Here is a 144,179-nt window from a genome sequence, read left to right on the forward strand (position 1 = left end):
GGGTATGAGCCGAGCCCAGCCGAGCCGAGCCGAGGGGCCGGAGCGAGCCTCCAAGGTAATCACATCTCCTGCTCTTTGGAGAACGAGGCACACTACGGACAAAAGGGTCAGACGAGAGAGAGCGCGGGGCCGCTGTGGTGGCCTCGCCGAGCTCACAAGACACGCGAGTGCCGACTGCGGGTGACCACTTAACAAAGAAGCTTTTCAAGTATCTGGGGGAGGGCCGGGGAGGTTAGTAATTTGGGGGCCGAATCTACACTGTGGCAACCTGCAGAAGGTACGGGCTGCCCTCTACAAAACCTTTGGGGACTCGTTTTCAGGCTGAGGTCTGCCAATTCGAAACTCTTTGTCTCACATGAGTGGGAGCCACACCCCTCCTACGATAGGCTGAATACAATAACAAAGGAGTGCAAAAAAGTGATCAGTACAAAAAAGTAAACATGGCAGTTGTGATCGTCAAGATTTTTCCAGGGCAAGAGTTCATTTCCAATTTCTTCTCTCCGGTTCCTGCGCCAACGTGGTCCAGCCAAGATGATCCTTCCAGTTTATTCAGGCTTGCGCTGGACCTCTTGTGCCCTCCAGATTTGGCAGATGCAGAGGGAGGTGATTCTGCTGGATCCGCAGCAGCAAATCATTGTGAAGTCCAACAAACGCGTTGATACTGGTCGGCTGGTACTGAACAAAGCAGTGTTGCTCTGAGACTTGAGGTGCGGAAGATGGATGTTCTCAACCTTGGACAGACCGCTTCTTTCTTCCTCCAGGCTGGCTGCCTCCAGGCTCCCGCGGGGAGGGCGTGCGAGGTCATAAGGCCACACGGATGCAGTGGTGCTTGAGTTTGCAGGGCAGCACTCCTTTGTTGAGCTGGTAGAAGTCGACCAGCTGAATCAGGTCAGAGAATTTGGTGTTGCCGTCGTCAAGGCTGAAGAAGGTCTGCCCTTCATCCTCACACTGGGGAGACACAAGTCAACACCTGCCGAGTTAGAGGGAGGACGAGCCTCGGGGAGAAGCCGGGACCCGCTATTAACTTTGTCTGCTCACGACACGATTCCCAAGGGACACACAGGGAATTTGCAAGCTGGGCGGGGGGACCGGGGAGCAGAGGTGTGGGGAGCTGCTGGGGAGTGAGGCTGGGTGGGGCTGTGGGAAGGCTGTCCCCCCGCTCCCTGAGGGGGCCCAGTTCTTTGCCAGGAGGGGGAGTTAATCAGTTGACTAAGAAGTATCCACTATGGGGCCCAGGCAGCACCTGTTGTCTCTGAAGGTCACTGTCCTCCATTATGAGCACCAGCTCCATTACTGTACAGGAGCAGGAAGATCCCCTAGGTGTAATAATATCCAGGTCCTGGGACTATGTGGTAGTTGTTTTTATTAAGACAGAAAAACTCTGTGGTATCACCAGGAAAGAAGCATATTCTTAACATTTACTTAAGCTCAACACATTTTAAACCTGGTGAGTCCAGCGCTGAGCAGATGGGAAGCCACCCTGCCCCATTCACGTAATCAGGGAAGAGCTAACTGTAGGTCCTGCAGCCCGTCCTCCAGGGCAGAGGCTGGCAGCTCAGGGCTTCCAAGTCCCACATTTCTGTTCTTCTTTGAGCCCCTTGGGAGAATGGTACACACACTCTGCCTACTATGGAAGACGTTTTCATCTTGTATTTTAAGAGGAGAGCATTCTGCCATGTGTACCAGTGAGCTAACACAGTGGAGAGAGGATTGGGAGCAGGGCCTTCCTTGAAGGGACCCTTCATTTGCATCTGAGGTTCTTTGCTGGAGCCCTGGAAGCCGGAGCTCACCGGCCCATTCCTCTCCTCCGTCAGAATGCACAGTGCTCAACTCCTCATTGGCAAAAGGGGTGCCCGAGCGCTCAGCCGCAAGCATGTGGGCACATGGCAGGAAGGGCTGGCATGTGGCTTCCACTGCTTCACAAAGATGAACACAGATTCTTCCCAGCCCCTGGCTTCCTATCGGGACGTGATTTTTGAGACCACAGTCAAAAGTTTCAGAGATCAAATATATTCAGAAAACCTCAGGCTCATCTCTGAGCATCTGGTCGCTTCAAGTCTTCCTGGGATCTTTTCTCTATTTCTGCACAAACTAAGGCTCAGAGAAAATGACCTGGCCACCGTCTTGTGGCAGAGTATTTCCTGCGTTTCGGTTTTATACATTTTATGATGGTTATGATACCCTAAGAATCCATCAACCCATCATATAAAACACTCAGTGTTAATTGCCGTCATCACCTCTATAACTATACTGCGAGTCCTGAGGTGCTGAAGCAACACCATAATCATGAAGTAGAATTTGAACTCTGACTCACTGAAGGGAGAGTTAGATTCCATTAGATATCCAATTATAATTGCCCTGATTAAAAAAGGGGGGCAGGCCTCAGCACAGGATCATGACCTTCAGCATCACTGCTAGGGAAACACTGACCCCGGGTTCAAAGACCAAACCTGTCCAGAGATTCCTGCGAGCTGTTTTCCTTGAGCTGGAAACCCGCTCCTATTTAACACCTGTGGGCTTGTGACTTTAAGGCTTGAAAACTGCATTCAAGTGGGATGAAGCCAGAAAGCCAGCAGTAAGGACAGGGACATGGCAGTACTCACAGGCAGGATCTGAAAGTTTTTAATCTTCTGGTGATGGCACAGGGTGAGTACAAACGCCTTTGGATTGCTCTGGCTGTCACGGAGGAGGAAAAGCCTGCAGGAGCAAAGGTGGCAGCCGGTTGGTAAGGATTTTTAAAATCTAAGAGTATCAACCAATCACGCTTGCTCACATGCACGTACGCATGCACATACGCACGCACGCACGCACGCTTTCTGGGCCGGTTGATAAGATGGGCTAGAAGCCATGATGCTTCAGCATCTGGCACCTTAGTGGCCTCTGCAGCCACAGCAGGTGCCACCCCAGAGGCAGTTTGGAATATTATTTTCCACTGAGAGGAACCAGAGACCCGCAGGGACCTGACGCCAGAGCAAAGGTACAGAAATGACAGGACGGAGCCGCAACCTTCTGTGTCAGAAGGGCCACGAGGCTCACAGAGGTGCGGGGCAACTCACAGGCCGCACAGGGTGGCAGGGAGCTAAAGCCAGGCATCAAAATAAATCACAGAAGCCGGGCGTGGTGGCGCACGCTTGTAATCCCCATGCTTGGGAGGCAGAGACAGGAGGATCATGCAGGTTCAAAGCCAGCCACGCTGGCTTAAGAGACCCTGTTTCCAAATTAAAAAAAAAAAAAAAAAAAAAAATATATATATATATATATATATATTAGATCTGGGAGTGTAGCCTGGAGGTAGAAGGGCTTCCAGGAACCCCAGTACCACCAAAAGAAAAACTAAATCACAGAAGCAATGGATTGCGACCCATAAAATAAGACGGGAATCTCGGATCCATACAGGTGTTAGGAAGAAGTGAGCAAATCAATAAAGAAGAGAGAGAAGGAAAATCTTGTCTGTAGAAGAGAATTCCAGCCAAATAAATCAAGGGGGGACAGATAAGGAAAAAAAAACCCCAATGATTTGCCAGTCGCCATAGTAACAACTGATTAAGGAGGAGAACTGCAACTGAGACAAAGCCAGAGGAGAAAGTGACGAGAAACAGAGTATTCTGATTATCTCAAAGTGCCCTATCTTGGTAATTTCTCTTTCTCTCTTTTTTTTTTCAAAGAAAATATGTTAACTCCACAGTGCAGAGATCATCTTGTGATCATTCTCACCAAGTGCTAAAATTACCACCCCAGGAACACGGCAAACGGGCCCCAGGCTTTGGGCCCCAGCCCCCACGCAAGGCCCCGTCCAGCCCCGCACCACAGCCCTGTGCCACTGGGACGTGTCTGGGGGAACCGTGCCCCTCACCACAGTCAGGATGCTAAAGAAGGGTCCAGGAGCAGGAAGCCTTTCCCTTCATTGCAAAAGAGAAATTAGGTGAAATGTGGATAATTGTGTCGAGCAGAGAAGACACTCATCACTGCCCATTTCCTGGTTTCTATAATGGCACCGGGACAGGCAGTCACAGGGGTCAAGCTCCTATCTCTTACAGACCTGGAGGAAGGACAGAGGCCTGACCCCCTGGCATTCCACGCTGGGAAAAGTCGGAGAACAAGTCTTTACTTATGCTTAAAGATGATAAAAGGATAAAGAGACACTAATAGAAATCAGTACCTACTTCAGGGGTGGGGGGCAGACAGAGAAGAGTTGGAGGGAATGTGCCTCATTTTATAGTTTTGACTTGGAAACCATGGTGATGTTTTGCACAATATATTTCTTTTTCTTTTTCTTATCTTTTTCATTGGTGTATCGCAGTCACACATCTTAATGGGGGACAAGGCGGCCTAGGCAACGTGCACACAGCACTCATTCAGCTTAACATAAAATAAATCACAGCCACTCACAAATGCCAACCATTGACCGTAACATGCAAACCTGACTACAGAACAGTTTGGTAACAGAACCACAAGAAAGAATTACTCTAAGTGACTAGCAAATATTACTTTTCTTAATGTAATCTGCCTGAGACTATCCTTTCAGGATGACACTAAAGATATCTCAATTCAGGAGTCTTGCTGAATTACCACGAGTATTAATATTTTCAAGAAGCTGAAAATATTCAGTCTTGGGATGTATGTGTGCGTGTGTATATACACACATATATAATGCAGATTAAGTTAGTGCTGAGGCAAGAACCCACCACGGCCATGAGACATAATACCTCACTGGTTCTAAGCCGCGAGGGTTATAACCTAAGCCTTGAGGCTGTAGGTTCTCGGCAGAAGCTAACTGATTATAAATCAAAAGGCAGAGACAAAAAAGTTCTTCTTCTATTTTTCTACTTCTTCAGGAAGTAAAAATAACTAGCTTTGTGTACCTCATGTAGACAGACTTCATATAAGAGATAAAAGAAAATTCTAGGTCCAGCCTGGACAGACACGCGCTGGCGTGGCCATGGCCACATGTGCCTTCCTAACTGGACCAGCCTGCAGGACACTCGGGCCTCTGAGCTTAATTTCTTTCTCTTTACAATGAGATGACGCTACTGCCCATTCTCCCGGGACGTCTGAAGGATTAACAGAACAGAGCCCGCACGTGCCCCGGCAGAGGACAGTGTGTGCCGGGGGTGGCCATACCCATCCACGAGGCCTTGCTGCTTAATGATCTTGTGCGACTCCTCGCGGGAGATTCTGCCATGAAACCAGTGCTGGGTCCTGTGAATCACTGTGGGAAGAGAGGAGGAGGGTAGGGTGAGGGCCTCTGCCCGGCGGCTGCCCCAAAACACAGCTCTGACCAACTCAGCACTGACACCCAGGACTGCTTTGTGGGACATTCCGGGCCCTCCAGAAGTGCTGAAAAGCTCAGGGAGCGAGGGAAGGCTGGGCTGGGTTTTTTATGTATAACAACATTGAGTGATTCGATGTGTTTACCTGTACTTAGGGTAGAAGGATGAAGGGGGCTTTGGCTACCCAGAATATTCATCCGCATGCTGCGCTTCTGCAAAAGAAATGCCCAGGTCAGCACTGAGGACGAGAGGCCAACACACCCAGGCACCCAGCACGCCACCCATGCACACGGGCGACTACGGGTCACAGAGATGCGGAGGGGCCCACGTGGCGGTTCAGATCTCCAGCGCCACAGGGGAGGGAGCTGGCTGGGGCGGGTGCCTGGTGGCCTCATCCAGGACGAGCTCTGTGCCCCACTGACAGTCAGGGACGGTGCACAGCTCTGCTGTGAGCTGGCAGGGTGGGGACTCTGAACATCTCCTGCCCCTCCACAGAGAGAGCAGGTTGGGAGATGGTGGGTGCTGGCTGCTCCTGGAAGCCCGGACAGCCCTGCAGACACCCCCGCTACCAACACCCACTGAGCCATTCTTTTAGAAGACTGTGGGGTGGGCGACGTGCTGGACAGGCGAAGGAGCCTCTCCCGACAGGACTTACCCTCCATGCATGGCCCTCCTCCAGGGCGGCACTCTGGGCTTCTGCCGGATTCTCAATCACTCTTCCTGTTTGCCCAGAAAAATCCATCGCCACGAGAGAGTTCTCAGACACACTGCGCTGGAAAGGGAAGGCCACGAGTTCAGGAGACACAGAAAGACTGCAGCCGTGGCCACGCCCACAGGAATCCAAGCATGGCGACCACAGGATGGCCAGGTCCAGCCCCAGCCCCAGTCCCAATCCCTGGTTCATGTTGGAAATGCAGTGGATGTAGGGCCCTGGGGCTACAGTGGCCTTGGTCTTACTTCTGAAGAGGAGGAAAGGATCCCCTCTTGTCACTCTATTCAAAGGCTGCTGGAGGCTACTTGGTGCCAGTAGGTTGTGGATGTGAGGTCCTTTACCGGCCTCCCACCTGGGCTAACACACAGCTTTGAAATGCAGGCAGCAAGGTGAGCTTCATCCTCACCCGCAGATCACACCCTTGGTGACATCAGCTCAGGGCAACAAACACTGGGCTGTCAGCGGCGCGACCTGACGTCTCAGAGGAACAGTAACGAACAGCCTTTGAGATCATATTTTGATAGAGCTGGGCATTGTGGCACACATCTGTGATCCCAGTACTTGGGAGGCTGAGACAGCAGGATCGCAGGTTGGAGGATGGCCTCAGCAGTACAGTGAGACTCTCAGCAACCTAGCGAAATTGTTTCAAAAACAAAAAATACAAACCCAGGCATGGTGGTGCACCCTTGTATTCCCAACACTTGGGAGGCTGTGATGGGAATATCATGGTTTGAAGACAGCCTCCGCTACTTATGAGGCCCTTTGCAACTCAGTGAGACCCCGAGTTTCAAAAAAAGTAAAGAAGAAAAAATAGGGCTGGGGGTGGAGCTCAAAGGTAGAATGCCCCTGGGTTTCATCCCCAATATCAAAAACAGAAAACAAACAAAAACAAAGGGCTGGGGTGTGTAGCTTGGAGGTAAAATACTCCTGGGTGCAATCTCTAGACCTATAAACACACACACACATACTCACAAATCAGATTTTGAGACCAGAATGTGTTTCTGCACTTCTGAGAAGCAGAGTGTACACTGAGAACATACAAAAAGTGATGGCAATCTCTGATTTCTCACCAGAAAAGGACTTTAGCATAATGGTCAAAAGCACCAAGGGCCCAAGACTTGACGGGACAAAGGGCCAGGTGGGAGAGGCAGCTCCCGCAGAGCCGGAAGTTGCTATGGAAACTGTGGGCAGCCTTGAGTGAGACACAGGGAGGGGAAGAGGAGGGGAGAGATTTCTTCCCTGGAGGCACAGATTTGCGATTAGAATCCCATGTCCTGGAAAGTAGGGTGTCTGGACACACTGGTCTCCTGGAACACACATGTTCTTTCTGGAGCTTCTCTTGCCACCCATGCTGAAATGCGATACCCATACGGCACAGTGACGCAGCAGCTGAGGGGACACCTGGCACAGGAGGCCATGGCTGGACTTACCACCGGTGTGGAGAAGGGAGACAGCAAGGCCTTCCTCTGCTGAGGGATGCGGTAGTTCTGGTACAGAAGCATTCCATACTGAAGGGAAAGGACAGACAGAGTCAGCACCCGGGTGTCACAAGCCCCCGAGGGCCGGCACGTCGCAAAGGCCACGGCCAGGGGCAGGGTGCATGCCGAACAGTGACCGACTTCATTACCAGCCCCATGAACTGATGGCCACTCAGGAGGGTGCACTCAGTTCTACCGCTATCCTGGAGGAGGTGAGTACGAACTGGGTTGGAATTGAGAGGGAATTGCCAGCACAGTGAGATGCAATAATGATAAGATAAAGAAGAATCAACACCATTTGGTGCTACCATGGGCTCAGGACTGTCCTAAGTGGCTTATGTTATTATTTCATTTAACCATCTCCATTTTCTGAGCTTTGTAGTATAATTTTCCTTGTTTTACAGATAACGGACCAGAGCCCAGAGGCATGAAGCAAGTAACCCAAGGTCTCAGGAAAGTAAGGATTCAGGATTCAAACATACACAACTATTTCACAGCTCATTCTCCCGTGACCACCAAGCTATTGCTTAACCAGCTCAGTAGTGTGAGTATTTATCTTGGCGATAAGGACCAAGGGCTCTTCAAACTCTTATACACAGTCCAACATCCCAACCAACACTCCCAGATTACTGTCTTGAACCACCCACTTGGAAGATTAAAAAAAAAAAAAGAAGAAAGAAAGAGAGAGTCAGGAAGAGGGGAAACAAAGTTATCAAGCAGGGTCCATCTTCCTCTTGACCTTCCTTCATGGGATGTAAGCTCCGTTCCAGCTCTAGGTCCTACAGTATGTACTCATTTCTAAAATAAAATAGAACATGATAAAACGGTACAACATAGGTATAATTGCATTACAGTGAGGGGAGAGAACATGGCAGAAGGAATACCTGAAGTGGTAACAGTCAATACTCTTCAGAAATCAACAGAAAGACATAATGATACAGATGCAGGGATAGGAGAAATAAGTCAAAACCCAGGCACATCGTGAAAAGACTGCCAAAAAAACAGAGGCAAAGAGAAATGCCAAGAGCGAGCGAAGAAAAACATACATTCTTTCAAAGAAGCATTAGAGGGCAGACAGCAGACTTTTACATAAATGTTGAAAGTCAGAAGGCAATGGCAAGGGCAAGAAAGAAAACGGCTACAACTTGCGAAAAGCTTCCTCAATAATGTAGGTGAAACAAGAACTGAGGACATCTCTTAGGTCCACACTAGGAGAACCAACCGCTGGCTGAACGCTTCGAGTCCATAGAGAAGGATGCACATTTGGGAAAAATTAAGGTGTAAATGGGTGGGTGACTGAAATAAAAACCGAGCACGTAACCAAAATAGCAATCTGTCTTAAGTTTTTTGCAATATAGAGAGACTAAGTATGTGTAAGAAAACACTGCTAAGTGGGTGAGGGGGAAATGAAGTGAGTCCTTAAGTTCGCCTGAAAAGGGTTAGGTTACTAAATCTTATGAGACTTAATAAATTAAATCTTTATGCTATGATGTCTAGGCTAACCACAAGCAAATAGCAAATGAACAGGTGAAAGATGTGTTAACAGAAGGTAAAAAAGATAAAAATATTCGATAAATCCAAACAAGAGTAAAGACAATACGGAGAGCAGGGACACGTTAAAAGACAAAGACTAATCATCACACTAGTGTAACAATTTAAGCACAACAGACGCTCCAGCTGAAGACAAAGGTGACCTGAGTGAAAAGTGGTGTGCTCAGCAGGGCGTGGTGGCACACACCTGGAATCATGGTACTTGGGAGGCCGAGGCAAAAGGATGGCAGGTTAGAGACCAGCCTCTGCAATTTATCAAGGCCTTCTGCAACTTACTGAGACCCTGTTTCAAAATAAAAAATAAAATAGGGCCGGGCGTGGTGGCGCATGCTTGTAATCCCAGCACTTGGGAGTCTGAGACAGGAGGATCGCACAGGTTCGAAGCCAGCCTCAGCTACTTAGTGAGGCTCTCAGCAACTTAGTGAGACCCTGTTTCCAAATAAAGTATAAAATAGGTCTGGGAGTATAGCCCGGAGGTAGAAAAGCCCCTGAGTTCCACCCCCAGTACCACACACACATACAAACACACACACAAACACATACACACACACAAAAAAAAATAGGGCTGGGAGTATAGCTCAGAGGCAGAATGCCCCTGGTTCAATTCCCAGTACCACAAAACAAAACAAAACAAAACAAAAAGAACCCAAAAGGTTATGTTTATCAGCAATATTCCTCAAACATAAAAACCCAGGAAAAGTAGAAAAAAGATGGTAAAAGAAAAACTATGCAGACATGAATCAAAACAAAGTTATACATATATACTAATATTAGACAAATCAAACTTTAAGGCAAGAAGCATTAGTAAACATAAAGCATTAGTAAACACGATGACATAGAATTGATTTATCATACAGATATATTCTAATTCTTTGGGCACCTGATAACAGACACACTTTAATTTATTCCCATATTCACATGTACATGAATATACTCATTTCTCAGTATCCACTGAGCACTGGCTCCACGATCCCTCAAGAATATCCAAATCCATGGATGTACAAATCTTTTATATGATTTGGTGCAGCATTTGCATATACCCTACACATATCTTTCCATGTACTTCACATCATTTCTGGATTACTCAAAATCTAGATCACATGCCTGATACGTAAATGGTATGTAAGCAATTGTTACTGTTCATTGTTTTAGGAAATAATGATGAAGAAAAAAGTCAGCACGTGTTCAGTACAAACTCCCGCCCCTCGAAATGTGTAAAGAATGCTTCTGACCTAAGGTTTGAATAAAGATACAGAAACTACGGATACAGAGGGCCAACTGTGTGTGGCTGTACATAGGAGAGAGAGAAAGAGTGTTAGTTACCTTGCTAAAGGAAAGGCTGGCCTCCCACACCCCAGAAGGTGGCTTCGAAGTCCTTGCAATGTCCTGCTTGTGTTGACAAGGAGCTTTGAGCCGGGCCTCGCCGTCTACTCTCACAGTGGGGCTTATGCTAGGGTCTCCAGGCAGGCCTTATGCCGGCCTTCCAGAGAAGATGGAGAAGAAGGTCAGCTACGGAGAGGGCCAGCCACATCTATGTGGCCAGCTCTCAATAAAGACCGGGCGCCTCCTCACACCTCTGTGTGGAGAAGCCGGCCTCCTGAAGCCATTCACACACTGGCCATCAGCTCCTGAGAAATCTTGGCCTTGCTCACACTGTGTTTCTTAGCACCTAGTCTGATCTGTATCCTTTTACTGTAATAAACTATACATGAAGATAAGAGCTTGGCGATCCCAAGTACCTCCCAAACTTCAGCATACACACACACACGTACGTACGTATGAACGTTGAATATCCCTAATCTGATAACCTGAAATACAAAATGCTCTAAAATCTGAAACTTTGGGCACTGATGTGATACTACAAGTGGAAGATTCTGCTGTGACGACTTCATGTGATGGGGAGTGAGGACACAGATGAGCTCAAGTTATCTTATAAAATTACCTTCAGGCTACATGTTTAAGTCCATGTAAAACATAAGTGAATTCCATGTTTCCGCTTGGATCTCGTCCTCAAGATATCCCTTAAGTATTTGCATATGTTACAAAATCCTGAGAAATCTGAAATCCCAAATACTTGTGTTCCCAACATTTCAGGTAAGGGATATTCAACCCGTGTCGCTCTCCCTTCCTTTTTCTTTGGCTTTAGTTTATCTTTTTAGAATGTCTTTTAGGGGACACTCAGGTCATTGCTTTTGAGCTTTCTTTTCTAATATATATCTCTCTAAAATTCTAAAGTTGCAAGTTGTTGTGTTTTTATAATTACTTTTTTTATAATTACTCAGTGGACATATTTTCTAATTTCCATTTCTATGTCATCCTTGATTCATAAATTATGTTAAATATACTGTCTCTTAAAGTAGATATAAAGTTAAACTTTATTTGCATTTTGTTTTTAAATTTTTTCAGTTACTAAGCTGAATGTTTTCCACATTCATTATCTCTAGTTGTAAGACTGAATTTATGTTGCTTCTGTGTAGAAGCCCAAGGGTCTCGATGGTGGTAGTTTTATTTACATATACTCCATACTGTTTGGACATTAACCATCTGTGTAGCAGTTCTACAATAAATTTACTTTCTTTTTTATTTTAGTTGACTGGGTTTTAAAGATATGTGTATTGTCAAAAGAATGTTTTCTTCTTTATACTTCTATCACTTCAGAAAAAGTATGACCCTAGAAATGTTCTCTCCAACAGATTTCTCATTTCTTATGCACATCTAATGGAGCGTGACCTTCTCAAACAGGGATAGAATAAAGGCAACCGTGGCTGTTTTGCTTTCGTTTGTAAGGAGGCACAGAGATGATATTTGTGGACTAAGGATAGTGGTAATTCTTGGCTGAGTATAGTCAATATCTTGCCATGTTATGAAGCATCCTCCCTAAGCAATGTGTTGTCATAAAAAATAGTATAAAAACACAAATAACAAACAGATTCTTAGGCATTGAAAACTACAACCAGGCTTGAATCTGGGGTCTCAGAAAAGTTGTCAGTTTTGCTTTATATCTCTAGTACACTGAGAGCTTCATTTTCTCATCCTGGCCACAATTCCAAGAAAATGACAAATTCTTCCGTCTTGCAACTTAATTAAGCATGTGACCTTTCTGTTTTTGGCCTTTCTGTTCGTGTGTGTGTGTGTGTGTGTGTGTGTGTGTGTGTGTGTGTGGTACTGGGGATTGAACCAGGGGCATTCTCCCTCTGAGCTACATCCTTAGCCCTATTTTATTTTATTTTTTATTTTGAAACAGGGTCTTGTAAAGTTGCTGAGGCTAGCCTCGAACCTGTAATCAACCTCCCAAGTACTGGGATTACAAGCTTGTGCCACCAGCCTGCGCAGCCTGTCTGTTCTCAAGTGAGCTGGCACATAAGTTTATTTCTTTATGGAAAGATAACATGAAAGTTTAGAGTTGCGGCCAAAAATATGACTCAGGAAATGTGGCACAACTCCAGCGCTACAAAATAAACTGAAGATCCACCCCCTAACTCGAGGGAGCTCTATTTGTGAAGGAAACACATATACTGAGTGGTACGAATGCTAACGGAGAAAGAGCCCACTCAGTCCACAGAGGTGCAGCCTCCCAGGTACACCTGTGGTTTCGTGGTCCCCTGTGACAAGCTCAGATTGATGTCAGTGCATTGAAGGGACACGAGTCATCTCCAAGTCAACATTAATGGGGGATACAAGTCCCTTCCTCCCACCCTGACGGGCCGGCAAGGTTCAGGATGGCGGCCGCGCACCTGCTGTCAGGCACAGCAAGAGCAGGCGTGAGTCTCTGATGCTAAGAGCAGCTGAGCCTGGGGAATAATCGGCTTTACCACATCACCTGGTCTGCCTTTTTATCTATGTTGCATTTTGGGGAATTATAAGAAATTTTTTACCTTGAAAGGGGGAACATTTCTGCTATAAAATTGAGAGCCAGAGGATTTGCTAGATCATAGTATGAGGGAGGAGAGAGAAAGGAGAGAGAAAGGAGAAATCAATGATTCTGACTTCCTGATTTGACTAAGACCTAAAGTTGGGGGAGAGAAAAATACCACAACTGCCTTAAAGCTGAGCAATGGTTTGTCAAGATAATTAACACACACTAAACTAATTCAACCCCGACCTACGCTGGTCCCCTTGAGCTCCATGTGCACTGGGCCCAAGCCCTCTCTCTAGGGTTTCCGAGAGGGCCAAAGGCAGCGAGGCGGAGGAGGCTCCGGGCCAGGCCGGCTGCAGCAGCACCCGCAAGTGTCAGCCAGAGCGAGGCCTGGCATCCTGCTGTCTTTCTGCACAACTCTGCCGTTGCTCTACGGAGACGCTCCTCCCTGGGTTTAGCACACGGTTTCCCTGGGCTGATGTACATTTTCCCTTTGTTCCAGAGATGCCTTTCCAAATTGTAACAGTGTCCTAGCGGAAGAGGCTCCCTGTGCTTCTTGGCAGTCTGCCACCTTGCTGAACATCTAATTTAATTGCCTTTTCCCCGTGTCAGACCATTTGAAACCAAAGCCATCCAGGATTATAGATTCTTGCATTGATGAAGCAAGACCGCCCTTTGGGGAAGAACTGCTATAGCAGTTCCAGAAACTTGTAGGAGACAGAGGGAGGAGGGGAGGAGGCAGCATGGCAGTTAGAAAGGTTTTAACACTTCCTGCCCAGGCCCTGCATGTCCAGGACATTACTTAACAATGTAATAGGAAGAAACGAGGAACCAAAGCTGACGGCCCAGTGCTGCGCCGAGCGCTCAGCGGCTTTCTGAAAGGTGACTGCAGCTCTGCGGGGTTTTCCCAGGTAGGCTCAAACTGTAGGATTTATTTTTTTTAAAGACAAGCGGCCCTCTGTGTGAGTACTTAAAAGATATAGGAAGTCCTGGTGTTAATACAAAATAATAAAGTTTTTCTTCCAAAAACATAACGATGTCACAAAATGGTAATTTCCATATTTCTGGTGCAGATTCATTATCCATTACACAGAAGGACGCCCGAGAAGAGCTGGGGACAGGGGGAAGGGAGCGCTCTGTGATTCCGGGCGCCAGGGTCTCCATTTTAGCAGCTGCTACTAAACAAAGACTCCTCTATGTGTGCTCGCTGCCTTCTAGATAAGGGCATGGAACACGTGATCCGCATCTAGGAAGAAAGAGTGTCTGAGGGGCACGAGCTAGCAGAGACTGCTCACTCTGCTAGACGCAAGACTATCCTGTCGACCACAGAAAGACCCCACTGCCATTTCTGCCGTGTGTGCTGCTGGGATGCGGAGGCCGTGAGCTTCCGCAGAGCCTGCAGTCCACATCCCCACCTGCCGGCTGCCTCCACCGACCTCGAGCAGTGCCCAGCCCTGAGCATGACGCCCGGCAGCCAAGAGGAAACGGCAAAGCCACGGGCACAGGCTAGGGCTGCTTCCTACTTTGACTCTGTTCGATTGTTTTCCTGCGCATCTGCTACGGTCTGAGTACGGAGAAGTTCTTGGCCTCAAAGAGGACTTTGGAAGCAAGTCATCAAGATGTTATTCCGACCATGATGGGATACAGGGCAGCAGGGACGGTGAGCTCATGGGTCCTGCCTGGTCCCTCTCTCTGTTGCCTGCGAACCAGCCACGGCCACCTGGGCTCCTGATTCCCTGACGTGGAGGCCAACACTGGCCATGTACTGGGCTCAAGGCTCACATCTAAGACACCGCCCTGGTGAGGCAAGCGGGGACAAGAAACTTCCAGAAGGTTCCCCATGGCACACACCTCCAATCTCTGTTACTGCTTGGGATAGTCCTGTAGCCTACAACACTTTACAGCACAGCTTGTACTATGCATATTCAACACAATTTAATATTTATGACTGATTGCCGAGGAATCTGCCTGCAGGCCACCAAGGTTTGGGCCCCCCTCCTGTACGAGGGAGTACTTCAAGATATAAGAAGTCCTGGAGTTAATTCACAATAATAAGGTTTTCCTTCCAAAAATGCAATAGTGTAACAAAAGGGCACTTTCCATTTTTCTGGTGCTGATTCATTATCCATCACACAGAGGGACGTCTGAGAGCAGTTACGGACATAAGAAAGGCGCTCTCTGTGATTCAAGACGCCAGGGTCTCCATTTTAGTAGCTGTTACTAAACAAAGACTCCTCTGTGTGTGCTCGCTGCCTTCTAGATAAGGGCACGGAACATCCTTAAGCCACATCCTGAATGCCTCTGGAATCTGAAATACTAAATCAAGCTGCACTTGGAATTGGCTCTGCAGCCCGCAGGGCTCTCAGGGTGCCAAAGGAGCAGAGCAGGTGGCTGGGGCTGCGAGAGATGGACCAGGGGCTCCGCCAGGACTCAGCCATCCTGCCCAGCGGCTGTCGCTTGGCGTCGAGGGTGCCGGCTGCACAGTGACAATACTCATGCACAGAGTTGCTGTGAGGAGGAGAGAAGGCCCTGGGACTAAAACGACAATTTCCCAGCTCGGGTGAATGTGCAGCAGATGCCAGTGATGCTGTGCTATCCTACTATTATACAACACTCCATCACAGTGCCGATAACAAGGCCGGTCAATGCCGTCACTGCTGCCGCAGCCCACCGCCTTTCCTGGGACCGGCTATGGAGCAGCGCCGAGGGGGAAATGCCTGCTTTCTTTTTCAACTCTGGGTATACTAGTTAAGAACGTGCTAACTGGATTTATTATATATTACCTAATATAATAAAATTTATAGCTTCATAAAATATATGACCACTTTCCTTTTTCATTTCCTCTTTTGCCTTTGCAAAAATAAATTTTCCATCAGCAGATTAAAACAATCCAACAGGTAGAGAAATCTCAGGGTTCCTCTCCTCCCGCCCCATCTGTGCAGCGGACCTACTCTTCCCTCGGTCGCCCCGGAGCCTGAACATTTCAGCTTTTCTTCTGTGTTCATCTCCGCAAATGTAGTCTATGCCATGCGTGTTTTACTATGCTTTGCTTTTTAATTGCTAATACTTTCCCACCACAGAACCAGAGACCGCCCTCACTGGCGTAACGGGCCTGGCGTTTCTCTCGGCTGCTGACACCCCGTAACTTATTTAACCAGCTCGCCGTTGACAAGAACTTTTAAACTGGCTTAGAAAGAAGTGTTCTATCTCAGTATCACAACAATCCCATTTTCTCTTCTATTATGAATTAGTAAAATGTTTACTTGGATAATTTTGATAAATGTTTTTTGTGTTAGTGGGGAAAAATGAAATGAAATAAGGTTCTGGGAGGCAGACAAAGGAGGCCTCTCCACGGAGCTCAGGTTTCGTGGCTTCTCGAGGGGAGTTTGGAGCTAAGCCTCCTCCTGCTTCCCCATCGCCTCAGATGATTTTGCCGAGTCTGAACCAGAGGAAAAGCCACAGTAGTTTAACGAAGGTTGGAGTTTTGTAAAGCGATCTCTAGTTACACCCATGAGTCGCAGTTAGCCCAGCACACCCCTCTCCCAGAGGCCTCTGGACTTGGGCCACGTTCGTCTCAGTCAACTAACTTGCAACTCGAGTGATTTCACAGACAGAAGTAATTCTAAACATGGGCTACTCTGGGGCTGCAAAGGCGCACAGTGCGGGGGGCCGACCAAGAGGTGCTTTGCCATTCTGTTTGCAGTTTCACCAAAGTGGTTACAGTGAGGAGCTGGATTTGAATCCCTTAGTCAATTGCTATGAAATTGCTGTCAAGGGCCCTAACCTATTTGCGGTTTCATGTAATAAATTCTTTTAGAACTAGTCAGGGAACACAGGCTACGGCGAGTTGTTCAATTCACTAATCCTTCCCAGGACCCTGGCTCTTGGAAGCGGAGAGTCTACTTGGTCATGAAAATAACGAAGCCTCCTCATCTATTGCTGTGGCCTGTCCCCAAAGGCTTGTGTTGGAGGCTTGCAGCCTGGGGCAGTGGGAAGCTGGAGTCTTCAGGGGGCCTGTGGGGGATCTTAGGTCACTGGGAGCATGCCCTGGAAGGAGACTACAGGACTGCAAGCTGTCTGCCTTCCTCTTTGCAGAGGCAGCTTTTTCCTGCCACACATGCTTCCTCATGGCCTCTACCTGCGGTGCCGTGGTGGTCAGACCTCTCAGCACAGCACAGCTGAGAGGTGCTATGCCGTGAACCTAGAGTTGTAAGCTAGATAAGTCTCCATGAGGTCGCCTGGCTCCGGCATTGCATTGTGGCTCCGGCATTGCATTGTAATAACCAAACACGAAACAACACACCTTCTATTTCCTCTAAGCCATTGGCTCTAGGCCAGGGGCAGTTCCTCACCCTCGAGCTCCCAGGAACCCTGCAGCAATGTCTCGAGGCATCTTTGCATCTCTCGACTGGCTGGCGGGGCGGGGATTACTGACAAACGTAGACAAAGACCGGGGAAGCTGCTGAACGTCCTACAGTGCGCGATTCCTCCTGGGTCCAGAAAAGAACAGCTCCCCCCCCCCCCCACCCACCAGGATGCTAAGAGTGCAGGGGGGAGAAACCCTGGCTCTGACCGTCCTAGCAAGTCCTCCGCTAGATGCTTCTGAGGTCCTACGTAGAAGGACTGCAGTTGCACTTGATAAATACAATACCAGGGCAGGAGAGCGGGAGAAGTGCAGGCGTTTGCATGCCAGAGGTCTGGGTGCTGCCTGGCGCGAGGAGAGCCCGCCGCCGGCACGCCGCGTACCTTGAGCAGCCGGAAGGCCGTCATCCAGCAGGTGCGGCTCTGCTCGTCCTCCGCGCACAGCAGCCGCAGCTCTTTGCTTTCGTTCCTCACTTTGTTTGGCTAGAGGGGTAAAGAAACCCAGTCAGTGGGACGGCAGGCAGGAGGCGCGCCTCGTGTGCACGCATGTGCATGGTGTGCGTCCACCCATGGATGTCAGGGGCATGCGTATTTTGTTTGCATGTGCATGTGTATACCTGTGTGCCTATTTGTGTGCACGTGTATGTGTTTGCATTGTATGCATGAATGCACCACTGCTGGTCATAGGCACACACATACCTATGTGTACGTGTGTACATGTACATGTATGTGCGTATGCCTACAGACCTTCATGCAAATACACACAGAGGGTGGGCAATGCCCTGGGCACCCATCTGACTACCTTCATGACCAGAAGCCCATGCAGAAGGCATGGGCTCACTTAGTACCTAAGGGTCCCCAGGACCGGCCAGGAGTTCCCTCCCCTAACCAGATTCCTCGTCCCACTACTATTGGTAGGTTACCACCGCCCAGCCCCGACGGCTGCTCTTCCTTGAGCTTCTGAGCTACTCGACAACCACCGTGCCACACACAAGCACTGATGTTTTTACAGGAATCAGGAAGCCCAGTGGCAAATGGGATTTCTGTTAAAAACAAAAGGAGCCCCGAGCGAGTGGTGGGCAGGGGCACCGCAGCGCTGGAGCCACAGCTCCAGGTGGCATCGCCACAGAGTACCTTGATGCAGAGGCCGTGGTCAGTCGGGGCGCTGTACTGCTTTTTGCCGGCAATCAGAGAGAAGATGTTGCTGTCCTCCAGGTCGGCCAGCAGCTGCAGGTGTCTGGGTTCCTGTGGATACGGTGGCCAGGTCTCAAACACAGCAAGACCAACAGTGAGTCCCTCCCTATATGTGAAGGGTCCAGGCACACTGCCATGCCCCACTGCAGAGGCTCTGGCCTCTGTGTGAAATAGGGACGAAAGGAGAGCAAGTGTTCACGCCTTCGCCTCAAAACCCCATCTCGTAGAACTCTCAGACACAAGACTGTTAGAATGTTTTAATACTTTGGCCAAATCAAAGCCCCCGATTCAAGGAGAAACAAGGGGAAGGTCTGCAGCCCAAGGTCAAAGTGAGAGCGCATTCCACACTCACGATATTCACTGCCACCGTCTCTGTGTGCTTGGATCCCCCGCTCAGAGTGCACCCCCTCTCCTGGGCTCCCCGCTCGGGGTGCACCTGCCCCTCTCTGGGGTCCCCGCTCAGAGTGCACCCACCCCCTCTCCTGGGGTCCCCCGCTCAGGACGCACCCACCCCTCTCCTGGGGTCCCCTACTCAGGGTGCACCCACCCCTCTCCTGGGGTCCCCGTTCAGAGTACACCCATCCTTCTCCTGGACTCCCTGCTAAGAATGCAACCACCCCTCTCCTGGGCTCCTCGATCAGAGTGTACCCCTCTCCTGGGGTCCGCTCAGGGTGCACCTACCCCTCTCCTGGGGTACCCGCTCAGGGTCCACACACCCCCTCCTGAACTCACCAGCCACATCCTTGTCCTGCTCTGGGTTAGGAACTGTTTCTGGCTTTAGCATGTATGACGATGGTCAGTAAGCCAGAAACCCGAGTCCAGTCCCCCTACCCTGTCCTCAGCAGGTCAGAGCTCTCTAGGGAGACGATGCCCCTCCTCCCCAGTGGGCAAGTCTCCAGTAACTACTGTCGTCCTGGAGCCTGATGCTCGGCATCCTCACCGCGCCCCCACTCCTCACCAAAGCAGAAGAAACTGTAGCTCTGCGGGGGAACAGGCGCGCCCGGTTGGGTGGACAGAGCACCCACTGCGGGTTGTATGTGGGGCAAGAACAGAAGGGGTACACACGGTCCTAAAGCCGCAGGAGAGCCTGGGTGAGGGCCATGACGCCACCACCTCTGGTGCTGACTGCGACTGTTTTACTGCCCCCCACAACTGCAGCAAGCGTCTGTAATAACATGCGTTAGATGGGCGTCACAGTGGCAGTAAGCTAGCAGACCTCCTATGGCTAAGCTGGACCCCAACTTTTAACTTATGAAAGTCAAGCCAGTCTCTGCAGTGACTGAAGAAGCCAGGAGCAGCTGCATCCAGCGCACAGCGGGACCAGGGCTGGGCAGCCTGGGTGGAGCCCAGCTGAGCCCATGTCTCAGGTAGCCCAGCGCACTGGCAACTCAGAGTTTAGCTCTCACACAGTTATCACATTAATAAGTTAAGAGGAGCTGGAGGAGGCTGAGGTGCATTTTAAAATGAAAACCAAGTTCACTTGCAAGACGCCCAGCCTGGGGTGCCACGGGGGAGTGTTCTAGCACCGCGCACTCACCTTTGAAGTTCCCTTGGTGGAGCAGTACAGGCCTGATCTACGCAGGCACACATACAGCTTTTTCCAGGATTTTCTTCCCAGCTCCTTCACATGCAAAAACCCTTGAATTTCAGGGCAGCTGCTGGAATTCAGAAAATTCTGTGGAAAAGCAAATTTTTAAAATTAGATAATATGAATGTAAAATAATCAAAGCAGATATTAGCACAGCAGACAGTTTGTATTAAAATACTTTTTTTCTCTTTGGTCAAACTGAGTACTTTCTCCTTTTAAAAGTCTTAAAATCCTATCTAATTGGCATTGCCAAGGTTAGTATGAACACACATGCAAGCAAATGCCTTTTGAATGCTGATGAAAGCGTAAGGTTGTAGGTTTCTTTCTGCTGACCCCCGCTTAAGTTCTCTGAACATTATATGCTCCAATCGTCAGAGTTAAGAGCATCGGAGCTAGATCAGGATCGAGACCTGGGGCCACGGGTAAGGGGCCCCAAGAATTAAAATCCAGCACCTAGCTGCCAGTCTTCTGCTAGCATCCTTCCAGAAGGGAGCTGCACAAAAGGCATCTGATCAGGAGCCCAGGACACTGGCGACAGCCTTCTGTTTGGCTAACTCTTCTATCCACAGTCTTCTAAGTAATGTCTCAAAAAACCCTCAAGCACACACACTGGCTTTGTGGGGAGGCCAAGCAAGCAGGGTCCTAGTGAAGGTGGGCGGTGCTGGTGGGCGGTGACGCTGGTGGGCCCTCTGCCCTGGGCGGAGCAGATAAGCCCCAGTCCTCTCCCTGGACATGCTTGGGGCGTCAGGAATGTTTGCTTCCTCATTCCTGACTCAACAGGAAAGTGGGTTAGCACTAAGCCCAGAGGCTCCGGCCATCCCATCCCCAGGAAGGGAAGGAGGAAGACTAGGTTTTCTTAGAACAGACATTAGAAAGCAGAAGGACAATTAGAACAGCTACCTTAATTGCAATGTATGGTAAGTTACTTTTTCTTTTTTTTTTTTTTTTTTGCATTACTGGGGGTGGAACACAGGGGCATTCTACCTCCGAGCTATACCCTCAGCCCTATTTTTTATTCTTTATTTTGAAACAGGGTCTTACTGAGTTGCAAGTAGCCGAGGCTGAACATGAACTGCGATCCTCCTGTCTTAGCCTCCCAAATGCTGGGATTACAAGTGTGCCCGGCTCTGTAAATTACTTTAAAAAGGGCTCCTCGGGGCTGGGGGTGTGGCTCGGAGGTAGAGTTCCTGCCCCGCATGCAATCCTGGGCACCCAGGCTCAGAGCAAGACCTCTGCTTCTCCGTCTTCCCTCCTCCCGCCCCAGCTCAGAGACAGCGCACTCTGGCTGCCTCCTGGTCAGACCCTGCATGTCTTGGACGCAGCTATTGGTTTTGCACTGGAGGTGCCTGGCTACACTCAGACTCCCCACGCATGCGGTGACTCTCTGTACTACACTAGAGCTCAGGTTAATGTGATCAAGGAGGACCCAGCCTCTGCCAGCCTTCACGAGCTGCCCAACTGGACAGGAGGATTTTCATCTGGAAACTGGTTTTGCCCAGTACCTGCAGAAGCTGGGCCTGACTGCCGTTGGCCTGCTGGCACCAAGTGACCATCTGCTCCGGGAAGTAATTCTGAGGGCGAGAAGAACGAAAGGCAATGTGTTAAAGGTCGGCCTCAGCGCGGCGGGGAGCGTGCTCAGGCTTGTCCGCACAGAACGCACCCCAGCAGGTACGCTGCCGCGCACCTGTGTTCTCAACAGCAGCCCCTGGCTTCCCTATCACACAGAAGAAATGCCCACTTCCAGAGCATGTACTTTACACACTGGACCCGAGTTTACACACGGAACATCTAGGACACTTAATAAATCAGTTTTGATGCTATGCATCGTGGCAGAGGGTTAGCGGGCTAGAGTTCAGTGACCCAGCGCGTGGTATGGACAGCTCCTGCAGCAGGTGCAGCTGTGTGAAGAGGCTGCTTCTGCTCTATTACCCAGAAAGAATTATCACATTTCTTCCTTTTTAATAAAAAAAAGCAGCTAAATTATCCATGCTGGAAGTGGACCCCGGTTTTTACCCTGAGTTGACACTGCCCTCTGCCCCCTGACTCAGGACAGGAGTGGTGCCTGGGGGCTATGAAGCTGCCCCTCCTGGTGTTACGGGACAAGCATTGCCCAAAAGTAGCAAAGGAAAGAAAAATCAGGGCAATGACGTCAACACACCAATCCATCGTATCGATCTCTCTCCGTGCCTTTTCACATATAATCATGAGATAATAATTGCTATTTGCAAAGAATAATGAGTGTTTCTTCTCCTGAGTATATTTGATCAATTCGTTCCAATTTAAGAACATTCAAAGTAAATGAGAAAGCCCGGCCTCTCTTCTCTCCTTGGATCAGGAGTCTACTGCTCTTTCCAGCTGCTGCCGTTGGAGGCCACGGCCTTTACCAGTCACGGGGCATTCAGCCAGGCACCGGAGGCTGCTCTGAGCAGGACATCTTTGTTAAACAGTAACCCAGGTCTCACACCCGGGCACTGGCCCATGAATTATATTATTTTGTAATCCGACATTATTAAACCCATGTATAAATGTCAAAAGTTTAAGAGTTCCATCCCCCAAATTTGAAGAGATAAGACTCACCATAGGATTCTTAAAAAACTCGTATTTCGCGTAATTCTTCCTGAATAAGAATTTACTCTCGCTTGCCATGGTCCCCTCCACCTGGACCACCAGCTCATGGTCTTCCAAGCACCTCTCTGCAAGGCAAAAGCACCACAGTGAGGTGAGGCAGGCCCTCAGGCAGGCACCGCTGGCGCCAAACCTGCAGGCTTCCCAGTCTTCAAACGCTGGGAGCAAAGATGAGGTCAGAAACCGGGCTAAACGGAGAACTCTTGAACGCACTACCAAGGCCTACAAGGTCCCATGGACAATGTACAAAGCCGGCCAATGCTGACCACAAGTGCAACGTGAGAATGTTAAGGAGAAAAGAGAATGGTTGCCCTTCTGTTGAGCAGTTTCAATTCTCGTGCAGAAAAGACTGCAACAGCCAGGAAGACATCCACACACAAAGGAAAGCAGAGAAGTCAGGGAGCAGGAAGGAGCGGGCGGCAGCTGAGAGGAGCGGGTGGGGCCAGAGGCGGCCTGAAACAGCCCTGGGGACACACAGAGCAGTCACGACCCGCTACCTGGACAGGGCAAGAGCAGTGCAGCCTCTCGCACGAAGCCATTACAGCCACTACAGGACTCTCAGCAACCGCATTGTGTGTGAAGGCCAAGAAGACCACACCCCACACGGCGCACGCATAGCACACACACGCACACACGCCTTCATCCAAGAAGACCACACCCCACACGGCGCACGCATTGCACACACACGCACACACACCTTCAGAACATCGTCCTTAAACAGCATTATCCTTCTGGAAAGCTCCTTTTCCTTGCTGGTGTACACCCTGGGTGCACACGACACATGAAGAACTTGGCCTACTCACAAATGTTATGTGCGGGGGGAGGTAATATGTGCCTCTCTGCTGTCTGAGGGTGGTCACATCCTCTCTCATGGATCGTCACGAAAAAGGCATGGATGGGGTGTAATCCACAATACACACACATCTGCCTCAGTGCTGGGGTGCGGGCTGATGCCGTGGGGACAGGTCACAGCACTGGGGTGGACATGGGCTGCTTGTCTTGTGAAGCCCCTACCCCCCTTTCATGCAGCCAGAACTGTCTCTAGAACAGTCTCAGCATGTAACGGAAGGATAGGTTGGTGAAAAAACACTTCCAAGTCAAAGCAGTCTTGGATCTGGAGAGTCCGCTCCTATCTGCACAGGATGATGTGGACACGCTCCTCTCAACGGGACCGGGGGCACCAGCCCAAATTCTGGGCGACCTGTCCTCCGCCTCAGTTCTGACACTCACAGAGGGGTGACCTTAGCAGAAATGCACTTAAAACAAGAACTTGCCAGGGAAAGGGATTTTTGTCTCTGTGGCTGCCAGGAAGCTCACAGAGAAGGGCTAAACCTGACACCACTAGCAAACCTGGAACAAAACCCTGTCTCTGTCTGCAGGAAATTTTGCCAGGAACACATAAACCCAAACACGGCCCTTAAGTTCCCTCAGGACAGAAGAAGAGAGAAAAACATACGATTTGAGCATGTGACTCAAAAATAATGTCAGGCAGAACATCATTTCTTTAAAATAGATTTTCCAGGGGAGAAAGCAAATTGATGACTTATTAGCTGCTTTTATTCAGGGAAAAACATTTCTCGGTCATTACAGGAAAAACTCAAACCCAAACAACAAAACCTAATCATTTAATAACCTGCTGGTAGATGGCTTACAGAAAAAAAAAAAATACTTTTACCAGGAAAATGACAGAGTAAAAGGAAAAAAAAAAAAAAGAAAGAAAAGGCAGGTGGCAGCTACCTAAATGAGGCTCTGGGGTCCAATCCTGACACAAAAGACATTTTGTCTCCAAAGAACCCCAGCATTTGGGAGGCCGAGACAGGAGAATTATGGTTCGCGGACAGCCTCAGCTACTACTTAGTAAGGCCATTTGCAACTCAGGGAGACCCTGTTTTGAAATAAAAAATAACACCCCTGGGTTCCATCCCCAGTACTGAAAAAAAAAAAAAAAAAGAAAAGAAAGAAAAAGAAAAAAAGAACCTCAGAAAGTGCTAACCCGAGGGGCCATGGTCCAGTCATGCAGCCTCTGATCTAAGCCCTGGGCTGGGCTCTGGGGGCGCCGAAGCCTCAGGGAGCTACCAGGGTACGGCTCCTGTCAGTCAGCTCTCCGGGTGCCCCAGAAGCGCTTTGGTCCCTGTACAAACATGCCGCTGTTTCAGTGTTCCCTTTCTTTCCCAGCCAGACGGGAGATGGAGTGGACCAGGCGGCCCTTCCCCAGGGCCCCAGGCCCAGCGTCCACGCTGGCCCGCGGCTGGCTGACATCACCCGGCCTTCCCCTCTCACGTGGCTGGCCACTCGCTGCCGACTGTCCCAGTGGCCCTAGTCAAAACTGGAGCGCTCGCCTCATCTCTGTGTTTCAAAAGTACTTTTTGTACTCGTGGAAGTGGAAAGAATTCCTTGAAGGACATTTAGTTTGCAGTTTCTGAAACTAAGCCCAGCGTCTCCGCCAAAATCCTACTTTATGAGAAAGACTTGAATGTTGGACAACCTCAGATGAAAATCTTACTTCTGTGCCTTAAAACAAGCAGTGACCCGTGACTCCTGGGCAGACACCTGTGCGCCCCACTTGACAAGAGAGGGCCACGGACGGCCTGGTGCAGAGAACAGAGGCCCCGGTCTCTGCCCAAGCCCAGCAGCTGCCCGCGGGCTTGCCTGCAAACCACTGAGCCCATCGCCGCTGAGCACAGCCCACCCGGCACCAGAGGAGCACCTCCAGTCAGCTCAGGGCTTCACAGGCTGAGACACCAGAAGCTGGTTTTCAGTGAGAGCTGGGCACAGTGGTGCACACCTCTAATCTCCTTACTTGGGAGGCTGAGATGGGAGGAGTACGGTTTCGAGGCCCGTCTTGGTAGCTTAGTGAGAATCTCAGCAACTTAGCGAAGCCTTGTTTTAAAACAAAAATTTTAAAAAGGGCTGGGAGCGTAGATCATCGATCAAATGCCCCTGGATTTGATGCCTTGAAGCGCGCACGCACACGCACACACACACAACCAGTGAAAGGGCCTGCACTGGGAAAACCATTCCGAGGTCAGACAAGCCCACAGGCGCCTTCCCTCCAGCGATACATTTTCGCGGGGAGAGGCCGTCATTTGGTACTTTTCTAACGTAACGGACGGGGGGCCAGAGACAGAAAATCAGCCTGGGAAAGGCTGGGTCTGAGAACCGAGGAACAAAAGGGGCCTGTTTTCTCCTTTAAGACCTTTCTACACGGCCAGATGTCAGCATGCAAAGCTTGCAGCTGTAGGAGCCTAAGAGTTATGGCCCCGGCAGCCCTCCCCCGACTGGGAACCCAGACAAAGCTGGACGCGGCCCAAGAAAGAGCCGCTGCTTTTCCTGAGGGGCTCAGCCCAGGCAGGACATCGGAATTCCTCACGCCCTGGAATCCAGTCTCCTGCAGCCTCCTCTCTCCTGCTCTCCCGTGAGATGCCTTTGCTCTGCGTGGCAGATGCACACACCATCCAGGGTTGGGGGAGAGAGAGCCCGGTCCCCAGTGCTCCCAGGCTCCCAGGCTCCCGGGGAAAGACTTTACCTGCAATCCCGGTTTCAACACTCACATTTGTATGTTTTTAAATTCCTCTAAAACTTGAGATTTGTTTACTTGCTACGTCGGCAGCCTGTTGAATGTCACTGTGACCTCGGCGTGTGAAGCCATCCTGCGGTGCTGCTGGCACCCCAGCGGGCTTGTCGCGAGTGGCCTTGGTTGGGGACAGTCTTTCCGCAGCTGAGGGCTCTACCCCCAGAGGCTGAGGCTGAAGGATCCCACCAGGCAGGGCTTGTGGGAAGCATTTAAGAGGGCAGGCTGGAGCCCGGCCCCGGGGAATCATAAAATCAGAAACGTCCAACTAAAATCACTACTCGCTGGGGATTTCGCCCACCAAGGAAAGGGTGTTGCAGCAAGTTTCCAAAGTGTCTCGAGTGGTTAGTGCCCTCAGGAGCTGCGGGTGGGGACCAGGAAGGGCCCCTTGCTAGCAACAATGCAGCGCTGAGGAGCGGGTCTGGTCTCACCAACCAGAGCACTGCTCCTGCTTCTCCATCAGAATGGGGGAGACCGTGCCCTGAGGGGCCCTCGGGGCTCTTCTCTACTGAAAAGAAAGCTGCCTTGTAAGATGGGGCATGGCCTCACCCTCTCCAAAAGCCATCGCTCCTTTCTGGGAGTGCAAAAGGTTTTCTATCCTTATGGGTCTAGTATTTCAGCTGCTCAGATCAGTAGCGTAACTGTGCCTTGAAGTCCTCCATTTCAGAGGCTACACGCAGGCTAAAAATGGCACCTCACTAGGATGCCTCCTGCCCTTAATTGTCAGGGGTCTGGGTAAGGACCTGCCGTCAAATCCGCTTGATGGATTTGCGGCACAGCCCCTCCTTCGCCCCAGCTAACGGCCTCTCCAGTACCTACGTCCCGATGAGAAGACCCAGTGTGTAACTACTGAGGAGAAGCACCTCCTACACAGACACAGTGCTGGGTGGGCCGTGTAGCCCTGCCGGTGGGAAGGCCTGGGAGCATAGCCGAGCGCCCGCCACTGCCAAAAGCTCCCTCCCTGTGGCCGAGTCCCTTGCATCCACGCTGGGGTTGATGCCGAGACTCCTGAGGGAAGCTCTCGCAGGCACCCAAGGGCACCTGCACCCTTCTTTCCGGGGGACCCTGGCATTCAAATGCTGCTGAATCTGGCAGAAACAGGATTTCCCCCTGAACTGCAACCTGACTGGTTTTTTGTTTTGTTTTGGTGTTATTTATTATTATTATTATTATTATTATTATTATTATTATTTTTGCAGTACTGGGGACTGAAATCAGGGGCATTCTAGCTCTGAGCTATGCCCCCAGCTCTATTTTTTATTTGAAACAGGGTCTCACTGAGTTGCAGACAGCCTCACTAAGTGGTTGAGGCTGTCTGCGCACCACGATCCTTCTATCTCAGCTTCCCAAATGCTGGGGTTATAAGTGTGTGCCACCACACCCGGCCTGTTTTTGTTTTTTAATTAACCAACAGGCTTCGGTCACACGCACATGCACACCCAAACACACACACACACACACACACACACACACACACACACACACACACACACACACACACACCACAAGCAGCGATGTTAGAGGGACAGAACGGGAACACAGAGGTGAAAGTGCCCTGGTGCCGGACCTTGTCATTGTAGAACCCGGTGAGTCTGAAACACTTGCACAGTCCTCTGCTAAACCCAGCCCCTAGGAGAAGTGTCTGCCTGTCCCTAATCAGAAAGAAACTGCTGTCTGGCAACACCGAGAAAGAATGTTCCAGGACACTTCAGCATCTCCACATTCTGGTTGTGTGAGACGCGTTAATTTCTTTTGGTCAAAAAGAACACAAATTTTGGCCCAAATGGCATTTTTTGTTTTTAAGTCATTTTACTTTCTCCCCTCCTTTTTCCCCCTTTCCTCCCCTTTGTACCACATTTTAAAGTAAAGCATCATCCTGTTTACAAGTGTGTTAAGTCTGCCTGTGAATGAGAGGACAAAGACATATCTGTGTGTGGGGGGGTCACTTTTTCTACTCTTGCAGAGTAAACTGTTACACTTTTGTTTATTTCCAAAGGTTTAGCATATACTTTATTTATCTGCTGTATGGTGTTCTAGAAACCAAAGCCTTCCTAAATATTTGAAGCAGATTTCTGAAATATCTGGTGTCAGTTAAAATGTTTATGTGTGTTTGTGCCCAGTTTGTGTAAGGTCTGAGTGCGGACAATTGCATGCACGTGTTAAATACCTGCAGCTGGGGCTGGGCGTGCGTCTGGGTGCAGAGAAGTTACTAACATGCTCAAAGGCCAGGCTGACTCCCTGGCGCCAATCGAGAAGAAAACGGGTGGAACCTCCTACCATTGCTCCTTTAGAGGGGACGGGGACGCGGACTTCTGAATGGGCTTTCAACACTGCTTACTGCGTTGGGTCCAACTATAAAGACTCCTTCTTGCAGCTGCCTCTCCGCACATTCCGTGTGTGTGTGTGTGTGTGTGTGTGTGTGTGTGTGTGTGTACATGATGCAGGTTTCCAACCACTGTGTAGTTTATAGGCTGCCTTTAGGAGCAGGCCCCACATCTACCGACTCAAATTTACATCCTCTGTGGGAAGAATGCTACTTAGCTGAATGAGCATTTAACCAAGAGGTTGAGATTCAATTCATTAATATTTCAAAAAGGTTCTTGAGAATTTAGAATCATGGGAAGTTTGTGATCTAGTTGTTTTTTTTTTTTTTTCTCCTTCAATATGGAAGAAACATAGCTGAAGATTTAGAAACTATTCTGGTTTCAAACATGTGCCTGTGATCTGAGCAAACGAAACAGCGCACCTCAGTGAGTTCTGGAAAAGTGTGCATTTTCAAATATTCCATGGCAGAAAATGTCTCCTGCTCTTCAGACACAACACATATGTGCGTGCGCTTGAAACTGGCACACACACACACACACACACACACACACACACACACACACACACACACAGCATCCACGCATCCCTCAACAGCTCAGAAAAATGGACCGCAAGTAGCAAACGTGGAAGCAATCCTTCATGACGCACTCCAGCCCAGCCCCTGGGCCTCCCTGCTTCCCCTCGGCAGGACAAGCTGCTCTCTGAGGAGCGGCAGCTGCGGTCTGACCTTGGGAGTGAGGCTCTCCCCAGACCCCAGCCCACGGGAGAGCAACAAACTCTCCTGGTTCTGACAGCCAGGAGAGGGCCCGAGTCACAGGGAACCGTCCCTCGTCTGCGCCCCAAGAAGTTACTGCTTCACCCGCCCAAGGCCGGAGCCTCCAGGCCCCAGAGGCAGGGCACCGGAGAGAGGAAGGCGCAGGAGGAGATGAGGCCGCGCACGCCCTGCTCCTACCCAGTCCGAGGTGTGGGTGGTGCTCCACCAGAGCCCAGCTATTATCATCCACGCAGTGACTCTTGTACACCAGCAGCTGGCACAGGTCCCTGGCCGTCATGTCAGACAGAATCTCCACCACCTTGCTTGTCCCATCTTCGCTGAAGACTTTAACATCCTGCAACACAGGAGAGGACGGGAGCGTATAAACAATCGACGTTTCTAAGAAGTAGAGACAAGGACGATGTAAAACAGACACAGTGACGAGAGCGGTGTTCCGGCACGCAGGCCACTGGTTTCTGGCTGTGGGCACTATGGCGTTCAGTGCCTCTCCCTCCTCGCTTCCCCTCCCGCCTGTGACAGAGCAGGTGGGGTCACCACACACCGAGCACAGATGCCCAGGACCACCCGCACGGCTCAGGTCAGCGTGGAGTTGGGCGAAGCAACGTAACTCGGATCGGCCTCCGCCTCCCTTCCCAACCCTGCTCCCAGTGTCCAGGCATCCAGCTCCGGCTCCCCCACCTGGCCACTTTACATTCCCTGGGGTGCAGGAGAAGTTGAGATAAACCAACACACACAAGCTGAAATAACTGTACAAAGCGCACAGTAAGAACACATCGTGAGATTGTTTGGCCCCGCTCCCGGACACAAGGGCATGCAAGCTTCACTTTTCTGGTCCTGTTCAAATGTATGAAAACCAGACGGCTCCAGGCAAAGGCAGGGGCAAAGCAGAAGTCGCGAAGACTGCAGAGGTCCCAGCTCAACACGGATAGCGATGTGATCTTCAGGAGAGGTGAGATGTGTTAACAAAAACTCTTACCTCAACAGCACGGAATAAACAGCCAGAGGGACAAGACGGCATTTTAAATCCCGAGTGCCTCTTCGTGGGAGTCTGTTCCTGGTCGCCCCTAAATGTCCCTGGCAGGCTGGGCTCCCCGCCCCGACTGCGGCCGCCAGCGTGTGACTGCCCTGCCTCTGGCCTGCCTTGCACTGGGCCTTGGGTGGTGAACCCGGCACCCAAGAGGCCTGATAGTTCCATCCAGGTGCTGATGCAATCGGCCGGCGACTACCGCCATCACAGTGAGGACACGGCCTCAATCCAATCGGCCAGAAGGTCCCGCCAGCTCTGCCGTGGGGACACGATGCCCCCGCTCGCTCCCTCCCTCTGGCGTGGTCTGCTCTGCAGTGGGGTTAGGTGTGTGTGGGGAATCCGACTGGTGCGCCAGGGCCAGACGGAGCCTGCAGGCTGGGAAGTGGACGCTGTCCTAGCTTCCAGCAGGGTCACCCTGAGGACCGGCTCAGGGACCAGGGTGTTCAGAGGGGATCCCCATTCCCTGCTTCCCGACTCAGAGAGCCCCAGGCTGGACTGGACCCAAGGGGCTGCAGCGCTGGGAAGGGGCTTTACCGAGGAGTGCTCGGCAGGACCTGTGGCAAGTGTGGTCGTCGCTGGCACTGCCACAGCAGCCGGCTGACAACGCTCGCCATGCCGGTGGGGTCCAGGATGCCGTGGACTTCCTCAGCGCATGGTGGGGTCCACGCCAAATGTCAACAGTGTGGCGGCCCAGCAGGGTGATGGCAGGGGAGTGGTTGGTAGGGAAGTGCAGCCACAAAACTGGAGCTGGCCTGAAAGGCTATCTACTGGTCCAACTTGTAAATACAGATTTTACCCCCGGATATCCCAATGAATCTCCAAAATGTAGTAGGAACATAGCTTATATCATTCTATACACCACCTCTAACGCCTTGCGTTTAGAAAACTCAGCTTACCCACCATTGAGATGAGATTACAGAATCCCAGAAACACGACTAACCGGCCAGTGTCAGGGACATTTATTAGTGTGGTTCCATTTTTCAAAGCAGACTGTATTCACTGGCACCACATGGTCTCCCAGACTGCTGCTTTTCCAGTACATAAAATCAGCAGGCCGAGCAAAAGATCCCAGCAACGGTGGCTGGTGGCCACTTCCTGCTGGCTGTGCAGGGGTATCTCCTGGACAAGCTGGGCACATACAAGGCACAACTCAGCAATGCGGGTACTGACACCTCTGTAACCAAGACAATGGCGAAAAGCTTCCGCTCAACACCAGCTCGGAAGGTCTACGGCGGAATGGAGCCGGTGCCCGGTGCACGGTGCAGCCGACCTCCTCGCCAGCTGTCCTCTACTCAGAGGCTCCAGGGTGGACGGGAACACAAATGCCACTGCGACAAACTCCTCTGGGCTTGCACCTCTGCTCGCAGGCCCGGTAAACATCTTCTAGAGTTTCTGGACGCCTTGGGAACGGCCAGGGGGCAGGAGGGCTTGCCTGGGACACTGCCTTCCGGGCCTGGTGGCAAGAGCGTGTTCATAGTCACACTGCAACCAGCAGCAGAGCCCAGGCAGAGCCGGCCCCGGCCAATCACACACCTCCACTTCACCCCGGGAGAGGCGGCACTGAGACACTGGTTATGAGTGAAGCTCACACACAAGCTTTCCACTGACCCTGACCAGACTGCGAGCCAACGCAGGCACCTCTAACTGGGTCTAAAAGTGCCGCTCACGGAAAAGGCGCAGAATGAGCAGAGGAGGGTGGAATGTGCCTTTCATGAAGGAAGAAAGCTCACGCGGTCCAACCGCTAGTGCTGACAATCTCAGTGAAACCAGACAACTACAACCACCTCAGATCTCGTACCTTCTAGCTTCCAACCTTGGTAATAAAGATATGGCATCCGGTCCCAGTGCTTTGTAAACTGAAGTGCAGATCAAAATAACAAGTGCTGCAGAATTAAAAGTGATATTTTCTAAGTAAAATATATTTTTAAGGGTTTTCTAAATCAGTAGCAATCAAGCTAGGTGTGGTGGTACAAGCTGTAATCCCAGTACTTGAGAGGCAGGAGGATGGCAGGTTCCCCAGGCTCAGCAATGTAGTGAGATCTTGTTTCAAAATAAAAAATACAAAATAGGGCTGGGAGTGTAGCCTGGAGGTAGAATGCCCCTGGGTTCCATCCCCTGGCGAGGTGGCCCAAGCTGAAATCCTAGTACTTGGGAGGCGGAGACAGGAGGATCACAGGATCCAGGACAGCCTCAGCAAGTAGTGAGGCTCTCAGCAACCTAAAGAGACCCTGTCCCAAACAATAAATAAATAGGGCTGGGGGCAAAGCTCAGAGATACAATGCCCTTGGGTTTAATGCCCAGTACCACATATACACACAAAAAAGTAGTAATCCAATTTACTGTGAAATATTAAACGGAGAATATAATCTACAATTAATTGTACGGTGCCCCTGATGCCACGCTCTGAGCACAGGCTGGCACATGGCAGGGGCGGGGGGCTGATAGAAGCTGCAGGCCAGTGAGTCAGAAGTCTCTGTAAGGGTCACACAAAGAAGGCGCAGCTCAGACCTGGGCCCTGGCAGCAGGGGGAGGAGCGGGGAAGGTGGTCATGCTTCTGTCCTGGGGACAGGGCTGCCACTCGCTGCAATGGGCGACTTGGAGGAACTGCGTTTGGGGGGACCACAGGCACTGACTTGGGACGTAGTAAGCTTTAAGTTCCTTTTAGGTGTTCAGCTGGAAAGAGGAGCGTGGCCTTGGGAAGGCTGGAGGAGGACACAAATCTGGGAGCTGAGAGTAGCTTGGCACAGGGGGAGGGTAGTGAAGAGCAGGTGACGCCAAGACCAGCCCTGGTGGCCCATGTGAGAGGCTGGGACAGAAGGCCTCGAAAGAGGGGTCGAGGCCAAGGCAAGCCCTGGAGAGTGAGGAGCTGGGGCCAGGCGGTGCCGGGGTCCTCTGAGCTGCAGAGCACAGACCCCCCCCCGGCTTCAGACACTCAACGCCACCTTGAGGGTAATGAGGAAGTTGTTGGTGTGAGGAGATGCGGCAGGACTCGGGAGAGTGTCTAGAAGACTTTACAAAGAGCCTCGAAGAAGTCGAGGGATATTGATTATCACTTCCCTCTGAAAATGGTAATCTGTGACTCGCTTTGTGAGGGAGTAATGAGGCAGAGTGTGAGTGGAGTGTAAGAAAGACCAGCCTGCTGACGAGGGGCGCTGCGGAGGGCACGGCGGCCTGGCCCCTCTTTTCTCTGACGCTTCTGAGGGACAGGCTTCCTACCTCTGCACTTTTACCCATGGAGGACACATTCAATACTCTGAGCTCAGTGCCCAAGCCCCGAGTCTATTCCATGTGTCTGGCCTGTCTCCTGACAGAAATACCCATTGAGAAGGTGGGGTTTCGGTACGGCACCCAAGATGTCTTCTACTGCTATGGCTGGAGTGAGCTCCCACCAAAGGACCACACATTAATTAAGGCCTGATCCCCAGCCTGGAGAAACTGGGAGGGGATGGAGCTCAGGTGGCCCTGGTCATGGGGGCGGGCCCTCAGTGGGGTGCTCCTCCTTTCTCTCTGTGATGAGCTTCCTGGCTCACCAGGTGAGCGATCTGCTCTGCCAAGTCCTCTGTCCTCTGCCATGCTGCTGCACCCTTGCCAGCAGTCCAGATAACTGAGGCCAATGGATCTTGGACTGGGACCTCTAGAAGCCTTATCCAGAACCAGCCTCCACTCTTTTTAAGTTAACTGCTTTGGGGTTTTTGTTATAGTAGCAGAAAACTCACATATTTCCTATGGCTAGAATGGTTCCTCCACAGAGCTCCATGGTCAGAGCCAAAAGGGTGATCACACTTCCATCCTAAGGTCACATCACAGGGAGAAAGCTGCTTCCACTTCCCTGAGGATCTGTGATATTTGCGCCACCACTCTGGTCCCCTTCCAGGGCTCCCTGGAGAGTCCAGGGACTGCGAACAGAAATGCTTCCCGTGAGCAAAAGCTGAGGAATGTGCCACATTGCTTGGCATTCCATTTATATCTTCTCTCAGGGTTCTCCTCCTACAAATGGGTCAGAAGATGCCAGGATTGATAAAGGGGCCAGGGGCAGCTGCTTTGCCTTGGGAGCTTATCTGGTGTGCAGTTCCAAGGAGGAGCTCGTCTGGGGTAAGGTAGGTGCTAAACCGCCCTAGCCATTAGCATCTGGTTCTCCCAGGACCCAGAAACATGGCCAGCAGAGGGTGTGTACTTATAAACCTTCCAGATGGGGTCAACATCTGTGTTCTCTTTCCTAGAAATGCTGAGACTTGGCGCCAGAAGTGCATTTGCCACATCCCCTCCTCCGAAGGCGCAGACACCTCGCCTGCCTTCCTCCAGGGACGCTTGCTTTCTCTTTTTCACATTTTTTTTTTTTTAATGACTCAGATTACGTTTCCTTTATGCCAGTTCAGAGACTGAAGTAAGAGCCAGAGAAAGGGAGAACAGAAACGATATGGAGGGAAAGAGAAGGCAGCTGCCAAGCTGGGCGGGAGGAGGTGTGCCACATGGCCAGGACACCCCGTTCCAGCACGTGATTTAGACTTCAGGTAGCGCCCTGCACTGCAAGGGCACGTTCAGCTCCAATGCCCGAGAAGGGTGGCAAATGTTCCCCACAGCCCTGAACACTGAGCCAAGACTCAGATGCTACCGTCTCCATTTTGGAATCATCCTGTGCCACGAGGAACTGATGTCAGAAGGAAACTACAGAAGTCTCTCCTTGACTGAGCACAGACACGGGTCAAGCATCCCTGACCTGCAGAGCTCGGGAGCAGAAGTATTCACGATCTGTCTACACACGGTGAGGTTGTCTCAGGGAAGGGACCCAAGTCCAAACACGAAGCGTATTTATGTTTTGTGTATACTTTATAGACCCAGCCTAAAGGTCATCTTACACAATATTTCTAATATTTTTGTGCAAGAAACCAACTTTCATGCTGTGAAACTTTCCACTCTTAGCTTCACACTGGTGTCCCCAAAGTTCTAGATTCTCGATTTGGGAGTTTTTCGGATGTGCAGTTTGTTCTACTGCACATAGATGTCCCTCCCTCTGGATGTGGAAGGCTCCTTCTCCACGGGCGAGGTGTACTCCAACAACACAAACATCACAGGGCAGGGTGCTGCCCACTGGCCCAAAGACAAGCTTCTGTGCAGGTTAATCATTGTACAATGTTCGCTCGCCAACGACTTCCAAATTTTTTAATGAAATTTCAAGTTAAAGCAGCAGTAAGAATTAGCGAATCACTCTGCCAAGAAAAAAAACTGTGTTGTTCCAAGCAGGACCAGTAGCCCTGTTTGAAATGCCCCAATGCTCACAGATAAGCAGTAACTGCACTCTCCCTGGACTTTGATTCTGTGGCAGGAGCCTCACCATGGTTGCCCACATACGGGCAAGACAGAGACCTAGACTTTTAGGTGAAAGCCTGGCGACTCTTCCTGCAAAAGGAGAAGATAAGTGTGTTTTTAGGGCTTCTCAGAGAGAAGACATATTTGACACTGTAATAATGGAGCCTAAATAAGTTTTAGGCTTCTCAAATTTAGAGACGCTGTATGCTAAGATATATTTATAGTCCAGAGAAACACCAGGGTTTGGGATTTCACATGAGATTCCTGGGACGATTTCCTGTCTCATATTTAGCCAAACATGTGGCCTCCTCCAGGTCGTGACCCCACCGCAATCGTACCACTTGTCCAGAGGCAAACATAGAAACACGAAGGTACGGTCACGTCGGAGCCTTGGGGATTACGGGGGCTGAGAGCCCCAGGGCGCTCTGAGGATTTAGCAATCCTGCCAGAGAAATGGCGACCAGCCAGGGAGGAATTTGACCGTGTAACAACGGTCCTGGACAGTTGAGCACATCTGCTCATGGGGGCTCACTGGGGAGCGCAGGTGTTGTGTACAAAGCGGTTGTCTGAGAAAAACCAGATTTTGAGAAATTCTGTGTTGACTGCAGTCCAGTAGGTTTCTTCCCTGGAGTCTTTTTTCCCCCCCAGATCCTCTAAACAAAGTAGGAAATGTGAATTCCTGAGAAAGGAGCGAGGATGCAAAATTTTCCTAATGTACTGGATTTGTATGGTTTTGGTTTTTTTTCCCCTCTCTCTCCTTAAAACAATGAAATATCTAGAATCCTAGAAATGGCAAGGTGTGAAGCACAGGTAGAGGGCTGGCAGCCAAATGAGCTACTTGAAGGGAAGACAGTAGGTCAGGGCAGGGAGAAAGCGGCTGCGATTCCAGCACTGGGAGTGCACAGCAAGGACTGGGGGACCACCTCGCTGATTGATCCCGAGGAGTGACAGGCCCAGCCGGAGATGCTGCACACCTCCTGCCCACTCTGCTGGGTGTCCACGGGCCCCGCACATTTTCGGAGGCTGAACTAATGAGCCGAGTGATGCTGTAGCTGTATGTCTTTCTCGGGCAGCCCAGAATTCCTTGCAGACGGATGGCAAGACACACTCAGAGCCTGTGGGCGCAGGACTCCACAGAGGGGCATGAGACCCGGGCCCCAGGGGGTCAGAACGCCCATCCTGCCTCGTGTGTGGCGGCGCACAGTGAGGGAGCCCACACACACTCTTGCTTTTCCCCTGCCTGGTTTTGGAGTGCCGTGACGACCCTCCAACAGAGTGACACACCAAGCAATTCTCACTTCCGTTCCTGAGAGGTGGATTTGTTCCACGCAACGCTGCTGGGCATGTTGTGAAGACGGGGTCTTGGGTGGTCTTGGATGCTTCACTGACTTTGGAGAGTCACGAGGATTTCATCTTTTAGGGGGAGAGAGGAGCCGCAGGGTTTCCCACACCGACTCCTGCTTTGCTGGGGAAACCAGCAGTGACCACAGCAGGTATCGGCAACTTACCTGGCCCCTGGGGCTGCCAGCCATCTGTCCGCTGTGTCCTCAGCCCTCAGTCTCCACTACCATCAGGCCCGGTTCTAGTAGCTTTCGGTATCAGGAGAAACCAAAGAGGTGCCAGGGCAAACTGGAGGTGCTTGAGTAAGGGCTCATGAGCACCCAGTGACCTAGTCTTTGGGCCAGGCAGGGGCCAGTCAGCCTCAGGCAAGCTGCCTCAGGACCGGCGCGGGAGGCCTGGGGATGCGGGCGCGGCGCCCGCTCTGCAGCACACATCCTGAGAGGCACCTCAAAGCTCGAGCCGTCCACCGTGAGCCAGGCACAGGGCGCTCGGGATGGACGGTCTAACGGTACAGCGTATTCATCACAGCGCAGTGAAAACCTCAGGAGGCCCCATTTGGATCGTTAGCAAATGTGCGCGCACACTCTATGCGAGGGCATTAATTAGGTTCCAGAAAATTAATTTCGGAAGTTTAAGCAAAGGGAGCGGAGCCAATTGGCACTAAGACAATATTTATGCCCCATTAGTGATGGGTTTACAATATGAGACTAATTGTATTTAAACAGCAAATAGAAAAATGTGCCGTAACAGGTCGCTATGCGGCCACAGACAATCCTGACTGGCTGCAGGGCCGGGCGTGGCCCGCCTTCCCCTCACAGGGAGGGAAGTCCTCCTAGGCTGCACACTCCTGTGTGTGAGCCTCCGCTTCTTCCGCACGCAAGCCTGTTCTTGGCATCACACACCACACGTCACCCATGCGCGGTGTGCACCCCAGGTGCCGCCTCAGTTTCCCCCTCTACCACTCGAGCCTGGTTTGGGTTGTGGCTCCCTAAAGTCAAGTGCATCCATCTAAGTGCAGAGTTTGTGCTTCCTAAATCCAGCCGCTGCCGGACTCCTATTGCAACCTCTGAAGGTGTGTGTGAGCTGCTCTGTATTTCCCTCTAATCACCTGGGCCTGGGCCAGGGCAAGCCGTGCCTCCTGCCCTGACAGTGTCTCCCAATCCTGAGCCTCAGCCAGCCCCAGGCACCCCAGAAGGCCACATGCAGGGCTCCGAAGTGCAGGCCAGAAAGACAAGGGCCTAGCCCAGCCACAGGCACCTCTCAGGCCAGAACAGGCCGCGGTGCTGGCTGCAGCTCAGGGTGCCTGCTTCTGTAGGTGGGAGAGCGGGAGCAGCAGGGCTCCGCCGTGTGCTTATGGCTGCCACTAGCCAGGCACACGGCAGGCACTCAGAGCTGCTGTTGTCAAATGCAGGCCCTGCCGGTGCGTGTCCTGCTAGCTCCGGGAGGAGGGTCAGGCAGAGAAGGCCCTGGCTGGTTTGACACAAAAGAGACCTATGTGGGCTGGGTCTGCTGAGGCTGGTGGCAAAAGGATCGCACAGTGGTGCAGGCTGCGGGGCTGACACCACCAGTGTCCCAGGTGCAGCCTCAGGACTCAGACTTCTTTGCTATGGTAATCGTCTTTATCCCCCACAGCTCTCTACTTCAAATGAGTCACAAAGCAGTTAAAAATGCCTTATTGATTTTCACCATGAGGATCCCAATACTGAGTGATTAAATTTCACTACCCCCGGAAGGAAAGAACTTTGGTACTCTGAAAGAAATCGGAGGCATTTGCATTTTTTGATAAATAAATTATGAGCTGTTATTAAATGCCTTAGATAAATTAAATCACCAAATAGGATTAGATGCTATTAAATAAATGATGGGGTGATTCTTCCTAGGTGTGATTTCTTCAGTTAAAATTCCACCCATAGGCTTTAAGACAACCAAGGGGGACGTGTCATGACTAGCAGACGTTGTGTAAAATCATAGCGTCCCTGATCACATCATCACCCTCCCGGCACGGGATGTTTCCTCAAACACTAACTACAAACATTACGGTCTACCCTCTGCAAACTCTACTTCTGCATCCGATTATGCAAACAACTGCAGATAAACATGCATACATACCTATCTACCTACCTACATGTGTGTGTAGATAGTAAATACATACATGTGTATGTGTGTATGGGGTCCTGAGTATTGAACCATGAGCACTCTACCTCCAAGGTCCATCCCACCCCAATTTTATTTTTTATTTCAAACAGGGTCTCACACTAAATTGTTGAAGTTCTTGCTACGTCACTCGAACCTGTGATCCTCCTGCCTCAGCCTTCCAAGTACTGGGACTATAGGTGCGCAGCGCTTCACCCAGCTGTTCTCTTTAACTGCTATAAAAAGTATTTACATAACATTTGCACCGCATCAGAGAAGGTAAGTGATCTCGAGATGGCGAAATCTTCTGAAGATTCTATGCAAATACTGATGGGTTAACGGAGGGACCTGTGAGTTTGGTAGCCCTGAGGATCTTGGAGTCAGCTGCACAGACCCTGACATGACTGTACTTTGTACATTTTGTGTGTGTGTGGTACTAACAATGAGACCCAGGGGCATTCTACCTCCGAGTTACACTCAGCCCTATTTTTTATTCTTTATTTTGAAAAAGGGTCTTACTGAGTTGCAAAGCGCCTCACTAAGTAGCTGAGGCTGGCTGTGAACCGTGATCCTCCTGTCTCAGCCTCCCGAATACTGGGATTACAAGTGTGCGCCACGCCACCACGCCCGGCTTCTGTAATTTCTTTTAACTCTCCTGAATCAAGGGTTTTGTGTGTGACCTCACTTCATAGAGCACAGTCTTAGATAAAAGTAAGATCAGTAGGCTCTGGCGTATCAATATCGACAAACAAACCCAAGCTTTCTTGTTCGAAAAGTCATAAAAATGCAGGAGTGCAAAGGCCGGCGCCCTAGTGCAGGCAGTTCGGAAGCGTCTCGCAGTATTCGCCAGCAGCCAGGGCCCTGGGGGACCCACTCACTGGGGTGAGTGCAGGGCAGCCCTAGCTGCTCCCAACCACAATCCGCCCTGTTGACGGCCGCATCGACACCACCCTAACCTAGAGTTGGGACAGTGACAGCGGGTGCGGCCAGGAGCAGAGGTGACGGTGTAGCTGGAGAGCTAGGGCTGCCCTGCGCTGCTCATCCTGCACCTGGGCAGGACCCCAGGCCTGGGGAGCCGTGGAGCCTGGGAAGTCTGAGGAGATGAAGGTCGGCCAGACAGGAAGGAACCAGGGGCCGTCAGATGGTGTTTTTTCCCCAGCGTGGTGATCTCTGATTAGAAGCAGCTGTCTCCCTTGGTCGGTTTCAGGGTCCCCCAGCTACAGGATCAGAGATTCTGGCATGAACCTCAGCTGTTCCTGCCAATCACGAAGAGGACCCAGTTGAGCCTCCAGGATGCACCTGCCAGGAACTCAGCCACAGCGCCCTTCCTCCCGCAGGGTCACAGAGCCGCTCAGAGCGATGCTTGCCCAGGCTTCTAGGTAGCTGACAGCCTCTTTGTTTCTGCACGTCACGTTAGTTAGCTGTAACTAGCAGCTCTCCCCTGCCTTGTCCTGGGAAGCGCCGCACGGCACCACGCTAAGCTCCTTGAGAACGGGGCCCACGCTGCAGCGGCTCCCGAGATGCGGGCTCTGCAAGGAGCTGGCGCCCAACGGTCACAGCTGAAGCCAACAGGTCAGAGGAATTTGCCCGATTCTAGCAGGGGCAGAACTGTGGGTTCCTCTCCTTATGACTGCTCCCTGGCAGGGGCCATTGGGGCCGTCGGCCACCAGCCTTTGCGTCTGATAGGATACAGGTCTGCAGAGGGGCCAGGCTTGGGCGGCAAGAAGACCCACAGCGTTAGCCCGACCCTGTGCGGCTGGCACCCCGCACTTGGTTCCGGGGTGCTAGCAGCCTGCTCTAACGTTTGGAGGTCACAGGGCCGGCTGGAGGGGCGTCCCACGGGTCCTGTCTGTCTGCACTCCACGGCTAACTGACGCACGGCCTGCCGGAGCTGGTCTTCTGTGACAAGTCTATGCCGTGGCAGACATTTTCAAGACCTGGGATCCTGACTCCCAGGACCTGCCCCACTCCTGCCCACTAAGGGACCCCTCAGGAAACCCGGAGAGGCAGAAGAAGGGCTACTAACTTACCTAAGCAGTGATTTTAGAAGGTGTCTGCTGAGACGCCAGGGCCAGAGGGGTTTCTCCTCTCCCACGAATGTTCAGATATCTTGACCTTCTCTTTTCTCCCCCCCTTGGTCATGAACATGGGAATTTACTGACATGCCCTGTGAGGCCTCTGGTCACCTGGCTGTCCCCAGCGGCCTTCCAGAGAGATTTACACTCCCCTTCTCCTATAATGATTGAGTTCTCCCCAGCGGATGCAGTGACTTTGCGTAAGAACACTTGACCGCCCGGGCTACTTCTTTGACTTCACAGGAAAGGATGAAGAATATCAGATTTCGCTTTCCCTCAGGCAAATGACAAAAAAAGAAGAAGAAGAAGAAAAAAAAAGGAACCCAAACTCCTTTGACCCGAAACATCTCCCACCCTGATCCCCCGTGAAGACTCGCAGGCAGCCAGCCGGGTGCTCATTATGGCAAAACCAGTGCTGTGTGCTTCCCAAAAGACCAGGGGCCCAGGGGAGACGCGGTGGAGACACGACCCTTCACACAGGTTTGAATGGCCGCGGAGAGCAGTTTCCGCCGAGTGCTCACAGGCACCAGTGAATGTTCCCATGAGGAGCCAACGTGGATCCCCAGAAAAACAGTACCAGGCCTGATTCCTGGGTTTCCTTGTTACAAATTTGGACAATGCCTTGAGGTGGGAGCCAGTTTTCTTGCCAGTCACCCACAGGGCCAGTTAACATTTTCATGGTCTTATTTTAGGATGGGAAACTTTGTAAACAACCTCGGCAGCAGATCCGTCCACAGCTTGTCTGGATCCTTACTGGAAGCAGAAGGTCACCAAGGAGGTGCGCTTAGACCGTGACAGTGTGCCGAAGCTAGGCCCCGCTGGACCTGCACAAGGAGCTCTGAGCTCACCTTCTAAGTTTTGACAGCACTGTAATGCGGCTTGCCTGGCGGGCATGTGCCAGCAGGCTGTGCCCAAGAGCACAGACCCTGCATGAGAGGACGGACGGAGAGGCAGGGAAGAAGCTGGCCCTCCACGCCTGGACAAGCAAGCACAGGCGTGGGGAGGGAGAAGGGAGAATGGATGAGCCTAGTACAAAAGCAGAGAGTCTCATAACTGCATCCGCTTGGCGGAGCAAAGCCAAGGTCGCGGGAGCCTGTTAGTGTCACCCAGGCACGCCGCTTCTAACAGCCTCAGTTTCCTCTGCAGAGCGGAGATAATTACACTTGTACTTAATTTCTAGGGTGGGTGGGTTGGTACAAGGAACCAATGAGCACATCAATAGACAAACAGATAAATGAACACGAGCCATGCAGACCGTGGCCTCCCACGCAGCAAGCACTCCGCAGGTCCCCAGTCGTCACCCGCAGAGCCCGAGCCCGGCCCGCCAAACCGGCCCTCGGGAGGCTGTGGTCCACATGCTTCTCTGCTCATTCCTCGACTAACTTGACTGGCCAGCTGACAGTTTTCTTACGTGAAGAAGATGGCTGTACAATAGCCCTCCTTTAGAGGAGGAACCTCAAGAACATTGGCTGTCTCCTTCTGGGTCAAGTGAAAATCCTGCTGCTTTCAACAACAGGCCACAGTTGGAATCAAGAGCCCAGGGCGGAAAGTCTTCAGCCACCTTAGCCTGAAGTCCAGGTGTCAAGCAAGCCCGGTGTTCCACGTCCAGAATTACTGCATAATGAGGACGCTTTATGGCCGAATTTCTTTCAAAGTGAGTTCATCTTTTAGCTCCAAATCATTCACTTTTTAAATGAGAGTTATGGCACTCTTTTGAAAGCAGAGCCACACATCCCTAAGTTATTAAACTGAGTTTTGGAGAGTAACTTTAAGAGCCTCCTAAGACAACAAGCACAGCTCAGCAATGAGAGGAGAAGAGCTCACAATCCTCCTCCCCTCTTTGCCAGCGATGCGCTGCACATCAGCGCAGACCCCAGGCCAGCCCGCCACACTCACCTGCTTCACGACAGCCTGGGTCGGAGGCAGGGAGCCAGGTGCGAGCGCAGGGCCGCTGCTCCCCGGGCCGCAGAGCTCAGGGAACGGGTTGGGGATGGCCGGCAGAGACGAGGTTCTAAACTGCTGGTCTTCCTCCTGAAGGCGCCTAAAAGGAGATGAACGCTGGTTAAAATCGGCCATCTTTAATGTAGCCCAGCCCAGCTACTTCTGGGTCTGTGTCTCCTGAACTGAGGCTAATGCAGTCACGTTCACAGCGGGATTATTCACAATGGCCCAAAGGGGGAAGGAAACAACCCATGTAACTGTCCATGAGAGGGCGGAGGAACAAAAGGTGGCCTATCCACACTGGAGAATATTAGTCAATCCTTAAGAAGAAGAAGAAGAAAGGGACTTCTTACATATGCAAACCTTGAAATACAGGCAAACCTTGAAAGCATTATTTAGCGAGTGAAACAAGCCAGTTATAAAGACACACTGGACGATTCTCCTCACGCCAAGTATGTAAAGGAGCAGAACTTACAGGAAGTGGGTGGCAGCTGCCCAGAGCTAAGAGGATGGAGACAGGGAGGTGCTATTTGGTCAATTCAGAGTTTCAGTTTTGTAAGATGAACACATTCTAGCCAGGCCTGGTGGCACTGCTTGTATTCCTAGTACTTGGGAGGCTGAGACAGGAGGATTGTAGGTTTGAGGACAGTCTCAGCAAATACTGAAACTCGTTAACCTAGCAAGACCCTGTTTAAAAAAAAAATAGGGCTAGGGGTGTAGCTCAGAGATAGAATGCCCCTTGGTTCAGTGCTCAGTGCCACACAAAAGAAGAAGAAAATGTTCTGTAGATTGGACAATTCTGAATGTACATCAATACTACTATACACTTTTAAATGGCTATGTTAGCTGGGTGTGGTGGTACAAACTTGCAACTCTAGTGCTTGGGAGGCTGAGACAGGAGAATAGCAGGTTCACAGCCAGCACCAGCAACTTATGAGGCCCTCTGCAACTAGGTGAGACCCTGATTCAAACTAAACAATAAAACTGAGCTGGGAGTATAGCTCAGAGGTAGAATGCCCCTGAGGTCAATCCCCAAGTTACCCCCCCCCACACACACACACACAAATGGCTATGTGTGGCCCATAACTAAAAATAAGAACCAGCAGGTGGCGGTGCATGTCTGTGACCTCAGTGCTTAGGAGGCTGAGACAGGAGGGTCACAGGTTGACCACAGTGAGCAGCGAGGCTCTCATCAACCTAGAGACCCTGTTTCAAAATAAAAAATAAAATAGAGCTGGGGAGGTGTGACTTGGAGGTAAAATGCCTCTGGGTTCAATCCCCAGCACCACAAAAAAATAATAAAATAAAGTGAAAAGAAAAAAAAAAAGCAAGCGAAGGCTGTCCTTCTGATCTGCAGAGCGTCTTAGCCTCCTGCTGCGGGCCACGTGGCAGACGGAGCCGTGGTTTCCAGCCCTGCACATGCGCACAGCTCAGAGTGCCGGCCAGGGTGTGGAGCTGGCCTTCGTTCAGTGAATAAATGCGCAAAGGTTTTCTGAATAAGAGCATTTTCACAGAGCCAGAGATTCTTCAATGTCCTCGAGATGAACCTTTATCTAAGCGCATGAGCATGCTAGGGGAGGCTTATGGGCTTCACTCGAGCTCGGGAATGAATGCGTGTTTGTACAGCAAGGTGGTTGATACTGGATTAGCTGGCAATAAAGGCCTCACGTAGCCACCTCCCGAGCGCCAGGGCTGCAAACACCTCTCTAATTCAGCTCCCTGCGCTTCTTGGCACTGCTCCAGGGCCGCCCCCTCCCTCCTCTGCAAAGCGCAGGGCTCACTGGTCTTACAATGAAACAGAGCAGGCAGGATGACACATCGGTGCGATTATGAAAAACTGGAGAAATTATGTTCCGAGTCAGAGCAGGAATAACACAAGGGCCTGGCCGGCTGCCACCTCCTGCCCGCACCTCCCGGGCTTTCCTGCGCCCACCCCGAGGCCTGCCCTGCAGGGAAAGAAACCTGGAGTGGCCTTTCAGACCCTTCTCTTATTTACATCCACTGCAGGAACCCCTGGTACAGGCTGTCTTCAAATAATTTTTTGACTATTTTTTACAATCAAAATCAGTGGTAGAGTTGCCGTTCAAGAATTTGCTTTGTGACAGTTTTCCTTGTTTCCCAACATACTCTGGTTTTTAAGGAATACCTGTCTAGCTGCCCCTGTGGATCATGAGATGGGCTCGTGAGGAGCAGAGCGTGCTGCTGTGTGCTGGGGGAGGGCCGCTCCTGTTGTGGCTTGACTTCAAGCCAGAAAGTCTGCTTTTACTGTTAACAAATTACACTCCTCCCACAACACCTTTCGCTCTGCGCAGAGAGCATCCCCGCAATGTCTGACTCTTGTCGCACAGAGCCCCTGGAAGGGCACAGGGTCAAGCGCTTCCCCACATCCCAGCCCATGGCCCACCAGCAACTTAACCCCAAAGAACCACAGCGGAATCTTTGACTTGCAGAACAAGACACAGATACTGTGATGTTCCAGATATCCACAGGAGCTTCCTCCTTCCTAAGATTGCTTTGAGCAACTTTAAACCCTTCTAAGTGGGGTGTGATGGCGCACACTTGCAATCCCAGTACTTGGGAGGCTGAGACAGGAGGATCACACAGGTTCAAAGCCAGCCTCAGCTACTTACTGAGGCTCTCAGCAACTTAGTGAGACCCTGTTTCCAGATAAAAAAAGTATAAAATAGGTCTGGGAGTGTGACCTGAAGGTAGAAAGCCCCTGAGTTCCATCCCCAGTACCACAATTAATTAATTAATTAATTAATTAAAACCCTTCTAAATTTAAAAATCTTAATGCTTAACTTTTAATAATATTTTTTTACTTTATACAAGAATTCCTAATATTGCCTAAAGCACACACCTAAGAGGCATTACCTAATGATGAAAAACACCCCATTAAAAAGGCAAAACTGAAAGCCGCTATCCCGTGTAATCATAAGAGGACACTGACCACAGAGGGCGCTGGGATTCAGGCCTCGGGACAGAGCAGCAGCGTGCAGACTCAGGGGCTCTGTGCCCTCGCCGGGTGCACCCTGCGGAAGGCAGAGGGCCCCTGGAAACCACGGGGCTCTGCGGGGTGGGACATCCCCCGTGGATCCTGCCAAGTTCTATCCAAACAAAAAATAGGTGTCTGGGAGTGTAGCCCAGAGGTAGAAGGGTTTCTAGGAACCCTGGTACCACAAAACAAAACAAAACAAAACAACAACAAAAAAACAAAACCCAAAATGCATCCTGGGGGATTCTCTAGGGGCCTTACCACAGTTTAAAATCCTCCTGGCAGCCAAAGACAATACTACTTCTGAGAACAGCGCCCCTGGCTGAGGGCACCTCTGCCTGTCAAGCAGAGGCCCTGCTGTCTTGGGGACCGGCACAGGCATGTGTCTCAGGCCACGAAAGCCACGTTCACCCCCAACCTGACTCTTGAGGTCCTGGGCACGTCCAGTAAGAAGCCCAGCCTTCTTGTAGCACCACCCTCTGCCTGGCCCACTGCCAAGCCCGGCCCCAGCATGCACGGGAACACTGGGAATTCTCAGGTCTCCCAAGGCTGACTGGAACAGGGCCACCAGGTGCCCGAACCTAACAAAGGCCTCGGGAGCAACGAACCTCTTCCCACCTTCACCGAGCAGGAGACAGAACAGGGAGGACGCTCCAGAGAGCAAAGATGGCCAAGCGCCGGAGTCTGAGAGGCCAGAGCACCCTGGCCGTCTCTCCAGGAAAGAGCGGCCGCCTGGGGCAGGGCCATCGGCAGGTCTGCAAAAGACCACAGTGTCAGATGGCAAAGAAACCTCTTAGAATTTCTGGAGGCAAGGAGGACCCCAAAGGAATGCAGCCATCCAGGTGACCAGCTCACGGCCACGCTGCCCAGAGCTGTCATGCGAGTCGCCCTGGATTCTTCCGTAACGGCCCCAAGGTGCAAACACTGGAACACTGGCAATTTTATTACAGTAGCCATTGTACCTTCTCTATTTTATCATTGGCCGTTGCTATCATACTGTACCTAACTTACTTATTTTTTATTTATTTATTTTGTGGTAAGGGGGATTGAACCCAGTAGCATTCTACCTCCGAGCTGTACCCCCAGCCATATTTCACTTTTATTTATATTTTTATTACTTATTTATTTTGCAGTACTTAAGAGGGAATCCAGGGGCATTCTAACTCCGTGTTATACCCCAGCCCTATTTTTTATTCTCTATTTTGAAACAGGATCTTGTTGAGTGGCGAAGGGCCTCCTTAAGTAGCCATGCTGTCTACAAACCCAGATCCTCCTGTCTCAGCCTCCCAAATGCTGGGATTACAAGCATGCACCACCACGCCTGGCTCACTTTTTATTTTGAAACAGGTCCCACTAAGTTGTGAATGGTTTCACTAGGTTGCTGAGGCTGGCCTCAAACCTGTGATCCTCCTGTCTCAGCCTCCCAAGTACTGGGATTACAAGTGTGCACCACCAGGCTTGGCTTTTATTGTACCTAACTGATAAACTAAACTTTATTACAGGTCTGTACCTATAGAGAAAACCTAGTATGTAGAGGGTTGAGTACTGCCTAGGTCTCTGGCACCCCAGGAATTTTGAGGGCGGGTCTGGAAATGAACACTGAGGTCTAAGAGATGACTGCATCTCTCAGCAGGCGGGCGGGCTCTCTCTGCCCCTCCACACCGCTCCAGCTCCGGGCCCACCTGGCAGCGAGGATGTGCACAGGCTGCGAGCGCTGCACTTTCTGCCTCGGGGACGCCTGTGGCTGCGGGGCCCGAGCGCCGGGAGCCGGCGGCTGGCTGCGGGCATGCTGCCCGTTCTGCAGGAGGGGCACGGTGTCCGACTGCATGTTGCAGGCTGCGTAAAGGCTCTCCAGAGATGCGTTCATATCATTCACCAGCACCTCTAGGTCCAGGTCATCCTCTGCAAACAGAAAGACAAGAGAGAGACAAAGGTCAGTGGCGGGCCACACCCCAGTGGGCAGCTTTGGGGCACTGAGTCCCCAGACTCAGCGATATCTTATATAGTACGTAACAGGCAGAGGAACATAATGGAGAAAAGTACAGATGTCTCCTGGGAGCCCTGTGCACAGAGGCTCAACACAGAGCTTCCACAGGCCTCTACAGCAGGGGCTGCACCCACCCTCCTCGTAGCTTCCCAGCCTCAGTACGCAGTGCCCACTGCCCTCTGCTGGGGATCCCAAGTGCACAGGGACCTGAGCCCCAGGAGGAGGCAGCGTCCCTTCCTTGGAAGTGTGATAAAGGTTTAAGACACAGAGTGGCAGCGAGGTGGGCAGGTTCCGAGGCAGCCAGAGCCTGGCAGAGAAAGATGGAGATGTTATTTACTGCTGGGTGTGGCGCACGCATGGAATACCAGCATTGGGGGAATGGGGGCTGAGACAGGAGGATCGCGGTTTGCGGACAGCCTCAGCTACTTAGTGAGGGCTTTGCAACTCAGTGAGACCTTGTTTCAAAATAAATGATAAAAAAAATAGGGGTGGGGGTGTAGCTCAGAGGTAGAATGCCCCTGGGTTCCATCCCCAGTACCACACAAAGAAAGTTGTTAGGTCTGTTTATCTATTTCTTATGAAGTAGCAAGCACAGAGCCGGCACTATTAACTGTGAAATTGTTAAGGAATCGGGCCTGGAGGGGCCATGACTTGTCCACATCCTACAGACAGGACGCAGAGAAGCTGGAGTTGGACACCAGCGGGGCCACTCATTTGACCTCGCCACGTATGTGTGCGGCGAGGGAGCCCCAGGATCTTTCTGGAACACTGGCCCTGCCTGGCGTCTCCCACTCTCCGCACAGTCATGGCTGGGGGCTGGGGGCAAGCAGGTCAGGTCACAGCACTTCAGCACACTGCAGGCCTGGGCTGAGTACTCGGCACAGCCACAGCAAGAGTCTGGGAAGGCCTTTGCTTCTTTTTTTTTGCAGTATTGGAGATGGAACCCAGGGGCATTCTACTTCTGAGCTATACCCCTAGCCCTATTTTTTTATTCTTTATTTTCAAACAGGGTCTCACTGAGTTGCAGAGGGCCTCACTAAGTAGCTCTGGCTGTCCGCGAACTGAGATCTTCCTGTCTAGGCCTCTGGAATGCTGGGATTACAAGTGTGGGCCACTTTTCTGGGATGGCCTTCGCTTTGGGTCCCCCGGTCCCTCATCTTACTGAAGGACCACAAAGCCCAGCCTGAGGACAGTGGCCCACAAGGTGGCCCAGTGACTAGCACTTGGCCTTTGATGTGGTCAGGGATGGGCAGTGCGCAGCACAAGGAGACTTGGCTCTGCAGAAGCAAGGCCCCACAGTCCCTGCTGCGGCCTTTCCCCTCCAGCCACGGAGCCCCAAGAGGGGCTCAAGCAGGTCAGGCCAAGGTCGTGAGAAGGAGGGAGCAGGTGGCCAGGGGAGTGGGCTGAGAGCACAGGCTGGGGGGAGGGGTCCTGCCGGTTCAGACTGCCCCAGACAGCCGCCCAAGGCCTGTGGGCACTGGAAGACGGTGGGGGAGGGTGGCTTCGCTGATAAGCAGTCAAATATTAATCCTGTGGCCAGACACTAAAGGGCAAAAGTGCTGAATCAATAACTAATAGTTACCGTATAAGCAAAAATTAATATGTCACACGGCGGACGTGCGGCTCAGCAGCTGGGGCTGGTCCTTTCAGCTGGGGGTGGGGCCCCCGGCACAGAAAACCAAGGCCGTGTGGGGCCAGCATGGCGCTGCCCGCCTGTGAAGGCCACGTGGCCTGGGAGAAATTCCCCAGGCCCTCTGGGAGCAATACCTGGCAAGCCACCCACGGCAGGGGCGGCCGTCCAGGGATGCTGGCCGCCAATGAAAAGACCTCAGTCCTCATTTCCCAGGTCCTCAGAGTGCTCATTGTGAGGGAGACGGTCAGTTACTCTCGTGTCCTCAGACTAGGCCTTCGGGAAAATTCTGGAAGGCTCGCGCCATGAATGCCACTCCTGTACGACCACACTGAGGTGGCGTGGCCGCAGTGGCTTCATCTGCGCCCTGACAAATAAAGAAGGACGTGTGCTGGTCCTCGTGGGCCACACGCTTGGTTCCTGTCTCAGCGGCTCATTTGAGTATCAGTCCATGGCAGGGCAGAGCCGCTGCCCGGCCCTGTGGGCGGGATGAGGGTCTCGGCACTGCGCAGCCGGCAAGCGCGCTCCGCACGAGGGCATTTGGTAAGTGTCGCAAGGCAGGGGCTCTCCGCAGGACGCAAAGGCCCCATTCCCAGTGCTCACCCTGCCTCAGAAATCAAATGGCAACACAGTTCTTGCTCTTAGGTCTTTTCTAGCAAATAAAAGTGTGTCCATTCCGCCCAGTGGATTCCCAGTCCCAGTGATTTTTTTTCCCTGGATATTTCCCCACAGCACCGGGCTGTGTCCACCCTAGCGGCCGCCCCTGGTGTTGCTGCTCCTCTGGGCCAGCCAAGTCATCCCTGGGTCCCTTCTGCAGTCAGGGTGAACAGGAGCAATTGTGACACCATCCACCGGGACGTGAAGGGGTGGCGCACCCTAGGGAGCCCCACCGCCCCTGCGGTGGCTGCTTACACAACGCTCCACTCACACATGTGACTGGGTATCTTTACACAGAGCTCGGCTAATCTGATAACCCTCACTTCAGAGGTTATAATTTTCACAAATCAAATCTGACCACTGTCTCTGGATGCCTCAAATCCACATCCTTTCCACAGTTCTTAGGGAAAAAATAGAACATTTGAAAGACTCAAAAATGCCCTCCTTTAGAATCAATTTTAAAGTGCCTAGTGGGATCAATTTGCTTTTTCTCTGTTTGGGTAATAAAATCGCTACAGTTGTCCGACTTGATTTAAACTTTCTTAAATTCTAAGGTGGGCCCCACATTCAGTCTTCTTAGCAGGGCTCTTTAGAGAAGATTAAAAAGAAACTGATTTAAAGAAACTTTTTCATATTTGGCACGACATTTTAAAAAAAAACCAGCCTGCTGCAGAACCAGGACGTTCCTGAAATCACATTCCGTTCTCGCACACATTCCATACGGCTTACATGACGTCAGCGGGGCTCGCGAGGCCCCTGTGCTGCCTCCGCACACGGAGCCAGCTACTCAACTGTCTTCTCGTCCAAGGAATCTGAGTGGATCAATAACCACCCTTCCGTGAAAGGCTTTCTGCCAGGTAACAGGGAACAATCAAATAGACTGATGCTTCTAGAAACGAATTTTGTGGATTCAGTATCTACCCCATGCTGACCTGGCGCAAAAATATTTTCCTGAGGCTGTCCCTCTGGAAGGAACAAGAAAAGAAAGGGGGAATTATTTTATAAATAAAAGTTCCCCTCACATGGATTTGTAAGGATCTATTTATTACCCAAATATAGGTCAAAAAAACATGGCTGTCAATCTAGTTATTAATAGTTCCTTTCCTTCCTGAAATAGCTCGGTCCAAAACTGGGCATGGACTTTGCCCCAAATATTTGGATAGCCCATCTTAGCTCAAGTTCACATCTAGTCCTGGTTGGTTGTCCTTGCCGAACTGAGGCTTAGTTTTAAGTTCTGAAATAAATTCAGTGAAATGACTTCAGCTTGTCAACCACCGTGAATGAATGCTTTCCATAACCGAGTCGAGGTGAGGGGACCCCGAAAAGGAGGAGGGGAGAGAGAGGTGGGTTAGCTGAGGAGGCTTGGCTTCAGCCCCAGCACAGCCCTACTGAGTAGCACATTTCTTGGTTTACAGCCCCATCTAGTGTCTCCTTTATGTTAATTAGAGATTAAAGAGGACGCTGGAGCCGCTTCATTGGCTGATTTTGGCACAGTAAAGACATGCTGTGTGTGGGGGGGGAACACCCAGGCCCGTCCTTTCTGCAAACCCACTTAAACACCTAGTGTGCGCGTGACTTCCCTTCCATTCAGCTACTGTACATGGAAGGTCCACCTGTGAATCAGGAAGGGGCAGCTGTGTGGCAGAGCTGTGTGTCATACGTGATTAAGCAAGGGCAGACTGAGTCCTGGGAGGAGAAAAAGAAGAGAGTTCTCTATCAGAAAGTTCCTAATAGAAGTGCAAAGGCAAAGTCTCACACGTGCCTTGCTGGAAAGGAACCGAGGGCCAGGCTGCAAATGTGCGCAAACTCGGACCCATCACTCAGCATGCTCTCTATGACCTCTAACCAATTAAAACAGCTTGCAAATATAACTTAAGACTCTACTAAAATACCTTTTCCCCCACATCAATTCATCTATTTTCATGTAGTCTAGCTACATGGGTTTAGTTTTCAGTCCACAGAGTTTAGTCCTAAGTACGAATAAGAGAATTTAGTCCTACAGTGTCAGAATAGTTTTCTCTATTTTTATGATATTTGAAGATATTCAACAAATATAAAAACAAATTACCTAATCACAACTCCAAAAATATAAATGCAACTTCCTAACCATGTCACTAATTTTTTAAAGGAAAATAGAGCTAATGCTTTATTTCTGTCTTTTTAATCTGTTTTTTTTAAGCAGACAGAAATTAAAAACTCCACAATTCCTCTGATACATACATATAAATATTCTCACTTATAGCATCAGAATTGCACATCCACAATCCCTGAATTTGACCCTGGATTCAATCCCCAGCACTGAAAAACAAAACAAAACAAAACAAAAAACAAGAGAAACTTATTTTCCTAAGCTTTGTTGAAAATGGCATCCCGCGCTCTCAGCCCCAACTCACACAGATGGCAGTTAATTACCATTTTCAGTCTCTATTGATTGAGAAAATGCATATTGACAAGCTGGTGAATTTAAGAATTTGTGAGAATCCATATGTTTTTATGTAAGCGTGTATTGCGCGTGCATGTGTGTGTGCATATGCGCACACGCACACTGTGAGCACACACACCGAAAGATGTCCTTAAGTCTGCTAGCAGGCCCCAATCACGTGGCCCCTCTGCTAAATCCTGAGCCCCGCCGCGCCCCCAGGGCCCAGGCCATGGGGAAGCCATCACACAAAGCATTTTCAGCGGTCAGCTAGGACATGCAACTGGAGAAAGTAACACCCACCCCAGGTGTAGCACAGCCGGACGAGACAAACGTCACGACCACCCTCTGGGTGGAGAGCAGGCCTAGTTGTTCACTGCCTTGTAATTTCCCAGCGCTATCTTAATTATTTTTCTTGCTTTCCTTTTGCTGATGTAAATGCATTCAGGAAGGCTGCGCACACGTGTCCTCTATGTGCAGTACCTTGACGGCGGCCATAAACCCGATCCGAGCTCTCCTTTAAGCACAGCTAGTAGCAAAGTATAGATCCCGGATCTTGCTCAACAGAGGTGCAGAGGTTGAAAAAGACACAGGCCACTGACTCTGCTTCCATGAAATTTGTGCTGTGCACCTTAAAAGTTATATTCAGATATTCGCCTTCTTTTGAAATGAAGTACTACCCTTTATGATTGGTTAATAAGTATGTATCAGTAGCAATCAAGAACCAACACAAATCAAATCCTGTCCACAGCCAGGCAGACAGAAGCAGAGTGGGCACAGGCCACGGCTACCCTGCTGGATGTGAACATGCCCTGGGACTCTCTTTGAGAAGGCCTCGGGCTCTGCACCCCAAAGACCATGGATGTGAGGGGCCTGGTCTATTCCCGGCCACAGCTTTTCTCCATAGTCCATCCTCCTGACCCTCACTGAGTTGGGGAGGATGCTCTCTAAGGCACCCAAGGATGTTGGCAAACCCATATCTGCCCACACCCCTTAATCTTCATTTCCTCGAAGACATTAGGGTTAATAATGGATTGGGTAAAAAAAAATCAGTATTTTAGAAAGGGGTTACTAAAACCATATTTCTCTCATGGAAAGGCAGAAGATCCTTATAATTCCAAAGCCTCAGCACGGATGTTGCTTAGGCAGGCCAGCACCAGGCAATGTTGTCTTGAGAACCCAGCAGCAACACAGCCCTAGCTGTGGAGACATGTCAAGAGACACTTCCAGAAAAGAAATAGTTGGTCTAGGAGACAGCTGCCAGGACCTGGTCAGAAGGGAAAATAAGAACTGAGGGAAATTGGGAATTTGAAGAAACAATGGCCATTAGAGTTAGGTATAAAATGTCCCCCAAAGAGCTGGTTTATTAATATTCTGGGTTGGCAGCACTGAGTGATTAGAGTTGTAATTCCACAAGTGGATAAATGCGTTGTAATGGTTTATCTGGGTGGTACCTGGTAGGCTGTCAGGTTGTAGTTGGAGGAGGTGGGCCCCGAGGGTATGGCTCCTCCGCCCCAGCTCCCCCTCCTGCCTTCAGCCTCCCTGACTTGAGGAGCACAGCCCATGTCCAGCTCTTGATAAAGCTGCTGGGAACACAGATGCTTCTTTCCTAACAAATATGAGTTTTGGATGCAAGTTTACATGTCGCCAATGCTTAGACGGAGGCAGGTAAGGTTTACTCAAAGTGTCCATCTCATAATGGCACATACAAAGCCCTGCTGCCAATGGAGCCTCGATTAACAGAACTTACAGAAACGCAGGAAGTCCACTGACGCTTACAGATAGCTGGGCTGGCCATGACTTCCCCAGTGCAGCGAAGGCACAGGCTGAAGTCGAGGACAAACGCAAAACTGAATGCAGACATTGTGTGGCTGGGTAACCCCGCCTCTACCACCACCACTTAAAAAAAGGTGAGATAATGATTAATCACTCTGCACTTTGATTCCAAGGAGATTTATTTTTTAACCTATGTTTTGGGGAACTGTAACGAATTCTATTTTTTAAAAGTAAGGAAAGCTACTCATTTTACTTAATGACTCTATTCATTAAAATTAAAAGACCTGGCATCCAATGTTCAGTGAGGGTGGGTTAGTGAAGTGTGTAAAGTACCCTTCTTTCTTGTCTTTTTACTCTGCTACATTGTTGCAAGGAAGCACCTGGGTACTACTAAGCTTCTCTTGGGTCCTTTAAGACTGCCTGGATTCTGTACCATAGATCCTCCCTAACACACGAACGGAATTTTCCACTACCAAAATGTTTCAGCCTGCCAAGTAAGGACTGAAGACCTGAGCTACAAATTATGTTTTAAAAGCACAATTCAGCTATGCAGTTTTTGATTTGTATTTTAGAGGACACTGGGGTGGGAGGAAGGAGGAGAAACTTACCCCAAAAATCTCACTGAACAAAGGCAAAAGGTAAATCTTTCTCGAGCCTTCCTCAGAAACTTAATCTTTCATTTCAACCTTTTGATTTTAATTCCTAATTCTCCCACTACATCACAAATCAGGCCAAAATCTGGGTACAAAGAACTATATAAATAATTTGTCATTCTGGGAGGTTACCATTTTCCATAAATCCTAAAAATTCTAGTCCAGAAACACAGGAATTGAAAAGGGAAAGTCCAGTTTATGGTCCAAATGTCGGTCACTCACTGAAACCGGCTCCCAAAAGTCCATGTTTTCAAGGTAAACGAGACACTGGGGAATCTGTATTATCATATTCAACATTAACACTCTATAATTCCATGAACTTACCTCCATAAATTTAAAATCTATTCATCACACCAACGGTTTCCTCCATTGGATAAATATTTACTGACTCCATCCCAACATCATTTCAGGTGTTGGAAAACAGATGCTAAGGAAACAGACAAGACTCCCTGCCACCGTGTCTCCTCTGGCAGCACAGACGGTAAGCCAGGCCTGATGCGGGGATCTGCACGGCCCCCACGCCGGGACGACATGCCAATTCATGAGGCGCCCCGCAGTTCTCTGAACATTTACGACCACAAAGACATGAATGTTTGAGGAGGGACATATGTTTATCCCGACTTGAACATTACACAATGTATACATGTATCCAAACATCACATGGCACCCTATAAATATGGATGATATTTATGTGTCAATAGGAAAATAATCCCTGCCACCCAGATGGACTGAAGCCTTAAGCAACAAGCTCTGGAAAAGGACTACAGTGCTAAATATAAAGCAGCAAGGAAGGATATGAAACTTTTTAAACTACCTCTGGAAAAATAATTCCCTCTATGAGGGAAAACCTTTTCCAGTTAAATGGAGTCTGGTAGAAAGACAAAGGAATACAGGTATCCTGCAAGGACGGAAGACGGGCTCACCTTGAGCCAGGCAGGGGTCCCCGAGCCTCAGGGCTCAGAGCCTGCTGGGGAAGCAGCAATGCTAAAGGAAAGACAGAGGACTATCCGTGCCCTTCACCAGAGAGCCCTTGCAGAGTGAATGAAGGTCTTGGTCTATGAATGCATCTCAGAAGCCAGAAAGTCTCCCAGCACGTCCCCGCTCCCTGCTTGGCAGAGAGAAGAGTTTTTAAAAGAGACCTCTGTTTCCAGGCAAGACCGTCATGGAGAGGGTATTCAGTTCAGAAGAGCCCTGATTCTGAGACATCTGGAGACAGAAAGTCATCTCAGAGGAACGCTACCAGGAGAATCCAAGAAATGGCCTTGCTCTGAAAACCCAAACTGCCAGGAGACAGGAGCTGGATCTCCAGGATGTAGATAGAGACAGTTTAAATAAGGCAGGGCACTAGGGATAGGGATGGGGCAGATATCTAGTGGTGCCCCCCTCAAACCTGCCACTGGTGGCTCTGGAACCCACCTGGAATCCTATCTCCAGGAACAAGAGTTCCTGCACGTCTGCGTTCCTTAAAAAAATGCCTGTGTTGAAATCTGAATTTTAAGGTGAAGGACTGAGGAAGTGGGGTCTTTGGGAGATGGTCAGATCATGAAAATGGGGCACCCATGAATGGGATTAGTGCCCTTAGAAAAGGGACCTCAGAGAGTTTGCCTGACACTCTACCAGTAAAAACCCAGCAGGAAGACTCTTTCAGGAAGCAAGGCCTCGTGCCCCACCCAGAGTCTTCCAGCCTCCACATGTGTGAGGAAGAAAATAGTTTCTGTTGTTTATAAGCTACCTAGCCTGTGGTGTTTTGTTACAGCACTCCAAAAGGCCTAAGACCTTTCCTAATTGACTGCTTGGTCTTTTTATAATTATTTTTCAGTTACGAGAAATAAAAACACATATATACGTGGCATCTTGTAAATAAAGTCCCAGGAGAAAGGATGGCCGGGGCAGCTCTTTCAGAATCAGGGCTTGCATGGATACTTCCTCTGCTAAGAGTAAGCTTGGGGGAGAGATTCTATAGGTGCAAATGCGTGCTCTGGCCTTTCCTCTGTGTAACACTGCAGTTATTAACAGTGATGCTGACAAAGAGCTGCCATTTTCCTGGCCTGCCACATTACAGCGCAAGCTCTTTCTCCAGCTGTGTCTAGTCCTCCTACCAAAGAGCCATGCAGAGGAAGAGAGGCCCAGTGAGCTGCCAGGAGAGTGGGGTCCACTGAGCCTCCGGATGGTCCTACTGCTGCCTCCTACTTGCTACTAATTGCTTTAGTTTCTTTTCCACCCAATTTGAGATTCAGCGTTCTATTGACCTATCTTCCTTGGTCACTGAGCTTGTTTCTAGAAAGCTAGAACTGTATGTTCTTCTGCTTTGAGTCATTACCTGAGTTCAAGTCTTGTATGGCAGGTTCTCAAAAACTGCTGGTTGACAGGTTGGAAATAGACGGAGTGCCGTTCCCCAGTTAAGCTGGCGTTCCGGGAAGCCAGCAGCCAGGCAGAGACACGCCCCTGCAGGCTGCTGCCTCTTCCATCTTTTAGGTCCTGGGGAACAAGCCCACAGGTTGGACCCCAGGCAGATAAACACCAAACTCTTAGTTCTAAGAGGGAACGGCGCCATCCACAAAGGAAGAAACCAGGCCCAGACATCTGTCTGCTGCAATCCCAAGCAGGGCAGCTCGCACCCCATCAGCTGCCCGGCCACGGGCCTCTCTGCATTCCCAGGGCCCAGAGTGGACACTCAACAAGTCCTCCATTTGCTCCATGCATCCTGCTTGCCCGTCCAGTCCTGTCCCCACCCAGACATACAGCCAATGCGGCTCTCACAAGTGACCACCTCTGCTGAAGAGCCTGGCAGAGGGAGGACGCCACTTCTCGCCTCCCGACCTCCTCTGCCGGCCTTCTGAGCTACAGCGGCTGCACAGGATTCCAGGTCAGCCTCCACCAGGAGCCCCGCCAGCAGAGTCCACGGGGCCTGACAGGAGCTCAGGGCCAAGATTCCGTGCCACCGGGAAGAAGCCTATCTCCCTTCTGAGTCTCCGAGGACCATCAATACCTAACACGCAGCAGGGTGGGTTCCGATCGGCCTTTCACACTAATTTCGAGTCACGGGCAGCACCCCATCATCTTTACATGAGCCCGGTGAGGTGATGCAGTCATGCTCACGTCACAGATTAGAAAGCCTAGCTCAGCAAGGCGAAGAGCACTCACAGCCCATGTCCCGCGGAGATGAGTGGAGCCTTGGTCACTCTTTTGGTTTAACTACCAGTCCAGTACTCTTCCAGTTTTCCCAGAGATTTAAACAAACAAACAAAAACAACCCCATGATTCCTGGCTTCAGAAACCTAGAAATAAACTAGAAAGACAGACATGTATGTGACAAATTATAAAACAAAGCAAAGTGTGGTAAGTCTGGGGGAGAAGAGGCCACAAGGAAGAGCGAAGTGGAAGTCACTTACTTGAGTGGCCGGAGGGGAAAGGGGGAGTGCCCAGAGACGGTGGCCACACCGCCCAAGAATCCGCAACAAAGAGCAGAGCATGGCTCAAACACACGGAAAGGCTGCCACTGGACGGGGCTGGGTTCTCTGCAAAGGCAGAGTCACAGGGAAACAGAGGTTCCAGAGAAGCAGGCAGTTTACACAGCCGCACGCAGCTGCTGGGCGTGGGTGTGAGGCCAAGGGGCCAAGGCAGCGTGGCCCCCAGCCGAGAACGGGGTGCCCAGGCTGTGCTCTAGGAAGAGTGGCGAGGGGAGGTGGGCAGAGTGCGCAGGGGAGCCGGGACGCCCAGGCCCGCCTGCAAGCTGCACACGGCCAGGGAGCAGGAGCCAGGGCCAGGAGCCTAACCAGGCTGCCCGCCACACCCTTGATGCCCAGAGCAAGGCCACAAGCTTTGCTTCCGATACCTGCGTGCCCCCGGCTTTGAGAGGTTCCCCATTTGCTCCAACACAGGTGGAAACATTTGGCTGAGACAGGCTCTGGGGGTGCTTCCATCAGGAGCTGGGGTGCAGGAGCCCCTTCAATGCATGGAGCCACTGCCAGGAGACGCTAGCTATGCAAAGGGGCTAGGTGATCTGACACCCAATAAAACACATTTTAAAATGTAGCCACAAGGACAGGATACTAACTCCATCTCCTCCTGACCATCGGGAGACATGCATCCTTGGTCATTACTGAATCCTGAGGTGAACAGACATTGCTGAGCGTCTGCACCAGTCCTAAAGGGGAGGGCCAGGCCAAGCTGCCTGCAGGCCCAGGCTCCAGCCCCCGTGGTTGCGGGCCTCCTGGACCATGCCCCGCAGAGGGCCACTGTGGAATCACTGCAAATGTGGGAGACACCGGCCCACGGGGAGGAGCTGACACTGCGGAGGAGCTACTCAGAGATGGGATTAACTCACAGTGGGGCACAAGCCATGTCCATGAAAGTGATTCTGGAGAACCTTGTGAAATTGCTTCTGAAGGCAGGAGTACATTCTGTACTGAATTACAGAGGGCTTTTTAACTGTCCTGGAAAGTCTCTAGCTTGAGTTCTTACTGTAGGGCCAGGGTAAAAGTGTGTATGTGTGCATGTGTGAACATGAACATGTATATGAGTTCACATATATGTGTATGTGTGAACTCATCCCCCAGTCTAATTTTTGTGTGTGTGGTACTAGGGATGGAACCCAGGGGCTTTCTATTTCTGGGCTACACTCTCAGACCTTTTTTTATGCTTTATTTGGAAACAGGGTCTCACTCAGTTGCTGAGAGCCTCACTAAGGAGCTGAGGCTGGTTTCAAAACTGCGTGATCCTCTTGTCTCAGCTTTCCAAGCGCAGGGATTACAAGCATGCGCCACCGAACTTGAATCCTCCTCCCCCAATCTTTTTAAAAAGCATCCTATTTCCTGGAATGGATTGGGTTGATTAATACTGAAGGTTAACTGCAGATTTTTTTTTTTTTTTTTTTTTTTTTTTTGGTGGTACTGGGGTTCCTGGAAACCCTTCTACCTCCAGGCTACACTCCCAGACCTATTTTATATATTTTTTTATTTTTGAAAACAGGGCCTCGTTAGCCAGCGCGGCTAGCTTTGAACCTGCGCTATCCTCCTGTTTCTGCCTCCCAAGCACGGGGATTACAAGCGTGCACCACCACGCCCGGCAACTGTAGATTTTTTTTTTTTAATAAAAGGATTTAGGTAAAGTATATCATAGTGAGAAAATATAACAATATTGGATTTTTTGAGGGAAGACCATCTGGTTTTCTACCTAGGGAAAATTTAAAGCTATCTGTTCATCACTGACCATGATTCATATGAAATAATTATGTATGTCTAAGCAGTACCCTACTGCATCTAAAAAGGACTCTTACTCCCTTGGACATTGCAGCCTCTGCGCCCCATGGTCGTTAGGCTGGAAACACAGCGGGGCCCACTGCCCACGCCCGGCCTGGGCCCCAGGCCTCTTGTGGCTCTGACAAGCAGCGGACACTTGTTTAACGAAGGAACGCAGGTCTGAATGGAAGTGAGGGGAGACCACAGAGAGCCAGCGGATGAAAAGCAGACCCACCAGGGGAGCTGAAAGGAGCTGGATGGAGCCTCTATTGAGCGCCAGCACCCTGACTGCTAAAGCAGAAGCGAAACGTTAATGGAGTCCAATTATCTACTCAAAGGGACAAGACAAGACAGTGGCCCGGCCCGTCAGAACACCAGGAGAGTGAGGCCCAGAATAGCTGAGCTTTGGAGAACGACAAAGGACGACCAGGGCCTTTTCAGCTCTGCTCCAAATAAGGGCCAGGAGGAAGAGGTCTGCTACTTGCCCGACACCAGGGACAGCGTGAGCACGAGATCCTCGCAGCTGTTTTTGTTCCTCTCTTCCTTATTAAGACAAATGATCTTCAAAGTGGAAAGGAAGAAATAAGCACAGTTAGGGGGAGCCAGGGCCCCACAGGGGAGGGCACAGGGCTCTGATAGGTCGGCTGCTGGAGGACAAGGATTCGAAGCCTCGAGCCACCTCGAAAGCTGAAAGGCAAAAGGAGCTAAAACACTGGTGGACTTGGAGAAGGCGGCGCTGCAGGGGACAAAAGTGTGGCCAGAGCCCACCAGCCAGGGCTTACACCCCAGTTCTGACCCCCAAGGGCGTGGCTGGCCCCTGGGTTCCCCTTTGACAAAGATGAGACAAAACGCCTCCTGCCAAGGACAGTTAGGTGAATTAAAATATGAAGCACAAATCCTTAATTGTTTAAGAACTGATTTTTTTTTTTTATAACAGGGAAGTCACCTAAACCCATAGGAAGCAGAAGGCGGAGGTAAAAATCCTGACAAATCTATGAGACCGCCACTCCGTCACGCTCACTGGCACTGTGAGAAGAAGCGTTGTCGACGTGCGCACGTGCATTTCTGGGTGGGCCGTGAGCCCACTTCAGATTCCCTAAGGCGAAAAGAATGTGGGCATTAGTTACTTTGTGGGAAAAGAACTAGAGATGATTCTCCTGGCTTTTTTCATCTCAACGCTTAATAAAAAGTGTTAGGCATGGTGGTGTGTGTGGTGGGGGCTGTAACAAAAATCAAAATGACCAGCTTAGGCCCCACTGGTACCTAATTAGAGGCCCACATTTGCTACTAGTCAGGGGTTTCTTGAGCATTTCAGAAAAAGTACCTCATCAAACAGCACAGTTTCACTATGAGGAGATGAAATGATAACTTGAAAGCAAAAGTTACTCCATATAGATAAAAAAATATAGACACACACATATAAAATACATTTTAAATATATTCATAAAACAGGCAAAATGTTGAAGCCATTTCTATGACAAGTTGACTAAAGATAACCAGACGCGAGTTGTTAAAGGGCCTCGCTGCAAGCTTGGTTCGAGAGCCACGTGGGAGCCGCCTGTCTTCCTGGGGATTTGGATTTTCTCGATGACCTGACGCCCGGGAACAGCCGGCAGGAAGGAGCAGGCTTTGTTAGCTGGTCCGTGTCTTTGCTTGTCTGGAATTACCAGAACGGCCATGTGCAGGGAAGAGGCAGGGCTCAAGAGCTTTCTGGACCCCAAGTCTATTTATGGCATGTGAGCTCAGAAATTCATTAAACAAATATCTTTGAAATATGGCTCCACAAATAGAACTCTAGGAGAACCTTCCAGATAAGTAAGACCTGCTTAGTGTTCTCAAATAATGAATGTTCTCAGGAGAAAAGGAAATTATAGTATATAAAATAACACTTGAAGACAAAGCTTACACTGATAGGCATATGCCTGGTGGTTTGTCTCAAAACATGGTGCTGACTGTACTTGGCTTTGATTCCCATCCCACCACTAAGCGAGCTCTCTGGGTCTTCTGGGCATGTTACCCAAGGACCTCTCAGCCTCAATTCCCCCATCTCTAGCTCTGATGCTGCAAAGAGAAAGCACGAGGCAGCAAAGATGTCTCAGCACGGGCCTGTTGCCTGTCACCACCACTGCCACCATCAGGATTTTTTGCAATAACTATGCGAAACAGTGTCTACACGGAAAGACTCTGAAGCGCAAAGTGGGTCCTCACAGCCACAAAGAATCATGAGAAAGAGCAAGAGACAGAAAGACAGCCGTCCCCCAGCCTAGCCATCCCCACTGACATTCAGAATGGCCAGCTGGAGAGCAAAGAACACCAGACACAGACTCATGTGCCGCGCTAGCTCATCTCCCCCCGGGGGCTGACGTCATCCCTCCTTTTGGTCTCTTCTGCCTGGCGTTCACACTCCATGAAGATGCTGGAGGTCCTGTGGTCCTGCATTCTCCATCTTCTTCGACACTTACACGATGACCAGAAAGCAACACACCAAAACACGTTGCAGTAGATTAAAAGCGCATGCTAGGAACAAGTATCTTTGGCTAAGTGAAAAGCCAATAGAATAAACGAAAACAACGAGAACCAGTGACTAGGTAGTTGCACCGGGTTCGACAGGCCTCCCCTATGCCGGAGTCTGGCAGGCGCTGCTCACAGCACACAGGCACCGACATCCTGTCCAAGCAAACACAGCTGCCTGGCTGTCTATCTTCATCTCTCTACCCACCTACCACCTATGTGCTCCAGTGCTGTGCCGCCATCCGTCCACCCACCAACCCATCACAGGCTGGGATCCCCGATAGATGGCGCAAGTGTTGGGGATGAAGCCCAGGGTCCTGCACATTTTAGGCAAGGAGTGTACCAGTGGCGACACCCCAGCTCTGTTGAATTTTTACAATTCAGAAAATCATATGGAGAATAAAATTTACCTAACTCTCCTCACTTAGAATTAAAACACCATTTTATATATAAAACATATACTCTGTATGCGTGCGTGTGTGCGTGCGTGTGTGTATGTGTGAAAGCTAGGAGCCAGCTGTGGTGGCACACACCTGTAAATCCAGTACAGACAGGATGATCACAGGTTTGAGAACAGCCTCAGCAATGTAGTGAAGCTCTCATCTACCTAACGAGACCCTGTTCAGAACAAAAAAATAAAATGGGCTGGGGTGCAGCTCAGAGTGCCCCCTGGACTCAATTCTCAGTACCCAACTAAAATACGTAAGAAAATAAATACATGAATAAATAAATTTGGGATCAAGGAGAATTGCAACGAGCATCCCCGTTTTCACTCAGAACATCTGAACGTTTGCTCAAGCCGCTTCTTTGGAGAACAGTCTATCAAGGAACTGTAATGTGCATTTTATTGGTCTTATCTTTTGGTTGGTCCTCCTCGTTCCGGGTGTATATGTTATTCATGGAATTGAAGTGGATGCGCGCGCACACACACAAACATACACACTCAAATATAACCACTTCCTTGAAATAAAGTTCCAGGATTAATGGGTCGAAATAGGCAAACGAAGCTGGGATTCAGGGCAGTGGTACAGCGTTTGCCTAGCACATGGGAGACCCTGTGTTCAATGCTCTGCATGCCCTGCGCGCGCACACACGCGCACACACACACACACACACACACACACACACACACACACACACACCATGACTCCAGGGACGCTCTTACTCCCTGCCCTCCCGGCAAGCCTTCCTCTGGCCAAGCCCGGGCACCCTGTGCTTCCAATCACCTCCACTATTCACAAAAGCTGCAAGGAAGGCACTGTTGGCCCCCTGTCTGGAGAGGACAGAGGCTCAGCCTTCCTCCAGGAGGCAATTTCAGGTGAAACCAGCATTCAAGGATGGGCCTCCTAGGCGCTGGCCCCTGCACCGGGATGCTTCCCAAGCTCACAGACCTCTGGGGGCTTTTGCTGACTTTTAGAAATGGACCTTAAGCCTCTTTTTCAGCTCACGGGGGAATATTTACTTAGTTGCGCTGCCAGTGGGAATCATGACCAGAAGATGAAGCTTAGGTTGCTGGCAATAACAACAGCCCAAAACAACTTGTTTAAAGTGGGAAAAGGCCAAACTTCTAAAATAATAATTAAAAAAAATCACAATTCTCTGAAATTCCACATTCGAATTTTTTTTTTTTTAAGGAAAAAACTAAGCATGGAATTATCATAGGAACCAGCAATTCCATTCCTAAGTAGATGTCCAGAGACTTGGGCACTCAAATGCCTGTGTTGGGAGCAGTGCTGCTGACTATGGCCAAAAGAGGGATGCACTGCCATCCACAGAGAAACAGATAAGCAACATGTGGTATGTCCATACAGTGGAATATTACTCAGCAATAAAAGACATGAGACTGTCACACACAGTAATGGGTATGAACCCTAAAGCCTCAAGCCAGGTGAAAGGAAGCTGGTTCCCACAGATAAGTAGCGGATGGTTGCATTTATATGTGCTGCCTAGAATAGGAAGACTCGCAGTGACAGGAGTGGACCAGAGGTCACCAGGCTGGGGGGGATGATTGCTTAATGGGCGCACAGTTTTTGGGGGGTGCTAGAAAGTTTCGGAAATAGGTAATGGTGATGGTTGCACAACTGGATATAGTTAATGCCACTAAACTGTCCACTGCGACATGGTTAGAATGGTGAGTTGTGTTTTATATATTTTACCACGATGAAGAAATATTTCCTAGAAATTGTTCAGAGTAATTCCAGCTATTACAAAACCACCCGCTTTCAAAGGGAAATGCATCCGATCCTGCAGGGTGCTACTAAGAAATGCAGGAAGCATTTTTAGCAACTGTCACACAAAAATAAGCAGCTTATGTTCGGAATGAGGTAATAAAACAAGGGCAATAAATCCTCTTTGCCAGATAGAAGTAACAGGTCAAGGAAAGTCGCAGCTAATCTTATATGCACATCAACTTCAGGCCCCTTGCAAGGAAGGAACTGGGCAACTCTGGAAGGAACACGCCACGCAAACCAGAGACCCGAATCCCGGCTACACTTTGCAAATGAGTGAGGCAGGGAACACACACACAAACGCAGCCCCGTACCTTGGTCAGACCCAGTCAGATGCGCCTGGCATCCTATTAAGACAAATCCTGCACCCTGGGAGGGGCCAGGACGCAGTTAGGGGAAGGACAAGAAAGCCCGCTGACCACTCCCGGGCAGGGAGCGAGCCTGTGCGCCCGTGCCAGAGCGGCGCATCCAGCTCCACTTGCTACACTCCCAGGCTGTGCGCGTGCCAAGGGGAAGACGAACACTGCACTTGGACCCACTTGAAAGCCGGCCTGTGCCCTTCTGTTCCCTGAAACAGACCTCAGAGCTCTGGCCCCTGATTTACAGCTCAGCTGCGCTTTCCTTAGTTTTCATGTGACATGAGTGTCCAGAATCAAATAGGAACATACCCCATCTTCTTCCTTCCTTCCTTCCTTTCCTTTCTTTCTTTCTTTTTTTTTTTTCAAACTGAATGCTCATTTTCTGCTTTTTGGTAGATTTTCTACTTCTTATTCTATGTATATAATTTTTTTTTTTTTTTTTGGTACTAGGGATTGAATCCAGGGGCATTCTACTTTTGAGCTATATCCCCAGCTTTGTTTTTTTTTTTTTTTTTAATGTTGAAACAGGGCCTCGTTAAGTCTCTGACCGCCTCACTAATTTGCGGAGGCTGGTTTCTGAACCTGTGATCCTACTGTTTCGGCCACCCATAGGAATACAGACAAGCGCCACCACACCCAACTTATTTATGGAATTTATAGGAAATTTTGTTAATAAGCAGAAGACAGTAGCACTCTGTATGTCAGGATTTTTTTCCCTCCAGGCTGAAGTGTGCCGCTTAGTATTTTATTTATTTATTTATTTATTTATTTATTTATTTATTTATTTATTTATTTTGGTGGTACTGAGGTTCCTGGAAGCCCTTCGACCTCTGGGCTACACTCCCAAACCTATTTTATATTTTTGAAACAGGGTCTCTTACGCCAGCACGGCTGGCTTCGAACCTGCACGATCCTCTTGTCTCTGCCTCCCAAGTGCGGGGATTACAAGCGTGCGCCACCATGTCTGGCTCGGCTTAGTACTTTAAGTATCACCTGGTATGTTTGCAGAGGAACGCATGCCTGTTATGTATACAAACTTAGCATTTTCCCTTTACGGTTACACAATGTCTTCTGTAAGAAATTTTCTTGGCCTAAATGCATGAAGATTCACACTCTTCATTAATTCTCGTTAGCCAAATAAATGAAAGGCATTTTGTTTTTTCACTTGGTTTTGTCCTGAGAGTGACTACTGGGAACCTCTGGGTCCTGGAGGGGGTTTCTGCCTCTCTGTAACCTCGGCAGAGCAGCCATGCTCCCAGGATCTCCACTGCACCAGGACTTATCTTTGTTGTACTTAGCTTCTGTCCATGTGCTGCTCTCTATGGGATATCCACTCTCGCCCTGTGATCCGTTTGTCTGCCCTGGAATGAACCACGAACTTTCTTTTTTGTGGTGTCTCGTAAGAAATCCTATCGGGAAGTGCAAAGTGCCCCCGGTATGACTCGTTCTTCGTCCTGGTTACCTTCTGCAGCATCACACGCAAAGCCTGATGGGAATCTGGCTGTACCTGCAACTCGCCAAGAGGCGCTTGTGCGGAAACGTGCTCCTCTTCACCGCACGCCATCTGCAGGTCTGTGACCGCCGCTTGGCGCTCCACCTCTGGGAGCTTTTACGTTCTTCAACAACATTTACAAAGTCTGGTAGTCTTGTTGAGTCTACTCCTAGACACCTTGTAATTTTTGTTGCTATTACAAATGGGGTTTCTTTTTACAATTCCTAATGCTATCTATATATAGGAATACTGTTAAATTTTACATTTTATTTGCCATCTTGAAGAACTCTTACTTATTTAAAAGTTGATCTGTATACAAAGTATACCTATGGGTTTTCTATTTGAATAATCCCATTTACAAATGATACAGATTTCATTTCTTCCTTTCCACAGTTTACATTTTTGTTTCTTTATGTGCTTGTTTTATTTACATTAGCTAGTACCTCTAGTGATGGGAGAAATGGCTGTTTGATTTTGGATTTTCCTGGATGTGACTTCAATACTCCATTCTCGGTGATACATGCTATAGGTCTTGACAAATCAACTTAAAATGGTTAAAAAGGTTTCCTTCTAGTTCAACAACAAAGAGTGTTGTTGCTTAATACTACCATGAGTGGGATCCATATATTAAGTCCTCCTCTCATGTCTGTGAGATAGCCACTGGTTTCCCCCCTCATCTCTTAACATATTAAATGTGTTCCTGGTTTATGGTGGTAGCCATCCTTGCATTACTATAATATAACCCACTGATTTCTGGCACTGTTTCAAACTCATTTATTCCTGTCCCAAGTGGGAAGCTCTTGTCCTCTGCCTGTTTCTGAAACAGTTCTTAAGGAAAAAACATTATTTATTCCTTAAATATTTCCTAACATTCTGCAAAACTGCCTGAGTATTGATTACTGACTCCACTCCTGCAATTATCCGTTAAGATTTTATTATCCCTGGGGGCTGTGGTGTAGCTCAGTGGTAGAGCACTTACCTGGCAAGCATGAGGCCCTGGGTTCCATGCCCAGTACAAGAAAAAAAGAGAGAACAGAAAAATTTTTGGTTTCTTAAAGAGCCCATTTTGTGTTTTTTTTTTTTTTTTTTTGCTTTTATACTTTTGCAATAAATTATCCATTTTCCCCCTATTTTCACATTTATTGCTCATGGTTTTCTTGTTGTTTTTAAAACTCTCTAATATGTTCCTGATGTGGTTTTCTTTTCTTTTCTTTTTTTTTTTTTTTTCTTTTTCTTTTTCCAGTTCCGGGGATGGAACCCAGGGGCATTCAACCTCCGAGCTACACCCCTACTGCAATTTTTGGTCTTTTAATTTTGAAACAGGGTCTCACTGAGTTGCAGAGGGCCTCACTAAGTAGCCGAGACTGTCTGTGAACCACGATCCTCCTGTCTCAGCCTCCCAAGTGCTGGGATTCCAAGCGTGCGCACCATGCCCAGCTTGTGGTTTTCACTTGAGACTTTTTCTTCCTAGATATCTGTGCTAGAGGTTGGCAGTGAGGGTGGGTTTTATGAGAGACTGGCTGTGACTTTCTTCTCTCTCTCTCTCTCTCTCTCTCTCTCTCTCTCTCTCTGTTGATACTTTATTTCAATAAATAAATTTCTTAGGCTTAATCTGATCTGCATTTCCTAACTGCAGTTTTTCCTTTTTGGACCTTGGAAAGTCGGTCTTATGTGCCCCTCGAGCGGCGCTACGCAGCTCCCCATTGGCAGTACGCCCCTTCCATTCACTTCTAAGTGACAGATATTTCCACTGCGACTTCCTCCTGAACCCATGAGTAAAATAAGGGTATGTTTTAAAGTTTCCACAAACATGGTTACGTGTTTTGTTTTGAACTTTTTGTGTTGACGTCTGATTTAATCACACTGGGTCAAAGAACATGGCTTGCATGAAATAGATTGCTTAAATTTTAGTGTAACTTTCCATATATGGTCAATTTTTAAAAAGTGACACAGGTTTTAGGGAAGAGTTATCGAGAGTTTCTGTCCATTGGGCACAGGGTTCTAGGTACTTCTACCAGTGGGGGCCTGTTAATACTGTTGTGATGTACCTTAAATTATCCTTCTGTACCGTATTTTTGTGTAACATCTTTCTTCTTTCACATCTTGTTTTTGTCTCCTTCTACTTTAAGTTGTTTGATTTTTTTAAAAATATATGTCCTTAAAATTTTTTAGAAAATCAGCTTTATATGTGTTCTTTTACTAATTATTCAATACTTTAGTTGCACCTAATACTTTTAAATACGTAATTATCTACACTTTTTTGCTAATGGGATTTCCAGTTATTGCACATTTTACTTCTCTTAACAGAGAGAACCCACCGAGTAGCCCCAGGACCCAGAGCGCCCGCACACTCAACATCCATGTGGGGCTTCAGATCAGCCTCTGTCAACGGTTCGCATGAGTCACACTTGTGACTTCATGCCCTTCTGTTCTTCCACTCACGTTCCAGCTATGCACGTTTCACACTCCCCCTTTTAAAGCACATTTAATCACTCTTTCAGTTTGTGCCAGGGCACATTTTCTCCAGTTGTGCGTGAGAACGCTGTAGTTCACCCTCACTCAGCGTGGCATGCTGGTATAAAAGCCTAGATGGACGGGTGTTTCCCTCAGCAGGCTGAAAGTCGAAGGCTGGTCACTGGCATTCCTGCCGCCGGTCCCAATCAGCCCCGCAGCCGTCCCTGTGTGAGGAAATCTGTTTCCGCCCTCTAGACCACTGTCTTCCATTTTTGGATTTTCGACTGGCGCTGGATGGTGACAGACGGGTCTAACCTCGCCTTTGTACGCTGGCTCGTAGGGGCGGCGTGGGGCTGTGCTGGCAGTTCTCAGCTGCTGTCTGGACTTCCCCTCGCCCTCCCGCTCTGGGCACTGTGGGAACCGTGCTGCCCCTGCCGCCTGGCTCCCTCTGTACACATACAACAAGACACCGTGACTCCCGGCCCTCCGAGCCCTTTAGAGGAAAGACAGCATGAAGAAAATGGAAATGATGTTATAATAACGAGAGGCCTAGCTGTCAAGCACTAACGGTATTTCCACATTTTGAAATCCTTCACTTTCAGGTTTTTTGGCTGCCTCTCTTTCGTGTCCAGCCCTTCCTGCTCTGTGCCTTCCTAATGCGTTCCGCAGAAACACCGCCCTGCTTAACAGAAAGGTCTCTTTCACTCCTCTGAATGTTATAAACACACCTGTTTAGAATCCTTTGTCAGCCTTGCTTTTCACCTCCTGTCTGGACGGGTCATCTGTGGATTCTGCTAGCGGCACTTCCTGGCTGTACTTCTTAGCGGGGACTGCTTCCTGCGTCTTGGAACGTGGGTTTGGAGACACTTGGGTGGGTTGTTTTCTTGCTTTTTCCCACCACTCCCCCTGCCTGCTCCTCCCTGCAGAGCGGTCAGGCTGGGGCAGTCTGCGGCTGCTGCCTGGTGGCCACTGCAGAGGCTGCAGCCTGACTCACTGGGCTCAGCCTGGCGCGCACACGCAGGCCCTGCAGCGCTCCCTGACAGCAGGCTTCTTCCAGCATCTTTTGAGAGTAGGGAAGCCCCACCCAACCCCTGGCTGCAGGCACTGGCCAGCACAGGGGAGGCCCTCAGCCCCCCCTGTTTCTGAGCAGCGGAGATGCCAGCCTTGGTGGTGGCTGCTTTGGGTGGCTCTGTGGACATGCCTGTTCTGAGCCAGGGAGTCAGCTGGTTTTCCTGTTTTCTATGCTACGTGTGAAGAGGGACGGAAGGGAAGGCACCCAGGGTCACACTGCGCTCAGGGTGAGGAATTCAACATGGAGACCTGTTCCTAGATCCTCTCAGCCCTGATTCTGGTGCTAAGACACACCACAGGCACAGCCTGGCTGCCTGCAGCCTAACACCAAGCCAGAAAGAAGAACTAGCCTTCCTCTGCACAAAGCCCATTCTGTGTTCTGGCCTGAAAATGCCTTCTAGCAACACTACCTGGGTGTGTCTGGTATCTATGGGATATCTGAGAGCTCAAGGTGAAGACAAAGGCTAAGATGTAACCTATTAAAAAGTTCTTTCAGACTTTCAGAGCTATTTGTGGTGGCGCATGCTTGTAATCCCAGCATTTGGGAGGCTGATACCAGAGGGCAGGAGGATCGTTGTTCAGGGACAGCCTCAGCTACTTAGTAAGGCCCTCTGCAACTCAGTGAGACCCTGTTTCAAAATAAAAAAAAATAGAATAAAATAAAAAATTGGGCAGAGGGTGTAGCTTGGAGGTAGAATGTCCCTGGGTTCCATCCCCAGACCCGCAAATAAACAAATAAATAAATAAATAATAAAGAAAAAACTTCTTTCATTAGCCAGGCGTGGCGGCACACGCTTGTAGACCCAGCATTTGGGAGGCTAAGACAGGAGGATCGCTGTTTGCGGACAGCCTCAGCTACTCACTGAGGCCCTTTGTAACTCAGTGAGACGCTGTTTCAAATAAAGAAGAAAAAACATAGTGCTGGGGGTCGCCTGGAGGTAGAATACCCCTGGGTTCAATTCTCAATACCATTAAAAAAACAAAACAAAACTTCTTATATGGTCATTTTTTCTAATTTTCTGGTAGAAAGAGTTATCATAGAATGCTATATGGACAGGAATGCCCAGACCTAAAATATTTTCAAGGCAATCATTTCTAAACCATACAAGGTGGTGAGCTCCAACGCCCCAAGTTTAAAGTCGTGCCAACAAATGGGTGTGCTCTCCTCATGTCACCTCATTTGAACATTTGCAAAAGGCCACCCTGACATCTGTGCTTGCTACAGAAAATCCTGACTTTCCCTAAGAATCCTCTAATGCTTCAGAAAATGCTTATTTGACTCCATGGTTAGATATCAGCTTTTATATATATTTTACTAATGCCCTACTATTTCTCATTAAGCCATTAAAAAAATCTGATTACTCTAATTCCTACCAGCTTTAAACCTTACACTTTCCTGGATTTAAGCTCTCTAATAATCCCACCACTTGCCATGTTAAGTTTTTCCAGTTTCACCTCATGACCAGACTTGCCATGCTCGGTCCAAGTTTCTCTAGTTTATACAGTAACATTTATATTGTTTCAAAACCTTTCCCTTCTTTCCCACAATGACCCCTCAGAAATTAAACAAAATAGAAGAAATCGGAAAAAGGTTCAGCCAGACGTGGTAATGCACACTTATGATCCCAGCCCCTGGGAGGCTGCGACAGGAGGACTACGGTTCACAGCCAGCCTCAGCCACTTGTGAGGACCTCTGTGACTTAGTGAGACCTCATATCAAAATAAAGAGGTAAAATGTCCCTGGGTTCAATCTCCAGTACTACAGGAAAAAAACAAAAAAACAAAAAAACAAAAAAAAAAAACAAAAAGCAAGCAAGACAAAGGTAGAGAACTCCCTAGAGCACATGCCAGCATCATCAAAGTCAGAAAAATGCAAAGATAAAGGGGATTCTGCTATGGAGGACCTCTCAATTGGAACATAAAATTTCCGTTAGGTTGACCCTAAGCAAGCTTCCACAAAACAGGTCTTGAAACCTGATTCACAGAAAGGAAACACATAAAGACAATTGATTTTAGAGCCAGTGCTAGAATCTTACTCTATTCACGTCCAGAATGAATTTTTAGACTATATCCCCCAGTTCTACATCCATGGATTCAACTAACCATGAATAAAAAAAAATTTTTTTTTTAAAAACTGCATCTGCACTGAACATGCACAACTTTTCCTTTGTGGTCACTCCTAAGCAACACAGCATTTATTTTGTGCTAGGTATTTTAAGTAACCTAAAGATGCTTTCAAGTATATGGGAGGAAACATATAGGTCCCATGCAAATACTCTGAATTTTATATAAAGGATGAGTATCTCTGGGGGATGCTGCAGAGGCTCTGAGACCCGGCACTGGTGTGCGCTGCAGGTCGCTCTTACCTGGATGACTTGCCAGCCGGCCAGATCGTGGGGGTCGGTGCCCTGCCAGGTTTCGTGGACGGGGTGGTGTCTGCTCCACTTTGTCCTAAAAAGAGAACGATAGGGTCAGAGTGGCATCTCCCGCTTCCTGACATCCGCCGACCCTGGCGCCTCCGCTCCATCTCCATTCCCAGTTTCCTTTCTTTCAATTTAGTTTTTTTTTTTTTTTTTTTTTTACTTTTAAATGGTAGTTTAAACTATGCAGTATAAAGAAAACCAATCGTGAAAAGAGAAGAACCTACTGGAAAGAAAAAGTACTGTTTTGTTCAGTTTAAATAGCTTTCCCTAGCCAGGTGACTCATGCCTGTAATCCCAGTACTTGGAAGGCTGAGATGGGGAAGGTCACAAGTTTGAAGACAGCCTTTACAAGGAGCGCGATTCCACTAACGTAGTGAGACTGTTTCAAAATAAAAAGAAAACAGGCCTGAGGGTATAGCTTGGAGGTAGAATGCTCCTGAGTTCCATCCCTAGCACCACCAAAAATAAATTAATGAATAAATAAACTAATTTTCCCTGAAGATCAACTCAGTAAGAATGCCTGCCACTGGGCGCGGTGGCACAAGCCCGACACCCGCTCCTAGGGTTGAGGCAGCAGATCCTCAACCATCTCCTGGGCAAGCCTGGGAAATCTGATGAGATCCTGTCTCTAAATAAAACATAAAATATGCTGAGGATGTAGCTTAGTGGTAAGCCTCCCCGGGGTTCCATTACCAGTACAAACAAACAAACAAACAAACAGACAGACAAACTTGTCAGCTGCTCAGTTTAGGCAGTGACCGTCCACAGAGCACATGCACTTTCTGTAACAATGGCTGGTGACTAAGCCTTGGCCTTCTGGCAACACGGCCCTCAGGGGAGCCAACCCGGTGCCCTCTGGACCCCAGGGCTGACCCAAGTTGCTGCTGCCCAGGCTGCAAGATGCAGCATACAGTAGAGCAGTGGCGCAGGAAAAGACAAATACAAAACTGGGAGTACGGGCTCTAGCGTCAGGCGGAACCAGGAGAAACCAGAGCAGTCCATCAGCATCCCTGCCTACCCTTCCCAGGCCTCGAGCTTCAGCACGTAAAATGCCTGGTGAGCCCAGGTGCCCACCACGTGCCAGCCGCACACGCTGAGCCAACTGTGCCAGGCTGGGCTCTGCTTCCCGGGGGCCGGTGTGGAGGCTCAGGCAGGTGGCTGCCCCCATGGCCACCATGGGAGTGGGCCAGAGCTGTTCAGGATGTCCAGCCTTAGGAGACACCACCCAAAGCCTCTGGTGGCCCAAGAGACTCCAAAGAGCACACTGGCTTCGCCAAGGTGCCAGAGTAGCGGGGTGGGTGGGGGACCCACGTGTCACTGCCTCAACGCTGCCCGAGAGGCGCCTCTCTGCCTGGGGTCTTCCTTGCGCGTGTGTGAAGAGGATCGGGACTAACTTTTTGCTAACTTCTCCACTGTGTGCACACCAACTTGCCAGTAAAGAGTTGAGGTCTGGCCCTCACTGTGCTTTGGGGAGAGAAGAGAGCGAGCACAGGAGAGATCCCACAAGGGCCAATTCATCTACGTCTATTCTTTGAAGGTAAAATCAAATCCACACCCTCCTCCAGAAAAACTGGAAAAACCAAAACAAAACAAAAGGAGAGCCCATGGAATGAGAGGTCAGCACTGGTACCTCTCCCTCCTGCTTCTTCCACTTCAAAAGGCATGGGTTTCTGTTTTATAATCATAAGATGGAATTCTTGCTAATTTTGAAAATCTGGATGTGTTACAGGAAAATCTGAAGAAAAAAGTTAAAGCAAACCTCTCTCCACTCTCGCACATAAGGAGTTATAGCCTATCAGCTTTCCATATGCTTTCCAGAAAGAAAAGAAAGAAAAAAGACTGTGTGTGTGCAGAATATTCACAGTATTTACAGAAAGTGTGGATGCTGTACTTGAAACGTATGGGGATTATGCACAACCCTAACTTGTAAATAAATTAAAGTCACAATCATATCTCCTATGTTACTGTTGTTTTGTTTTGTTTTGTTTTGGTATTGGTGACTGAACCCAGGGGCATTCTACCTCAGAGCTATACCTCTAGCCCTATTTTTTTTTAGTTTTTATTTTGAAACAGCATCTGAGTTGCAAAGGGCCTCACCAAGTAGCTGAGGCTGACAGTGAACCTGCGATCCTTCTGTCTCAGCCTCCCAAGCAGTGGGATCACAAGTGTGCACCACCACCCAGGCACCATGTTCCTGTATTTTAATGCAGTTCTGAAAACTTCCATGTCAGCAAATATAATATGCATTCACAGAATGCTTTCCTAGCTCTAGAATACCCCACCGAGTATGTGTCTAGTGTGATTTTTTTTAGCCAGTATTCCACTGATGAACATATATATTAAGACTCTAAGTGCTGGAATCTGGATCTAGAACACCCTCCAAAGGCTAACTGCGCTATTGGGAGGCACTGGCGCCATAAAAGGCAGGGTCTAGTGGAGGAGATAGTCAACAGGGGTGTGTCCTTGAAGTGCTAGGGGGCCTAGCTGCCCCTCTTCCTAGCTCTTGCTTTCCTGACCACCAAGAGATGGGCAGGCTCCTGCACCACATACTCCTACCATAGTGTGCAGCCTTGTCCTGGGCCAAGCAGCCGTGGTCTGAAATCTCCGAAACTGTGAGCCCCATCATGCCTTTCCTCCTTTTTAGTTGATTGCCTTGGGTATTTTGTCACAGTAACAGGAAGCTGACTAATACAATTTAAGTTTGGTGTGTGTGTGTGTGTGTGTGTGTGTGTGTGTGTGTGTAGGGGTAGTGGGGGTTAAACCCAGAGGCATTCTACCTTTGAGCTACACCCCAGTCCAGGTTTCTTATTTGAAAACAGGGTCTTGCTAGGTTGCTAAGGGCCTGGCTAAGTTGCCCAGACTGGCTTTGAACCTGCAATCCTCCTGTCGCAGTTTCCCAAGTAATGAGATCACAGGCCACCGTGCCCTGCTACACAGTCGATTTTTAATTAGGAGAGGGGAAAGCATACCAGAAAGATCCATGGTCTAAAAGGCAAAGGAATGCCACCAAGGACCTGTGTAGGCACTGGAAAAGGATGTTGACTCTTGGGGCTGGTTAAGAAAGAGGTATCGTCCTGTCCACCCAAAACCCAGCAAAATCTTCTCAACTGGGGTCAGGCCTTCTCACTCTTTAATTCCACAGCAAATGTTTCCCTACCCAATCTGTTCTCTACCATCTAAAAGAAATTCTTTTCTCCTCTTTTCTTAATTTTTAAATTAATCGCGTAAAATATTTGGAAATACCAAATAGATATAAATTTAAATTTTAACCTAAATCCTATGACGGGAAGATATTGGCAGTTTCTAGACACAGTGGGAATCAGATTGTGTCAAATGTTGTCTACCCACCAGTACCATTGCCACCACTGCAATGAGCAGAAGAAGGCATTTTAAAACTCTGGGAGCTGGGCATGGTGGTGCAAGCTTGTCATCCCAGCATTCGGGAGGCTGAGATGGGAGGATCATGGTTCGTGGCCAGCCTCAACTACTACTTAGTGAGGCCCTTTGCAACTCAGTGAGACCCTGTTTCAAAATACAGAAGAAAAAATAGGGCTGGGGGTGTAGCTTAGAGGTAGAATGCCCCTGAGTTCCATCCCCAGTACGGCAGAAAAAGAAAAGAAAAGAAGAGAAAAGAAAAGAAAAGAAAAGAAAAGAAAAAAAACTCTGGAAAATGTCATTTTTCTTTTCACATTAAAAACTACTCTTAGATCCTGGCTAGTAATTGAAATTTTTGGATAAGTAAATAACAATCTAACAAATTTATTTGGGCATAAAACTTTGCCCACGTTCCTGATGATCCACTTAGGATCCCTCAAAGTAGAACACTTAGGCCAGCGGTCACGTGCGTTATTTTTAAAGACTAGATACATCCTGCCGTATGCGTCTTCACCCAGTTTACCCTTCCACCCGGAACAGAGGTGAACTGCCTGTTTTATAACACTCAAGACAGCCAGGACTGTGACTGGTTATTTTTCTGGAAAGTTTTTTCTTGGCAATTCCAGAGATAAGCACTGGCTTGAGCTTTCTGGTTTTAACATGCAGATCTTTATTGTTAAGGACATAAACACTGGATATTTTTTCCTGAGTGGATGAGCCCTCTGTATCCTTTCTTCTGGACTAGTTCCTGAGGGTGCGAGGTTTTTCCCATCAGAAAGACCTGTGCACGAATCAGAGCGTACAGTTTAGAGGCTGGGGGCTTGGTCTTTAAGCTAACTGGTTCACCAGTACGAGGGGCTAAAGAGCCTCGCCGAGGCTGCAGGGAGGGTTTGTTTGCAACGCAGAGCACCAAGTGGAGCCCAGGTTCCAGGGCATTCCACCAGGGAGACCTACAGAAGTCCTGGCCCACTGGACTCTTGTTTCTTAATTCTCCCATGATGAGATATTTTTTTAATGTGGTAGGAAACTAAGCTTAGTCATACTCATAGCAAATGCTTTTCCCACCTCATTTTTCTTCAGATGTTATTACAGTTCTGATTCTTAGAAGTTTAATTCAATGCCGTCAAGTTGATTGACCTTTTCTTTTTGGTTCATCATTTTAAGCTCGAAAATTGCTTTCATCCTCCATCAGGAAAACTGAAACGCGCTCACTTGTGTCTTGTTCCGATTTCCTCTCTGAGTTGATGTATTACCCTTCGGTCTCTATGACACGTTTGCTTTGGCAGATAGTAAAAGGGGAGCAATTACGTGGATGCCCCACCCATGGCAGGCCAGTTCATCCAACCCACTTGTGTTATTCAGCTCTGTTACTATGGCAAATACCTGAGATAATAAACTTAACATGGGAAACACTGCACTTTGACTCATAGTGTTGGAGGTTCCAGCACTGTCTGGGCCTCCGGTGGGCTGCCAGATGGCATCTGCGGGAGTGTGGAGCACGGCAAAACAGCTTAGCTACGACAGGACTCCAACGAAGACAAGAAGGCGTCAGAGTCACACAAGCCCCTGGGTGGCCACGCCCCAAAGACCTGAGCATCTCCCACTAGGCCACGCCTCCAACAGCTAGGCCACGCCTCCAACAGCACCACCACAGAGAGCAGGCCTTTCACGCAAGAGCCTGGGGAGGCATTTAACATGCAAATGATAGTACCAGCTCTCACCCAAACCTTCCTGTCGCCTAACCGGAGAGGTTGTATTGTGTTTACACTCTAATCCTACACACACATGCTCTCTCCTTATCAGTCCCACAGACCGCCCACTCCTAGACTCATGTCCCACATGTCTGTGCTCAGCCTGCCAATGTGCCTTATCAGCAGCAGACTATTTCCTTTCTTGCTTCTTCTGCATGGACTTAGTCATTTTCTCCTGAGCAAGCTTAAGAGCCAAGAAAGATTTAACACACATTTAGAATACAGTTACGCACCACATAACTGCATTTCAGTCAATGACAGACTTCGTCCATGGTGGTGGCCAAGCCTTCAGCCTAGTGTAGTAGAATAACACCTAGGTTTATGTAGAGACACCCTACCAGGTCCTATGATGGCAAAATCACCTACAAAGGCATTCTCGGAATGGATGCCTGAAGTTACATGGCCCGTGGCTTTGGTTTTAAGGTTCCCCAGTTAGTATCTACACTTCTCATTTGAAATACAGACTCAGTGAGCACCCAGCACGCATTGATCACCAATGCTGCTGCCGGATCATCTGCCTGGAGGAGATCGCACTGCACGCAGAACGCACGGCAGGAAGATCCGTGGCCGCATTTACCTACAAGACGGCGAGACCGCTCTCCGCGGCCTAGACCGCACACGGCTGTGCTCAAGGCCGCTCCGGGGAGGAGCATGCCTGCGTGACTCCTGTGCACACTCACAGCTGGAGGCCCACTCGGCACTGGACACGGCCTTCCTCTGAGAAAGCCTTTGAAGCAGCAAGTGAACCAGGCTCCACTGACAGACAGACTGAGAAAATGAGCCGCGATGTTGTGCGACCTTGTTTAAACAGTGTCACAAGATTTAGCCAATGTAATAATTATTTGGTTGATATACACGCCAAATATAACCAAAGACTCATCCTTTAAAGTAAAGCGTAGCATATCTCTGATTTCCCTGGGCACTCCCTATTTTATCTGCAACAATATCCAGTGGGCCAGGACTTCTGTAGGTCTCCCTGGTGGAATGCCCTGGAACCTGGGCTCCACTTGGTGCTCTGCATTGCAAACAATCTGCAACCAAGCACTCTTCAAAATCTGACAGGCTCAGGCAACAAGGTATGGTATTAACCATAGCATCCCAACAAGGGGCTCATGTGCTCATGACGTTCCCAGGTCAAAACAAGAAAAAAAGAAAAGAAATGTACCTCTTTAAAACTGAACAGACAGATGCTTCAGATAAAAGTTAGGTTCCCTTGAGAAGCCAAGAAATATTTAATACGAGTTGAACATCCCTTTTCTGAAATGCTTGGGACCACAAGGTTTCTGTTTTATTTTTCAGATTTTGGAATATGTACATACATACACTGAGCTAGCTTAGAGATGAGAGCCAAGTTGAAACGTGAAATTCTTTTATGTTTCCTATACACCTTACCCACACAGCCCGACGGTATTTTGCATATTTTTAGCAGTTTTGGGCATGAGACAAAGTGTGGAATCTTCCACCTGCAAAGAGTTCTGAGTTTCGGAGCATTTGGGATTTCAGAGAATTTTTAGATGAGGAATGCTCACCCCTGAAAGAAGATGACAGTTGTAAAAATAAAGCCAAAACAGAAAAGAAAAAACAAAAAAAGCAGCGAGGAAAAGCTCACCACTGACTGTGGCATCGGAAAGAAAGAACTTGGCCCCCCGGGAGGTCAAGGGCAAATGTCTGCTCAACATGCAGACACCAGCAACATGGCTGCCAGGAGCGCACAACGGAGCCGGTGACGACTCCGAGAGGTCCCGGGGCACTGGCTGGCTTTCTCTTATGGCTGGTTTGTTTTTCTGTGTGTCTGTTCCTTAGCCTCCCACACCTCCCCTCCCCAGCTGGGGAAGGGCTGGGCAGCAGGACCCAGAGGCCTGAGGTTAGAGGATCATGTAAGACGCCCCAGGGGCTGGAACGGAAAGGGAGGCTCCATCCTAAGGCCAGGGTAGCAGCCAATGCTTTTAAACCAGAGCCCTAAGTTACTGCCCTAGCTACCTCTGGGGCTAGGTGGAAGGGTAGAACACGGCCCCAAAGCGCCTTAATTAGAGTCGTACGGTCATCTCACTAGTCAGTGTGGCTCATCCCCAATCCACGTGGCTTTGGCCATACTTGCCCATCTGGTGGCTCAGGACAAGGGGCCACACCGTCTTGTTCGTAGCGATGAACAAGAGTAGCTCGCTCTTGAAGCCACCAGGCCTAGGCACAGCACTAGATCAGCTCCTGATCAGCTGCTCCTGATCAGCACACCGCAGAGACTGCATGGAGCCCGCTGGCCTATCTTTAGGACCTTGCGGGCCTCAGACTGGGGCCTCCACCTGCTGAATTCTCTTCTCACCCCACCCTGAACCCTTCTGTCACCTCTCCTAGCCCCAAGGAGGAAGAGGACTGCCCACTGCAGGATGCCATTGCTTATGGAGAGACCGCCTTTAGTGCCCAATAGAAGCAAAGAGATTTCTGAGCTGAGATTTAGGTCAAACTGATACTAAAACCCAGACTAGAACTGTTTCCAAGAGCCTGAGATAAGAAAAGGAAAGCTCAGCGTGCCAGCGCTTCAGACCAAGGCCTCAGTGGAACGCTCTTGAACCACAATAGTATTCAATCGTGCATTTATTTATTATTGTATTTACACAGGCGAGTGAGGCCGACCTGGAGATACCTAGATCGCCCCTGGTCAGACTGTAAAAGTCTGTTCTCCAAAACCATAAGAATGCCTTTGCCTAGCAGCCCAAATGCTACTATATTAAAATGATCAAGTTTTCACTTAAATCCTCCTACACCAGCCCCTCTGCATGCACAGAGGCTCAGAGCAGCTACCTGTACTCAACAGCCAGGCCTTCCATCCAGCCTAACTACCTCCGAGTGCAGCTAGTCAGCAAAAGCCGGAGCCCAACTGCCTGCTCTTAACCAACCGCTCTGCAATGCCGGACACAGAGACGTCGATTCAGTTATTCACGGAAGGGAAATCCGTCAATCTCCCATATTTTTTCAACAGCTTTATTGAGATGTGTGACATAACACACATGTCATCTGTGGGCGCGCACAATCCAAGGGAAGACAGATCCCTACAGCCCGCGCCGTGCGCTAAGTTTAGAACATTTCCATCGCCCTACAAAGAAACCTCGTGCTCAGGGCCTGTCAATCTTGACAAATGGTTTTCCCAAAACAAAATGCCTCAGTCAAGCCAGTTTTGTTCCCGGTTTTTGATCCAGTATTCCTGCATGAGGAAGGAAGCCCTGCCGAAAGGTGAAGGATGCCGGCTCCAAAATGTCTGCAAGTGAGCAGCTACGTGACCTTGGGGAAACGGCGAGCCTCCCCGCGACCTCGGGGCTGTTTCAAAGAGTTAGTGCGATCCTGCACAGAAGGCTCTCCTTGGTACGTGTGAGCTAATTTTATACTACAGCCACACGTCTCCTGCAGCTCCTTCTCCACCATGACCGCCAGTCTCCTACCAGCTCCAGCACCCCCTTCACCACCTCCTCCAGGACCCGATCCTCCACCACTACCTCCTCCATCTCTACCTCCCCCCTCCAGCGCCGCTGTCTCCTCTACCACCTTCATCCCCTCCTCTGCCTTCCACTAGCACCTCCATCAGTTCCACATTCATCATGATCCCCACCTCTACCACCAACACCTTCCACCCTCAACTTCAACAAACTCCTTCCCTTGTGAAAGGCCACTGAAATAAACACCACAATCCCTCCTAGTATAAGGTTCACTTAGCCAGACATAGTGGTGCGTGCCCGTAATCCCAGAACTTGAGAGGCTGGAACAAGAACATCATGGGTTCAGGGCCAGGCTCAGAAAGTTAGTGAGACCCTGGTTCAAAAAAAAAAAAATGAAGCGGGGTGTGGTGGCGCGTATATGCAATCTCAGTAATTGGGAGCCCGAGACAGGAAGATCGATCGTAGGCTGGTGACTAGCCTCAGCAACTTAGTGAGGCTCTCAAAAAACTTGTCTCAAAATAAAAAATCAAAAGGGCTTGGGGTGTAGCTCAGAGGTAGAACAATCCTGGGTTCAATCCCCAGCACCATAAAAAAACAAAATAAGACTGGGGGTGCAGCTCATAGGTAGAATACCTCTGGGTTCAACCTCCAATAACAAACAAACAACAAATATATGTTATCCATGTATGTATAGTATATATATCACCATATATATATATATATATATATTAAACATAATAACATAAGTATGTATGTGGTTAACTTGTTAGAATAGTCGGAAAGTGCCTTAATCTACTCTGAGCTCTAGAGCAGCTTCACAGTAAGGACATCAGAAACTACCCACATGATAAAACTGACAACAACCACCTTTAAATGCTATGAGCATCAGTTAAGATGCAATGAGGGTATGAATAGAATTTGAACAACAAACAACAAATTTCCAAATGGGGTAAGATGCATTCTGACTCTGGTGCCGAGGAGTGCTGCCAACCGTGGCTCGACGTTCTGGAGAAGAGGGAGGGACCCCAGGCCTTAGTCCCTCTTTCCTTCTGTCACCTGCCTCTCCCTGTCGCAGAAGATCACACTGGGCTTCAGGACCCCTCACAGAACCAGCTGCAAATGTCTCCAAGAAGCAAGTGGCCAAATCCCTCCAGTGGCAAAAGGAATCCAGAGCCCCTGCTACAGTGAACCCAAGACCCCAAATAACAAGGACCGGGGTGCCAATTAGCCACACGGCGTGCTAACAAAGAAAACCGGGCGTGCGGAGGCCAGGTTTGAACCTCGGTTGCACTAGCAACGCAGGCAACCCCTGGCAGCCCTGAACTTCAGCTGACCTTGGTAATGTGGGGATGGAGACAAAATCCCCTCGTGCATCCCTCTGTGGGGTGCACAGTGCCACTGCAGTGCAGCTGAACCCTACTCCTCCAGGTGGGAGCTCTGTATTTTCTTTCCTGGTTTTATAATCCCCTGTAACATTTACATGAAGACCAGAAACTCAAACCACACATGGTTGGGACCATGATCTGAGAACGTGTCGTCCTCAGCGCAGCGAACCTGGTGCGCAGTAGGTAGACGACACAGCAGCAGTCTTCCCTGGTTAGCAAAGGGAGCTCAGGCAGCTCTCCCTTGTACTTGCTCAACATCAATCTCAGGGCTTGGAAAGGGCTCTCACTGTCCTGCCTGACCAGGAAAAGGCCTCAGGGTTGAACATGAAGTAATCCTTGGTAGCGGCTCTTCCTGTCTCCAAGTCCCTCTGGCAAGGGCCAGGGGTAAGCGGCAGCCCACAGCCAAGGACCTGGGGCAGAGAGAGGACCAGACCTGGCCCTGAGCTCCGGCCTGGCTCCCCACCGCAGACCTGGGCCAGGTGTGATGCGGTTGGAGGGCAGCTGCGCGGTGAGCAGGGAGCAGGAGCAGGAGCACACGAGCAGGAGCCGCGCCCGTCAAGGGGAGGGCAGTCCACGCGATGTCCCGTGGCCACACTTCCACGGAGCTTGGGACAGAGTAAGAGACAAATACAAATATGAACGAACAGTGCAGATCCCGGGGAACGGCCAGCTCTGACTCTCTGCCAAAGAGCCACGTTTCCTTATAAGATCAAACAGCCAGAAGTCAGTGCGGGGAGGACTGTGGGGCCCCACCTCAGTGGGAGCCGTAGGCAATAGTTCACCTCATCGCACATGAGAAGTCTTCCTGTGGCATTAGCCGAGTGTTTAGACACTGCCAGTGTGACAAGAAAATAACTTCACTCCCTGGGCTTACTTCCCCTGCCACAAAACCAGGTTTCTGGACCACATGACCTCTCGATTTCCTTCCACCTTCAAGGATCAGTCTAAGGCTGATCTAGTCCTAGAGCCATGGTTAATATAAGAGTGCTGCCGACTTCTGAGCTTCTGGCCCACAAGGAACAGAGGGTGTGTCCTCTCTTCCCAGATGGTGACGTGGGATGGTGCTTCCTGGGAGAGAGCGTCCTGTGTCCACTTCACTCTCTGCAGAGTTTCCAAGCTGTGGGACAAGGAGGGCAGAGCCTGAGCTTTCCCAAGGAGACAAGACTTAATACTTAGGGGGCCATGGCAAAGAGGAGAGCACCAACAAGGGAAAGCTCTGGAGATCTGAGAAGGTTCCTCATACATTGTAGCTGAGTACAGGTTCATGCAATTTGAGGACTACCAAGGCCAGGGGAGAACCACCAGTAGGCAAGCAAGACGACCCCAAGCCCAGAGAGGGCAGGGGATGTATATTTTACCAGCCCAAACCTCCTTACACATGGACATTACAGAGTCCCCAAAGGGTCCTGCCTCAACAGCGATGCAAATCAGTCCCATACTAAACATGACTCCAGGCCCAACTAATGAAGCTTAAATAAAAGCAAGCCTCAAAAGATCAACCTATTTCCAAAAGCTTAAACGTGCCTGAAATGAAGCCCAAAGTACTGAGAGGTTTATCTCCCTCCCCAAATAAGCCAACAACCAGCCATGTAAAATTCCCAATGTCTGGCATCCACACAAAAATTACCAGGCATGAAAAGAAAATAAGATGCATAATGATAAGATATGAAATCAGCCAAGAGAAGCAGATCTAGAAATGCCAAAGATGACAGAACCAGAGGACGGTATGCTGAGACAATGACGATCGTGTCTCGCGAGTTCCAGGAGGTAAAAGGAAGCGTGAGTCTGATAAGGAGAGAAATAGAGGTATAAAGGAAACAAATCCAACTTCTGGAGATTAAAACTACATGAGATAATGTAGTTTTAAAAAGATAATGGGAGGGATTAGCGGAGGACTGGATAGCACACTAGTCTACCCTAGCCACAGCCATGACCATCTCCAGATGTACCACGGAGGCTCCTCGCCACTGAGAAACCGTGTGTTCTGGGGAGCGGCGAAAAGCAGCCAGAGGGACACAGAGGGGACAGTGGCCAACCCCTCAGCTAGGCCATGGAAGGCAGCAGGAAGGAGCTTGGGTGTGGGCCAGAGAGAGCAGAGGTGGACGGCTGGCATCCTTCACCTTCCAGCTACGTCGCTGACTACATGAGTCAACAAAGGTCTCGGAACCCGTCTCACACAGGTAAATTTGGATGTTATAATACTGGCAGTAATACCTGCTACAACGGCTTGTTGGGACGTGAGTGAGACATAAAAAGTCTTGTCAGAAAGCACAGGCCAGTTCCTTTCTCCCCCCCCAAGGAAACAACCTTCTACCGTGGCTGCCTGTTGGAGGCTGGGTGGTGGGGGCACCGAGGGGGGAATGTGGAGGGTCTTCCCTGTCCTTTTTAATCAGAGGTGTACGTGGTCTTCCATGCTTGAACAGCAGTTATAAATGTCAACAGCCTGGCTATTCATAGGGCCACTCCAGCTTCCAGAGACAGCAAGGGAGGCAGGGCCAGCTGGCCTCCATCACGGACACCAGCTGCCAGGCTGTGTGCTTCTAATACTGTCCCCAAATGGAATGGCACTCGCGAGGAAGATGGAGGGTCACAGTGGAGTGTGCACGTACACACAGGCGGACACGCTGACACTGTCCCCAAATGCAGTGCCACTCGCGAGGAAGATGGAGGGCCACGGTGGAGTGCACACATGTGGCAGATACGTGCAAAACCATTTCCTGCATGGGCAAAGTATACACAGGTACAGATGGCCTTGCATTTCCCACCAATGAAGTTACAAATTGATTCTCTATGAGAAACTTTTCTCCCTAGCTTATGAACCTTGTTCACTATCTGTAGGTTTCCAGAGAATATCTTCTTTGTGAGCACATCTCCACCAGTGTTAGGTGAAGGCTGCTTTTCAGGCACCCCTATCCAAAGGCTCTTCTCTACCATGGAGTTCATCGCTCACAAGGCCCTGGATCGCGGATGATGCAATGGTCAGATACATCATCTTCAACCTTGCCTGGCGCCACTTCCTGAACTGCCCTGCCCAAGGAGCTGTGAGGAGGGGTCAGAGAAGACAGTCACACTCTCACCTGACCCTACTATAAACTGCTCACAGCACGACCACTGGGAGCAGAGCAGACAGCCTCACACCCCCAGGGGGTGACACTACCAGCCATAGTCTGACAGTCATAGAGCCACTGGGGGAGCCCATGGCTCCAGGATCCCGGCAAAACAGTGGGGCCAAGGGCTCTGTCTACCCAAATGGAGTCTGGCTGTGGAGTCTGAGGATATGAGAGAAGATGGAGTTTTCAAGCCAGGTCCAGGGCATGCGGGGCCATGGTTAGGAGGGAACAAATGGACAAGATGTGATGATGGCTGCGGAGGAGAGGGAAAATGGAGAGCCCCATCTTCCCAGGAGCTGGAGACCTGGCTGACAGGCGAGGGTGTGCTCACAGAGAGGGTACTGAGAGCAGGAACAAGCTCGGGGAACAGGAGGGTGAGCTGAGCCGAACACATAGCTCTTCAAAATGCTGGCATGACCCTGCTCCCAAGAGACAGGTCACTGAATGCGAGAAATGAGCCTTTTCGTTATCCAAGCTGGAAACTACAGCCAGGCCCAACTTCTTTATCCACCTTCTAACTGGCTACCAACTTCTGGTTACTTTGCCTTCTAAGTCTCCTCTCACCCACGCCCTCCCCTCGGGGACACGGAGGCACCCTGGGCTCAGGCTGTGCTGGGTCTGGTCCTGTGCGTGGAGACTGGGCACAGCCGGGAAGGACTGTCCTGCCCAAGTCACACTCCCCTGAGCCCCAGGAACCTGGATCATAGACCCTCTTACACTATACCCCACGGCTCCCAGTCAACCCGAGTCAGCAGGACACCAGGCTGCGCCGCGGTGTGCTGTATTGCTAAGCCAGGGTGGACGGACAGCCCAAGGCATGGATGTGTTTTCAGCTTGCCATCTCAGTCTACGTGGGCTCACCAGGAGGCAGCCCCATTGTAAGTTAGGGTCTTCAAGAAACTCATCAGTTCAACCCAACACTACGCTACGCAGGGCGCATTAGCAATTAAAGCAAAGATCCTGCCCCTATGGCATTTAACTTTATCTAGAGAAAACAGTGAGTAATAAACATACTATGCAAGTTATGGCTATCATTTAAGAGGGTGGTGCAATGGAGTAAAAGAAAAGATGGGAACCGGGGAATAAGAGGCTGTAGTTTAAACAGAACTCGGAGGAAGTGGGAGCGTCCCCTGAGATGGGGCACCGGGGTACCTGGTCCCCAGGTCTAGGGTAAGAAAGCCCCTCCAGGCAGGGCCATGCCGAGCGACCTCGAGGAGCCCTCTCGCTCCTCACCACCCCTGAACACTAAGTACCCAAGCGCCACTCTCCCCGTGGGACAAATGGCATTACTCTCTCCTTACACTTCCGTCACCCTTTGGAATTTTCTACCAATAATGAAAACTTTGTTTATCCTGTCCTTTTGTTATCCTTCTTTAGTGATTTCTTCTTTAAGCCTTACTACCAAGTGATTAAACCCCAGGATGCCGATGACACCCCCAAAGCCCCAGGGAACCCCCAGCAGAGCTGCAGGCAGTGGCCTGTGTTCAAAAAGAGAAATGCAGGGCTCTGTCGCTTTATCAAGAGCGCCGGGAAACAACTCGGCCACGGGACAGTCAGGAAGAGGAGACACCGGACGTCAGCTCCACGCTCACCTCTCCCTTCAACATCAATGACAACAAGCCCCGCGGTGGCACATGCCTGTAACCTCAGTACTTGGGAGGCTGAGACAGGAGGACTGCAGGTTTGAGACCAGCCTTTGCAAACAGTGAGACTCTCACTGACCTAGTGTGACTGTTTCAAAACAAAGATAAAATACGGCTGGGGTGTAGCTCAGAGAGAGAATGCTCCTTGGGTCCAATCTCTCTACCCCCCAAAAAATTACCAAAAAATCTCCTAGAGGTTAAAAATAATGTTGATGTTCATATCATAGTAACTTCAAATACTTTTTCATTCTTCCTAGTTAATAAAATATGAAGAAGGCGTGGGCATGGGGGCGAGGGAGGAGGGAGAATAGCCATTTTCTCAGAATCTGCCTGAGTGTGCATAAATATTTAACATGTTCCTGGGAACCAGCCAAGGTGAGTCCCTTGTGTCATATGTGATGGTGAGGCACACGTGGCCCCCTTTTCGCTGGGACTCGGGGGCAGCGGGAGCAGTGAGGAGTCCCGCCACCCCCATGCAGCACGCGGGGGTCACGGAGGAGGGGCCCGTGGGACGCAAAGTCAAAGACTCATGCCCCATTACGAAGCCAGTGTGAGCTTCATGCGGCCCAAGAATATAAAACTATAATCTAAACATAGCTCCTACCTTAAAAGACCAACACTTAAATAAGAAAGTAAATAAAGAAGCTCATGTTTAGATTATTTGGTATGTTTTAATAAAAGGAAAAATCTTAAGGTTTCTCTGTTCTCCCAAAATGTAGCTTTCTTAAAGGAACAGCTGCACTGCCTAAAATTTCATCAACCAGTGTAATTAATTACCATTTATTTTAAACATGACATTTTCCTTGGCTGACCAACACTCTTAGAGTAAATAGCCAGTAGTTGTTTTTTTTCTTTTTTTCTTTTTTCTCCTGCAACGGGGTAAACAGACATTTAAAAAAGCACCACACCTAGCAAGTGTGATCATCCTGATAAATGTCCTCCTCATCCAGGCGATGGGGAAGAAATGTCCTGCTTCACTCCAGCTTCAGAAACCCGTACACCAGATCTGCACATTCTACTTGCCACGTGTAAATAGTTACGACCTGGGAAAATTACCCAACTGTGAATCTATTTTAGACTTTCTTGGAGGCTTCAGAAACAGGGCTGTGGGCTGGGGAGGCTCCGCCCCTACACAAAGCCACCACCCACTTCCTGAGCAGAATACCATGGTGCTGGGCACCCCCCCCCCCCATGAGGTCTCCTCTGTGCTACATCACTCCGGAGCAGCTAGGAAGACACGAGGGACCAGGAGCTGCAGGAGGACGCTGGAAGGAGAACAGGGTCCCCAGGGCTGAGGCGGGGCCAGCAGCCTGGGGTGATGGGGCACTGGCCCCAGCACTGGTGAGACCTGGGTCCATGCAGGGCTCTGACAACCTCCCTGGGAGGTTGAGCTCCATCTGCTGTGAGGGAGGGACAGCCTGCTGGGACTGGCGAGAGCGGGAAATACCTAAAAACAACAGGATCCAGGCTGAAGGCAAGGCGCCCAGAGGCCCGGAGCAGGCAGCAGCCGGAGCCCAAGGCATGACGGGGCAGGCCAGCCTTCGAAGGACCCCGGCACGCAGGCCAGGCTGTGCCTCCCAGCACCAGCACCCTGCAAATACCTGGTGCAGTCACAGAAACGCGTCTGGAGGGAAAGCCAGCAGCAGAGGCCACCCCCAAAGTCAGGGCCGCCCAAGTGCAGGCTCCCAAGACACCCGGCACACTGCTGCCTACCAGGGCCCAGCCACATGGCACCAGGCCTTGAGGCTCTAACCTTGGCAGGCTGGGGGCCCGTGGGGGCATCTGCCCAAAGAGCTCCATCAGAGGGGGCCCAGTGGGAAGATGGGTGGGACTGGCTGTCTCCAAGGACACCTGAGGGCCAGGAGGAGGGGAGTGGATGGCAGCATGGGGCGAGGCCAACAAGGAGGAGGAGGGAAGAGGAGGAGGAAAGTGCCAGCAGGAGCTGGACATGGTGAGAGGCAGGCATCCTGTGGCACACAGGAGCCCAGGCACAGGTGCAGGCTGGGGAGGTGGCCCGGGTCTCCTATCAGGTCACCTTCCCCTCAAAGAAGACTCCCCACAGAATCCTCCAGGGCCCTTGCAGGCCTCCCTACCCCAACAGGATAATATAGATCTCGGTCTGTCTCTCTCTTCTCTCTCCACCCCCACACACATTGAAAATGTCCAGGTCTATGTATCTGTGTTTACTTACTTGTTGAATTTCGTTGACCCTAAGACATAGCCTCCATCTTAGTATTCTTGAAATGCCAACTTTTCACAATTTAGGGATTGATCAATTTTATTTATTTTGACTGAAAAGCTATCGATAAGATTGACTTCTGCTTAGCCATGCATGGTGGCGCACGCTTGTCATCCCAGCATTTGGGAGGCTGAGGCAAGAGGATCCAGGTTCACAGCCAGCCTCAGCTACTTAGTATTGGAAAGAGGCATCAAAATGTATTAATGTGCTGTTATTGTAAAACTGCTTTGATAATTTCCAAAGTATAAAATCTAGTCAGAGCCTAGGTGCTGTGCAGGCACTCAGGCAGGGAGGGGCTGCAGCGATGACAGTGCAGAGTTCCTCTCTGTCTTTGCCCTTCATTCTAATCATTAACCTATAGTAAAAGCCTTAAGAATCAACTGAAGCCATTAGCCCTAAAATTACAAGAGAGCCAACAGGTGCCTCTGTTTACCTCCTCTCCTTTGTGATCTGGTTTGGGCATAGGAAAGGTAAACTTTGTGTGCTGCTTCAAAGCACCCTAGTTGATGAGCAACCAATACTGCCCAATACAATAGAGCCGAGGGCCAGGTAGATTCTTGACCCTTGCACTTAGTAGTGCACTGTCCGGAGACAAAGAGGCACCACCTGGCTAAGGAATAAGTAACTAGCCCATTGCCTTGGTAACGCTGATGAGAAAGATACCAATACAAAATCTATTTAAGGGCTGAGGTCCCCAAAAGGGGCCGGAGTTCCATTTTCGGGCTCCCCAGCATGCGGGTCAGCACGCTGCTTTTTTTCTCTTCTCTATTTCCTACTGATCTATTTCCTACTAATTTTGTAATAAAGATTTGTTAAAGCTGCACTGAGCTTCCCATTAATTGCTCTATTCAACCAACCTTAGTTGAATAAGAAAAAGAAGCCTACCATTTCAAACTGTAACACTTAGTGAGGCCCTTTGCAACTCAGTGAGACCCTGTTTCAAAATAAAGAATAAAAAAATATAGGGCTGGGAGAGTCGCTTGGAGGTAGAATGCCCCTGGGTTCCATTCTCTGTACTGCAGAAACCTAAATAAATTTTTTTGACTTCTGCCCTCTTACGAACAAAGACGTCCAATATGATTGAATACTTTGCTAGTGGCTCTGAGGGAGGGGCCTCCATCTGGACAGTAACACATCCTGCTGCCTCCCGCTCTCCAGCACAAAAACACCCTTTTGCTCAGGAGGGGAAGTGGCCCTGGTGTCCTCATTTGTAAGGGAGAGGGACAGGAAGGTCCCATCTCAGAGGGACGGTAGGCGGGCTTTACTGGACGACCCCAGTCGAGTCCTTGGCATGAGAACCAGTGCACCATCGCTGGCTTGGTTTCTCATCAATACGATGTTTACCGTGAAGGTAAACCTCAGAGCGGGTGTAGGGTGAGTCAATGCGGGTGCCCAGGAAGGGCTTCAGCTTTCTGGGGTGTGCCCCCACCTGCATTCCCCACCGAGTGCTTGGTCTGCAGGCTGCTCGATACAGACATTGTTGAGCTGCATCGGGAATGACGCGGCATGGACAATTAATCCCAGTCCCCACTCCTTGTCCTCACACAGCACATGGTTGACTCTAGTCCAGGCTACGCTGGCCCAGTTGGTTTCTGCACCTGTCTGCCTCCCTCGGGGTTGGGCGTTCTTTGGAGACAGGGTCTGATCATGTTCATGTTCGTCTTGTAGCACAATATCCAGCCATGACCGGCCTGCCAACTGCATCCATCCAGCAGTGAGCGGACACATTAGCCAAAGCCATTGGAATATTTACAGGGAGGGGTCTCGATGAATGCATCCCATTACCCAGACTATCCAAGCACACAGTTTGGCCTGTCAGCTGGAAGAGTCACCGAAGATAAAAATAAGGAACATTCCCAAAGATCTTTACATCTTCACTTCAACTGTAAGAGTACAAGTGACTGTTAGCAAAGTTCTTGAAGAAAATGCAGTCCAATAAAATCTCTGGTCCAGACATGGGTGCAGAGCATTAAGAAATGAAAATGGCACCGAATCACTCTCTGAACAATACCCATCGCAAGAGCAGCAGACTTTGGGAATGAAATTCACTTCCAGGGACTAATCCCAAAGCCAAGGCTGCAAGTGTTGACTTGACTCGCTGTAAAAAGATGAAGGGAGCCAGGCATGGTGGAACGCACTTGTAATCCCAGAAATTGGGAGGATGAGACAGGAGGATCACAAGCTGAGGCCAGTCTCAGCTACTTAGTGAGGCCCTTTGCAACTCAGTGAGGCCCTGTTTCTTTCTGTTCTTTCTTTTCTTTTTTCTTTTGGTGGTACTGGGGTTCCTGGAAACCCTTCTACCTCCGGGCTACACTCCCAGACCTATATTTATATTTTTATTTGGAAACAGGGTCTCTTAAGCCAGCAAGGCTGGCTTCGAACCTGCGCGATCCCCGTCTTCGCCTCCCAAGCGCGGGGATTATAAGTGTGTGCCACCACGTCTGGCAAGACCCTGTTTCAAAATAAAGAATAAAAAATAGGGCTACAGATGTAGCTTGAAGGTAGAATAGCCCTGGGTTCCATCCCCAGTACTGAAAAAAAAAAAAAAAAAATAGGGCTGGAGTTGTAGCTCTGAGGTAGAATGCCCTGGGTTTAATTCCCATTGTCAAACACAAAGACGAAGGGCACTGAACAGTAAACCCAGAGCCACAGCACTCACCAAATGAAGTCTCAACCAGGACCCAGCTCACACCAGAAAACTGGAGGTGACAAGCCGGTGTAGGGAGCCGAAGTCTTACTCAGTCAAAACCCATTCCAGCAAGCGTGCTCTAAGATGAAAGTCCACAGCCCTTTCTGTAAAGAACCCCAAGTGACCCAACTCTTACCGAATACAGCCGGCAAGCACAGATCTACAAGTGAATGAGCATGTCCATTTAATAAAACTTTATTTGGCAAAGCAAGTAGGGGGCTGGGCTTGGCCCAAGGCAGCACCGTTCAGTGCCCTGAGCTAGGCATCGCTGAGATGGAACCAAGACAAGCAATTCTGGGGACATGGGACCAGAGGGAATTCATAAGCCCTGCCGCTGAGTCCAAATAGCCACCAGCGCACTCAGCCGCGGAGGCTTAGAAGATGCTTCGTTTCAACTTCAACGGATGTTTTTAAATTCAGAAATCAGGAAAAGTATGAAAGTTTAAATGCTGCCCTTCAAAAGTAAGTAACAAAGGAACCTTAATAACTCAGATAAAATTTCTATTCACATGTTTTGTTTCTAAAGTGCAGCTCCACACTATGTGTACATCATTTTACTACTTTCCATTTTTCTAAAGGAAGATAAATATTGCCTTTATCAAAATTTCTGTTATTGGTGCATAATCTCATCTCCAAATCCCAGGAAGCTAGATGCAGTTTAGGATTAAAAATACTATGTATAATGAAATGAGGATGTAGTGTCCACAGTGATGAAGCTGGACACACCGGGGTCCAGAGTGTCCCTATAAACCCCATCACGTGGCCAAGGCAGACCATGTGGAAGGCAGAGGTCTGGACAGGTCAGTCCCATTCTGTCAGGCCATGCCAACAATGTGCTGTGGGCCTGTACCCAAAGAACTCCCAGAGCCCTCTCATTCCTAACTACATAAACTCTACCCTCCTCCGCTGGCGAGGTGGGTCCGGCCATCATACCAAGGTCCTCAGCATCTCACCCAGTTCTCCAGCCAGTCCCGCCTGATGGCCAGGGTCCTGGCTCTCGGCACACCCTCATCCTGGGGAGGTGTCCCAACCTCCCGGTGGAGGCAGCCCCTAGTCTCCGTGTCCCATTTCATTTGCTCCAGAATCATCACCATTATTTACTCATTCCACAGCTACGTCCTCCATTAGGACCTGTGAGGTCTGGGGATTTGTCTGACACTCCAAGATGTCTCCTGAGCCCCCCAGAGGTGCCTAATTTCTCCAAGACGGTAGAATTGGGAAGTATCAGCCTAGAACAGACCAGACTCAGACGTATAGGTGAAGTTAGTTACCCTCTATCTGCCAGACCCCTGCCCACCACACCAAGCCAATATTTCCATCCTAAAGCAGAAAGCAAGGTAAGATGGTAAAAAATAATTCTAGTGCTTCTGTATATATAAAAAAGTCACATATCAGTGACTCACTGGCTAGAACATATACCGATCCAAGCCACAGCTATTAGTGAACATAGCTAGAATTAGAAAATTATTTGTATGTTGAAGATTTTAAGAAGAAATTTCTCTCTATAAAACCCTGGAGATTTCTCTAATTGCTGTAATTGCAGATTGCTTAAGACTGGAACCCACTGTAAATCATCCCGTTTTCTGAGAAATTCTGGAACTGTCATCTAATTTTCCAGGAACACAGAATAAATGCTGCCAAGTCTTGCTGTTGGATTTTTACAAGAGTAAGACCATGCCTTCAAAAGCCACTGAAAAGCACTGTGCGTTTCCTCAAAGGAGGAGAGAGAAGCCTGGGGAATGCTCACCGTGGGTTCCCTTGGTGTCCCAGCTTCTGGGGCAGCAGCCTTGGGCACCGCGGCCGCCATGACAAACACCAATGGACCTACAAAGTAAGGCACTGACTTGAGTGTGTGCCTCTGCCTCTTCTGTGTGCACCAGCAGGAAATGGAACCCGCCAGGGGAGGTGAAGGAGAAGCAAGAGCGTCTTTGTGTCCTGCCCTTCCCTCCGCCGCGATCTGGCTCTCAAACTCTATCCAGGATCCAGCCAATGATGATGACTCGCTCAAAAATAACTCAAATAACTGTTAGAGACACCCCTGGACAAGCTGCCTCAGGGTTTGCTTGGTCCCATTTTCTGAGGACTGCGAGTGTCGAAGCCAGGAGGCGGGCTGGGCTGAGGGAAGCGGTCTGTACCCAGATAAGCCAAAGCTAACTGGCCGCATGAAAACCAGACCTGTGACCTGGGGGTGCAGTACACAACTTTAATAACCACGGCCTCTTTAAGAACAAGGAAACGGTTATGTCTCCGGCATCGGGGAGCGCCTTCCTGGAGCTCACACACTGCACAGGCCCACAGGCTGCTCAGAGCTTCACAGTCTGCTGCCGTGTTTGTCTCTTCTGGCTCGTAACCCATGTTGGCTTCGGGTCAAAGTCAATGATTAGAATGAATGGTATTCCTAATCTGTAGCCTTTATCTGAAGGTTTGCTCTACTTGGAGACCAGGAAGAATGAAAAGGATTTCTCTTTGGGGCCATAACACCATAGGCAAATTCTCAGCAATGTAGCTAAAGAGACTTTACAGACTAAGGAAGAATTAAAAAAAAAAGTACAAAACCCCGATCAAGGCTAGAGTAGATGGAAGTTCTTGAAAACCTAGAATTGTTCCAGGTAAAGGAAGGAGGCCCATAGAGAGATGGTACTGATGATGATAAGCCCAGATTCCACTCATCAGATCTGAGAAATTAAGGACCAGCCCTGAAAGATGTATCCTTCTATGCAAAAATAAAAGTTCAAAATAAAATCTGTTTTAGACAGTGAAGGAGACCTGCAGATGAAACTTTTCTGGCAGCCCATGAAGAAGCGTTAGAGAAATTGAAGGGAAAGAATGGTCCACCGAAAGCTACCCAAAAGCCAGACTGTAGAAAGGATGCCCTCTGTGGCAGGTGGATGACAACCAAGCCACAGAGTTGCCTGCAAGAAATCACTCCCTTTCCTATTCCTACTCCCTCACCTACATCCAAATAACCCTGATATCAGTCATCATTCCAACTTGCCATTTGGTACTTTAGAGCCAGGAGCTGAAAACACCTGCTTCCTCCAAAGTACTAAGCCAAGGTATCAACAAGCAAGTTTATACTACAATTAAACTCTTTTACTAAAAGATGTTGTGGTCTAATGGGAATCGCTATGTTAATTTCTTACAAGCAGAGCAAAATAAGAAGACAAAGTATGCCAAGGTTTCCTGCACCGTGGAACCTGCCATAACTGTTTCCCTGGAGATGTGCTAGTCAGAGGAATTGTCCAGGAAAGGATGGAAATGACCATACATTTGTTCTCTGGCTTTCCATCAGCAGCATGGTGCCAGAATCCAATGTACACATTCACCCATACCAATTAGTACGGCTGATACAAAAAAAGAATCTGGGTGGCCAGCTAAAGCCACTGGTTCCTTCTGCCTTCTTCCTTTTACAAGTAATACACTGTACCATCTGAAATAAAAAGAGACTATGAGAGACCCAGGTGTGACAAAAGAGGCCCTGTTCACATCTCCTTACAGCATGGGGGAATCTGCACAGGAAACTTTTGGTCGCCACTTAAAGGTTTAGTTAGGATACCCGCTTTACATGGGCTAGCTTCTTCCTACCCAGAGATGTGTATCGCAGAACAGGGAACCTTGAGAGAATGTCTGTGTGGTCACAGCTGTCTGTGCAAGATATCCAGCGGGAGAGAATGACAACAAACGCAACAAATTCAACTTTCTCGGCATCTCCCTGAATCCTTGGTCCTCTTCCCTCAGGAGCATCTATTAGCATCGTAAATACTGCATCACTTTGGAAAATGTTGACTTGGCCAAATTCCCCCAAAAGCCCCAAAGGAGGTTGTTTGTAAGAGTCTCACATGTGCAAATGCTGTCGCACACCAAATTTTCCGTAGGTGAGAGCGCTGAAGAGACTTGGACCAAGTCTCTCGCCGAAAATGCGGGGGGGAAATCGCTAACATGGGGTCTCCCAAGTGTGAGCCGACTCCTCTAGAGCCCCGCAGGCAAGATCGGCAGTCTCGCGCCAAGTCTCGCGGGAGCAGTGAGCGCAGAGTCTCCCATCAGCGAGTGCAGCGTCTCAGGGAATCACGCATGCGCGAAGGCGGAGCCTCACAGTCTCTTGCCAAATCTCGCGCAGGCAAACTTGGTCTCAGCCGGAGTCTCCCGTTGGGGAGCAGCCTCTTGCCTGCGCCGGCCTGGTCTCACGCGCATCAGGTCTCTTAATGCGAACTCAAAGTCTCAAGCTTAATCTCGCCGCGTTCTCCCTCTGAGCCTTTCCAGCGCCAGCACAGACTCCCACCCCGAGCCTCGCTTGTGGGCATGCGATCTCACTCCTTAACCTGATTCATACACAAAACAGGCAAATTGTCAGCCAAGCTAATAGGAACAGAAGTGTCCTAAATTTGTAAATTTTGCTACCGACCGTGCAAGCATTTCTCTGTGATCCTTCAAGTTACCATTAAAGCGATGGGAGAATGACCCCGGAAGAAGTCACTGGAGCTGAAAGGAAGCAGCGGAAATAAAATGGCCAAAGCGATCCTGCTAACAGCTTCCTGCTTGCCTGTCCCTGACCCACTGGTGCAAAGTTAGTGGCTGGCATCTACCTCCTCCAGGCCCCAGCGAGACCCAGGAACCCTAACGCTTCCAAACTCTGCTGATTCAGTCACCTGTCCCTAGGGTAGGAATTTTATGTTTCGCCTGCCCGGCCTCCACAGTACCCAAACATGAAATCAGATGTTAGACATGGTTAAGATCTACAGTGACTTGACTTTAGATAGAGGAGTTTACATTCGACAGAGAGCTCATCCAATCCACTGCAGATCTTAAGAGCAAAAACAGATTTCCTGGAGAAAAAGAATTTCGTCCCTTGACAACAGTTCGCGGTTCGCAGCCAGCCTCAGGTACTTAGGCCCTCTGCAACTTAGTGAGACTCTGTTTCAAAATAAAGAATAAGAAAATAGGGCAGGGGGTGTAGCTCGTTGGTCAAATGCCCCTGGGTTCCATCCCTAGACACACACACACACACACACACACACACACACACACACACCATAAGATACATAGCAACTTTATATCTATAACAAAATGCTTTCTCATTAACAGATGTAAAACGACTAAGAAAATATGCCAATCATTATTGCCATTTTCTCTTCCTCTGATTACAGAGGTGTATTGACAAGTGTGCCTTGCTGTGTGGGTTAAACATTTCCTTTTACTTTGGAAGATTAAGCCTTTCTTTGCAAAACTGCATGATAAATAATGTATAGAAATCTGTTGCTCTTAATTGAGTTTTGACCTTATCATAAAAATTTAAATAATCTTCATTATAAAGTGAGTATTCCTTGATTAGATTATATGTAGTTCACAAAAACATTTCAGGCAAAGGCAGAAGTTGGCTGATAGTAGTGTGGACATTTTTCTTAACAGTGTTAATACTTATACTCATGGATCTAATAACTGAGCTTCACCATGCCTTTGTTCTTCTGATACTGTTTTGTTTTCCACTTTAAGGGCAATTTGTACCAGATAAATTAAAACTCTACAACTGTCATACACTTGGGACATGTTGCGCTCAGGAATACTTTTTTTCAGGAAAAGTATGTTGGACATTTCTTATGAACTCTGGAGACACCGGCAGAGAGCAGATGACTTTCACAGGTGTTTCATATTACAGCTAACTGCACATTAGAATTATGATAGATCTGAACTATATACACTCTCCATTGGGGTGACAGTCAAATTGACATCTTCTACTAGAAAAAATAAGCACGATGCCAGCCAGTGACCAAATGGCACATCCATGACCAACGCAGGCTCACCTGTTCATCTCCTAGGGCAGGGGGCATAACACCTTTTGGAAATGCACCCACTGGGGGCAGTGAATCTAGGCAATCAATATTATCTCGTCTGCCAATTAAAAATGCTTTTTATGCTTACTTAGTGGATTCTGAGGCATCACTAACAGGTCACAACTGACAATTCAGACATAAGTCAGGCTCCCACCCGAGGTGCAGGCTCACCACGGCCCAAAGCTACGAGGTCAGTAGGTCAGGGACCATAACCTTAAGCCAAAACAGACCTCTCCTCTTTTAGATTTGATTTTCTCAGGTATTAGAGTCATAGAAAACTGATTAACTTAAATCAGTCCCTGACACTAATATTCTTTCACCTTTTAGTTACAAATCTCATCTCTTTGAGAACTCCAACTTGTTCCTTCCTATACCCAGAAGAGCATGGAGTATCAGGGACCCAAGATGCCTTGCTAACTAATTAGATTAGATTAGATAGCAGAACTGCTACCAGGCAGGTTAAGTAGTAAAATTTAATTTGAAGATTAAATTAGAAGAAAAGCTGCAGGATTAACAGGGGGTGGACAATACGTACCGTCCATAAAAGGTACAACACATCCATTGTTTATTAAAAATATATAACTTAACATTCGTGATATATTAAGATGATCACATTTAAATTAAGGACAGAGTATTTGCATTCTAAATCTTCATAAAAGGATAAAAAAATTACTGATATTTTAAGCATTAAGAGGAAAATAAAGGCTAAGTGGGTGATGCACGCCTCTATCATTTGTACTCCATTAAGATGTACGACTACAATGAACCAATAAAAAATAATTTTAAAAAAGGACAGCAAATGAAACAAAATTCAAAACAAGTAATTTAGGGCAGAAAATAAGATGACATGTACCAATGAAAATCAACTGTCCAATTCTCTCTGGTTCAAATAAAATTCAAAAATATTCTCACGCCTAAAAAAAAAAAAAAATACTCAAGGCAAACTAAAATAGAAAAAGCTTTAAAAAGAAAGTTAGAAAAAGGAGAGACCTAGACAGAATGGACCTAGATTTAAAAACCAAGCACAAACGGGGATACAATGAAAAGAGTGGTGACAGAATATAATTTAATGCAAATTAAAAAAAAATACTTATTCAAGTTTTGAAAGCAGGAACCAAGGATGTCAGTAAGGCAGATAATAAAAGACAGCATCATTCAGCTTCTGCCCACCAAAGAGCAAAGCGTCAAAATACATGAACCTAAATCTCCCAGGACAGTGTTATGTTTTAATAAAAAATTTACATTAAAATATATAAATAAGGTGACAAGGGGAAAGAAATGGGGTTGGAATTGAAAAAGGGCTACATGAGTGATGGGTGCATGTATGCCTTTACCATCTTGTACCCCATTAAGGTGTATGACTGCAATGTACCAATAATAAAATAAAAAACAAAGATAAATAGATAAATACGCAAATAAATACATGCCAGTAATCCCAGCTACTCTGGAGGCTGAGGCAAGAGGAGGAAGCCCAAGGCCAGCCTGGTCACCTTATCAAAATCCAATTAAAAGGGCAGATAAGGTAGCCCAGTGTTAGAGAGCCTGCCTGGCATGTGTGAGGTCAACAGTACCACACACACACACACACACACACACACACACACACACACACACAGAAGTAGTGGGCAGTTATGAAAAACTGTCATCTGTGAATATGTAACAAACACCTGTGACCGTGTTTTAAAAATACAAAAGTACAGAGAACAGCGGTGCATCTTGAAAAAATTCAAAGCTCACTGGGGCTAATGAATGTGATTCCCAAGGAAGAATCTGTCTCAGGCCACTTCCTTCTGTCCTGCTGGAAGCTGCAGACTGGACCTCAGGCGGCCCAGTGTTGGCAAGGGGACGGGGTGCATCCATGTGCACGGGGCTCCACGCCACAAACAAATAACACAGTGTAGAAATTAATTACACATGCGGTTAAAAAAAAGAAAAATTCAGTGACTTGGAAATTAAAAACAAACTCTGGCCTAAATAGCTGGGCCAAAGAGGAAATGGAGATACAATAATAGTCCCTAGACCATCAGGACAATACACATCGTCACGTGTCAAGATGAATAAAATGAATCAAGAGAAAAAGGAGAGGAAAACGAGGACCACGACACTTGTGTCTTTCAGAAGGGAACAATGTGACTCCATCCTCAAGCCTGAACGAAGGAAATGGTCAAAACCAAAGCAGACAGCAAAACATAACAGAGTTGATGAAAATCGAGGAGCGGTGATAAAAGATGAATCTCCTAAACCAGAATCAAGAGAATATAAAAAACTTTAGCCAAAAAGGTAATTTTCTAATTTCATGTACATTAGTAAAAACATAAAATTGGAGACTTCAATAAATTATCATTGATGTTAAAAGTATGTAATAAAATTAGAGTAAACTAAAGTAAAACCCTTTAACATAGAAAATTCTAGCTGGGCATAGTGGCACACAGCTGTAATCCCAGCTACCCTGTAGGCTGAGTCAGGAGGATCCTAAGTTCAAGGCCAACCTGGGCAATTTAGTGAGACCCTGTCTCAAAATATAAAAAGGGATGGGGAGTAGATCAGTGGTAGAGTGCACCAGGATTCAAGTCCCAGTACTGTGAAAAAAGAAAAAGAAAAACAAAATGCTAGAGATGAAACTGAATGAAACCCCCTCCATTCACCTCCCAACATAAAGTCATAAATTTGCATGTTTTTGCTAATCAATTAATACAACTGGTCAAGAGAGAAAAATAATTCCCAAGCACTTGTTTACAACAGGCACTTGGCTACATGCTCTATATGTGTCTGGTGCCCCCCCCACACACACACTATGCCCACTTTTCCTAAGAGTAACAGAGACTGCTTAGATGAAGGGCCCAGGGCTGATACTGGGGCCTGAGGAAGACCATGTTGGTGATTCTGGAGTTCATGGTTTTAACCAGAACCCTACAGCCCTGTGGTTTCAAGCTATAGCCCCAGGATAAAGAACAAAGGCATCGGGTGTACAAAAAGCCTGCTTTGGAGCCCAGTCTCCAACTTAGGAGTCAGACACTCAAAAGGCCGTGGTCCAGAAACCTGTGTTTTCTCAAACCCCTGCTGAAGTTTAAGAATCATCGGGACTTATAACAATGAGTTGCACATTAGAACCCGGGGGGGGGGGGGGAACTCTGCAAAACCTCAGGTGTTCAGGCTACACTTAAACCAAGAAAAAAAACATCTCAGGACAGGGGACAGTATTGCCTGAAGGTCCCAGTATATCCCATGTTGAAAATCTCCACTGTCGTTTCTTCCCTTCAAAGCACACTGCTCCTTTCTTATGCTGTCCATAGGATTGAAGCGTCATGTAATTTTCTGGGGGCCAGGAAGGGGAAACTAAATATAAGTATAAATGTAGTCAGTTATCAAAACACCGTAACTGAATCCTATGGGCTAGATCCTTCCTAGAAGCTGAACCTGCTATGTTTTCTATTGTTATAGTTTGAATTTAAAATGTCCCCCAGACCTCGTGTTCTGGGCAAGGCATCATGTTCAGAGGCGGGACTTGGTTGCCATGGAAATCATGGCCCGGGGAGAGTTTTTCCAGGCGGCTGCTGCAGCTCCCAGCCCCTCTGTGCCAGGAGCTCCCACCCTCGCTCTCTGATCCTTGCCAGTATGCCCTTGAGAACCTGCAGCCCCAGCTCCTCTTGGAAGTCAATATAACATGGACTGAAATTTCCCGAACTGTGAGTAAATCGAATTCTTCTTCTCCATGTAACAGGTCAGGTATTTGGGTCAGTGGTAAGACTGCAGAAACTTCTTCCTTGGGATGGTCATGGCCAGGTCTGTGTCTTACCATGCCTGACAAAAGCGAACCCCAGGACCATTTTAAAACATAGGTCAACAACAACTGGCCAAGATAAGACTTCAGAAATGTTTCTCTGGGTAACTAAGTCTCCTCTGCACAGGGTTTTGCTCATGTTTCAAAGTATGTCAAATAGGGGGAAAGAGCCCTATCCATTTTAATTGAAAGATAAAGTCTTTTCAGACAAATCACTAAAGCATTTTGTCCTTGGCATGATCTGAAGCACGTACAACTCCAGAGAAGAAGCCAGTTCCCTCTGAGAAAACCGAGAGAGATTTATTTTCTTCCACACTGAACACTGAGATTCCGATGAAACAAGAGAAGAGGGGTTGACACCTGTATTCATCAGCTCTCCATCGCTACAACAAAATACCAGGGATAATCAACTTATAAATAGAAAAGGGCTATTTTGGCTCACAGACGTGGAGGTTTCAGGCCATGCTCGGTTGGCCCTACTGTGCATGACATCTTCCTTTCTGTGTTTCTCTGTCTCTCCTACCTGCCCACCGCTACTTGGCTTGGCTGAAACTGTTCTGGATCCCATATGCTAATTAAACAGGGGTTTCCCCCAAGGTTTTGTACGTCGGATTAGATCATAGCTAGGCTGGAAGAACTATAAAACAGGGGCAAATAGAGGCTTTATTTCAAAACAGCTAGAAAGTGACCTCTTGCAAACTTATTTGAAACACTTAGAGTTTCCAGAGCAGCCTCATCTTCCTCATGGTGGGTGATGCTGGGTGGAAGGTTAAGGCTGAGGAGGGAAAGACGCCTCTCCAAGCCACGCAGCACGTGCAGAACGGCCAGCAAGGCGAGGGCGTGGACACACCTTCCAGAAGCAGCAGCAGGCAAGGTAGAGAAGGCTAGGGTGCCTCCCCTAACTCCCTCCAAGTCCACAACACGGAGGAGGCTTCACTGCAAGAGAAAGTGTGCATCCCAAACTGTGGAGTTACGCCCTCCCCTTCCTGGCGGGGCAAGCAGAGTGGACAGCCACAGTGAGGACTTTGCTCTGCTGCTGAGAGAAGCGAGTGTTGTCGCCCTGAGCAGTGAGCCGGGCGGCAGGATCAGACCTGCTTTCCAGGTGTATCCTGGCTTCTCTGCAGAGAGCTGGCGGCAGCTGGGTAAGGGGAGGCCTGGAGAGGCCAGGGAGCAGAATCCCGGGGTGCCTCGTGGGGGAGACGTGGCAGGGTCTACATTGACTGGCAATATCTGAAAGAAAGAGCAGGACTGAGATCTTTGGGCTGAGCAAGTGGACACATTTTTGGGCAGAGATGAGAGAGAGAGGAGCAAGGGGGTTGGGGGCTCAATGTCAGTCCTCACACTGAGTCCAGGACTGATGAGGCTTTCCACTCCTGTGTGCTGATATTAGTAGTACTCTGTCCTCAGGATCGGAAGGAAGGGGTCAGCTCTAACAATCAAGCAGGACTGCCTTTCCTGTCTTTGATGGCTTCCTACAGGATTGGCTTACTGAAGGCAGCTAGGGGGAGTTTCCCTCCTCTCTGCAGCTCTCCCTTGAAGCAGACCCTCCTGCCCTAAGTGGCGGTGAGCAAGCAGATGGAGGGCTAGCCTGGGGGTAAGAAGACCCCAAGTACTGACCCAGACTGGGACCCTACAGCCATTTAGCCATGCACCAACCTTGGGCTGCCTCTCCTACTTCCTCAGGCTGGGGAGGAGACACCAAGGACATGCTGGACCTCACGCCTGCTCACACTGCCTGGGCCCAAGGCCAGTGTGTGGCGTGGGGCAGCAGTGTGGGGGCTGCAGATGGGCCACCAGATGCTGACCCCCATCTGTAATCATGTCACGTGCAAGGGTTGTGCAAGGGACAAGAGTGAGGCCCTGGTCAGTCGGGGTGGGGGGTGGGGAGAGGGGCAAGGCCAGACCAGGGCACACAGAAGAGACTGGGAGACGAGATCAGGAAAGCCCAAGTTCCCCGCATGGGGAAAGAGCCTTTTGCTGAACATTTACAATGGGCCAAGTTCTGAGCATTAATGTGTCTTTGGCCTTCTATTCTATAGGACAGCTTTCTCAAGAAAAGTGGGAGGAAGTGTGTCCAGACATGTTTCTAACTTCTTCCCAGCTGTGGGTTCACTCCCTGACTCTTTCCCTCCTTCCATCCATAACTGTAAGCATAACCATCCTGCGCCAGTTTACGGGGGCTAGAGCTCCCCGTAATGATCTGTGGGTAAGGTGTACGAAATGAATTTTCGATTCCCGCTATTTTTAACTCATGCTGCGTTTAGAGCCACATAACCCCACTGTAAGCTGGGGGAGCACCTGCACAGTTTCCTATTTACTTTCCCTAACGACACTGTGAGGTAGCTGTTGCCCCCAGGCAGGACATGGGAGCTCAGCAATTGAGCACAGTAGCTTTTTAGTACTGTAGCTGGGACTTGGTCCTCTGGACCCCAGAGGCCCCTGAGCCCTGAAAATAGTGACAGTCTATAATATTCATCTTAACTGTGCAGACTCTGAGCTCCAACGATCCTGGCCCATGGAGAGTATGAGATCCACGTATGAAACACACCTTCCCTGGCTAGGGTTTGTGCTTTCAGGATGCTCCCCCAGCTTCCTGTGCAGGACCTGGGGGTCAGTGCCAAGAGGCAGTGCACCTTTTAAGGGGTGGCCTAGTGCAAACTAGTAAATCAGAAAGGTGCTGTTCTGAGAAGAGCTCAATGCTGCTCATGGAGGGTAAGTTCTCGCTACAAAGGGAGGCCACCCAGCTGGGCGTGGTGGCGCAAGCTTGTAACGCCAGCATTCGGGAGTCTGAGACAGGAGGATCGCGGTTCGAGGACAGCCTCAGCTACTCAGTGAGGTCCTCTGCAACTTAGTGAGAGCCTGTTCCAAAATAAAGAATAAAAAATAGGGCTGGGGGTGAAGCTCAGAGATAGAATGCCCCTGGTTTCCATCCCCAGCACTGAAAAAAAAAGGCATTAGAAACTCTAAAGATGCTAAATTAAATTACGTATGAAGAATTCCTCTTGCCTACCAAGGTTGAGATTGGTCTAGAATCTACAATCTGTATGGTGCCCAAATTCTTAAAACTCCAGAAATCTACATAGATACATACATGTCGCTTTTTAATGTCAAACTTGGGGCATTTATTATAAAATTATTTGATGTATAATGGTTCCTTTAAAAAATAGATTTTTATCTATTCTGGCCACACTAGTACAATAGTGCTGGAGTTGAGAGTCAGTATAAACAATCACTGGGGGTTTTTGTTAGGAAGTTTGCAAAATCTGCAGAATATGTTATTTCCAAAGGGCATTCTCCCCTCACCCACTGGATCTAAAAACTATTGCAATAACTAAGAAAGCAGTCATCCTCTGATGAAATCATCCACATCAACCATGCACACCGGACCCTCAGTCATCAGCTTGTTTGTCTATGAAGTAATCCTTCAAAATAACCCGACAGTACAAAGAAGAGGCAGCCTTGAAACGGTGCCCGCTTCACCTCTCTATCCCATAGTCAGTCCGGCAGCCCTGTTATGACCCAGGGCAGGAAATGTTCTATGTGTAGCTATTCGATCAGGGTTGTGCCTCTTATCATAAATCTCTCCATGCTTTATTACCTCCCCCCATCTCTTCGTAACTGTGACTAAAATTAAAAAAAAAATTAATCCTTTCAATGAGAATGGATCCTAACAGCCTGTGGGTCTGCAGACTCCCTTGGTAATAGTGTAGCCAAGCTGTCCCATTCTCAGACAGAAAAAAAAAAAAAAAAAAAGGAAAACCTATTTCTTGGAGACAGTTGGAATGTCTGGCCTTCGGTCATATATGGAAACACAGAGGGCCCCTGGCAGCGCTCCGCGGGAAGCACCCTGAAATGAGCTCGCTTTGCTACCTCAGGAACGAAATTTCCTTGAGCGCTTCCACGGCAGGAAGTTCTTTACAAAATTTATTTTCTTTTTAAGCCTGAGTTTCAAGGATGACCATAAGCAATGTCTTGGTAGACATCATTCTTACTCCTCCTGGATAAAAACCCACTTGAAAACTTGAATTTGCTGCTGATGCTACATAAAGGCCAAGGAAAAATTGGGGAGGCTGAGACAGGAGAGCAGAAGGCTTGAGGCCAGCACATGGTAACCTAGTGAGACGCTATTTCAAAATACAAAATACAAAAAGGAAAAAAAAGCCTAGGGTGTAGCTCAACGGTAGAGCCACCCTAGGTTCAATCCCCAGCACCATACTTAAAAATAAAAAAATAAAGAAAAGGAAATAGGGTTTCTTAATTTTTCTCCCTTTGTTTACCACCGAAGAGGTGCACATACATACCAGATTGGCCGTCTTCCTTCTGTGCCTCCACTTCAGAGCAATCCTGTTCAAGAGAAGCTTTAATGATTACAAGACCTCCAAGAGTCACTCATGGGACAAGTGCTAAAGCATACATCAAATTACTGACACCGGACAGAAGCATACAGGCAAGTGGCACGCCTCAGTTTCCCAGGCCAGCCCCTTACATTTGCAGAGTCAAAGAGGCTCAGAAAAGCAAAGATATTAGAGCACACAAGAGCCACGGGTTCCCAGTCCAAGTCGCCAGCACTTTAATAGGAGGGCCAAGAGAGCAGACGCCTTGGAAAACGAATCGCGCCAAGCCCCAGGGTGAAGCTTGCGTTCATCTCCAGGGGCCCAAAATAACTCATGCTGACCACGGTGGGCCCTTCCACAGCACACACTGGGCTATCTGAGGACAGTGCCCACAGCCATGATCAGTCACCATCTTGTGAACGGTAGATTCAGAGGATCCACAGAGGCTTGGCCCCTCACTCACACCACAGATCAAACTCAGCAAGAGATGACGAAGCCCTCATGAGGCCCCGGGCCAAGAAGACTGCCTGTCCACCCGTGTCTAGAACTTGCGGGGCTGTCCAAGGGGTCCAGAGGTTCATGGCTTGGTTTTTCACCTTCCCCTGCTCTGTCCCCATCCAGAACTCAGATTACTAGATGACCCACAGTTGTGCCCCAAACCACCTGGCTTATGAGTTCTGCAAGTGGAGATGGAATCCAGAAAGAAGACAGAAGGAGGAACAGGGCATTCCTACAAACCTGGAGAGATAACCAGATACAGGTAAAGAAAGCAATCTACAGAAAAAAGCATTTGAAACAGCAGAAGCCTGGACACAACCCAAGAGATCATCACCAGTCTGTGGACGATCCGCTTGTGATGTTCTAATCCCCCCAGCGAAGCAGCAATCTGTGCTGCAACACGGGTAATCTCAAAATAAATAGGCTGAGTGGAAGAAGCCAGACAGAACACATCGATTCTCTTTATGCAACACTAGAAAATGCAAACTAATCTATAATGAGAGAAAACAGATCCAGGAAAAAAGTAGGTAAGAATGTGCTGCAGAGGATCATGGGAAAAACGGAGCAATGGACATTTCCATCACATGGTTTGATTGGTGATGGTTTTACACAAGGCAGAAGATAGCAAATCGCACATTCAAAATATGTGCTGCTTACGGTACTCATGGTACAGCACTTTAATAACCTTAAGAAGTAGAAAAAAAGGAAAGAAAGTAATTTAGGTATGAGGACATCCAGGGAATTGGCTTGACCAAACACAAGTGGTGTGGTTCATGATCTTTGTGGTAGCAGTGTTCTAGAAGTTGCCATGAACACTGAATCAGTAAATCCTGAGTCACTGGCCTGGGAGGAAAGAGAGGGAACAGAAGAGTAGGGGCCCTGGTCAGATGTTTATCAACCAACCAATATGACCTTGGCAAGAGACACTTGACTTAAAATACATCGTTGATTCATTAACATTGAATTCATGGCCAAGAGCACTCTTAACTCCTGCCTGAAAAAAGAGGACTAAAACAAGTGTTTTCTCTCTCTAGCACATTGCAGCTTTCTGGAGCTCAGGGCCACTCTGGTGCTGTGTTTGGGGGCCATTTTCAGCAGTAAAATGAACAAAAAATATAACGATTTGGGAAATTTGACACACAAAAAAACACTCGCTCCCCGGAGAACATGTGAGCTGTGAGCTGCTCTGAGTGTCTTTGAATGGCTGGGAGCATGAGTTCAGGGGTCACAAATCAATTTTAGCAAGGAGGTGAATGCACACCTGGGGTCCTTCATTGATAAGGATCAACAGCGTCCACCTTCTTGGTGCCCTGGTATCGTAGACTTTACAATGGCAGAGGGCTGGCAACTCACCTCCCGGGACTCTGCACAGGTAACAGGGTAATAGTGAGATCACTCAGGATACCCAGAACATGGGAGCAGACAGAGTTGGAGCTGGTTCTCCTGCTGCTTCTCATATCATTCTTATCTGGCCCCTGTACCCAGGCAATCACAGCAATGTACACCTCCTCTCTGTGTGCGGCACGTACTCCCTGGGCTATCATCTGCTTCCCCATCCACCACTCCCAGCATCTGCGAACATTCCAAGGACCAGACCGCATTCCGTGACATCAGCAGCTTCATGGAGGGATTGTGCCTGAGCTGAGACGGCTGGCTTTGAGCTGTGTCACTTATCTTAAACACCACCCTAACTGCTTCTTGACTTGCGGTACACTTTGTCCAAATGCATCTCTGACGCTGTCACTGCTTACAGACACTAAGCTTAAAGAAATAATACCTGTTCCCTTAACCCTGAACACTCTGCTGCCCCAGACTGCCAGAAACTCACCCGCCCTTCCTGATACTTGTATATCATGTCAGTTCTCTCGAGAAACTCTTGTTTTAGACATTGAAAGTCACCGGTATTAATTTGCCATGGTTTTCTGAATAGTAACTTCCTTTTTTCCTAATCCTAGTAGGCAAAAATAAGGGGAAAAAATCACCACCTTTGGTTTTGAATCTGCAGTGGGATGGCAAAGAGCTGGACAGACAAACTTGAAAAGAAACAGAAGACTGCCACGTTATCAGCTACTAAAAGACGACTGAGTCATAATCCTTCCAATTCAGAGAAGTACTGGAATTTCAAAAATCGTCCACTTTTTCTTTACCAGAATTTGGCTTCTAACAGATTCTACCAATTTTTTTTCCCATCTTTTCTAACCCTCCTCCTAAAACTCAAGGGCCACACGGGAATAAAACGCTTTCAAACAGGAAACGTACAAAGCCAAAGAAGAACCTTCCCGTCCTAACCAACACGGAGTAGCATTGCTTGGCTCAGGCCCAACCTCCTACTACTAAAAGCCCTGGACCTAACCAACAACGAGAAAAAAAAAAAAAAAAAAGAACGCTAAGAACTCGCAAGAAGAATGCCAGCTGCCGAGGGGGCTCGAGCTTGGGAAGGAACATGGTGGCGAGTTCCCAGGTCTGCCCCCCTTCGTACGTGCCAGAGAGGACCCTGCTCCAGCTCCAGCCCTCCTGGCCTTGGGACCAGAAACGGGGGATCTAGGAGGATCAGAAGCCAAACGCGAACGGAAACGCAGTTCCCTACTGAGATGCTGTCGGGGAGGAAGCGGTGAGCTAAATTTTCAACCTCGCCCAGCCCCTGATTTGCAGCAGCTAGTTCTGGCCCTGCAGAGCCCCCCACCCGGTCTTTTCTGACTTGGGGGAAGGCGATCTGCGGAGTAGGCAGGGACCGATTCCTCTGTAAAGGTAAAGCACTGTCACTCCCGCCTCACAGAAGGAAGGGCAGGGGGCTGTGAGGTCTAGCGGCCTGGCCCCATGGAGCATGGTTGGCCCTGAAGTCAGCTCAGCCCAGCTCTGCTCTCCCACACCCGGACGCCACTGCTTGGCGCTCCCCGGTGCTCCCGCGCACCACGCAGCCAAGGTGAGCCATAGGCAGAATGAACAGAGACGGTCAAGGAGACGCCCTTGGGAAACCTTGGAATAAAGGATCCACTGTTCGGCTTTCCCCACAGTGACAGGCATTTATTGACCTTGCCTTGATCAATATTTAACAGACGACTCTCCTGCAAAGAAAGGCGCTATCTGTAGGTAAAAACACACAGGTCTTACCTGTCAACAGCTGGCTCGGAGACTGTCTGCCAGAGAGGCCACCCAGGCTTCACTGAGAAGCGAGGGGAGGACCCTGCTGCTCACTGGACCGCTGCCCGCCACAGCTGACCCCTCCCACTCAGCAGCATGGTCAGCTCCAGAAGGGGACCGTCCACGAGGCCCCGGCTCAGCTGCGTCCGACTTGGAAGACCTGGACGCACACGCTACACCACTTAGGGCTTGAAACTTTGCAAAGGCATAAGAGGGCGTTTTGTTTTTCAAGGAGAGCACTGAAAAGACTCTTCCTAAGAACGAAACAAGAAAGTCATCAACAAGTGGGTTTCTAGTTGCTACGTCTCCTCACCCTAAGGGCAGGCGCCCGATGAGATCAGAAGAGCAAAGGAGAGACCCACGCGATGTTTACCTAGAACTCAACTCTCCAGCCCAGATCAAAGCCCACGTCCTTCACAGTGTCCTCACAGCGACGCCCACCCTCCACCCACCCCACATTCAGCCCCGGGTGCCCGCCCGCATGCCTGGCTGCTCTCCACAGAGGGCTGCAGGGCAGGGAGCGATGCCCTGTGTGTGTCGTGCCTGTGGCCCCCTGGCAGAGCCGAATGGGAGGCAGACCCACAGCGAAAATCCTCCCCCGGCTTCCAAGATGCACTTACCCACATCTACGCACTGACCGCCCAGGTGCTGGTCTAGGCATGAAGAGGGTGCTGGCAGACCCTCGCTCCAGAGGAGATGGCTTTGTAGTGAAGTCACTACAGATGAAGAGAGTGCTGCCAGACCCTTTATGAGGCCCTGGGCGGGGGAGCCCCTCACTGGGGTTTTCAATGTATCCCACTGGAACGTCAGTGTGTTTGACTATTTCTAAGCGGAGCCCACACAGCTAAGCGGAGTGTGTGGTGGAGAGCTGGGCTATGACGGGGGGGCTTGTGGTTGGTGTTCTGTGTGCTCCCCGTGGGTCCACCGGCAACATGGGGGCTCTGAACAGGTCACCCAAGGAAAGACTCTGCAGTGACATCTCCCTGATCACTAAACAGTGAACAGAAAGCCTACCAGTCATGGAAGAAGTCCTAGGCCCAGAACACAGATAAACAACATGCAGACAGCCAGCCGCGTTAGCGGGTCTCGCGGCCACCCTGGCTAAGAGTCCATGCTTGGGAGCCAGACAGGCTTAGCATAGCTCTCTCCTGACGCTGCCCTGACTTGGCAGGTGGTGTGGACACAAATTACTGGACTCTGAGCCTGAGCCTCAGTGTCCCCAGCTACAAAATAGACATGAAAACTGTATCTCCTCTTGGGGCTTTCATGAGGATTAAGTTCTCGGAAAGACTTTTGAGAAGATCCAACATATAGCGAACACCAAGCCAATAATATTTATCGCCAACTATAATGCGCACAAAGGCTGGGACAGCTGAAAGGAGCTACAGACGTATAGAAAATGACCAGTTCCCATCTCAAAGGCACGGACGACAAGGAGGGATGAGAGCGGGCCCTGGAGGAAGGTGCTCCCAGAGTTGCTTAAGTGTGTCCTATCACTCTATACCACAGTATGATGTATAATTAAAGGGCACCCAGTAAACATCTTTAAAAAAAAAACTATAAAACACAGTTTCTCTAATCTCAGATGCAAAAACAGCCACCAGCAAGGTGTAAGCTTGACATTTAAAGGTGATTCCATCTTTTTAGGACCAAAATGGGACATCCCCTGTATATACAAAGGCATTTTGTTAAGGCTGCCTCCTTTAGCCCTCTGTAAGAACTTAAAAGCTTGTAAAGGATTCTAATGATTGTGTCAACTGCAACATTTTTAAATTCTAGCAGCTAAATTGAAAACTGAGTTTTAAAAAAAATTTAAAGGTACACAGTAAAACAAGTATGAAGGTTTGGGGAACACGGAAATAAATTCAGGGCCAGCAGAATGACGGCTTCGGAGCACGTCTAATCCTTCCCTCCCGAGGGATTTCCATCTCTGCAGCACCATCTTTTCCTGGATTCTAACTGACATGCCCCAGGACCACTTCCTCATGCATCTACCAGACATTAGCCGTCCAATTTGGAATATACACTTGGGAGGTTTGCTTTCTTTTCAACTGTTTTGTACACAATACATTGACCTATAATTAAGGTCAAATGGAATCCAGTTATCATGTCAAGGTGGTCACCACTTGAACAATTTTTGCCTGTTTTCAAGAAAATTAATTGTAAACTTGATGGCTGACAACTACAATATGATTTTGGGGGCTTGATAAGCTGAACAGCATAACTAAGGTACAGCCTTCCTTCCACAATAACCTCATGCTGATCAATGACCACGAGAAAGCCTGTTGCAAGCACAACCTTTGGGCACCCTTTTCAACGGCCCTATCCAGCTCCCAACACCAGCAACACCCAGCACCCATCACAAACTGACCTTGACCACTGGACCACTGGCCATCAATGGAACTCGCCGGTCTGTTTCCCTTACCAGTCGAGAGAGACGACTTCTCCTGCAGTTTTCCAGTTGGACATGAGGGAAAAAAACTTGAGCTCTTATTAAAGAAAAGACTAACCTGGGTAAAAATAAATGTCTTACCTTATTTCCCAAATATTCCAGAAACAAAAGACCTCTTGATTCCTGTTGAGTATCTTTGATAGCATCCAAAAATTCCTGAGCTAATAGAAAGTTTTCCTTCTGTCTAGCTTTTTCACACTAAATATTTGGAGTAATAACAGTGACTATTTAGACACCCAACAAACCACAACTTTCATGACACTCCTCAGCCAGACAGCTCTGGAGTGGAGACAAGGCCTTCCTCAAAGGGGGACTGATGTCAGAGACTACGGGTGTCTTCACAAGAAAGTAACAAGACACTTATGAGGGAAAAGAGAGAAATGCACGAATAAAAATGAATTTAGGAAAAGGCCAGTTTCTAAAGAGTAATTACAAAACTTCAGAAGGCTTTGGCCAGGACCTGTGGACAGCTTAAAACTAAATCAACAATTAAATGCAAGGGTTGAGAGTGTGGCTCCGTGGGAGGAGTGCTCACAGAGCAGGTAAGAAGTCACCCAGCACTGTGAGAAGAAAAATTAAACCCAAAATGCTATGCTGCACACCACCTTCAGACACCCAGGCACCTTCACAGGACGTGTAAGTGCAACTGCCACAGTTTCTTTCTTGGTTAAAATGGCCGAAAATAAAGCCAAAGAGAGATTGCACTGAACAGAAGCTAAAAGGCGGGACGGTCGTACACCGAAATGACCAAGCACACAGAGATCAGAAGCGACAACTTAGCCATGGCCACCCCATCCATCTGGCCCAGGACCACAGGGATTCCACCTTTGGTGGTCTGTTCACCACAGGACACCAGTAACAGTTCACAGAGATGGCAAGAGCACCCAACCTGGACACCTTCACTGAAACCAACAAAACAAAACCTGCAGGTATGGATGGAGCCAGAACCCACCTGAGGCTCAATTCCAAAGCCAAGCAGGACCTACAACTACAGTCCTCATTCTGAGCCTTCCAGAAACCACCAAAGAAATGGGTTACCTCAAGAAAGCCTATCCTGCTCACATAAACCAGAAATCCAACAGGAGGAAGACACTGGCTGCTGGAAAGAGGAGAAATACTTCTCTCTGAAGCACCTCAAAAGCCAACAGAAGAGTGAGGGGCAGGACACACACACACACACACACACACACACACACACACACACACAGCAACGAACCCGGAAGCAGACAATGCCACACTCACAGATACACATGTGTTTGTCTATGACTGAGCCATCCTAAAGCAATAGAAGACGTGTACCTTCACTCAGCTACAACCCAGCATGGGATCCATTCTTCCGAGCAGAAGGCTCTTATTCAGAAGGCCTCCCTTCACTTTTTTTCCTTCTATCGCGTTGTTTAGAGCACAGACTCCTAAAGTCAGTGGTACTGCGTGCTGGGGTGGCAGAGAAACAGAAATGATACTGGTGATGTTGGGAAGGGAGGGAGCGTCAAATAAAATAACGCTAAGTGGAAGTGCTGAGGAGGTGCTAAATAAAAGTACTTCCTGAGAAGAGGACAGTAAGCCAATACTCTGGGGCATCTATAGTTTAGAGCATATTTTACTATTTTTTAAAAAGTGTCCAAAGAGGAAGCCTGGAATCCAAAACACAGAAGATAACAGAAAAAAATTCACCTCCTGCTTGTCAACAAGTAATGGTGAGGCGCAAACTAAGGCACCCCTTGCCCTGATGTCAGGGCTTAGACTGGAATGCCCCCCAGACCTCGAGTTCTGGCAATGCAGCTAGGTTTGGAGGTGGGCAAGGCTTGGAAGACTATATTGGTTGCTGGTTCCTTCTTGTCTTTCTCTCTTTAGGCTTCCCAGCTGTCGTGAGCTGAGCAGCTGCCCTCTGCCACACCCTACCACCACAATGTTTCTGCCTTGGAGCCAACTATCTATGGATGAAACCTCTGAAACCATGGGCCAAATAAATCTTTCCTCCTCTAAGCGGTGGTGGTCGGGTATTCTGGTGCCAGTGACAGAAGAAAGAACACAGCTGATCAAAGGCATGCGCAAAATACTTTCAGCAGACAAGCAGAACAAATGTAGAAGTGCACTGACATTCCCACTACAATCAGGGCCAAAAAGAGTGTGTGAGGCACCGCCATTCCAGAACCCTCGACCACACAGAAAAACAGGAAACTCGTGAAATGTAAATGTCGAAGGAAAAGGTTGACAAGTGAATCGTGCTCCGTAGACAAGATGCAGGTTCTGTTAAATGCAAGGTGTTTAGCACCCATGCAAACGTTTAGTAAGGTAAAGGTCCAGGAGCAGGTTAGATATCCCTGCTGCTGCACACCAGCCCTAAGAAATTAGCCAGGCTCGAGATGAAAGAAATTTTTTTTTTCATAGAAACATCAAAATAATACACTCAAGCTGGACATGGTGGTACACACTTGTAATCCCAGCATTTGGGAGGCTGAGACAGGAGGATGGTGGATTGTGGCCAGCCTCAGCTACTTAGTGAGGCCCTTTGCAACTCAGTGAGACCCTGTTTCAATAAAGAATAAAAACAGGACTGGGAGTGGAGCTTGGAGGTAAAATGCCCCTGGGTTCTAATCCCAGTATCGCAAAAAAAAAAAAAAAAAAAAAGAAAGAAAAAAGAAAAAAGAATAATACACTCAGGAAAGAGATACAGGATCCATTGAAGAAGGTGAAACTCAGGGCAGGAACCTGAAAAACCAGAATGCAGACACACGCTTCCTTGGCTGAAGAGAATACTTGTATTACTCACTGCAACATCCCCATCAATGGGTTCCTGAAACACAATCCCAAGTGATACCCAGCCTTTGAGGAACTCACTTGCTGATTTAAAGGTCCACAGAGAGGACACCGAAGTCCACAAAACACAGCAGGGAACGTGGACAGAGCAAGTGAATGGCACACGCATTTAAAATAAGACCCTGGCAGGAGGTGCTCCTCTGTAAGACACAGTGGATCTTCACCTCCCACTGCTCATAGACTGATACTTTAAACATTACAAGAAGCTACTAAGAGGAAAATGTGAATGAATGTTGCAGGATCTGAGAAAGATCTTTCCAAGCGTGTTTCTTATACCCTAAGTGGGTGTACTGTAGAGGCTTTGGGGAGCCTGGAAGAGCACCCCAAAAGCTTCAGGCTTAGTCATACACCTACCTTTGAATAACTTACTCTAGGGAATGGCTCACATGGACACACACACACACACACACACACACACACACACACACACACACCCCTAGATGTTGACTGCCACACTTCAACACAGAAAAACTAGAAGCAGCTGAATGCACCTGGCCAAGTCTCCCCTCTCTCCCTCAATTCAGCTGTCAGCAGACACCCACCTAACCACACGTGGCAGAGCCAAGAACCCTCCTCCGTCCTTGGAGCTCTCCAATCCACCAGCCTAAGTGGCTTTGGTTGGAGGAGCAGAAGCCAGCTGCCCCACCCTCTCCTGACGTGACCTTTGCCTCTTCACCTCTTTCCCCTCCTCATTTCCACCCAGCCCACTGCCTGCTCTGCAGAGCCTAGGACTTAGCACTGGTCCTATGAGATCTGAGGACATTTTCTGTTGCTATAACAAAACACCAAATATTTGGTTCACAGCTCCGACGGCTGGGGAGTCCAAATGCACAGCACGGGAATTCGCTCTGCACCTGGGGAGGGTCTCACTGCTGCACCCCGGGATGAGACGGCGCAGGCTTGCCAGCTTCCATTTCTCTTCCTCTCCCTGTAAAGCCCTGATGACCATCCTGGGGGATCCACCCTCATGACCTTCGCCAATCCTATTCACCTGCCAAAGGCCCCACCCCAAACATGATCAATGTACAAATATGAGGATTAAACTTCCTAGAGAGAAACTTTGAAGGGGGGGAACAGGCATTTAAGCCAGAGCCTTCAACCCCTGGCCCCTAAAATTCCCATCTTTCTCACATGCAAAATGCATTCCATCCTCAGGGCCCCCCAAACCGTAACTCATGCCAGCATCAACCTGGAAGTCAAATGTGCAGCCTTTCGTGAGACTTTGTGATGGGTAAGGGTGAGGCGCAAGCTGCTACTTACCCCACGTCCAGTGTGCTTCGACTGTGAACGTGTGATACAAAAACCAGTTGTCTACTTCCATTGTAAAATGGGGGAACAGGCACAGAATAGACATTTTCATTCAAAAAGGTAAAAACGAGAAAAAAAGAGTTAATGAGAGAAAAAAGAGTTAACAGGTCCCAAGCACATCCAAAACCTGACCGGGAAAATAACAGTAAATCTCAAAGCTCCCAAATAACTTTCTTGATGCCGTACCCCACTTCCTGGGTATACCTGGTGTGGGATGAGGCCCCACAGCCTAGGGCAGCTGTGCCCAAAGCTCTGAGAGGCGCAAACCCTGCATCGGCTCTCTCAGATTAGAGTCTCAGCACTGTACACTGGTAGCTCAAAAGTTAGCAGAGATTCTCTACTACCGTCCCTGACCATCTTGAAATTCCCTGAAACCTAGAGGGGATGCCCCGGCGACACAGAAGCAGGCAGGGCCCTAGAGAGCCTGCATTTGTTTTTTTCTGAAGAGTCTCTACCATGTGAGACTCTGGGCCCATGGCCAGCCCTGAAAGACCTCTGGGTTGGGTCTTTCTCCATCTTGATGGGACACGGGACACCTGGCTTCCTCCTACCAGTACAAATCACATTAGCAAAATGCTCCTTGGCCACACTCTTGGTCTCCTCTTATGAAAATGCTTTCATTCTTCACCACCTGGGTCCCCTGGGAGTTTTCAAGATCTTTCCACCTTTTCTCATCTAGATACGAATTCTCTCTTGAAGTCATCTGAGTGCTGTCATTTCACTGCACACAGAAGTAGCCACGCAGCAGTCTGAGTGCCTTGCTACTTAGAAATTTCTCTTGCCAGATACCCTAGCTCCTCCGTCCTCGATTCTACATTCTGTGAGGTCCTAGGACATGGACACAATTCTGCCGAGCTGTCAGCTGTGCAGCGGAGATGGCCTTTTCTCCAGTTTCCAACACTCCATTCCTCGTTTTTGTCAGAGACCTCATCAGAATGTCTTTACCTCCCAGAACTCTATCCAGATTGTGATCATAACCACGTGAGTCATCTCTGAACAATTTCAGATTCGTCCCTAGTCTTCTCACCTTTGGGAGTCTCGCCCCAATACACAAGCCGCTTCATTCATGGCAGAAGAGGCTTTTCCTACTTTGCTTATAAATTCTTCCAGCCTCTACCCATTCATTGCCCAGTTTCCAAGCTGTTCCTACAACTCCAGACATTCGTTACGGCAGTCGCCCTACTTCTTGGTATCAGTTTTCTGTCTTCTTGCACTTATTTCTGTTACTATAACAGAATACCAAGCAGGGCATGACGGAGTGTGCCTATAATCCCAGTGACTTGGGAGGTGGAGGCAGGAGGCAGAGCTTGGCCAAGCTCAAGACCACACTGCATCAAAATAAATAAAAAAGGATGGGGATGTAGCTGGTTGGTCGAATGACCAAGAGGTCCAACCCCTAGTACCAGCATAAATAAGTCAGGTATGGTAGAATATGCTTGTAATCCCAGCATTTGGAAGGCTGAGACAGGAGGATGGCAGGTTCAAGGCCAGCCTGACCAACTTAGTGACTGTTAGATGAATTAGGTTCTTACTTCAGACACCCCCCACCCATAAGCTAAGTCTCCTGAAAGGCCCTGGTCTCACCAGTTAAGCTACTATCCCCCTCTGACCGCACCTGGTCACTTACCTGGGAGACCTGCCCCCACCTGGTGCCCTTGCCCAATCAGTAAAAGGGACATTCCCCGCTGACCCTGAGCCAATTACCTAACCGCACGACCCCCTCCCATGGGACTCTAGCCAATTAGTTCAAAGGGCATTTCCCCTAGCCTCTGAACCCCCAATCTGTAACCCCATCCTTTCATACCGGCCCCTCCAAAAAATCTCTTGGCTACAAGGTGATCTCTGGTGTGGTCAAACTTTGTCCTTTCAGTGACACCCTTAGCTCCTTAGTAAAATGCTGTTTTAAAATAAAACAGGATGGCCGGGCGTGGTGGCGCACGCTTGTAATCCCCGCGCTTGGGAGGCAGAGACAGGAGGATCGCGCAGGTTCGAAGCCAGCCGCGCTGGCTTGGGAGACCCTGTTTCCAAATAAAAATGTAAAAAAAAAAAAAAAAAAAAAAAAAAAAAAAAAAAAAAAAACAGGACTGAGGCAGAGGTAGTTCAGAGGTAGAATGCCCCTGGGTTCAATCCCCTGTCCCATGAATAAATAAAATAAACAAACAGAAAATACCCAAGACCACATCATTTATTTTTTAAAAAGTAGTTGATGTGTCTCCTGGTTTGGAGGCTGAGACATCCCGGAGCCGGGCACCAGCATCTGCTGCACTGTGGCCGAGGCTGTATGTCAGCTGCAGAAGGTGCTGCTGGGTAAGAAAAAGCAAAGGGTTTGCTTCTTGGTGAGTTTGGGAGGCCAAGGAACAGGACCGGGAGGGGAAAAAAAAAATTAAGAAAGATTTATGACAGACAGCAAGTGTGTGCACCAGGAGTTATCTGCAAAGCAATGCCCTCCCAGATCAAAGGAAGCATGGGGGTTTTATTCTGGGAAACTATACGGGCGGCATTCGTTTTCCGGAGGGAGGGCACATTCCTGGGCTTGCTCAGTTTAGAATGTATGCTCTGGGCAAGCTCAGCCCAAGGTCACAGAGCACACAGGAAAGGTTAAGATGGCGGCCACAGGAAAACAAAGATGGCAGACAGCAAGGCTGCTGGGCATGCTCAGCTCACTATTTTCTCTAGGGACCTAAAAAAAATTAAATTAAAAAAAAAACTTCTTAAGAATTAGGCTTCACTATCTTGGAGATCAGGCTGCTTCTTTGTTTCTCCCAAAAGTTTTAGCTGAAACACCAGAAAGGACATTTTGAAGGTGCATCTATGTTGAGAACGTGCCACTCACGGTGTGTGCTTTGCAGAGCAGCTATCGACAAAACGGGGCAAGCCGGCTAGCTCCGGTCTCTTTTCCTCTTCTAATAAAACTAGTAATAAAATCATAGAGCGGTGGGAAGTGGGGGAGTGACTCAGGCCCTTCTGAGATGAGTGGTGAGCCTGTGTGTGTCTGGTCTACAAATTCCACCCAGAGAAAGTGCCAAATAGAAACAGCCCAGCGCCACACCGACCTGGGAGGGCCGCCACGTTGTACACACTGCAGGCCCAAAGCGGGACGCTCGCTCTGTGCATGGCCAAGGCTGGAATTTTTAAGGAAAAAAAAAACAAAAAACAAAAAAAAAAAACGGTTCCCAAATTACCTATGGAGTTTTCAAATTGATCTCAGTAGGAAGTGTTTGGTCACTTGTCAAACCAGGGGTCCTGTTCGCTTCACCTAAAACTGGCTGGGCAGAGCTCCTGACTCTCCTCCGCCCTGCGGTCCAGTCCTCCCTCCCTTTCGAGGGTTTCCAGAGAAATCCCTGCTCTGCACCTCAACACAATGAGCCTATTAAGTGCTCCAGGCCCAGTCACATGAACATTAACCGCACAGACCCCCCTCTGTACAGCAGCTTCCAGAAACACGGAAGGACTTGGACTTCGGTTTCCCGTCTTCTTTCCTTCCCTGTATTTTGTATTTTCCTTGTCTTTTTCGCCTTTGCAGGGTTTTTTTTTTTTTTTTTTTTTTTTAAGACAGATAAATGCACATGCTGGGAAAATAAGGAGAGAAGACAGGATTGCTGCAGCTAACCTACACAATGCAACTATTTCTTCAAGCAGGGATAATTCTGAGGGACTTGAGCATGGTGAATGGTTGCAGAAGCTCTCTCTTTAATGGACACATTTCCAGTGAAGTGGAGTCACCGATGCTTGGACACGTTCTCGGCCTCCCCCACACACAGCCTGCTGCCACACTGGCCAAGCCACCCCGTCTCCAGAACAACTTTCCACTTTAAAAACAGCCATATCAGTTGGGCGTGGTGGCACACGCTTGTAATCCCAGCATTTGGGAGGCTGAGACAGGGGGATCACAGTTCTTGGACAGCCTCAACTACTTAGTGAGCCCCTTTGCAACTCAGTGAGACCCTGTTTCAAAATAAAGAATAAAAAATAGGTCTGGGGGGGAGGTGTAGCTCAGAAGTAGAATGTCCCTGGGTTCAATCCCCATTACCACACACACACAAAAATACCCATATCTTTTAATTCTCTGTATGGCCAGCATACCTAGTCAGTAATTGCTCTAGGCTCTCAGTTTTCAAGAACAACCCATCTCCAATCTGGTCCCTACTCTTTCTTCTGTAGGTCTAGGGATAAAAAAAATATCATCAGAAAGTTGGCCAAGTCTTATCGTGGCTCAAGACCCAGGAAGAAGCATGTGGGAAAAAATAATAACTTGTGGTGCACATGATCAGTCGCTGCTTTGACCAGCTCTGCCAAATCTACATGCAAATGTCTTCACGCATGCTAGCTGAGCTCCTTCTCAGGGTCTGGTGACCTTCACGCTTCAGGCAGCTGGGCTCAGGGGTCCTTCTGACAGGCGGGGCATGGCACAGACTGAAAGAGCACATGGCCTTCTGAAGACCCGCACAGCAGGGCTACACCCTTGTGCACCCTAAAGAAACTGCCACAGGCAAGGGCAGGAGGGAAGGCACAGGCTCTGCACAGCCGTGACTCCCTTCTCAGTTCACCCGAACCTTCCGTCTTTTACCGGCTCAGCTAGAAAGGGCCGCTGTCCCGGGCTCTCCTGAGTAGCCCGCCTTTGTCCCCAAGCACTCTGTGCGGCTCTTCCTTCCACATGTCTGGCCAAGGGGCCGAGGACGGGCCCTCTGACATCCTGATCTGTACTGGACAGGGTTCACCGCACAGCTCAGCAAGCAGGGAGGGGCGAAGACAGCTGACCGGCCGCGTGCCTCCGTCCAGTTCAGGCCAGCCTCCGGGCTGCAGTGGCCGGCACCACTATGTCCAGGCAGTCTGCGTACTTTAGCACCAAAGGATGTAAATAATGCTGAAAGCCCGGGGAGCCGCGTGTTCCCCTAAGCTGGTGCTTCACAGCCTTGGGCCAGGGGCTCGGAGGCCTGACCTGCTGAACCTGCGACGGACACAGCCGAGAGCAGTCAGGGCACAGAAGGGGCCTGTCTGCCTGTCTGCTTTCTGCATGGAGGACAGGAGGCCCAGAGGTGCTGGTCCACGCTCACATGGAGCCCAGAGGCAATGGACCCCAAGTATCGGGGCCTCTTCAAGCTGCCAAGATGCAATCGCTCCTTGAAGCGCGGGCCGTGCAGGTCGGAATGTTCTGGAAGCCACAGGGCATGTGACTGAATACGGGTGGCAGTCAGGAGACCCCAGCTGCCGTCTGTCTGTGAAACTGGACCCTAGAGGGATTTGCACAATGCAAGACGCTGCTGCTGCCCCATTCGCTCTTTTTGGTGGGGGTTGCTTTGTTTTTTTGAAAATATGTATTTTGTAAAAGATTTTCATACTTATAAGTAATGGGTTACTTGTCTTTTTGGTTTTTAAATAGAGGGTTTTTTTTTTTTTTTTTTTTTTTTTCAGTACTGGGGATGGAACCCAGGGGAATTCTACCTCTGAGCTACACGCCAGCCTTATTTTTTTTTTTTTGTCTTTTTATATTTGAAATAGGGTCTCACTGAGTTGCAAAGGGCCTCACTAAGTAGCTGAGGCTGTCCTTGAACCACAATCCTCCTGCTGTCTCAGCCTCTTGAATGCTGGGATTCCAAGTGTGTGCCGCCACACCTGGCGGCAATAATTGCTTTTTATTTTTCCTGCCTTGGTTCCTAAAAGGGTAAATATCAGCACACACAGAACTAGCCACACAGCCACTGCAAGTTCTTTTTTCCCAGGTTTCAAGGGGTCCTGGGATCAAAGGTTTTAGGAGTCGCTGCTCCAGAGAGGTACCCTTTGCCTCCAAGCACCCCAACCTGGGTTGCCCCTGGGAACCCTGAGCTCAGCCAGCAGCCGGGACTAGAGTGCACATGGCGGGACGACCTGCAGAAGCAAAAGCAGCAGTCCTGACGGCTGAGCTGCTCCCCAGCACCTCCGTGCGGACAGACTCTGCTTCAGGGCAAAAGAAGCTTCTTTGGTCTCAAAGATTTTCTTAAAAACAGTACTGCGTGTCCAAATGTTTCAACTTGAGGCCTGGCCACACACAAGAACATCCCTGGCCAGACCACGTGCGGCACAGCAAAATGCTCACAGCCCGGCAGGGCCGGGCAGGGCCGGGCGGCACATTCCATTCCTTCTGCTCCTCGGGGCCGCGCAGGGGCCCAGGAGGGTCAGCGCCTTTGAAAAGTGGCTCAACTGGAGTCCCTAAGGCTTCCTGCCTGTTGATTCTGGCACGATGTACAGCTCTGTCATTTAGAATGTTCTTCCAATGTCTCCTGCATGAGCCACACCAAGCGGGGAGACAGGAAAATGTCACACGGCCAGCACTTCCAGTTTCCCAGCAGAGCTGGAGCCCTGGCCCCGGTAAAAGCACAGCCGCTTGACCGACGGCCTCTGCGGGGGCTGCCAGCGCTCACAGGTGGCCAGAGCCTCCCCGGCAAGGGCCAAGGCTCGGCAGCAACATCCGCGCCCCAGTTTGGGTCCTTCCAACTTCCAAAAGAACAACTGTTCTCAGCTCAAACTGACCCCGCTGGCTGCGCTCTGCTGTTCAAAGGGAGTCAGAGGCCAGAGGCCGCCGCCTGCCTGGGGGGACGCAGGGCGGGCTGCAGCAAGACTGTGCCCCGGCCCCAGCTCCAGGACAGGCTACGCCCTAGACCTGCTCGAGGCCTGATGCCACTCCCGGACCAGCACGGCCCTTGAAAGAGGATCTATTTCTGACCCAAGAACGTGAGACGCAAGCCGGGCTCTTCCAAATGGGGCAAGGCCTTGCTGTACCCCGCCGTGTCTGTCCCTGAACAGCCGGTCTGCTGCCAGAGCAGAAAGTTTTCTCTCCCTTTCAGAAGCCATTATTGACCTGGAGGTTGCAGCAAAGTCAAGCCGACTTGAACGCCACGTGTACACTAAAGTCAGAGTGACCAAGCGGGACTGGGAGCGAGATGGAGGTCGATGCGGGAGCCTGCGCCACCGCCACCACCCCTCCGCTCAAAGGAAGAGGGCTGGGGGTGGAGCTCGAGGGTCCAACACTTGCCTCGCCAGTGCAAGGCCCTGCGTTAGACCCCTGGCAGCACTGACACTAACAGCCGTGGCTGTCCACGTGTACAGATATAAATGTACGTGTCTGTGGACGTATGTGAAGTCAAGTTGTAGGAGTCGTGCTCAAAGATCCACTTTCTGCCTCGCAAAGCCGCTAGGAACCAAAGCCTTGGCCCGCTCACTAGAAACCACAAAATGTCCGCCACTCTGGAAACAAAGGTGAATTGATTCTAACTTACAGGACAGGGCAAAATAAATAACATTACCGATGTTCCCCCAACCTCCCCGCTACCTCACAGTTCTTGGGTTCTAACCAGTCCTGCATCCAAGAGCTCCAGGACAAAGAATGCACTCTTTACCTCGAAAACTCCCCCCAGGGAAAGGGAATTACTGTCTGTTAACCTAGGGTGGGGCCAGCCTGGTGAGAAGCTGCGGAACAGAGCCCGGAGTGCTCCTCCCCAAGACAGGGAACAAGGCAGGAGTCTCACTCTTGCCGTTTCTGTTTGGCTACATATATTGGGAGTCCTGCTAGAGCAATTAAACAGAAAACAATTACAATAACAGAAAGTATCCAAACTGCAAGAAAGAGGTAAAAGGATCATATCTGTGTCGTCATACTAGGGGGGGGGGGGATCCTAAGGACCCTGGAGTTGACAAGCACTCCTCTAGATCAAAACAAGACCAAGGAGGAGATAATTAACATTTAAAAAGCTTTTTAAACAAGGCGTATCATAGATAGACCACCGTCAAGGCGGGCAAAAGTAACGGAGACAAACAGCTGCAGATCATACACCTGATGAGAGATTAACATCCAGAACATGGGAAGACACTCACAACTCAGCAACAAAGCACAGGTCAAGACCAAGCGGAGGGCTGCTTCCTCCTCCCCAGGGTGCCAACAACAACAAGGTGGTGATAATGGTGATGATGAGGAGGAAGGGAGAAATCAGGACTCTCAAACATTGCAGGTGAGAATGTAAACGGCTCAGAAGCTGTGGACAAAAAAAGCTCAGCCTACAATGACCAAGAGCCAGCAATTCTGTCTTGATATAGAGGACAAAGGAAAAAAGAACTCAAAGAGCCACCTGGACACCAATGGGAAGAAAAGCCACACTCACAGTAGCTGAAAAGTGGAAACAATCTAAGTGTCTATCAACAGCTTTATGAATAAACAAAAATCATGTGTGTATAATATTCCATTGAGTATTGGAATACTATACAGCATATATCTGTACTCAATGGAATATTATACAGCAATGTAGATATAGCTATATCTACACTCAATGGAATATTGTACAATATAAATCCATACTCAGTGGAATATTATATAGCAATAGATATAGATACAGATATATCTACACTCAATGGAATATTATACAGCATAAATCTATACTCAGTGGAATATTATACAGTAATAGATATAGGTATATCCATACTTAATGGAATATTATACAGCAATAGATATAGATATAGCTATATCTACACTCAATGGAATATTATACAGCAATAGATACAGATACAGATATAGCTATACTCAGTGGAATACAATATAGCACTAAAAGAAAATGTAGTGATAAAATATACTAAAACATGGATGAACTTTGAAAACATTATGCTAGGTGAAGGAAGCCTGTAACAATACATTTGCCCATTTACCTCAAGTTCCCAGGACAGGGAAATTGGTAGAGACAGAAAGCAGGATTCTTTGGAGCCAAAGGGCTTGGTGAGTTCATTCCCAAAGGGCACAGGATTTCTTTTTAAGGTCATGAAACGGTTCTAGAAGTGCCTACACTAGGAGTTGTGCATGATCTGTGAATTTATCCCTTGGACACTACTGTACACGACCTGTGCAGGAGTGTGTCCTACCCTCTGCGCACAGGAGGCCCTATGCTTTATAGAGAAATGCATTTCTCACTTCTGTGTGTGGAAGTCCAAGATAAAGATACCAGCAGGTGGTGAGGGCCTCAGGCTGGTCATCACACTTGGGATCCCAGCTACTTCTCCAAACCTTTGATAAGAGCACTAACCCAGCAGGAGGGCGGGTCCTCTGGACCTTATCACTCCCCAAGGCCACGCCTCTCAGTCAATCCTGTTGCCTTGGTGATTGCATCTCCCTCAGGCATTGTGGAAAGACTCAAGACCATAGCACTCTGGCCTCGGGCCCAACTTCACCTCTTCCTTGCAGACAAAACACATTCTTCCTATCTCAATAGCCCCCAAAGCCTCAGCTCATTCCAGCACCAACTCAAAATCCTAAAATGCAGAGTTCCAGCTCTGGTATTTAAATCCAATACCAGTGACACTCAAAGATATCTTGAGGCTACATGGTCTCAGGCTGTGAACCTGTGAAATCAAGCAAGCACTGAGTTTCCAACTTCAACAGAGTGACAGACACCGGACAGACATTTCTATTCCAAAAGGCAGAAAGAGGAATGAAGACAGGAACAACAGGTCCCAACCAAATCCCCAGCCCCTGGTCAACATTAAATCTTAAAGCTGGAAAATGATCTCCTGCACAACCTCTCACCTTCTGGACACACTGATGAGGGGGCTGGGTCCCCAAGGATCTAGGGACCCCCACTGACGGGGGGGCTAGGTCCCCAAGGATCTAGGGGCCCCCACTGACGGGGGAGCTGGGTCCCCAAGGATCTAGAGTCCCAGTTCCCACATTTTCACTGCATATGACCCACCCGTCAGTGCTCATGGGTTGGAATCGGGAGGATGAAGCTGTCCTAGGCTGGTTGTAGCACACCGGTGGCTCTAAAAAGTTATAAGATCTTGTGCACAATGCCCATTCCCAGGACATCACGAGGATTAACCTGGCCTGGGGGACTCCACGGTGGCCTCACCTCAGTGGCAGTCCTCAGCCTGAGCACCCAGGCTTCTGAGCACCCTCACAGGTAGGGCTAGCCAGGGAGCGACGCTCACACGTCAGAGCCGGATACGAAGCCAACATTCATAATCGGGATAAAGTATGGGCACATTTAAGGATGTCCCTTAATAACAATTAATGCTAATCATGGGGCAAATCCTGGCAAAAAAAATAATAAAATTCCTGGATTAAGGAAGAGCATTATTAATAATCACTCTCACCGTGTAAAGTGTCCTTTTCAAAAAATTTCTAGAGGAAACAATTCTAAAGGTAAAATGGAAAGCAATACATTAAGACCTTCCTGGACCAAGGATGGGTCACAAGAAGCGCGCGGGCATCCCCGGAATCCATCAGAAAAGCAGGGTCTCAGGCCCCATACCGCCAAGCACTGACTCTGCACCGTCATCTGAGTGCTAGGAGATTCACAGGCAGAGCCACATTGAAGAAGCCGGTTTCCAAACACCGTCAGAATTTAACTTTGAACTGAAATGTGTTTGCCTCCCTCAAGAAAATAAGTGAAAAATATATTAATATCAAGACAATAGTCTCTCCGTGCTCGTGGTTTCTATTTCCGACATTTCAGTCATCTGTGGTCAACCGACATCAGGAAATATGACATGGAAAATTCTGGAAATGAACAATGCATTGGTTTTAACTTACATGTTGTTCCTGGGAGCGTGGTGAACTCCTGTCCCATCCTGCCCCGGATGGGAATCGTGTCTTCATCCAGTGCATCCACCCTGTACACGCCACCCACCTGCTCATCTCTTAAGATCCATCTCCGTAGCGGCACCACCAGACGCTTCTGCAAAGCCTGTGTTCAAGTCATCTTTATTCTATGTAATAATGGCTTAAAAGGGCCCTGAACTCTAGAGTGCCAGGTTGTGCTATTTTGTTTTGTTACTACTTGTTTTTGTTTGGGGTACTGGGGACTGAACCCAGGGACATTCTATCTCTGAGCTACATCTCCAGCTCTTTAATTTTTAATTTTTAATTTTTTTTAGATACTGGGGATTAAACCCAGGGACATCCTATCTTTGAGTTATACCACCAGCTCTTTATTTTTAAAAATATTTTATTTTATTTTTAGGTACTGGGGATTGAACCCAAGGGCATTCTACGACTGAGCTACAACTCCAGCTCTTTATTTTTTTAATTTTTAATTTTTAATCTTTTTTAGGCATTGGGATTGAACCTAGGGGCATTCTATCTCTGAGCTATACCTCCAGGTCTTTATTTTTTTAATTTAATTTTTTTTAGGTACTGGGAATTAAACCCAGGGACATTCTATCTTTGAGATATACCTTCAGCTCTTTATTTTTTAAATATTAAAAAAAATTTTTTGCAGTACTGGGGATTGAAGCCAAGGGCATTCTACCTCCGAGCTACACCCTCCAGCCCTATTTTTTACTCTTTATTTGGAAACAGGGTCTCACTAAGTTGCAGAGGGCCTCACTAAGTAGCTGAGACTGGCCGCAAACCTGCAACCCTTCTGTCTCAGCCTCCCAAGTACTGGGATTATAAGCATGCACCACTACACCCAGCTATTTATTTATTTATTTATTTATTTATTTATTTATTTATTTATTTTGGTGGTACTGGGGTTCCTGGAAGCCCTTCTACCTCCGGGCTACACTCCCAGACCTATTTTTACATTTTTATTTGGAAACAGGGTCTCCTAAGCCAGCGCGCGCGGCTGGCTTTGAACCTGCGCGATCCTCCTGTCTCTGCCTCCCAAGCGCGGGGATTACAAGCGTGCGCCATCACGCGCGGCATCACCCAGCTCTTTAAATTTTGAAGTGGGGTCCCACTATGTTGCTGAGGGTCTGTCTGGTCAAATTGCTAAGGCTGGCCCCGAAGCTGCAATCCTCCTGTCTGAGCCTCCCAAGTACTAGGATTATAGGTGTATACCACCACACCCCGCTGGTACTTACTGCTAACCTCTTACTGTGCCAATTTATAAATTAAACTTCACATATTAAAAAAACAGTACATATAGGGTTCAGAGCTGCTATGGCATGGAGGTCTTAAGAGGCCCCCCATTAAAGGTTTGGACTTCACTACTGGAAGGTGTTGGAAACTTTTAAGAGGCAGAGCTGCTGGGAGGTCTTGGGTCGTGGGACCTTGCCTTGAAGGGGACTGTGGGAGGCCTGTATTGGTCTTGCCCCCTCCCTCTTCCCAGAGGCCAGGGGGTGAGCAACTCTGCCCCACCACGGGCTCCCTGCCTAATGTACTTTTGCCCAAAGCAACAGGACCTAGTAGTCAGGGCCTGAAAAGAAGGGCCAAAGCCAGCCTTTCCTCTCCCTCCCCCCTCTCTTTTCTAGCTAATAACCTGGGGTAATTGCTACAACAATGGAAAGCCACAGGCACCCTTACTTTCTGACTTCTGCTGGGGGGGAAGGGGTCCTGGACGCATGGACGCAGCCCCTTGTAGACGAGGGTAGAGTCTGGACTTGATCGTTAAGCCCCCTGCCTCGAGACACCGTGGAAGATTTCCATCTAAGTAAGGCAGGAAAAGAGGAAGGAGACTGGCTGTCTCCTCCAACACGTACTGGGCGAATGACAAGCGGGGTCTCTGTCAAGCACCACCAGAGCAGGCCTTGCAATCCTCAACCAGACAAAGTCTCAAAGAACGTGGCTGGGGGGAGGGGGCGAATGCAAAAAAAAAAAAAAAAAAAAAAAAAAACCAGCCCTCTGACAACAGGACCCCCAGGACCCCTCTGACAACAGCGAGAAGCTGGCTCCCACAGCCCCACTGGAGCAGAGAGAAATCATGCGAGGAGACTCAGAGGTACCATTTATACATTTAGGATTTTCTTCCCTCCCTATATCAGATTTCAGCCTGGGCCTCTTAAGTTCAGCCCAGACTCTTCCAGATGCCTGCAGGCAAGTCTCCACCGACCAAAAATGTTCCTGGAGTTGAGAGTCCTGGAGCCCTGCCCGAGGAGGCAGGGACGACAGACAGCTACAGCAAACGGGTCCAGTAAATGCCTACTGGTCCCAACCCTAGCCAGGACCCACATCTCCTTACCCCTTTGACTTCCACAGCCTCGAGAGAAACAAAGCCCCACTCCATATGGCGGCAGGGAGGGGGCTACTTTTACTGTGCACAAATCAGATTAAACCCACATAGAAAGGGTCCAGGTGCTGACAGGATTTCGGATGGGTTAGGACTTTGTGGGCCGTTTCCAACTACAGATACTCCTCTTGTGACAGGACTGTGTTAAAAAAAAAAAACACCCTAAATTGGAATGCATTTAATATGCCTAATCTAAGGAACTCAGGGCACTTTAGTCTGCTGTAGAGTGTCGGCTCTGTCCCGCTCAAGGGTGTGGCTGACTGGGGGCTGTGGCTTGCTGCCTCTGCCTAGAATCACAACAGAGGATTGTAGCACGTATCCCTAGCCCAGGAAAAGAGGAAAATTGAATTCCAAGTATGATTTCCACCGATGTGCATTCGCACCACAGAAAGCCAAAGGATCCTAAGTTGAACCGTCCTAAGTCGGGGGGCCCTGGGTAGCGAACTCCCCGGGCTGGGAGTAAATCTGGTCCATCACACCAATTTTGGATATGGTGAGTGGCCGAGCCAGCTGCTGCCAGACTTGCTTCTCAGTGTCCTGCTCTGGGTGGAGCTGGGGGAATCCTGGAGGCTGGCCAACTTCTTTTTTTAAAGTCTGATGGAATCGAATGTACAAGCAGTCCACACAATGGCCTCTTTTGACACATGGTCCCAGGCCTCTCGGGGTCCACAGGGCTGGGACGGCCTCAACCCCACCCCTTGTTCTCCCTTGTCCCTCCACGAGGCAAGGACTCTGCCAGACGGGAGCCGCCAACTTTCTGACCTCATCGGCAGAAGCCAGAGTGGTTTCAAGGCACAGCACACAGCATCTCTCCCCAGCTCTGCACTCTGTAAGAATCGCCCATACGCTACGCCTGGCACAAATGGTAGATTTCATTTCCCAGGCCCGGAAAAAAAAAAAAAAATCAGCCACAGAGCCGAGAGGGGCCTGGGTGTTTCAGAGGCACACCCTGACACCTCTGTTTCTCCACAACTACACTCTCGGCTGTGGAGAATGCCCGAGAGCAGTCCCCCAAGTCTGAAAAGGCCATAAAATTGCTGGGGTCCAAGCAAGTTCCCTAAGACAGTCTTACTAAGTCACAAACACACACTCCAAGAAGCTGCCTGGCAGGTGTGGGACCACAAGGGTTGAATCGCAGTGAATTTAGACGGTCGCCTAAATGTCACCTAATTCCAAAATTCAAAAGCTGCAGTGTTCTCTGAAAAGTTCAGAAGCCCAGTTCTGGGTGGTAATTACGTGACGGCTGGAGGAGTAACTGGTGATGGAAATCCTTAGGAGACGATTTAGGAATAAAAATAACTCCCTTTTTTTTTTTATTCTACCAACCTGGAACTTTCCCACCCCCTTTCAAACTGGTAGTGAAACTGCCATTAACAGCCATCGGCTGGGCCTCCCTTCCGCGGCGGCGTACAACGTCCCCATCCTACGAGGCAGACACTAGTACGCCTGTGTCACAAGTCTAGACACGGGGAGGGGCGAGAGGCTCCAGGGGGTGCAGCCTCAAGTCCAGGTCACATTACACCCTACCCCACAATTAAAGCGCTTCTACGCAGAGTCGCCTGGAACCCTAAATAAAACGTCCTTCACCACCTTTCTCTTTGGTCTGACAGAGGAGAGAAAAATAAGCCCCCTGTCCACCACCTCCTCCCATCCCACCCAACCCGCCGGGCACAGGGGCCAGGCCACGGGGGCTATGGCGGAGACAGAAAGGACCCTTTGCCACCATCAACACGGCCAGCCAAGGCGAGGTCGGCCAAACACAAAAGAGAATAAAGGCAGCGCCCGAGGAGCCAGCTCCCTGATGACCAACAGGTCAAAATACCCCGCGCATCTTCTTCCCTGTGTGTCAGACTTACAGGGACAAAAGCCCCCGCTTGTCCTCTCTGGCGGGGGTTGGATGCGACTATCAGTCCAGACAGCGGCCTCCCCAGCCAACAGCTACCTGCGAGTCTCGTCCTCTGTCCAGCCCCCCCCCCCCCACTGGCGAGGATTACTGCCGTGAACAGAAAAAAATGGCAGCTGATGGAGGGACAGCCGCCGCGTAAACAGGTGATCTCTTCCTGGAGAGAGCAGGGAGCCTGACCTACGCATACCTATGGGCGATGGGTTGAGCTCCATCCGGATCGTACCCGCAACTACCACCTCTCCATCACCGCTTTGACCGCCCGCGCCTCCCTTCAATGGAGTACGAGGATTCTCCGGCTCGAGAAGCCACGGAACACGATGCGTTCAGCCAACGCTTTTACACCAGACTCTACGCCATCAATGATAATATGTACATAGACGTCCAGGCAGACCTGGCTATTCCGTTTTCTCACCGAGAGAAAAAAAGGTCCGGTTAGCGCGGATGCCCGAGTCGGTCCGCTCTCCGGCCGGTTCCCACGCCGCTGCCCGGCACTGGCCCCGGCCGGCCGGGCGCAGGGGCCGTCTGCGAGCCCCCGCCTGCGGCGCTGCCAGGGTGCAGTTATTACTTGTTACATAATATTAAACAATTAAGATTAAACGCGGTTACATAACGCGGGCGGCCGGCGAGCCGCGGCAGCGAATCTCGCGATCCCGGACCGCGGGCCGAGGCGAGCCCGCAGCGCGCATCCCGGGCCGAGCTCGCCGGCGAGCCGCGCTGGCCGAGCCCTCGCCCCGCCGGAGCCCGAGCCCGAGCCCGGCCGAGCCCACCTGGTACCTGCGGCGCCGCAGCCTCGGCCGCGCGGGGTCGCTGCGTGCGCGCCGCCGCCGGAGGCCGGGCCCGAGGGCTGGCAAGCTCAGCTCCGCCCGGGCCGCGGCGCCCAACAGGCCGGCGGCCGCGCCAGCTCGCCGCCATCCCGGCCCGGGTACCAGCCCGCCCCGCCTCCGCCGCGCCCGCCGGACCCACCCCCATCGCCGCGCCGCGGCAGCCCGGCCCGGCCCGGCACGCTCCTCGGCTTGCAGGCCCCCGGACACCGGCGAGGACGCGGACGCGGACGCGGCCGGCCCTTCCGCGCTCCGGGAACCCCGGGATCGAGCCCATGTGACGCGGCCACGCCCCGAGCCCAGCGGGGGCCCGCGGCTGCCCAATCCCCGCATCCCCGGTTCTCATGGCAACCCGGAGAACCTCTGGCTCCCGGCCGCGCGCGCCCCGCCCCCACGGACCCCCCTCCGCGGAGCCCAGGCCCGACCGCGCGCGCCGGCCGCCCGCTCGGGGTCCCCGCAGGCAGGGCCGGCGAGCCCGAGACCCCACCGCGGCGGACCCGGCGCGCCACCGGCCGAGCCCGCCTTGCCGCCCCGGGCCCGCGACTTTCGCGGCTCACTTTCGCTTCCCAGCCCTCCTGCCCCAAATGCCAGCGCCGGAGCCGGCCGGGGGCACAGGCCGCCTCCGGAGCGGCCGGCCTAGGGCTCTGGCATCGGACCCCAGCGGAGAGCGGGGGCCCGGTAAACTGAGAGTTCGCCGGGGAGATAATGGATACTATGTAGCAAGCATCTGCACTAGCGGCTTCGCACACGCACACTCACGAAGGTACAACAAAGGAAGGGATACAGGTCCGGAGATGTGTGTGACTTTTCACAAACACACGCAGTCATCCCTCCCCTGGGTCTCCTCCAAGGACCGGTTCCGGAACCCCTGCGGATGCCGGATCCGAGCCCCGGGTATACGATGACGTAGTCGCATCACCCCTGCGCAGCCGCCCGTACACTTTGAAAATCCTCTCTGGCTTACTTATAATGCCGAAATCATGTGAATGCTACATCGGTATTTGTTGCTTGCTGCAGGGATAATGACAAGAAAACAATGTTGGGTACAGATGCAGGATTGTGCGTGCGTGTGTGCGCGATCCCCCCGAGTATGTTCATGTTCTGGGTGCAGAACCCGTAAATACAGAGAGCCAACAGTGGATAACACGACAAAGGAAGCCAAAAAAGAAGCTTTGCGGATATTATTTGTGACTTTTACAAGGTCACAGCGCTAGCACACGGTAAATTTCACACTCTCCCTAGCAGAGGACGAGGAGAAAGAGCCGCCGGCGCTGGCTTAAGGAGGGGACCAGCAGTGGGCAGGGGTTAGGAGAGGAAACGCAGTGCCGTCTCCGCGTGGCATCCAGAGCGCGCGGGAGGCGCCCACCCCTCACTAGTGTCTGGACGCCGCAGCCTGCCGCGAGCCGGCCAGCCCGGGTCCCTAACTGCGCCGCGGTAAGTCGGGCCGCGGGGAGCCGCAGGGGTCCGGCCCAGGAAGCCGAGGCCCGAGGTGGTCCTGAATTTCCAAGATCCCAAAGTGGAGCCGACCAGGGAGAGGATGGCCGCATCCGAAAGACACTAGCGGAGTGTGAAGCCCCAGTCCGAGGGTGGCGAGCCCGCGCACGAGCGCCCGGCCTGCTCTCCGAGGTGCTGCGCGCGCTCCCGCCCGGCCTCCCTGGGCCCTGTCCAGGGTTCTGCCCGGCCGCAGCGGCTCCTCCAGCGAGGCGCCTCGGTGCGCTGCAGTGACCGTGAGAGCCGCTAGGCGCCTTCCTGCGCCGCCCCGAGCCCGCAGCACAGGCGCCCCCGGCCCGCGGCCAGGAGCCCCTAGGAGATGGAGCCCAGCGCCCCCCACCCCGGGGGCCACACATTCTCCCAGCCCCATGCACGGTGACGCAGGCCTCTCCTACCTGCCTCCTTCCCAGCCTCCCTCAGCTACACAAGCGACTGCCACAGCAGTCCTGTCCAGGTAAGCCAGCACGCAGAAGCTAAATAAATACATAAATAATTAATTAAACAAACAGATAAACAATAGACAGTAAATAAAGTGTAAAATCAGAAAGAAGGAACGATGATTTAGGAAAAGGTTTTTTTTAAAAAAATACTATCTGCAGATGAGATTAAAAAAAAAAAAACATATCTTAGGTCTATTGAAAAAGCCCCTGATGCCATTTTGAAAAAGAATACTTGCTTCGTGTGCCAATAATGGGCCGATAATGAGCCAATACAGGCCCGCTGGGCACAACACCTGGACCACTCGCTCTGGCTCAGGACTTAAGATGGGGGAAATCTTGGGATCATTTGTACTGTGGACCCAAAACATGCTTTAAATTAGTCTATTAAAAAAAATCAAAGAACTAAAGAGATCCTTAAAAAGAGAAAAATTAATAGTAATTTAAAAATCAAGTAGAAAATTAAAAGGTGAAATTGCTGCTATAGATCCCCACTAAAACAACAGAACAGATATAGAACCAGAAGTCAAAAGTTATGAGATCTAGATCAAGACATTAATAACCAAATAAGAGCCATTTTAGGAAAAGAGGGACATGGAAGAAAATAAATTGAGAGAATTAATTTAAGAACAGGTGGAAGACCAGCAAGCTGTGAGTTTCCAACCTGACAGGGTCCCCGACACCCCCGCACAGTACATGCAGACTCCAGTAAGACACATCTTTAAGGAACTTCAGAACACACACACAAAGGAAAAACCTTGTAACCTCTAGACATGACCAAAATAAAAGCCAAAAAAAGGAAAAAAAAAATTAAGAGCACTCCACTTTGGGCAATCCATGCTGCCTAAAGACAGTGGCAGGCTCCAAATGTTTGAAGGAAAACTCCTGCTGGTTTGGGAACATATATGCAGACAAGTTGTTAAGTGTGTGGTTAGCATAAAATCACTTTTGGAGGAGCAGGGTGTCCACAAACAGACCTCTCATGCAGCCCCTTCTTTGGAAGCTATTTTAGAATGTCACCAGCAAGTTTGGGGAAGATAAAGCAAGAAGGAGGGCCATGAGATCCAAGAGAGGAAAGAAGAAAAAAAAAAAAAAAGGCAAAGGGTATTTCCAGGATGATGGATTTGAAAGATCCCCCAGGCGACAGCTGCGCAGAGGCCCTCGAGGCGACCAGCCCAAGTGGCCAGAGGGCACCTGGGAGATTGCTTACCAAGGATAAAACCAGCAGATTACCTAAGGCATCTGAGATTCATAGAACTGTGAGTCTAGGGGGCGGGGAGCAGAGGTGCTGAGAGGCGCCTCCTAAGTCCCAGCAGCTAAAGGAGAGGGAAAGGTCCTGTGAGATCAGAAACATCCTCGCAAGAGCAGAACTGGGGGGCTGTGGCCCCCCCTGCACACTGACCTGGCCAAGCTTACTCAAGGAGACAAAATGGGAGGCAGGGGGAGTGAGTGGAAGGCAGAAAGACGAAATCCTCCCCGCCACACAGGGCAGACAAAGGGTGGCTGGGGTGGGGGAGGGGATAGGCTATTGCAGTGTATTAGTTAGGTCTGGGGGTGAAAAATAGAAAGGTAAATACAGAAGAGTAATCTGCTGATAAGGCGGGTTGGTTCATCCTGGGAAAACAAGTTGACTTTTAAACTGGGCGCATCAATCACTTTGGGTAAAAAGTAACATTAAATCCAAATAGCAGTGGGGGAGTTAAGGAATTGCAAAACTAGGTGATCCTCCAGATGAACAGCATTAAACACACACACACACACACACACACACACACACACACGTGCACACGTATGTGCAGTGAGAATAAGCCCACCTGCCCAGGAAAGCAAGGGACCAGGGACCGTGCCCATCTAGGGCAGGAGGGCCACCACAGGGGAAGCACATGCCCCAGCAGGTCACAGGGGCTGGGGAAAGCAGAGCACGGCAAGGCCCAATGCCCAGGATGCCCCAAGACAGAGGCAAGGCGCCCCTCTCTGCCCAGTACCCTCCTGCTGTCCTCCACCATCCCAGTAAGCCACAGGGGTAAAGGTCTCCTCTCTCTAGAAGCATCCTGGAACAGTTTCCATGAGATCCACACAATTTCCTCTGAGGGGAGCAGGCAGCTTCCTAAAAGTGGCAGAGAGGAGGCTGCCAAGGACACGCCACAGCCTGCCCCGCGCCGGGCCAGGTGGCGTGGTCTGGGTGGGATGGAGGTGCGGCCTCTGCCTGCAGCCAGCTTTGCAGGACGACTGGAGGGTCACTGGACTCACCCCAGCAGAGAAGCCAGGGCAGCAGGGCCCCCACACTCAACCTAGGGCCCTGCGCTCAGACACAAGCGACTGCACAGAAGGCTGCTTAAAAGTTACTCCACTCACAGCAACTTAAGTTTCCTGAGACAAGGAATCCACACGGTACTGCTCCAGGTAGTAGCCTTTATCTGAGATGCTTGGTGCCCTCACAGTTTTAGATCTGGGGTAGGTTTGTTTGTTGTTTGGTTGCTTGGTTGGTTTTAACACTTGCATACACATGAGATAGCAGTCAAAATGTTTCAGATTCTAGAGCATTTTGAATTTTTTTTTTTTTTGCCCTCAGGTTAGGAACACTTGACCTATACTAAATGTGTGATACTCTAAAAGTTTATATACTAAAGGGAGTTCAGGTTGGAGCATCCACAAAGTCCCAGGGACCAAACTTTTAAAAATTAAATGGGGGTGTACCTCAGCGTGCAGAGCACTTTCCTAACACGTAGGGGGCCCTGGGTTCACTCCCAGCACTGGGGCAGAGGGAGATGGGGCAACCCAAAGGTGTCACTTAGAGAAGGAAAGCCGTGGATTCTCTGGTGGGACCTCGGGAGAGCATGCTGAGTGGCGGCCCTGAAGGTCTCTGGCTACTGTCTTGAGAATTCATAGATGGACCAGAGTGGTGCCCACCTGATAGCTGGCCAATGAGGTCAGATAGACCGCAATTCATAATGCAGCTCTCTCTGTGCACAGGTGAGGAGCCCAAGGCCCCAATGTCACGTTACATTTGGTGACAAAGATGGCACCATGAATAGAATCGGCACCGAGCTCCTTCCATGTCACAGGCTGTAGGAGCCCCATGCAACTAGCCTGATGGGAGCTGCTTGCGCCCGGGCCGACTGCTTGGCTCAAAACCCTTCAAGAGCTTCAGGGAGGAGTGAAGCTGCCCACCGGCATCACCCTTGGGTGGAGCTCAGAGCTGCTTCCCGGAAGCACGGTCAGCAAGTCCAGGATGAGTGGTCCCTGGCAAGACACTGCTTCTGAGGACTTCAGAAACCAGCTGCAGAGGCCTGGAGTCAAACACCACAGGACCCAACACTGTGGCCGTCAGCTCTGCGCCTCGTAGGGGTCTTAGAGACTTCTGCTCCCGCTCACAGGGAACCAAGTGTGGATGCCTGCACTACCATCTGCCTCAAAAGGTTGGGAGCCACGTGAAATCTATGGCCTCCCATCTTCCTTCGCTCTTGGCATCTTATCTGTGAGAACTTCTAACTGCTCTGCTAAATGCAGCTAACAAAAGGATTCTTAATAGCGACTGTGGCCAAAGAACATTCCAGTCAAGTCAACAAGGCTTTGCACAAGAGCCGTGTGTCAGCGCTGAAGGATGAAAGTACACAAGCAGGGTCCCCCGTCTAACAGACCTAGGCAGGGAAGCAAAAGCAGGAGAGCAAGACAGGACCCTCCCAAGACCAGCCCGAGCACAGCGCCATCACGCACGGCCACCGAGGCCAGCGTGTGCTAATCACTCACACAAGTCCACCCGTCGCCCTGCCTTTGTGATAACACTCGGAGGGGATGCGCCTCCAAGTCCCTTGTCTACCATGAGGTCAGGGACTTGTTCAGGCCTGCCGAGCCAGTCAACAGTAGAGCCAAGGGTCAAACCTAGGCGACACGCCTAATGGAATTCCCAGCGCTGCCTCTCCCCTGCTCAAACAGCAAGAAAGGCAGCACTGTGGGGGGAAAGATCAATTTCCTCCCTAGTACATCTCCCCACTGCCCTAGCAGATGTTTATAGCAGAAAGTTCCCTGTGTAGGCTCAGGACAACAAAGGGAAATCTCCCCCAAATCCATAGGCAAAAATGTTTATACTCCCATATGGGGAAAAGAGAAACCACCTTCTTGTCATATATACCCAGAGCAGAAAACAGAACCACTAGCTTCTGCCCCCACGGTGATTTCTGAGAACCCTGGGAACCCTGGTGTTTGCTGCTGATACCTCAGAGAACACTTGGAGTGTGGACAAAGGCCCGTGGCAGGAAAGCTTGATCCTCGGAGATCAGCTCAGACACGCTCTTGGAGGGGCAGCAGATGTAGCCCCTAAACGGAACAGCTGAAGAAAAAACGCAGACTCAGTGGCCATGAGTGCTTGGGAGGACCCAAGCAGTTATCCATCCATCAGTATGCAGACCCCGAGGAACATGTCCCAAATCCCAAAGCACCTGTCTGCCAAGCCCAACCACATAGTTTCACTGCCTCATTTTTTCCATAACCTCCCAGATATCTGAACTGGATTTCATCAGAAAATAATGAATCCAACATCAAAAAATGTGAGGCACAGCCAAAGCAGTGCCTAGAGGGAAACTTCTAGCTTTAAATGCGAACATTTGAAAAGAAGTCTAAAATCGGTGCCCTAAGGTTTCACCTTAAGAAATTCTTAAGAAACCAAGACACTCTGCAGCTCTCAGATGAAGCTGAAGGCACAATGGGTTTCTTTGTTGAAGTACGAGTTGGGTTTTTACACATTATAAAATCTCTGATCCCACCAGATCATCAAAATCAAAATCCAGACAAAGGAAAGGGGAAAAGCGGCTATGAGTTAAGTGAAAACTGAAGTAAGATAGGTTAAAAAAAAACCTTCGCTAGCAGAAAAAGTTTATTTAAAGTTTGAACATATGACTGATTACTTAAAAGTCATAGCAAATATTTCTCCACACAAGCCCAAGCAACTCCACATTGGTTTAACAGACACAGGGATTATTGCAGCCAACATATAAACGTACAGGCTTCCTTCCCATGAAACGGGACCAAAATTCCCTGCAGTTAGCTCTGCGTTCCGACAGGCAGGCAACCTAACCCCACATGCAAGCCCCAAGACAATATCCTGTAGGTTCTTCACTCCCCTACAGTTAAGACTTGGACAGAATTCCAAGGAGATAGGTTCCTTAAAACTATGCCACATTCAAAACACTAGTTTTTTTTTTTTTTTAAATCATCAGATATTCCAACGAAGAATTCCTACAGTTTCAGGAAGAAGCTGAAGGCACATGGATATCTTTGTTCTCTAGGAGCGTGAGTTCCACGCACTAGAGTGGGGCCTCTGCCTTTGCTGATCTCCAGACTCAAAGCTCTGAGCTAGCTCTCCATTCTGACTTGGCTTTCCTCTCCCACTGGAGGCTAACTGGACACAGACCAGGAGGACCAGGGCTTCCCTGAGTTCCGCCCGGCGGCCATCAACATATGAAGCCCTGGACAATTAGCTGCCATAAACCGGCCCAGCTCTGGTTTCCAGTCCACAAATGAAAACCATTTTAACCCATTCACCACAGTCCCCAAAGCCGTAAGACCACAAGTGATATGCAACAGTTGACTTGAAGGGTCCACGGCTTTGTGGGGCCTCGGAGGTATCAACATTTCTTACCAAAAGAAATGTGAATTCAAGTAGAAAAACAAATATCGATAATGGTGTAGCCAACGTGGCATTAATCTTGAAGGCTGGGAGCCATTGAAGGTCGGGAATCACTCCTCCACCACGGGTGGATGTACTTTTGCAAAAAAATAAAAATAAAATAAAAAGCCCAAACACACACGGGAATCCAAGGCTCAGGCTTTTGTGACAGTCCCATCATGTGCTGACCTTTCTAGCCTCAGGCATGCCAACTAAACTCCTGAGCCTTGGTTTCCAGACCTGTGAAGTGGGGTGTGGGGGGCACATGGTGGATTAAAAGCAAGGAGGCTTTTGAAAGTGCCTTGCAAACTGTGAAATGCTACCAAAGTATCACTGGCTACACTTTTCAGTTACTGCGCTGCCTGCTGGGCATGTAGCTCTGTCTGTCCTCAGATTCCCTCCCTTCAATCTGGGGCCTGGCCTATGGAGCCCTTCTTTTGAGTGCTCCCAGTAAAACTCAAATATTACGTGCAATTAGCCTAGAGTCGGGCTTTTAATGATAAAAAAAAAAAAAACTGGACATCGACCATCATTCCTGGAAACAAGTTTGACTTCAGAGTTTTTACTTTTATTCTCCCCAAAAAAGCTACTTCGCCATCGCCTTAGCCAGAATTCCCCCTGCTGTGGACGCCTGGATTTTACTTCTCCGTCCTCCTGGAAAAAAAAAAAAAAAGCGTTCTAGGTCAACTCTTGTTAAAATATTACCAGCATTGTGCTCTAAACGCGCCTGCTGGTGAGCTAACATGTGTTCTTGGTAAAAGTGAACGAAACGTTAAAGCGAGCACCATTTCTGAAACTCAGGGGCTCCAAACGGCTGAATCAGCATTTTCTGAAACAAAGTCTTTCGGGCCTGGCCTTTTAAAGAGCGGCGAGGCGGGAGCTGTGCAATAAAGTGTGTTTCCTCACGAGAGCTACTTGCTTGGGTCTTTTTCTCGGCATCCCTTAAATGAAACCCAGGCCAGCACATGCATCCTAAACATCCTAAAGATGCAGGACCTTGTAAAAGTCACCTGTGGCTCCCCAACTTTCTCCAACGTGCTGGGTCGGAGCCAACGACCAACAAGTTCGCTTTTCTTCCAACCGCCCCCCCTCCACACTCACACACACACACACACACACACACACACACACACACTTGGAAAAGTCGGACACAATAAAAGTAAAGCACGCCCTCATTTCCGCGGCGCCGGGGCTCGAGGGCCCTCCTCGCCCTCCTGCCGCCCGCCCGCCCGGGGCAGGCGTTTGGAGAGGCGATCGGAGCGGGAGGGTTGCATCAGAAATTTCCTTCTGCAAACCGCAAGCCCTCTTATCTCGCCTCCACGGCTGGCGGGCGGCTAGCGGGGGAGCCCCTCAACTTGGCGCCAGGCCCCGGCGGCCGGGAGCGGGGTCCCTCCGCACGCGCCCCCACCCCCAAGGAGGAGCGGAGGAGAAGAAAGCGCCTCCGTCGGGGGCTGGGCCGCGCTTGGCCGGGCGCAGCGGGCGCGCCGGGCTCCATGGGCGCGGACGCCCCCGGCCCGCGGCCGTGACCGCGGCGCCCCGGGGCCCCCCCGGCGCCGGCGTCTGACACGACGGCCCAAGAATGCGCCTCCCCCGGGGCGGGCGGGCCCCGCAGCCGCCCCGCGCCCGGGCAGACAATGCGCCCGCCGCCCGCCGCCAACTTGTGCCCTACCTGCGCGGCCGCCGCCCTCCGCGTGGCCGTCCCTCGCCGCGGTCGCGCTGCCCAGGTCCCGCGGACGGCGCGCAAGGCTGCACAAACTTTGGGCTCCCGCGGGGTCCAGCAGAGCCCGCCGCGCTGCTCCGGCCGCCTCCGCCCGCTCCCCACCCCCTCGATGGGCTTTAAACCCGCCCGGCCCCGCCCGCCGCCTCCGCCGCCGCCGCCTCCGCCTCCGCCTCCTCCCCCGGCCGCTTTTCCTGCTCCTCCTCCCGCCGCCGCCCGGACCGCTCGGCCGCCGCCAGCGCGGGAGGAGCCGGCCGGGCAGGGCGTGGCGGGGCCCGACCCGGCGGCGCGGGGACCCCGTCCCGCCCCGGGGACCCGGGGCTCGACGGCCCGGGCGCCCCGGCCGCCCCGGCGGGCGCGCGGCCCCGACCCGTCCCCGCAGGCAGGCGCTTGGGGGGGCGAGTTGTTTGAAACTCGAAAAAGTACTCGGGGCGCCGTCCAAGTCCTCGGACCCCGGGAGAAAGAAGTCGAGGATGCGTCTGGGCTTCCCGACTCCGGCCTGCGCCCGGCCGGAGGGAAGGAGCCCCCGGCTAGGTCCGGGCCTCGCCTTCCGGAGCCCAGTTTCCTAATCCGCCTAGGATCCCGGGGAGAGGCCCTGTGGGTTTTTGTGTTTTTTGTTTTTTGTTTTCCTTAGCAGAGCCAAGCCTCAGTGGCTTCATCTTTCAAGTGGGCGATGAAGCCGTCCTGAGAGGGATGTCCCCCAGGTTTCAAAGAGATCACACCGGGATCACGAGGTGACTGCTGGCAGGACCCTTGAGTTCATGAAAAATGGTGTCATCAGTACGATTTTTCACTTCTCTGTCGTGTCTTTTTCTGGGTCTTGGAGTGATTACACACACACACACACACACACACACACATAGCTCACCTACACCGCGTGGACTCTGTTCAAAGCACTCATGAGCTCTCAGCGCTGGCCCCCGTGCCGGCTCTCCGAGGTTGTTCCTGGGCGGTACCCACTGTACAGAAGAGGAAACGGAGTCTCCAAGCGGTTTAGTAGTCGGTTTCTGAAAGCCAAGTAACTTGTAAGTGCAGAACAAAAACTGAACGCCACGCATTGCCCAAGCCTAGCACCCTCGTAGCTCTTCTGCGCACTTTCCTCACCAGGGCATCACTGGCAGAGGTATGCTTTGCTAAAACTTAACAGGCCTCTCAAACTTTGTCGTTGTTCCAAGCTCAGAAACCCGGGAGATGAACATGCAGGGAAAATGATGTGAAATCCTTAGATTGCCAAAAGAAAGGAGGACAGAGGACTCCTAGTGTAGACACACACTCAAAAGAAAATTAGAAGGCTGGGCCTCGTCCTCACAAAGTTCCTAGGCTTTGAGCCTGTGGGTGCGCAGCTGGCTCCAATCAAGGGTCCACACCTGCACCGACCAGGAAACCTAACGACTCCTGGGACTTTTGTATATATCTGAAAAATATCTACATATTTAGACAAGTCATTTTCGTCTGGATCTGTTGTGATCTTAAGTTCTGCCTACCACAATCCCTGCCTCTTCTGCACATTGATCCATCTTTCCTACAAGTAAGGATATTTCTCTTACGTGATCGCAATAGTTTCCAAATTCATGAATTTGCATTGATGAGATGCTTGTGTCTAATCTAGGTCCATATTCCAGTTTTGCCCGTTGATCCGATAATACCCTTTATTGTATTTTCCCTCCGTTATAAGATCCAGTCTAGCGGCCAGTGTCAGACATGGCATACCGTTGACTTAGGGTTTTCAGAAATGACTGTTAACTCAATTGGGACATTGATACATGTGCTCTGTGTCTTCGGGCTTGCCAAAAGAAAGAGTTCCTGGGGCTCGCCCTCCTGTCCACATCCCTTGCTCTCTGTAGACCTCAGCTGAGGACCACTTTCTGGAGCAAGTTCTTGAATGTTCCGTTCTTGCGGTTGCAGAGGCTACAGTTGGCCCCGATGTGGTGATCCTGACTGGTCCCACCTGGTGAACAGACCTCCTTGGTGACTCCTACCCCTCAAGCGCCCCTGCCTCTGTGCCCTTTCGCAGGAGGATGGCGATCCTGCCATGTATAAATGACCCTGCAGCATCCAACCCTCCTTCCGGGCATGACGAGGTGGCTCTGTAGTTCAAACACTTCTCCAAGGAAAAGGCATGAGCTAGATGTGGGTGTCAGGACAAGAAACAGGATTCTGTGAGAATGCGGAATTCAATGATCCACACATGAGCTAGAAGGCTCATTCAGCTGAAAGTGGAGAATCTGATAGAGCCTAATTCTTAATTGGTCGTGAATTGATTAACATCTGTCTCCCTGTTGACTGTAAGCCCTGTGGCACTGAGCCCCAGGCCCTTTAGTACTGTCCTCTGCAGGTGGAGTCCCTGGCACAGAGAAGGCCTTAAAAGG

The 144,179-nt window shown here is 49.7% G+C and overlaps 1 protein-coding gene across 3 annotated transcripts; it reads right to left on the reverse strand.

The window, feature by feature from the left end:
* Window positions 1-801: 801 nt before the first annotated feature.
* Window positions 802-110,248, reverse strand: GRB10 (growth factor receptor bound protein 10; the record flags this gene model as incomplete). 3 transcript variants are annotated; one of them, XM_080701093.1, is made up of 15 exons in its annotated part: window positions 110,199-110,248; window positions 47,809-48,028; window positions 43,087-43,231; window positions 29,485-29,641; window positions 22,589-22,704; window positions 21,514-21,582; window positions 19,961-20,098; window positions 18,364-18,474; window positions 17,614-17,712; window positions 7,413-7,490; window positions 5,926-6,042; window positions 5,416-5,482; window positions 5,122-5,209; window positions 2,604-2,697; window positions 802-948 (listed from the first exon to the last, which is right to left on the reverse strand). In XM_080701093.1, exons 2-15 carry the CDS (start codon window positions 47,991-47,993, stop codon window positions 802-804), a joined length of 1,611 nt encoding a protein of 536 aa, XP_080557219.1. In that variant the 5' UTR covers window positions 47,994-48,028; window positions 110,199-110,248. The 3 variants fall into 3 exon arrangements, with proteins under 3 accessions (XP_080557219.1, XP_080557218.1, XP_080557220.1); XM_080701092.1 differs by lacking the exon at window positions 110,199-110,248 and having other exon boundaries at window positions 29,485-29,755; window positions 43,096-43,231; window positions 47,809-48,011; XM_080701094.1 differs by lacking the exons at window positions 19,961-20,098; window positions 110,199-110,248 and having other exon boundaries at window positions 47,809-48,020.
* Window positions 110,249-144,179: the final 33,931 nt, after the last annotated feature.

The sequence above is a fragment of the Muscardinus avellanarius genome (assembly GCF_963383645.1).
Source record: "Muscardinus avellanarius genome assembly, chromosome: 9".
NCBI lineage: Eukaryota > Metazoa > Chordata > Mammalia > Rodentia > Gliridae > Muscardinus > Muscardinus avellanarius.